The 139,907-nt window shown below is 50.1% G+C and overlaps 4 protein-coding genes across 8 annotated transcripts in view; 2 read left to right on the top strand and 2 right to left on the bottom strand.

Moving 5' to 3' along the window:
* BUB1B (BUB1 mitotic checkpoint serine/threonine kinase B) overlaps positions 1-52,451 on the top strand; it is a 63,540-nt gene extending 11,089 nt beyond the window's left edge. Inside the window, exons 3-23 of one of the 2 annotated variants that reach the window (XM_084905144.1) lie at positions 3,283-3,342; positions 4,228-4,372; positions 16,810-17,006; positions 20,395-20,564; positions 22,513-22,727; positions 22,903-22,994; positions 24,266-24,495; positions 27,726-27,817; positions 28,313-28,428; positions 30,736-30,785; positions 34,177-34,234; positions 34,343-34,448; positions 39,844-40,118; positions 42,059-42,192; positions 42,829-42,969; positions 43,515-43,615; positions 44,754-44,903; positions 46,109-46,251; positions 49,259-49,430; positions 50,406-50,512; positions 51,911-52,451. In XM_084905144.1, coding sequence (XP_084761270.1) covers positions 3,283-3,342; positions 4,228-4,372; positions 16,810-17,006; positions 20,395-20,564; positions 22,513-22,727; positions 22,903-22,994; positions 24,266-24,495; positions 27,726-27,817; positions 28,313-28,428; positions 30,736-30,785; positions 34,177-34,234; positions 34,343-34,448; positions 39,844-40,118; positions 42,059-42,192; positions 42,829-42,969; positions 43,515-43,615; positions 44,754-44,903; positions 46,109-46,251; positions 49,259-49,430; positions 50,406-50,512; positions 51,911-52,142 — 2,986 coding nt within the window. In that variant the 3' untranslated portion in view covers positions 52,143-52,451. Of the gene's footprint in view, positions 1-3,282; positions 3,343-4,227; positions 4,373-16,809; positions 17,007-20,394; positions 20,565-22,512; positions 22,728-22,902; positions 22,995-24,265; positions 24,496-27,704; positions 27,818-28,312; positions 28,429-30,735; positions 30,786-34,176; positions 34,235-34,342; positions 34,449-39,843; positions 40,119-42,058; positions 42,193-42,828; positions 42,970-43,514; positions 43,616-44,753; positions 44,904-46,108; positions 46,252-49,258; positions 49,431-50,405; positions 50,513-51,910 lie in introns of both variants that reach the window. The other variant, XM_084905143.1, reaches the window with a different exon arrangement.
* An 18,397-nt stretch (positions 52,452-70,848) lies between these two features.
* PAK6 (p21 (RAC1) activated kinase 6) lies at positions 70,849-107,060 on the top strand. Of its 3 annotated transcripts, XM_084897545.1 has the most exons (11): positions 70,849-71,574; positions 72,340-72,416; positions 83,783-83,897; positions 95,995-96,203; positions 97,072-97,710; positions 101,781-102,278; positions 102,385-102,518; positions 102,859-102,985; positions 103,092-103,217; positions 103,917-104,051; positions 105,486-107,060. In XM_084897545.1, the coding sequence occupies exons 4-11, from the start codon at positions 96,000-96,002 to the stop codon at positions 105,651-105,653; spliced, it is 2,031 nt and encodes a 676-aa protein (XP_084753671.1). In that variant the 5' UTR covers positions 70,849-71,574; positions 72,340-72,416; positions 83,783-83,897; positions 95,995-95,999; the 3' UTR covers positions 105,654-107,060. The 3 variants fall into 3 exon arrangements, with proteins under 3 accessions (XP_084753671.1, XP_084753672.1, XP_084753673.1); XM_084897546.1 differs by lacking the exons at positions 70,849-71,574; positions 72,340-72,416 and adding an exon at positions 83,300-83,375; XM_084897547.1 differs by lacking the exons at positions 70,849-71,574; positions 72,340-72,416; positions 83,783-83,897 and adding an exon at positions 90,188-90,269.
* Positions 107,061-108,339: 1,279 nt separating this feature from the next.
* On the bottom strand, positions 108,340-113,012 carry ANKRD63 (ankyrin repeat domain 63). The gene has a single exon (XM_084861646.1). The coding sequence runs from the start codon at positions 112,486-112,488 to the stop codon at positions 111,328-111,330; it is 1,161 nt and encodes a 386-aa protein (XP_084717772.1). The 5' UTR covers positions 112,489-113,012; the 3' UTR covers positions 108,340-111,327.
* Positions 113,013-117,568: 4,556 nt separating this feature from the next.
* On the bottom strand, positions 117,569-136,862 carry PLCB2 (phospholipase C beta 2). 2 transcript variants are annotated; one of them, XM_084895695.1, is made up of 31 exons: positions 136,495-136,862; positions 133,210-133,287; positions 132,569-132,637; positions 131,885-132,025; positions 131,660-131,739; positions 131,519-131,572; positions 131,334-131,409; positions 129,102-129,202; positions 128,784-128,950; positions 128,547-128,693; positions 128,222-128,379; positions 127,565-127,647; positions 127,243-127,327; positions 126,555-126,705; positions 126,285-126,397; positions 126,079-126,175; positions 124,807-124,891; positions 124,563-124,687; positions 123,853-124,007; positions 123,154-123,318; positions 122,486-122,585; positions 121,899-122,003; positions 121,619-121,713; positions 121,459-121,522; positions 120,838-121,060; positions 120,587-120,752; positions 120,411-120,487; positions 120,221-120,316; positions 119,694-119,751; positions 119,000-119,086; positions 117,569-118,678 (listed from the first exon to the last, which is right to left on the bottom strand). In XM_084895695.1, the coding sequence occupies exons 1-31, from the start codon at positions 136,576-136,578 to the stop codon at positions 118,475-118,477; spliced, it is 3,489 nt and encodes a 1,162-aa protein (XP_084751821.1). In that variant the 5' UTR covers positions 136,579-136,862; the 3' UTR covers positions 117,569-118,474. The 2 variants fall into 2 exon arrangements, with proteins under 2 accessions (XP_084751821.1, XP_084751822.1); XM_084895696.1 differs by lacking the exons at positions 117,569-118,678; positions 119,000-119,086; positions 119,694-119,751; ... (19 more) ...; positions 128,784-128,950; positions 129,102-129,202 and adding an exon at positions 130,041-130,223 and having other exon boundaries at positions 136,495-136,724.
* Positions 136,863-139,907: the final 3,045 nt, after the last annotated feature.

Raw genomic sequence — 139,907 nt, 5'->3', positions numbered from 1 at the left:
GTCTTGGTGTGGTCCTCTTTGGATTCCTTTTGTTTGGGGTTCTCTTCACTTCCTGGACTTGTAAGTCTATTTCTTTCACCAGGTGGGGGAAATTTTCTGTTATTATTTCTTTAAATATGTTTTCAGTATCTTGCTCTCTCTTCTTATGGCACCCCCATAATCTGATGTTAGTATACTTGCAATTGTCCCAGAGGCTCCTTATCTTCTTATTTTTGGATTCTTTTTTCTTTTTGGTTTTTCCGGTTGAGTGCTTTTTGCTTCTTTGTATTTTAAATCTTTGACTTCTTAAGATCCTCTAGTCTACTGTTGGATCTTTGTACATTATTTTTAATTTCAATCAGTGTATGCTTAGTTGGTCTTTTTTCTTATACTTGAAGGTCTAGTTAAATTTATTGGCCTTTTCTAGAAAATTCTTGAGAAACCTTACAACCACGATTTTGAACTCTGTATCCAGGCATTTGCTTTCCTCCATTTCTTTCATTTGTGACCTGTTTCCTTGTCTCTGCATTTTGGCTGATTTCCTGAGTTGATAGAGTGGCTTTGTGTGCTAGCTGCCCTATAGGGCTCAGTGGCTCAGCCTTCCCTTGTTACCTGAGGTGAACACTCTTGGTGCACCCTTTGTGGGCTATGTGCATAGTCTTGTTGTAGTTAAGCCTTGATTGTTGTTGGTATCACTGGAAGGAATTGACCTCCAGGCCAATTGGCTGTGAGGACCAGCTGTGTCTATGCTGGGAGAACTTCTGTGTTGGAGAAACCCTTTTGAGACAAGACTTGCAAAAGCCTCTGTGCTCAGCTTGAGTGGGGTAGATCCCAGGGCGGAGCAAACAGCGATGGCTTCCCGTCATCCCTGCCCTAAGAGGCTCCTTGGGTCTCAGTGTCCTGCGATAATCATTGTCAGCACCCCTGAGAGAAAGCCGCCCTCGAGTTTCACCCTCTGCCAGACAGTCCAATTTCTCTACAAAGACAGTTTGGGTCCCCAGAGTCTTGCCTGGAACTGGAGTTCAGAGCAATCGGGAACTTTTGTCTCCCTCCGATTGAGAAAGCTAGCCTCATACTCAGTTGCCAGCCCTCTCTGCGTTCGTGCCTCCATACCTCTGGACTTTATTTCTGCAGCTCCTCTGAGTCTCAGTGTGCTTTTCTCTTTCTTTCTAATTGTAAAATTTCCCCTCAGCCAGCCTTCCTGTGGTTCTAGATGATGTCGTTTTGTCTTTTAGTTGTAGTTTTGAAATGGTTGTGCGAGGCAGCAGTTTAAGTGTTTACCTATGCCTCCATTTCAGTTTCTCCTCATCTTCACCTTCTGAACCTGCTGCTTTGTCTTCTTAAAGCCTTAATGATCCATTGTTGACAAATGTAATATACTGTAATGTTTTGTATTTTTTGTTAATTTTTTATTTTAAACCTTGTCTTATTAGAGTATAAATTTCTTTGTATCAGGGACTATTTTATTATTATTTATATCAAACATAACTTCTTATAGTTTTTGTTGATTTATCTGAATTGTGGTTTATTACCCAATATTTCCCCCTTTATTCTAACTGGTCAGTCTTAACTCTTAGCACTTGGCCTTTCCCAGGTCTTTACAAAGTCATATTTTATACTTTTATTAAGGCACTTCCAAAATTACATGATATTACTCTTCTTTGACTAATGTTGGCCATGGAATTTTTCTTTAACTCTAAGATTCGTGTGTGTGTGTATCTGTATCTATATAGTTTGTTCCATACTATTATCCTATATAATAAAGCCTAAGATGCTAAGGGTCCAGTTGTCTGGTCATCCGTTTACCAAAGTGTAATATGCTAATGATATGGTAAGGCCATTCAACAACTTGCTATGACATGCACTGACCACCAGGGGGCAGACACTCCAACTTGTAGGTTGGCTTGCTGCTAGGGTCTGGCCTATCAGGACTGAACATGCTCTGGAGCCCTCCCCCATCCCTCCTCGGCCCCTGTGCACCAGTGGGATTCCTAGGCCCAGCCTGTACCCTCTCGCAATCCGGGCTGAGGGATTCCCCCTACCACCCCCCCATTCCAGGGCACAAATGTCATGCCTCTAGTATACATATAAAATAATAAATTTCATTTAATGAGTTATGTTTAAACATTTTACATTTAAGACTAATCAACCTAATAAGATAGTTAGTAGTAGTAGTATTATTCCTCTAGGGGCCCAGTGCACATTATTTGTGCACTGGGGAGGGGTCCCTCAGCCCAGCCTGTCTCCTCTCACAGACTGGGGCCCTCAGGGATGTCCTACTGATGGTTTAGGCCCGCTCCCAATGGGGAGCAGGCCTAAGCGGCAGTCTGGCTTCCCTTTGCGGGAGGCAACCAGGATGATCGGGAAGGCGCCAGCCCCATCACCCTGCTGCTTCAGCCACTGCCATTCACCGCAGCCACCAAGGTATTTTCATCAACACAGATTCCAGTCTGATCACTATGAAAAAATAACAACTTTCTTTAGGCATTTTCAGGATGTGTCTTTCATAGGATATGACTTTTTTTTCTTTTTTTTTTAATCCTCATCTGAAGATTTGTTTCCATTGATTTTTCCCCCCCCCCCCTTCCGATTGCTGGCTTGGCCCCTGCCCCTCTGATTGCAGGCTCAGCCAGAGGCTGTTGGCTTGAGCAGGGGGCCCTGCCCCTCTTCTCACCAGCTCTGCCCCTGCCCAAGCCTAAAGCCCCCAAGGCTTTAGCCTTGGGCAGGGCCCCCCACACCCCTCCGATCGCCAGTGTGGGCTGGGGGTCCCCCCACCCCTCCGATGGCCAGCTCTGAGTGACCTGGGTGCTGAGGATGTTCCTGGGACCCAGCTACGTATGCAAATTAAACACCATCTTTGTTGGGTTGATTTGCATACTCACTCTGATTGGCTGTGGGTATAGCAGAGATACAGTCAATTTACATGTTTGTCTTTTATTAGGTAAGATTTTACAGATGGGGAAACTGAAAAAAAGATTTTAAATTGCTTGTCCAATGCCACTCAGTGTTACTGGAACTGCATTTGAACTTAGGGAGTCTTGTTCCAGGACTTTAAATTGTTGTGTAATACTGCTTTCCTATATGTTTCTTGGAATTTGTTTCTCTAATTTCTACATGTTTTGTTACGTTACCAGGCAGAATCCTAATTATCTCTATTATTCTTTCTGTTTAATAAACCCTCAAACTCCAGTGTAGTTATCTAGATTCACGTTAGATATTTAATGACTAAAAATAGAGGTGATACTTATTTATTTGCTTACTTTAACTATTGCTTATGTTAACATTGTTTTGTTTAAATTTTAGGGAATTTGAATCTGAAATTCGGTTTTACACTGGAAATGACCCTCTGGATGTTTGGGATAGGTGAGTATTTTTTATTCAAACTTAACAGATGAGCCGGGACCGGTTTGGCTCAGTGGATAGAGCGTCGGCCTGCGGACTGAAAGGTCCCGGGTTCGATTCCGGTCAAGGGCATGTACCTTGGTTGCAGGCACATCCCCAGTGGGGGGGGTGTGCAAGAGGCAGCTGGTCGGTGTTTCTCTTTCATCGACGTTTCTAACTCTCTGTCCCTCACAATTCCTCCCTGTGTAAAATCAATAAAATATATTTTAAATAAAAACAAAAAACTTAACAGATGAACCCTTACGACCATGCTTCTCAAATTGGGGTTTATAAAACAGTGTGCCAGAATATAAAATGGAGTCTTGTGGACAGAGAGTCAGAATAATCATAATGTCTCTTCCTGAGTTATTCAAGACTAAAGAAATTTCAATTTTGTAGCTGTGAACTACACCCTTTTATCCCATCCCCATTATTTCCAATTGGCACTTATTAGAGATACTTGAAAAAGTCTGAGGGAGCCGAAACCGGTTTGGCTCAGTGGTAGAGCGTCGGTCTGTGGACTGAAGGGTCCCGGGTTCGATTCCGGTCAAGGGCATGTACCTTGGTTGCGGGCACATCCCCGGTGGGGGGTGTGCAAGAGGCAGCTGGTCGATGTTTCTCTCTCATCGACATTTCTGGCTCTCTATCTCTCTCCCTTCCTCTCTGTAAAACATCAATAAAAATATATTAAAAAAAAAAAAAAAGTCTGAGGGATACAAGCTTAGGACATGTCATTGAGGACCTCTAAATAAGCATACTTTCAATATATTAGGTATTTCTGCTTTAAAAAATTCAGAATGGGTCTTGAAGCAAAAACAGAAGTTTAATGTACTTTTAAAATGTTCTTTTCCTTTTCTTCCTGTTCAGGTATATTAGCTGGACGGAGCAGAACTATCCCCAGGGTGGGAAGGAGAGTAATATGTCAACATTATTAGAAAGAGCTGTAGAAGCACTACAAGGAGAAAAAAGATATTATGATGATCCTCGGTTTCTCAGTCTATGGCTCAAATTGGTAAGTTTCAAATACCATCAGAATTTAAAGTATTAAACCAAAAGACTTTCTCTAGAAATACCCAGTACACTAAAAAATGGCAAAATCTGAGCCTTTCGCCGAAACCGGTTTGGCTCAGTGAATAGAGCCTTGGCCTACAGACTGATGGGTCCCAGGTTTGATTCCGGCCAAGGGCATGTACCTCTATTGGGGGCACATCCCCAGTGGGGGGTGTGCAGGAGGCAGCTGATCGATGTTTCTCTCTCATCGATGTTTCTGACTTTCTATCCCTCTCCCTTCCTCTCTGTAAAAAATCAGTAAAATATTTCTAAAAAAACAAAACAACAAAAAAATCCACAAACCTGAGCCTTTTAATAGATACTAAACATTTAATAAATATTCAATATTTGGTAAATTGGTTTTAAAGATAGATTTTAATATAATGTTTTATACCTCTTTACTAGTGATCACAAGGAGTGTGTTATTTGTTTGTTTTTAAATATAATTGGGTCATGCAGCTATATTGGAGGAGAATGTGTAGGATCTAATACATGATATTAATAAAATTGGAAAAAGTTTTTGTAGATAATTCTGGTATCCCTTTCTCTGCTTTTTTGAGAGTCATCATCATAAAAAATGTTTAATTTTTCATTTGTCTTTGGGCTTCTATGTCCAAAAATGTCTGCCTAACTAATATATTGTACTGTCTTACTTGACATGTAGTTCTTTTATTTCTAGAACACTCTTAAGGGCTTTTTACAAAATATCTTCATAACTACGGTAATAATGACCAGGGTTCCTTAGACATTAATGTCATTGCTTTTATCCTAAAAGAGATAAGAAAAAAGTAAATGATAAATTTTAGAATACAGTGTTAGATAATGGATAATTAGATACTTATAAAAAAAAATAGCCGAAACCGGTTTGGCTCAGTGGATAGAGCGTCGGTCTGTGGACTGAAGGGTCCTGGGTTCGATTCCTGTCAAAGGCATGTACATTGGTTGTGGGTACATCCCCTGTAGGGGGCTTGCAAGAGGCAGCTCATCGACTTTCATCGATGTTTCTAACTATCTCTCTCCCTTCCTCTCTGTAAAAAATCAATAAAAATATTTTTTAAAAATAGATACTTATAAAAAAATAAATTTAAAAAAAATTGGGGGTGGGTGGGTAAGAGATCAACCAAAGAACTTGTATGCATGCACATAAGCATAACAGGTGGATGCAAGATACTGGGGGATAGGGGAGACTGGAGGAAGGTCAATGGGGAAAAGAAGGTGACATATGTACTACTCTTTTTAATACTTTAAGCAATAAAATAAAATAAATTATAAAAAATAGGTAATTTGATATTAGATTAGATAATTCTAAGTAATGGAATATTTATAGTGACTATTATAATATGACAAAATATTGATATTTGAAATTGATAAAATTTTGGCTAAAATATCTCTTGAGGAAGGCTCAACTTTTTTTTTTTTTCTCTTTCCCCCAAATTTTATGTTTTAATTACACTTTACATTCAATATTATTTTGTATTGGTTTCAGGTGTACAGCATACTGGTTAGATAATCATACTTTATAAAGTGTTCCCCCTGATATTTTCCGTATACACCTGGCGCCATATGTCATTATTATAATACTAGAGGCCCATTGCAGGGAGATTCCTGCTATAGGGCTTCCTGCTGCAGTCTCCACCGCCCTGCCTGCTCCCCTCCCTTCTCCCCCGCCCTGCTTGCTTGCTTCTCCACAGCTTCGCTTGTTTCTGCAGCACTTGGCTTCTTTCTACACTGTCTTCAGTCTCCGCTCTGGCCTGGGTATGCAAATTAACCGCCATCTTGGATGGGTTAATTTGCATACTTGCCCTGATAGACTTGTGGGCATAGTGAAGGTACGGTCAATTTGCATGTTTCTCTTTTATTAGATAGGATTATTGAATACATTCCCTATGCTGTGCTTTACATCCCCATGAATATTTTGTAATTACAAATTTGTACTTCTTAATCTCTTCACCTTCTTTACCTAGTATCCAGTCCCACCCCACCACCTCCCCACCTCCCACTAGCAACCATTAGTGTGTTCTTATCTATGAGTCTTTTGTATTTTATTCATTTATTTTGTTCTTTAACATGTTAAATGCCATGTCAGTCACCGGTGACTGAAACAGAAAGGAAGACAAAACAGGCTTGGTGCTTAACATGTTAAATTCCACATATAAGTGAAATCATATGGTATTTGTCTTTCTCTGACTTGACTTATTTCACTTAGCATAGTATCCTTTAGGTTCTTTTATGCTGTCGCAAATGGTAAGATTTCATTCTTTTTTCTTTTTTAAAAAAATATATTTTATTGATTTTTTACAGAGAGGAGGAGAGAGGGATAGAGAGTTAGAAACATCCATGAGAGAGAATCATCGATTAGCTGCCTCTTGCACACCCCCTACTGGGGATGTGCCTGCAACCACGGTACATACCCCTGACCAGAATCGAACCTGGGACCTTTCAGTCCGCAGGCCGACGCTCTATCCATTGAGCCAAACCGGTTTTGGCGATTTCATTCTTATTTATGGCTGAGTAATCTCACCATTTTTTTTACCCACTTGTCTATTAAGTGTCACTTGGGTTGCTTCCATATCTTGACTATTGTAAACAATGATCATAAGGGTGCATATATATTTTTGAATTAGTGTTTGGGTTTCTTTGGATATATACCCAGAAATGGTATCGCTGGGTCATAAGGCAGTTCCATTTTTAATTTTTTGAGGACACTCCATACGGTTTTCCATAGTTGCTGCACCAAGCTGCATCCCCACCAATAGTACACATGGATTCCCTTTTCTCCACATATTTGCCAATACTTGTTTGTTAATTTATTGAAGATAGCCATTTGACATGTGTAAGGTGGTATCTTACTGTGGTTTTAATTTGCATTTCTCTGATGTTAATGACATTGAGCATTTTTTCATGCCTTTTTGTCATCTTTATGTCCTCTTTGGAGAAATGTCTATTCAGTTCTTCTGCCAATTTTTAAATTTGATTCTTTGGGTTTTTTTTAGTGTTGTTATATGAGTTATTTATGAATTTTGAGTATTAATCTCATAAAATATATCATTGGTGAATATCTTCTTGCATTCATTAGGTTGTTTTGTTTTTTGTTTTTTGTTTTTTATATTTATTTATTTGGTGTGTTTTTTGCTGTGCAAAAGCTTTTTAGTTTTTTTGTTGGTTGGTTTCCCTTCCCCGAGAAGCTGTATCAGAAAAAATATTACTAAGAGAAATGTCAGAGGTTGTACTGCCTATGTTTTCTTCTAAGGGTTCTTTGTAGTATACCATCTGCAAATGATGAGTTTTACTTCTTTTCAATTCGGATGTCTTTTATTTATTCTTGTCTGAGGAATGTGGCTAAGACTTCCATTCCAGTATTGTGTTAAATAAGAGTGGTGAAAGTGGACATTCCTCAGTTTGTTCCTCATCTTAAGGGAAACGCTTTTAGTTTTTCCCCACTGCATGTGATGTTAGCTGTGGGTTTGTCAAATACAGCCTTTATGTTTAGGTATGTTCCTTCCTTTCCACTTTGCAGAGTTTTCATCATAAATGGGTGCTGATTTGTCAAGTGCTTTTTCTGTATCTATTAATATGATCATATGATTTTTATCCTTTACTTTTTTAATGTGGTGTGTCATGTTAATTGATTTGTGGATTTTGTAGCATTCTTGCATCCCAGGAATAAATCCCACTTGATCATGGTTAATGATCATTTTAATGAATTGCTGAATTTGGTCTCCTAATATTTTGTTGAGGACTTTTGCATCTATGTTCATCAGGGGTATTGGCCTATACTTTTCTTTCTTTGTAGTGTCTTTATCTGGTTTTGGAATTAAGATAACGCTGTCTTGGTAAAAAGCTTGGGAGTCTTCCCTCCCCTTGAATTTTTTGGAATAGTTTAAAGATAGGTGTTAGTTCTTCTTTGAATGTTTGGTAAAATTCATCTGTGAAGCCATCTGGTCCAGGACTTTTTTATATTGTAAGGTTTTTTTTGTTTTGTTTTGTTTTAATATATTTTACAGAGAGAAAGGGAGAGAGATAGAGAGCTAGAAACGTCAGTGAGAGAGAAACATCGACCAGCTGCCTCTTGCACACCTCCTACTGAGGATGTGCCCGTAACCAAGGTACATGCCCTTGGCCGGAATCGAACCCAGGACCTTTCAGTCCGCAGACCGATGCTCTACCACTGAGCCAAACCGGTTTTGGCTGTAAGGTTTTTTTTTTTATTAACTGCTTCTATTTCATTCGTTGTTATCGTTCTGTTCAGGTGTTCTGTTTTTTCTTGGTTTTGTTTTGGAAGATTGTGTGTTTCTAGGATTTTATCTATTTCTTCTAGATTATCCAGTTTGTTAGTATACAGTTGTTCCTAGTATTTTCTTACTATTTCTGTGGTGTCAGTTGTTACTTCTCTTTCATTTCTGATTTTATTTATTTTGGTCCTCTATTTTCCTTGATGAATCTGGTTAAAGGTCTATCAATCTTGTTCAGCTTTTCAGAGAACTTACATCAGGTTTTATTGATCCATTGTGTTATCTTTTTAGACTATTTTATTTCTTCTCTGGCCTTTATTATTCCTTCCTTCTACTCACTTTGGGCTTTGTTTGTTGTTCTTTCTCTAGTTCCTTTAGGTGTAAGATTATATTGTTCATTTGAGGGATTTTTTATTTCATGAGGTATGCCTATAATGCTATAAATTTCCCTCGTAGGACTGCTTTTGCTATGTCCCATAGATTTGGAGTTGTCTTTTTATTTTTATTTGTCTCTAAGTATATTTTGATTTTTTCCTTGATCTCATTGTTAACCCATGTATTGTTTAGAACAGTGGTTCTCAACCTTTCTAATGCCCTGACGCCTTAATACAATTCCTCATGTTGTGGTGACTCCCAACCATAAAATTATTTTCGTTGCTACTTCTTTGTAGTGTCTTTATCTGGTGTCTTTAACAGTAATTTTGCTACTGTTATGAATCATAATGTAAATATCTGTGTTTTCCGATGGTGTTTTCTGTTTGGATGATTTATCTTTAGATGTCAGTCACGACCCACAGGTTGAGAACCGCTAGCAGGGTCGCCTAAGACCATTGGAAAACACAGATATTTACATTACAATTCATTAACAGTAGCAAAATTACAGTTAAGAAGTAGCAACAAAAATAATTTTATGGTTGGGGGTCACCACAACATGAGGAACTGTATTAAAGGGTGGGGGCATTAGAAAGGTTGAGAACCACTGGCTTAGTAACATATTATTTAGCCTCTGTGTATTTGTTTGTGTTTAGTTTTTTCTTGTAGTTTATTTCTAGTTTTATACCCTTGTGGACAGAGAAGATGCTTGATATGATTTCAATCTTAAGTTTTTTCGAGACATCTTTTGTGTCCTACAATGTGGTCCATCCTAGAAAGTGTTCCATATGCATTTTTAAAAAGTTTATATTCTGCTGTCTTGGGGTGAAATGCTCTGAAAATATCATCTAGTCTGGTGTGTCATTTAAGGCTTCTGTTTCCTTATTGATTTTCTGTTTGGATGATTTATCTTTAGATGTCAGTTGGGTATTAAAATTCCCTAGTATGGCTGTATTACAAATGATCACTCCCTTTATGCCCCTCAAGTATACTTTCTATATTTTAGTGCTCCTATGTTGGGTGCATAAATGTTTAAAAGAGTTGTATCCTTTTGTTGGCTTGATTCCCTTATCATTACGTAATGTCCTTTGTCTCTTATTACAACCTTTGTTTAAAAGTCTATTTTGTTTGGTATAAATATTGCTACTCCAGCTGTTTGGTTTATTTTTTTGTTTTGTTTTTTCATTTCCATTTGCATTAAATATGTTTTTTTCCATCCCTTTACTTGCAGTGTGTGTGTGTGTGTGTGTGTGTGTGTGTGTCTCCATCTGACGTGAGTGTCTTATACACATATGTAAGGATCTTGTTTTGTTATCTATTCAGCCACAGTATGTCTTATGATTTGAGCATTTAAACCATTTGCATTTAAAGTAATTGTTGATATATATTAATTACCATTTTGTTATTATCTCCTCCCCCCCCCCCCTTTTTTTCTTCTTAAAGCAACCCCTTCAACATTTATTGTAATGTTGATTTGGTAGTTATGAACTCCTTTAGCTTTTTTTTATTTGACAAGGTCTTTATTTCTCCTTCAATTTTAAATTAGAGCATTGCTGGGTAGAGTAGTCTTGGTTGTAGGTCCTTGCTTTTCATCCCTTTGATTTTTTCAGGCCAATTCCTTCTGGCCTGAAAATTTTTGTTGAGAAATCAGCTGACAATCTGATGGGAGTTTGCTTGTAGGTAACTAAATCTTTTCTCTTGCTGCTTTTAAGATTCTCTTTTTGTCTTTAACCTTTGGCATTTTAATTATGATGTGTCTTGGCTATGGGCCTCTTTGAGTTCATCTTGTTAGGGCTTCCCTGCACTGCCTGAACTTATATGTCTGTTTCCTTCACCAGGTTAGGGAAGTTTTCTGTCATTTTTTTCAAATAGGTTTTCAATTTCTTGCCCTCTTCTCCATTCCAGCATCACCATGATGCTAATGTTGGTACAGCTGAAGTTGTCACAGAGGCTCCTTACCCTGTCCTCACTTTTTTGGATTTTTTTTTCTTTTTTCTGATTTGGTGTGTTTTGCTTTCTTGTATTCCAAACTAGAGGCCCGATGCACAAAATTTATGCAAGAGGAAGCTTTCTTCCCCCCGCGGCTGGCACCGGCTTCCCTCTAGCACCAGGGATCCTGGCTTCCCTCGCAGAGGGAGGCCCTGCCCACCAGGCGAAGCCTGCTGGTCGGTGGCCTGGGCCTCCCTCTTTGGGGCGATCATGGAGCCCCCCAATTGATTGCCTGTGAGCTGGTGGCCTGGGCCTTCCTCTGCAGGGCGATCATGGGGCGATGGCCGGTCCCCCGACCAATCACATCGCACCCAACATGGTTGGCTTGGTGCCAGTGGGTGTCATAGCATGGTCCTGGATGGCTGTCCTGATGGTTATTGCTCTGTTTTGCCGTTTGGTCAATTTGCATATCACTTATTATTATATAGGATGGCTGCTTTGATTCTCATCTTTATTTACTGTCCTGTTGAATTTCTGTAATTTACTCTTTTTTTGTTGTTAATCCTCACCCAAGGATATTCCCCCCATTGATTTTTTTGAGAGAGTGGAAGGAAGGAGGAGAGACAAAGAAACATCAATGTGAGAGAGACACGTGGATTGGTTGCATCCCACATGAGCCCTGACCAAGGCCAGGGATCGAGCCCGCAACCAGAATACGTGCCCTTGACCAGAATCAAACCTGGGACCCTTCAGTCCTCGGGCTGATGCTTTATCCACTGAACCAAACTGGATAGGGCTATAAATTGTTCTTCATTTCAGTTAGTGTAGCCATCATTTCTGACTGGTCTTTTTTATGCTGTTAAAGTTCTCACTAAGTTCATTGAGCATCCTTACAACCAGTGTTTTGAGCTCTGCACTAGTACAATAGATTGCTTATCTGTAGTTTTTGTTTCATTTGGACGTGTTTCTTTGTCTTCTCATTTTGGCAGCCTCCCTATATTTGTTTCTATGTACTAGAGTTACTGCATCTCCCAGGCTTGATAGAATGACTTAATGGAGTAGGGGTCCTCTAGGGTCCAGTGGCACAGCCTCCCTGATCACCTAAGAGGGGCTCCCCAGTGTATCCCCTGTGTGGGCTGGGAAGACCCTCCTCTTATAACTGAGCCTGGGTTGCTGTTGGCACATCAGTGGAAGGGATTTACTCCTAGGCTAGTCAGTGGCAAGGAATGGCTGCAACCACCGACCATCAATTTCCAACCACTGTGGAGGGTCACCTGTGCAGGGGTCTAACCCGCTTTTGGCTCTAGTGCCACTGAGTCTGCCCCTTGTGTGTGTCACTTGTGGAGGTGGTTGGGTGTAGTCATTCAACTTGGTCTGAAGCTGTCCTTAGGTTGCACTGGCTCTGGGGTCTCCCCATAGATGCAAGCCAAGGTCAGCTGCTGCTTGTGTTCTGCCCCGGGCCTCCCAGCATGAGCTACAAAGTGATCTGCAGATGTTTGCTACTTGTGCTGGGCTTGGAGGAGTCCAAGAGAGACCAGCTATTAACCATGGCTGGCTGGCACTAGTGCCAGATCTGGGGCCACTTAATGAGTGGTATGGGGCATGCCAAGGCCAGATGCTGCTTGTTTGAGAGATTTTAAGTCTGAAGCATGAACCAAGATAAGCCATTCCTATGGAAAAGCCCAACAGCTTGTGTTGGGTCCACAGTTTGGGTAGTGTAGGGTCTTAAAGAATCACCAGGGCAGGTGAATAGTAATAGCTAACTTGATAGAGACTCAGATGTGGTCCCACCTGCCTGCTCTGTGGTTCCTCAGAAAAAGGAACAATGGTCAATCAGCATTTCTATATGGGAGCGAAAGTTGTCCTTCCAGTTCTTGCCCTGATGCCAGACAAATCATTTCCCCTCTGTATGTTTCTGGTGCCTTTGAGCTGCTGCCCCTGTACTAGAACTCAGAGGGACTGAGTCTGACTAAGCCTGTGAGTGGGCCCTTTAAGAGAAACTGCCTGGGACTCCGGCAGACCTTTGTCTCCCTCAGCCACAATCCCCTCTGGTTTTTATATCCAGAAGTTATGGGGGCTTATCTTCCTGGCACTGGAACCCTGGCATGGGAGGCCTTGTGTGGAGTTGGGACTCTTCACTCCTCAGGGGGGACCTCTGCAGCTGAGATATTCCTCCCAATATCTAAACAATACACACACACACACACACACACACACACACACACACACACACATTTTATAGACAGGAAGGGAAAGGGATAGAGAGTTACAAACATCAATAAGAAACACCAATCAGCTGCCTCCTGCACACCCCCTACTGGGGATCGAGCCCGCAACCAAGGCACATTCCCTTGACCAGAATCAAACGCAGGACCCTTCAGTCCTCAGACTGACGCTCTATCCACTGAGACAAACCACTTAGGGCTTCTCCCAATTTTTATCTGCCACATGTGGGTGTGGAACCAGTTCATTCCACATGTCCATCCTTTCTATCAGTCAATGTGGCTGGTGATGTTTTTTTTTGTGTGTGTTTTTCCCCCCAGAAAGAGGACAAGAGAGAGAGAAATATTGATGTGAGAGAAAAACTGATCAGTTGCCTCCTGCATGCGCCCCAACCAGGGTTCCAACCCACCACCTTATGGTGTACACGACAATACTCCAGCCTAGCCACAATGGCCAGAGCAATGTGGCTTCTTCTTTAATCCCTAGTTGTAGGACTTCCTTTCAGCCAGAATTAACATAGTTCTGAATGTTTATTGCTCTGTAGTTTAGTTGTAATTTTGATGTGGTTATGGGAGGAGGTGAGTACCATGTTTACTTATGCCACCATCTTGACTGGAAGACTCTTATATAATATTCTTATATGTGTTTCATTAAGAGGTTACACTGGGTAAACCTCTAAAGTAACTTAATCTTGGGATTCTATGGTTATATATTGTTGGAGCTATTAAAAGTAACAATTAATGGATGCTATCTTGGTATTGGTATTGAAGAGCAATGACATTATTATAAAGTAAAAAAAACAAATCATAATCTAGACCATCGCTCTTGAAAGAATGGTTGAGTAGCCATTTAGAAATTTTGTTAACATTTCATATTGTCACAACATCCAAACACATGATCTATTTAGTAACTTGTTTTTATTGTATTTAAAAATATCAGTTCCACGATGGATTGGAAATTTTTAAACACACACACACACACACACACCCTGCCCCCAATACTGGCCCCTTCACCATCGGCATTCTGAGAAACACTATTCTAGACAATCCTCAAATTCAAATAATCAGCCCTAGAATGGTCAGCAATAATCTTAACATCGTACATGGCTAACAAGGTGCATATTAAATTCTTATTTTTTTATTTATGGGATAATCAGGAGGAGTAACAGATGGTTTTCTGACTATCTTTTGATTTGCAGAAAGATGTCTTCAATCAGTTATTTTTATAAAGGATAATTACAGTCTAAGGGGATGTTTATTTTTAGAAAAAAACAGTATTTTTCGTTAAAATTGTTTTAGTTTGGCCTTTTAGAGATTACCAAAAAGATTCTTTTGGGGTGTGGTGAACATACAATACAGTGCACAGATAATGTGTTGTGGAAATGTGCACCTGAAACCTGTATAATTTTATTAACCAGTGTCACTCAAATTCAATAAAAAGAAAAAAGAAAAGATTTGTTTACCTTTTGGATCTATTACTCTAACCACGTTGCCCCTTAATTTATGCTTTCTTAAGTGATGTCATTTCGCACTCTGGAATAACCGTGGGACAGCCAGCTTTTATTGGCAGCTCCATGCTGCACAGAGCTATTCAGAGAGTTGTTACTAAAGTGAAATCTGTGTTAAGACTGGATCTTACACTGATAACGCATTCAGAATTGTAACTTTGCTTGAAGCACCATCACATATGGGAAAACATCACTAATTTGGATAAGCAGAGAAAAATAATTTACTGAATTACTGCAGAATTAAACTATAAAATACTGTTTTTGTGAGAGAGAGATATAAATGGAGCATTTCATTCAACCATTTCTAGCAGACCCTGGCTAGGGATTGGGATATAGTAGAGAGCAAAGTTTTCTGTGTTTGTGGAGTTTACTTTATTGTGGAAGACAGATGTTAAGCAATTAATTGTAAAAATAACAAAAAAAGAGGGAAAGTATTGAGTTGTGTGGACAGACATACAAGGAGGACTTATTTTAGGCTAGACATCTAATAAACAAACAGGAGAATATGTTAGCCTCCCTGATAGTAAAAGAACTAATTGGAACACTGAAATGCCATTTTTACATGAAGTAAGGGAGTTTTAAAAATTGGTATTTGGAAGTTACTATTAGCATTTTAAATTTGTATGACTCTTTTAAAAGGCAATTTTTAACTTTTTAACATAGTCCTACTAGGATTTTTTTTCTTAAGAGGGTAGTGTAAAACATGAATGGTTGTATGCATGAAGATATTTATTATAGAATTATTTGTAATTGTGCAAACTTAAAAGTTGTTTATTTAAAAAGTAATAGTGAAGAGTAAGCCACAGCAAGGAAAAAATGAGTGATGCACCAAGTGTAATAAAAGCAATTTTGATTATTAAAGCTTTATAAAATGATTGAAACAATCATCTTATTCTGTATAAGACTAAAGAACGTATATCAAACTGTCAGTGGCGGGGTTTTTAGTGATTTCCACCCATACCCCTTTCTTGCTACTAGAATTCTCTAGAAATACAAGTTCCCTTCTAAAATCCAGATTTGAGGATTCGGTCCCAGCATGTGAGGGAGGCAACCAATTGAAGGGTCTCTCTCACATTGATGCTGCGCTCATGCTCGCTCTCTCTCTCTCTCCTTTTCTCTTTTTCTGTCTCTCTCACCTTCCCCCACCTTTTCACCCTCTAAAAATCAATGGAGAAAATATCCTCGGTTGAGGATTAATAAAAATAAAAAGAGAATATAATACAGATTTAACCATGTCATATAGCTCTCCCACCCAATACACATATATTGACTCTCAGGTAAATTCAGAATTGATTAGCTTGACATTCAACTCCTGTCACACCTTTTTCCCCCCCAAACCTCTATCTTGCCTACACCCCTACAAACAATTCTCTGTGCCTAGAATGCCCTTTCCTCTTCTCTACCTGATGTAAGTCTGTTCTTTCTTCAAGGCCACACTCAAATATCATATCTTTTTGAAGTCTTTCCTTTTTTCTCTCTCACAAATTAACCTTTTCTGTTCTCTTTGTAGGTCCTTTTGTCTTCTTTTTAGGTCCTCTCAGTATCATCCTTACAACATTATATTATAACTGGTGCCCCAGTGCATGAATTCATGCACATTGAAAGGATATTAATTAGAAGGTGGCCAGGGGGTGGGACTGGACACACCCTAGAGCCAGCCTCCCTTGTTTCTTCCCCAGCCGACCTCCCTGGCACTGTGCTTGAAGGGCATCTGTGGAGTGAATGGGGTCCCTCCGGTAGGTGGGGTCCCTCGGCCTGGCCTGCGGGGATCCGTCTGAAACTGGCTGTCTGAGATCCTCCAAGGGGTCCTGGATTGCGAGAGGGCGGTCCTCTGGTGACATGCCCCGGAATCGGGCTCTCTCTTCTCTGGTTCTGGGGTGCGTCACCCAAGAACTGCCGCTACCAAGTCACCGCAGCTTGGCAGCTCCTCCTGCATTGAGCATTTGCCCCCTGGTGGTCATTGTGTGTTATAGCTACCGGTCGGACGGTCCCTTAGCCTTCTATATATATATATATTTTTTTTTTTTTTCCCCCAATGCAGAAACTACAGATAGTATGTCCAGTGATTGTTTGGCACATAATAGACAGTAAGTGAATAGAAATCAGTTAACTGTTAATGCTTTTAATTTGTTACAGGGGCATTTATGCAATGAGCCTTTGGATATGTACAGTTATTTACACAACCAAGGGATTGCCGTTTCACTTGCTCAGTTCTATATTTCGTGGGCTGAAGAATACGAAGCTAGAGAAAACTTTAAGAAGGCAGATATGATATTTCAGGAAGGGATTCAACGGAAGGCTAAACCACTGGAAAGATTGCAATCCCAGCACCGGTAAGATGCTTCTCTAGAGCTTGTTTTAACTCTTTATAACTAGTGGCTATAAATGGTCATTTTTGCATCTAATAAAGTACTCTCCATGGATTGGCATGTTTACTATTCAGTTTTTTAAAAAGCATATTTAACATACAGGAATATGCATTTTGTGGTGTAAGTTTTATAAGTAGTTTTCACAAATGAAAAGAGACATATAACCATTACCATGATCATGATATACTCGTAAACTAGTTCCATCACTCCATAGAATTCTATCTTGCTCTCCCTTTGTGGTCAACACCTACTTTCACTCCCAAACTCTAGCAACAACTCATTTATTCTTTCACCCTATAGTTTTTACTTTTTCATAATATCATATAAATGTAATGATAAAAATATGTAGCCTTTTGTGTTTGGCTTCTTTCATTTAGCATAATGCATTTGAGATGTAAGAGTTCTTTATATATTCTGAATACAAGTCTTTTGTCAAATAAGTGATTTGTAAGCCTTTGTCCCAGCTTACCTCTGGTCTATTCATTCTCTTAACAATATCTTTTATAGAATAAAAGTTTTTAGTTTTGAAGTAGTCTGACATCGGTTATTTCTTATGGACTGTGCTTTTGTTATATCTGAGAATTTTATCTAGCCAAAGGTCACAAAAATTTTCTCCATTGTTTGCATCTTGAAATTTTATAGTTTTACTTTCACATTTAGATCTGTATTCCATTTTGCATAATGGTTAATTTTTGTATAAGGTTTGGGTCAAGGTTCTTTTTTTTTTACAGTTGAAAAGACTTTCTCCATTAAGTTGCCTTTGCACCTTGGTCAAAAATCAGTTTCAGTTTGATCATTTGTGTAGTTTTATTTCGTTAATCTAGTTTGTTCTATTATTTGTTTATTCATTAGTGTATACCATGTTATCTAGATTACTGTAGCTTTATAGTAAATCTGGAAATCAAGTAATATGCATTCTCTAACTGTTCTTTTTAGCTCTTCTAATTCCTTTGACTGTAATGTGTTGATTTTTCTTGGTGTTCATTTAAGATATTTTTCTTCAACATTGGTTTTCAGCAGTTTGATTGTGATGTGTCTGGATGGAATTTAATCCATTTGGGGTTTAATCGGCTTTTACAATTTTGTTAAATTTATACCTTTCACAAATTTTGAAAAGTTTCAGTCATGGTTTTAAAAATATTTTTCTGTGCCTATATATTTTTTTTCTTCTTTTGGGACTTCAGTTATACATATGTTAAACCTTTTTATAATTGTCCCACAGGTCCCTGAAGCTCAGTTCCTATTTTAATAAAATTTAAACCTTTTTTCTTTCTATTCTTCAGAATGGCCAATTATGGATTTTATTTTAAATGTTTCTACCTTTATCTCATGGGGCATAGTTATAATAGTTGCTTTAAAATCTCTGAAAACTCCCATCACACCTGTGTCATCTTTTTGTTGTTGTTGTTGTTGTTGTTGTTAATCCTCATCTGAGGATTTTTTTTTCCATTGAGTTTTAGAGAGAGTTGAAGGAAGGGGAAGAAACAGAGAAACATTGATGGGAGATTGGTTGCCTCCCACACAGGCCCCAACCAGTTCCAGGGATTGAGCTTGCAACCAAGATATGTGCTCTAGACTGGAATCAAACCTGGGCTCCTTCAGTTCACGGCCAATGCTCTATCTACTAAGCCAAACCAGCTAGGACACGTGTGTCATCTTACTGTTAGTATCTCTTGATTATCTTTTTCTTTGAGAGTTGGTCACATTCTCCTGGTTATTTGTGTGCTGAATTTGGATTATAACCTGGACATTTATAATGATACTATGTTATTAGACCCTGGGTCCTATTGGTTAATATTCTATGGAGGATGTTGAATGTCTTAGTAGGTAACCAACATTCAGATGTCTCAAGTTCTTTCTCATTTTAGATTTCAGTGTCTGTTAAATATTGAACACCTTTGAGGTCTATGCCATGTGTGTTGCTCATTGGTTGTTCTGGGACTTGGGCAGTGGTTTACGTTATAGTTCAATTCTCACAGCCTTTTCTGTGCTGCCATGGTTCTGCCCTGTGCATACATAACTGAGGAGTGAATCTAGGGTTTGTGTCAACTCCTATACAGAATTAGGAGATCTCTTTTTCAGCTCATCCTCTCCCGTATTTCTCCCATATCCATTGGCATTCAGAGCCTCCCTTTCCCAGTCATCTGGCCGGAAAGATGAGGTTTCTCTAGGAGTTTTAACTTTGCACCTTTGCAACAATTCAAAACCATAAGAAAAAAAGAGAAGGGAAAACAAACAGGAAACAACCCCATGTCGGTTATTTCTTCAAGTTTGTCTCCTCTCCACAGTTCACTTGCTTTTGTTTACTTTTTAGAGGCCTCGGTTGCTTTTTTTGTGTTCTATCTAGAGATTTTAGTTCCAATCAAAGAGAGGGGGAGGGGGATGGAGGAAGAGAGAGAGAAGTATGTGCTATCATGAGTGTACTCCATGTTGGGCAGCACTTGCAGTTTATTGTTTTTTGTGTGTGTGTGTGGTGTTTTTTTTACTTAAAACTTTAGCAGCAGTGCAAGAACTTTAGTTTTTTTTAATACTTAAAACTTTAGCAGCAGCACAAGAACTTTAGTCTTCAAACTTCTGCCAACTTTACTAAAGTAAAATGTTATGTTGGAAATAACTTTATTTTGAATGATTACACAAAAATGCTGAGTTGGGGGCAGTGTATGGAGAGAGAGACACATAAAGGCAGTGATAAAATAATGTGGCAAGAAGTTAATTGGTGAATCTACAAGAAGGGTATTTGGGTACTTATTTACTCTTGTTAACTATTTTGTAAGTTTTATAATTAAAAAAATGGTGGGAAACTCTGACTTTAATAAATTCTGTAATCTTAGTCACCCTGGTTTTTTCTTCAGACAAACCTAATGGTAATCTTCAGAGTATTTTTAATTAGTCAAATTTGGACATTTAAAAGAGGGTGCTAAGCCGAAACCGGTTTGGCTCAGTGGTAGAGCGTTGGTCTGTGGACTGAAAGGTCCCAGGTTCAATTCCGGTCAAGGGCATGTACATTGGTTGCGGGCACATCCCAGGTAGGGGGTGTGCAAGAGGCAGCTGGTCGATGCTTCTCTTTCATCGACGTTTCTAGCTCTCTATCTCTCTCCCTTCCTCTCTGTAAAAAATCAATAAAATATATTTTTTTTAAAGGTGGGGGTGCTAAATCATTCTAGCCCAAACCCTCTCTGATCTCAAGGTGGTTTTCTTTATTCCTGAGAAAATAAACACTTTCTTAGGCTTTTTCTACATATTTCTTCTCCCATCCTACCCTTCTCCCTTGTTTGTTTTAACAAATTAGAACTTTGAATCTGGTGAGTAGTATTGATCTCACCAAAAGTTAATTGTTTATTTTTTACTTTAGACAATTCCAAGCTCGAGTGACTCGGCAAACTCTGTCTGTACTTGAGAAAGAAGAGGAGGAGGAAGATTTGGGGTCATCTCTACCACAACGAAGTACTCTGGCTGAACTAAAAAGCAAAGGGAAAAAGACAGCAAGAGCTCCAATCAGCCGTATAGGAAGTGCTCTCAAGGGTACGTTTTTATTAAATGTAATTATGGGAAATTCTTAGTCTCAGGTGGTAGGCAAATTATGTAAAGAGATAATATATATGTAGACATTGTCCTAGTATTCTGAGTACTAGGTAGCTAAAAGAAGGAAGCCTAAGGAGAATTGATTTCACAGTGTACACAAAAAACTTGTCAGCAATTTTGTGACTTAATTTTTAAAAATCTAATATAGGAAGCATTAAGAGTTTTTGCATTCAAGAGTTGCTAATCAAAAAAAGTTATATCTGCCGAAACCGGTTTGGCTCAGTGGTAGAGCGTCGGTCTGTGGACTGAAAGGTCCCATGTTCGATTCTGGTCAAGGGCATGTACCTTGGTTGCGGGCACATTCCCGGTAGGGGGTGTGCAAGAGGCAGCTGGTCGATGTTTCTCTCTCATTGATGTTTCTAGCTCTCTATCCCTTTCTCCTCTCTGTAAAAAAATCAATAAAATATATTTTAAAAAAAGTTATATCTTGTCAAAATAAAGTTTACATGTCCAGAGCCTCAGAGAATATATTAACATGGTCTTTTAGGGCCAGAAATTGGGCTCTCTTTGTAAATCTAAAGATGAACAACAATAAGGTTTTTAATTTACTGTTTTTTAGGTAAATTTTATATTTATAGCAACATTGAACAAAAGGTACAGAGAGCAATATATTAACTAACTTTTATTAACTAATAAATTCTCAGCGGGAAAGGCCTGTGAGAGGTTCGGGAAGAGATTGGACAAAAATCTTACACCTATGGATGAAGACAGTGGCGGGGAGACCGGGGAGTGAAGGGGGCGGTAAGGATACGGGTGGGGTGGAAAATTAGGTGGAGGGGAGCTATGGGGAAAAGAAAGAGGAACACATGTACTGGTAATAATCTGAACAATAAAGACGTGTGTGTTTTTTTAAATCCCCAAAACTTAAAAAATTTAAAAAAAGAAAAGAAAATCAAATCTGCGTAAACTATGAGGAGCAAATGACTGCCTAGGAGGCAGAGCTTTTGACACTGGCATAGAAACCGACCATTTAGAACCAAATTGGCCAGCAGAGGACAGTTGTGGGCAAGATCAGGCCTGCAGGGGAGCGCAGTTGGAGGTGATCAAGTAGGCAGAGGCAGTTAGGGGCAATCAGGCCTGCAGGGGAGGGCAGTTGGGGAGGACCAGGCCTGCCGGGGAAAGCAGTTGGGGGCCATTAGGTCAGCAAGGGAGGACAGTTGGGGGACCAGGCTTGCAAGAGAGGCCAGTTAGGGGCGAGATCAGGCCGGCAGGGCAGTTGGGGGTGAGATCAGGCCTAGCAGTTCGGTGTTAGGCAGGCAGGCAGGGGAGCGGTTAGGGGGTGATCAGGCTTGCAGGCAGAAGTGGTTAGAGGAAATCAGGCAGGCAGGCAAGCAGTTAGAAGCCAGCAGTCTCGGATTGTGAGAGGGATGTTAGATTTGAGAGGGTGCCAGAAGGGAGTGGCAAGAAATAGCAAGAACCTACAAAGAAGATTACCCAGCAAAGCCTGGGCCTCTAGTTAGAGTAAAAGAGTGTATATGGTCCTAAAGAACATTTCTTTCAGATCATGATGAAGGTTGATTGTATCAACCAGCCCCACAACAGAGAGCACCCCTAATAAATGAACTAATTTTAATTTGTCTCCATAAGCTTCAGAATGTCTCAACTGGTTTCCATTGACAAAATTTTAAACTGAAAAATGAAGATTTAAGTTAGGTTAATCTCTGATAAAAGGACAATATTAGAATGATGACTGAAGGCAGATGTAGAATTTGTTTTTTTTATTTAAGTATATTTATGAGTAAAAAATTGTAGGTGAGGGAAAGGAGAATAAAAGTAACAAATGCTGGATTAAAATATTACTTTGATTCTATGGTAGTACAAGTAACCTTATCTGGAATCTGAGTTGGATAACTAAAGATTTTACATGGTTTTAATATTTTTCTCCTAGTTTCAAACCAGAACAGAGGACTCCAAAATCCACTTCCTCAACCCATGCAGAGTAATTCTAGAATTACTGTTTTTGATGAAAATGCTGATGAGACTTCTGTAGCAGACCTGTCTAAGCCTACAGTCCAGCCATGGATAGCGCCCCCCGTGTCGAGGGCCAAAGAGAATGAGCTGCGAGCGGGCCCTTGGAACGTAGGCCGGCCTTTGGAATCCAGGGTAAGGACTCTTACTTTCATCCAGTGTCTTTGCCAACATAAAAAGACTTCAGATTTAGATTATAGGAGTATTTTTAGCATCTTTAAAAAAGATTCTTCTTGCATAATTAGGCATGGTCTGCATATGTTGTGTCAGAATGTAAAGCCATGGTAATTTTCACTTTCTTCATTGCCAGCCTCATGACAATACAGCTTCTGTGACGGCTGTACCCTCCATGGTGCCCAGTTTTACTCCATATGTGGAAGAGACTGCACAACAGCCTGTTATGTGAGTTTGATTTCCAGATTTTTTGAGGTGGGAATTATTAAGCATGGGCAGAAGTACCTATCCTAATTCCCAAAGGTATTTTCATCTTTGTGGGTATGAAAGTAACCAAAGTTTTATGTTTCCTTTATGTCTGTCTATATTCCTTTGAGTATTTTAGGGCTAAAAGACCATTTGGTAATATTCTTACATTCTTACTGAAAAATAAACTTAATAGGTTTACATTTACATTAGAGGCCTGGTGCACGAGATTCGTATTGGGGGGGGGGGGGGCGGTCCCCTCAGCCGGGCCTGCTGCACCCTCTAATCTGGGACCCCTGGAAGGATGTCCTACTGCTGGTTTACAGGAATCAGGCCTAAGCCGACAGTCGTACATCTCTCTTTAAATCTGGGACTGCTGGCTCCTAACCCCGCGCGCCTGCCTGATTGCCCTTTATCACTCTTCCTGCCGGCCTGCTCGCCCTCAATTGCCCCCCACTGCCGGTCTGCTCGTCCCCAAATGCCCGTCCGCCCGTCCCCAAATGCCCGTCCGCCAGCCTGATCACCCACAACTGCCCCTCATTCCAGTGTGCTCCCCCCAGTTGCAGGCACATCCCCAGTGGGGGTGGTGCAGGAGGCGGCTGATTGATGATTCTCTCTCATCAATGTTTCTGGCTCTATCCCTCTCTCTTCCTCTCTGCAGAAAATCAATAAAATATATATTTTTTAAATAAAATAATAAAATAAAAAGAAAAAAGAAATTGTATTGTGGCCCGCTGGTGTGGCTCAGTAGCTGAGCGTCGACCTATGATCCAGAGGTCACGGTTAGATTCCCAGTCAGGGCACATGCCCAGGTTGCGGCCTCAGTTTCCAGTATGGGGCGTGCAGAGGCAGCTGAACATGATTCTCTCTCATCATTGATGTTTCTGTCTTTCCCTCTCCCTTTCTCTGAATTCAATAAAAACATAGTTTTAAAAAACAAAGAAATTGCATTATGAGATATATATATATATATATATATATATATTACCTATACTATAAGAAATATAAATATTTGATTACTCTAACTTATGGCTAATTTTTCCCCTAATCATAACATAGTACTTAGAGCATGATTGTTGATAACCAATGTAAATTATTTGTAGGCTCTTTTCTCATCCTTTTGTGTTTTTGTTTTGTTTTTAAAATCAATCACATTTAGTCTTGCTGCTGATATTGTACGTGTGTCTTATCAAAACGTTAAAAATAACTCATTTAATCTGCTTGGTGAATAATAATTATTTTGCTTCTTTTAGGACACCATGTAAAATTGAACCCAGTATAAACCATATTCTAAGCACAAGAAAGCCTGGAAAGGAAGAAGGTGATCTCCTGCAAAGAGTTCAAAGCCATCAGCAAGCGTCTGAGGAGAAGAAAGACAAGGTGATGTACTGCAAGGAGAAGATTTATGCGGGAGTGGGCGAGTTCTCCTTTGAAGAGATCCGGGCTGAAGTTTTCCGTAAGAAATTAAAAGAGCAAAGGGAAGGTATGTGTATTGATCTATTTACGTTTGTCATAATAACTTAACTTAGTAGTAGGAAGGTTAGTATATTAAGTCTGAGGAGAATTGCCTTATTTTTTGTATGTTTATGATGTTTCCATGGTTTCTACTGTTTCTCTTTCTATTTAAACTGAACTCCCATTTCTGCTTTCCATGAGACCCCTGGAGGGAAAAAACTAAGCAGCTAAGTCTGTGTTCAAAAGTAAAGGAAGAGAGGAAGCTCTAATCTGTAGGAACAGTTCATATTCACCATTGTAATAGGCAGACAGCTATGATCCCTGGCATATATACATGTGCATGTCCTGCCTCCCCATTAAGTATCTTCTTCATCATGCCTGAAATATTTCACTTGACTTTTGATGCTCTACCTGGAATTTCTCCCTGGACTTACTTAGGTTAACATACTGTCACACTGCAATCACTTAGATGATATTTATTTGTACTATTTCTTAAAGACAGTATCTTCTTTCTAATTAAGGAAAGTTTTACTATAAGAGAAATTTGGAATTTTTGGGAAATGGGTAGCAGTTCTGTTTTGGAGCCTAGAGTCCTTGGGGCAAGAGGTAGTGCTGAATGGGCTGAAAAACATTGAAGTATAGTATTTGGAGCTTAAGGCATTAAAAGATGAGGGAGAGCACAGAGAAGGAGGTAGGGGAGGGCCCCAAAGTAAAGTCCATCCTCTTAGATCTTTTGACCAGAATCTATACCAAGAAAGAAGAAATGCTTCTTTCCACACAGATATCCAGAATAACCTACTATGGAAAGAAGAGCTGGGAAATTTAACCATTACTTATCATTTATTTATGGAAGAATAATTTCTGATTTCCAGTGACAAGTTAGAAGCAAACTTCTATAAAGCAGACTGTTGTTAGTACGTTTGGAATGGCTTTCATTTGTCATATTAACTATATCAATATTGACAGAGGTGCTCTGGGTTCACATTAATGTATTGAAAAATGGAACCGATTTATATAGATAGGAGAAAGGGAATGGTTAGAAAGCAAGGAGATGGTTGAGGCTTTTAAAAAATGGGAACCACCCTAGCAAAGAAGTAGGCTAGCAAGGTAACCTAATGTGAGCTGGGAAAGGAACTAGATACTCAGATAAAAATAAAAAAAATTAGTGTTTCCTTCAACCTAAGTGTCGATCAATAGATGAATGGATAAAGAAAATGGTGTGTGTGTGTGTGTGTGTGTGTGTGTGTATAATGGACTATTCAGCCACAAAAAAAAGAATGAAATCTTACCATTTGAAACAACATTGATAAGTCTTAGGGATATAATGAACAGCATGGTGACTATAATTAATAATGTTGTATTGCATATTTGAAAGTTGTTGAAAGAATAAATGTTAAAAGTTCTCATCACAAGAAAAAAATTTTACAACTATGTATGGTGACAGATTGTATCTAGACTTATTGTAAAGATCATTTTGCAATGTATACAAGTATAGAATTATGTTGTGTACCTGAAACTAACATTGTATGTCCGTTATACCTCGAAAAATTTTTAATAATTTAAAAGAAAACAGCATTAAAAAACAAAAAACTTCAGTTTCTTTAGGAGAGGTCTAGCTTATACCAGATATATAGATGTAAGATGAAAGTACATTTTATTCTCAGCTAGCCAAAAAAGGACCTATGTTAGGCTTAGATAGTAAGACCTATGTTAGTATTTGAATAGATGAAAAGACCTATGAGGCTTTTTAAATACTCATTTCCTAAGCTGGTTTCTGAATCTAATACATGAACATGTAATTTCCCTACTGTGTATAGTTTGTATCCTTATAAATCCTCATGCCTGTAATGAAGTGATTTCTTGTTACTATTAAACTGTCTCCAAAGACTGTCACTGATTACTTACTGTCAAGTAGGAATACTAGAAATGAGGAAGCCACAGGTAGGGCCTCCAGGGGGACAAGGTAGTTAGTTGTACATTCTTCCCGTTGCTACTTCCAAGTCATTTTTTTCCTTCTCCAAAAACTCGACCTTCTTTCAGATCCGTGTCCTCCCATTTTTTCCCTACCCCCTGAACCTCCTTAGTCCCTCCCCATCATTCATTAATTGGCTAAGTTCCTAGCTCTGTATCTTCCTTTCCACCCCTACAGCATCCAATAGTATGGCTTCTCAATTTTGTGTTTGACATACCTCCTGTGATCTCTTCTTCAACCCTACTGCCCAACTCTCACATGGTCTCACTATTGACCTTATCACCCAATAACTTTTTGATCATGCACCCTGTTGATTCAAGCCAAAAATATCCAGAAGTCATCTTTGATCACCCTTTTCTTACTGTGCCCCACAATTAATGAATAAGCCCATCCACTCGACCACCCCAATTTTCCAAATCTTTTGCTTATCATTACTCCCATTATTAATCCAAACCACAATTTTTTAGCTAGACTACAACTAGACTTTCTACATTCATTCTGGGCTTAACGCAATCCATTTTGCTCACAACAAAAGATCTTTTTAAAAAATCAGATTATGTCACTTCTTTACTTAAATTCTCCAGTGTTTTTCATTATCTTAGGATGCAATATAAACTCTTTAACCCCATGTGATTTGGCCTCTGCTTACCTCTCCAACCCCATCGTTTACTTTTCTCCCTCTTACCATACTGCACACCATGCTGGCCTTCATTTGGATCCTTAAGCACAGTGATACTGTTCCTTCATTAGGGCGTTCGTGCCAGCTAGTTTCTTGACCTAGAATCTTTCCCGAGGTCTGTATATGTCTGGCCCCTAGTTATTCAGATTATAGCTTTATAATGTTTCTTTCTGATAATGATCTCCCCTTATCACTGGCCTTAAATAGCCCCTGATTTCCATCCCCTAACCAGTAACATATTTTCACATCACCTATTTTACTTTATTTTTAAATCTGATTTTCTTGTTAATTTGTGTGTGTGTGTGTATTTGTCTCCCCCAAATTGAGTGTTAGCATCACATGACCAAAGACTTTGCACTATGTACCCCTGAGATGTAAATGCTCAAGAGTTGTGCTTGGCATGTAGTAGATACTTTATTTTTTACTGACTGAATAAATGAGACCTGAAGTTGAGGGTTCTGCATCATTTATATCATTCATATCTGTAATATTAACATCCATGTTAAGGACATGAAACCCAAATGCAGTTCTGACTGAGTAAATTGCTATGAGGAGTAAATGCCTTGGCCAACTTTATTGTTTCTAGCTGAGCTACTGATCATTGCAGAAAAGAGAGCAGAAATGCAGAAACAAATTGAAGAGATGGAGAAGAAGCTAAAAGAAATTCAAACTACTCAGCAAGAAAGAGCGGGTGATCAGGTTATTTTCCTTTCTTTTTTTTAATACATGAAACTAAAGTTTATTGAAACAAATTTATGCAATGTAAAAGCACAGAAGGTAAAAGTCCTCAGCCCCATTTAGAGTTTTCTGTAGTTCCTTAATTGTTAATAGCAGCAAAATTGAACAGGAAAGTAATTTAACAAGTGATTTCGAATGGAATTAGTGGCATGTGAAACAATTTATTAACTTCTTAGTTATATTGTTTTGTTACCTCTAATTTTAGCTCTTTTTTTCTATTCATTCTCCATTAAAATGGGGTTAACTAAAGAAATTCAGTATATGTTTGGCATTCTCATAACAGTGCCAGTTGATATTAGGAATATAAATTACTGGAAAGAACTTTTATGGAGCAGAAATTGGTGGATATCTAGGGGGAAAATATGATAAAGCTAACTTTTGTAACTAAATATTGAAAATAGGTAGCATTTTTTAGATAGAGGGGACAAATTGATTTTGTTTTTTTAATGCCAACAGCAAGAAGAAAAGATGCCTACAAAAGAGACAGCTGAACTGCAAATTGCTTCCGATACTCAGGAAATACCAGGAATGACTGTGTCCAATTCTGTTTGTCCAGTAACCTCTTGTGCCAGGTAGGACCACATTGGTTGGAAAGGATGCTGCTTGTGGGAAGGCACTTACAACCAATCTCTGACTCTAGTGACTTGGCATCTCTTTGACTTCTGTAATATCAAGACATGATTTTGCAAGTCTCTGTCACAACAAAAACTTTGATGCTGATGAGGGAGGACAGGGTAATGACTTTTTTCTATTAAAAACTAACACATATTTCTTATAGAAGCAATCAAATGTACATAATAGTTTAAAAGGCAAAACTACCCATTTCTGCGACCAAGAGATGACTATTAACATTATTTTTGTTTTGTTTTATAAAAATGAGAGTTTAGCCCTGGCATATGTGGCTCAATTGGATGAGTGTCATCCCATGAATCAAAAGGTCAGGTTGATTCCAGATCAGGGCCTGGGTTGTGGGCTCTATCTCTAGGAGAGGACATGCAGGAAACAGCTGATGATGTTTCTCCCTCCTCTTTTATTTCTCTTTAAAATCAATATAAACAAGATGTGAGGGCGATCTGGCTGCGACATCTGTCACCCCATTGATCGCCAGGGTTGATTCGGCTGATCTGGCTGGCTCCTCCCTCACCGATCCATGTGCGTCCCTCCCGAAGCTGCGCGCTTGGTCGAAGAGGACGACTTTCCCTAGCGCTCCCCTGCTAGAACCTCCAAACAAGCTCTCAAGGCTCTAAAGTCAATATAAACATTTTTTTCAAAAGCACAGGAGAGCCTTAGCCAGTTTTGCTCAGTGGATAGAGTGTCAGCTTACAGACGAAAGGATCCCCGGTTCGATTCCAGTCAGGGGCACATATCTTGGTTGCAGGCTCCTCCCCAGCCCGGGCCCTGATCAGGACATGTGCAGGAGGCAAACAATCAATGTGTTTCTCTCACATCATGTTTCTATCTTTCTCTCTCTCTCTTCTACTCTCTCCTAAAAGATCAATGGGAAAATATCCTCAGGTGAGGATTAACAACAGCAAAAAGACAAAACACATGAGAGTTTACCATTTTGTAATCTTACACTGTTAATATAATAACATATATTATCAAACATCTATTATAATAAAAGCATATGCTAATTGTACCAGGCATCTTTCTGGATGACCTTCTGGATGAAGCTGGGGCTGCGAGGGAAGCTCAGGTCCTGGGTACCAGGTGCCAGAGGGAAGCTGGTGCCAGCAGCTGAGAGAAGGAAGGCCTGCCTACTCTTGCACGAAGTTTGTGCATCGAGCCTCTAGTCTCTATATAAAAGCCTAAGCAGCCAGCTGACTGGCCGGTAGCTATTACGCACACTAACCATCAGGGGGCAGGTGCTCAATGCAGGAGCTGCCAAGCAACGGCAACTTTGCAGAGTGCACTCACACACTCCAGGACCCCTCAGGGGATGTTGGACTGCTGGTTTTGGACCAATCTCTGCAGGCCAGGCCAAGGGACCCCACTCCACAGATGTCCTTCGAGCCCTGGCGCCACTCTAGTGCAGCCGGCTCCCGAGGGACCTTGGGAGTTTGGCTCCAGGGTGTGTGCAGCCCGCCTCACCCAGTCCCGCCCCACTGGCCACCTTCTAATTAATTTACTTTCAATGTGCACAGATCCGTACACCAGGCCTCTATATTTCTATAATGGCTGTAATGACTGAAGGTTCCATCTTTTTAAATAATTTTGATTGACAGTACTAGAATATTTTCTTTATCTTGGAGTGAAAAAGATTAATAAAAAAGCCCACATAGAGCCCTAACCAGTTTGGCTCAGTGGATAAAACATCGGCCTGCAGACTCAAGGGTCCCGGGTTCGATTCTGGTCAAGGGCATGTACCTTGGTTGTGGGCACATCCCCAGTAGGAAGTGTGCAGGAGGCAGCTGATTGATGTTTCTCTCTCATCCATGTTTCTGACTCTGTCCCTCTCCCTTTCTCTCTGTAAAAAAATCAATAAATATTAAAAAAAAAAAAAAAAAAAAAAAGCCGCATAGACTTTCTATTGTTAGTCTTCACCCAAGCATATTTTTTCCATTGCCTTTTTTTTTTTTTTTTTTTTCTTTTGAGAAAAAGAGGGAGAGAGAGGATGGGAAGAAGTGGGGGAGAGAATGAAACATCAATGTGAGAGAGATACATCAATTGGTTGCCTCCTGCACAAGCCACAGTCAGGGACTGGAGATTGACCTGCAACCCAGGTGTTTGCCCTTGATCGGAAATCAAACCGAGTTCCTTTTGGGCACAGGCCAAAGCTCTAACCACTTAGCAACCCAGCCAGAGCAAGCCTACTAAACTTAAAAATTAATTCTTTCTGTGGGTAGTAAGCACATCTTTTAAAACAATTTTCTTTATAGGGAAACTTCACTTGCAGAAAACATTTGGCAAGAACAACCTCATTCTAAAGGTGAGTTACATTTGACAATGTCATGAAGAACTTGCTGATAACCCATGCTTTATGTAACAAGTGATATTTTTTATAGATATTTTTCTTAATTACAATAAAAAGAGTTGAAAGAAGGCAGAGAGGGGAAGTAAGGTTATTGTATCTCTGAATCATGGAATTTATTTATAAGCATATGATTTGAAAAAAGAGACATTTTAAAAAGTGTTTTTGAAATATTTGGCTTAATGTAAGTATAAAGTTATACTAACTACCAAATAATCTTCCACTTTAGCTAGTGTACATTAAATCCCTCATGGGGATTTACTATCTAGCAGCCAAGACTGGAATGCTCTAATTCTAATAACCCTCCCACCAAATTACCCTATATAATAAAAGCCTAATATGCAAATTGACAAGCTGGCAGAACAACTGGTCGCTATGACGCGCACTGACCACCAGGGTCAGACGCTCAACACAGGAGCTGCTCCTTGTGGTCAGCCTCTCCCGCCACCTCCATTGCAGACTGGTGGTAAGGAGAGAGGGGTTTCATACTGCAAGAGCCCTGGACTGTGAGAGGATGTCAGACTCCTGGGGATCAGGCCTAAGCCAGCAGGCGGACATCCCCCAAGGGGTACCAGACTGCAAGATGGTACAGGCCGGGCTGAGGAACACCCCACCTCCTCTCCCCCTCAGTGCACGAATCTTGTGTACTGGGCCTCTAGTAGGAAGTAAAAGCAGGGAGGAACAGGTTAAACAACACAGAAGGATGTAATTGGCAAAAGATTTCAGCATTATGGTGCAAACAACCCAGTTTCTTTAACAACTATTTTTAAAAATTTCTAACTGGTTTGGCTCAGTGGATAGAGCATCGGCCTGCAGACTGAAAAGTCCCAGGTTCAATTCCAGTCAAGGGCATGCACTTTGGTTGCAGACACATACCCAGTAGGAGGTGTGCCGGAGGCAGCTGATCGATGATTCTCTCTCATTGATGTTTCTAACTTTCTATCTCTCTCCCTTCCTCTCTGAAAAAAAAAAAATCAATAAAATATATATTTTTTAAAATTCTATGGAATAAAAGTGACTTGAGAGACATTTTATTTTACTATTTAATTTTTAGAGAGGAAAGGAGAGGAATAGAGAGATAGAAACATCGATAAGATCATCTGCCTCCTACACACCTGCCACTGGGGATCGAGCCCTCAACCCAGGCATGTGCCCTGACCAGGAATTGAACAGGAGACCTCTTAGTTTAATGGTCAGTGCTCAACCATGAGCTACACTGGGTGGGCTAAGAGACATTTTAACTAGTCACAATACATAAATCTTACTCTGCATCCTCAGTTCAGACTTTCTAAGAAATTTTGGTAAAATATGAAAATTCTGATTGGATAATTGATATTCAGAAATTGTTAATTCTATAGTTATGACTCCTGCTTTGAGATTATGCTTTTTATAAAAGAGCCTCGCATAGAAATACATACTGAAATTTGTATAGATGAAATTATATGATGACTTGGATTTGCATCAAAATAACCTGGAGTTGGGTTGAAAGTTTGGGAGTGGTAGTGGTAGGGAATAAAGATAAACAAGATCATCCATGTTTAGATTATTATTAAACTAGAGGCCCAGTGCACGAATTTTTGCACAGGTGGGGTCTGGTCTGGCCCCAGTCAGGGCACACAGGCAGGCTGATTAAAGGGGTTATTAAGGACTAGAGGCGTGACGCAGGAAGATTTGTGCAAGCCTGGGCCTCCTTTCCCTGGCTGCCTGCACCACGTTCACTCTGGCCGGAGCAGCCTTTTTGCTCCAGCCCGGAGCTGCCTTTCTGCCTTCCCACACTACCCAGAGGCCCAGAGCAGCTGGAATGGTGCAGAATGCTGGCATCATCGCCATGGTGATGACACAAGCGTCCCACCCTGCTCCAGGCTGCTCAGTGCCTGCATATACAAATTAACCCACCATCTTTGTTGGGTTAATTTGCATACTCTTGATTGGCTGGTGGACGTCACAAAAGTACAGTCAATTAGCATGTTATACTTTTATTAGGTAGGTGATGGTTTGGTTGAACTGCCAACCAGATGATTGGATACTTAGCATATTAGGCTTTTATTATATAGGATACTTTTGAAACAGTAACTGGGAAGAATGAGAAAGAGCAGGTTTGAGCAGAGGAATAAGTAAAGCTTCAATGCTGGCCAGGAATCAGCCTCAGTGAACCACATAGAGAGCTCTTGCGTCAATGGGGAATAAAGGGGACATCTGTACCTGATTCGGCCAGTTCACTGGCCACAGTGGGCATCATAGCCACCTGTTGTTAAGATACTTATGGCATTATAGCCACTGGCTTTATATACATATATCTATAGATATAGAGATAGAGATAGATAGATATAAATGATCTTTACTTTTATGTGTTTGAAATTATCCTATATAATAAAAGAGAAATGTAAATTGACTGCACCTCTGTGACGCCCACCAATCAATCAGGAATGAGTATGCAAATTAACCCAACAAAGATGGCGGATTTATTTGCATATACAGGCTCCAGGCAGAGAGCAGAGCAGGAGAGCTAGTGGCTTGGGGAGATATGGCTCCCTCTGTAGCTCCCTCCAAACTGCCAGGAGGAGAGCAGAGTGGGCGAGCCAGTGGCTTGGGGAAGCTTGGCTCACTTGGTCTTTCCAACCAAGCCCCTGGGCAGAGAACAGAGCGGGGGGGGGGGAGGGGGGGGGGGCGCGGCGGGGGGAGCCCGCAGAGAGTGGAGTGGCTTGGAGGACCTGGCAGAGCGGGAGGCCATGGGATGAAGACAGAGCAGGAAGGGAAAACCAAGAGCACGGGGAACACCAGGAATTCTGGGAATAGTAGTTCTGGTGGCAGCCCCAGGACCGGAAGAAGAAGCCCAGAACGCCGGGAGCACCAGAAATTCTGGGAATTCTGGTGGCAGACGGATCTCCTAGACACTAGAGCAAAGTGAGCCTGGAGCAAGTTACTGTTGTGGTGGGGGATGGAGGGAAAGCAAAGGTGGGAGACATAAGTAAAATCAGAGGGTCTAGGAAAAATTAAAGGGAAGATATCCTAAAATTTCCAGGATATCTCCACCAATGAAGAAGAAAAAAAAAAGAATGCCTCTATTCTGTGAGCAACAAACCAAACTGTGTTAGGGTCTCGGACAATTTGCTCATATGATTGCAAAGACAAAAACTCCCAGATTGGAGAGGGTGCAGGTCGGGCTGAGGGACCTCCCTCCTTCTCCCTCCCCCCGCATGACTCTTCCTGCACTGGGCTCCTAATTCATTATAAAAGACAAACAGGTGCCTTTCTGCTTTCAAACAGTACAAAATATTAATTGATCTAGTTGCCTTGAAGAATAGATCGTTTACTCCGAAGAGAATAAATCTAGTCTCTTTTTCTATAGGTCCCAGTGTACCTTTCTCCATTTTTGATGAGTCTCTTTCAGAAAAAAAGAATATCAGGTTTGTTCCATTTTGACACTTTAAAAGTTTTCTATTTTTATAAAGGAAAGTTTACTGTTATCTTTGTCAATAGAAAAATATTGTTAAATGTAATGTGTCTTTTTATAGTCCTCCTACAGATCCTCCACGGGTTTTAGTCCAACGAAAACCCCTTGCAGTTCTCAAAACTTCAGACAGCATCAGTTTAAATGAAGATGTGTCTCCAGATGTTTGTGTAAGAAGTATTCCTAAGTTAATATAAATGGACTAGTGGATTGTTTCATTCAATTCTCAAAAAAAAGTTTAGGATTCAAGTGAAAATTACTGATTTAAAAAAAGCACTGGCCAGTTTTATTCCCTCTCTCTGTTTTAAAAAGCACATGGAAAGGTGCTCAACATTATTAGTCATCAGAGAATCGAAACCACAGTGAGGTACTACTTCATAAGCACTAGGATGGCTATAATAAAAAAAGACAGACAATAACAAGTGGTGGTGAGGATATTGAGAAATTAGAACCCTTATACAATGCTGGTAGGAATGTAAAATGGTATAGCCTCTTTGGACAATAGTTTCTCAAAATGTTAAACATAGAGTGACCACATGATCAGAAACTCTCTCCTAGGTTTATATCCAAAAGAATTAAAAACATGTTAACACAAAAAAATTTGTACATGATTGATTATTGATAGCATTATTCATGATAGCCAAAAGGTGGGAACCCAATGTCCATCAACTGAGGCATGGATAGATAAAATGTATATCCACATAGTGGACTATTATTCAGGCATAAAAAAGAAAAGGAACTGATACATCTTACAACATGGTTGAACCTTGAAAATACTTTGTTTAGTGAGTGAAGCTAAACACAACAGACCACATAGTATATGATTCCATTTTTATGAAATGTCCATAAAAGGCAAATCCATAAAAAGAGAAATTAGCCCAGCTGGCATGGATCAGTGGTTGAACATTCACCTATGAACCAGGTGAGCATGGTTTGATTCCCAGTCAGGGCATATGCCGGGGTTGCTGGTTTGATCCTCAGTGTGGGGCATGCAGGAGGCCACCCATCAGTGATTTTCTTTCATCGTCTATGTTTCTATCCCTCTCCCTCTCCTTTCCTCTCTGAAATCAATAACTATATATATATATATATATATATATATAAAACAAAACAGAAACTAGATTAGGAATTTCCAGGGAATAAGAGGTTAGAGGAGTTAGAAAGTGACTACTAATGGGTATGGGGTTTTTTTGGGAGGGGCAGGGGGAGAAGGGGGTAAAAATGTTCTGGAGTTAAATAGTGGTGATGATTGTACAACCTTGTGAATATGCTAAAAACCACTGAAATGTGCACTTCAAAAGGGTGATTTTTTTTGGTATGTGTTGGGGGGAGTATCGTGTTAAAAGCCTTAAGCACTTTTTTAAAAATAACATAGCAAAGAATATTTGTTCTTTTTATATAAAATGCTTTTTGTAGCAATAGAATAGTTATGTGACCAACCATCTGACTTCAGTAATGTTCTGTTTTAACCACTATGGACTAGTGACATGACTAGTTTATAAAAATTCAGGTCAAAGTAAATAACTTTTATCATTGACCTTTTAGTGAAGTTTTAAGGAAGAAAATCATCCCTATCTTCAAACCAGCATCTGGAAACTTGCCATGAGGTGGAAGAAAATGGAATATGTTTAATCTGGAAATTTGACAGAAGACAAAGTGGCTATAATGATTTAAAGCAGTGTATTCTCCATATCCTAGGGAATTAACCACTTGGGGAAACTTTTTAAACATGTTTTCCCCATTTCTTTATTGAGGTATATGTTACATCCAGTAGACTGTACACATTACTTGTACAGCTAGATGAGTTTTTACATGTGTGAATAACTTGGCAACTTCCACCTAGATCAGGATGTAGACAATATCTAGCACCAGAAGAGACTAGGGAGCCATTTATGTCTGCAGGTGCTCAGGCCCCATTCTAGTTATACTGAATTGGAATTTCTAGGGATGAAGTCCAAGCATGTATTTTTTTTTTTAATATATTTTATTTATTTTGTACAGAGAGGAAGTGAGAGAGATGGAGAGTTAGAAACATCGATGAGAGAGAGTCATCGATCAGCTGCCTCTTGCACACCCCCCACTGGGGATATGCCCGCAACCAACGTACATGCCCTTGACCGGAATCGAACCCGGGACCCCTCAGTCCACAGACCGACGCTCTACCGCTGAGCCAAACCGGTTTCGGCCAAGCATGTATTTTTTAAAACTACTTTATTTTTAATTTATTGGCTGGCCAGTTAATAAAATAAGCTCGTATTTTTGTTTGTTTTAAATATTCTCCCAGATAATTCTTATAGTTTACTGACTGCTATGAAAAGGTAACAATGTAGAACAGTAATAATTATATACTGTGTTCCTGAAAATACCACCAGAGAACATAGTGAATGGATAGGCTGGGTTTGGAGGTAGTAGTTCTAGATTCAGCTGTTCCGAAATGGGCTGAATTTTATTAAAGAAGTCTTTCTTAATCTATTGGGGTTTTATTTATTTTTAAATATATTTTTATTGATTTCAGAGAGGAAGGTAGAGGGAGAGAGAGAGAAAAACATCAATGATGGAGAGAATCATAGATCGGCTGCCTCCTACAGGTCCCACGCTGGGGATTGAGCCCACAACCCGGCGTGTGCCTTTCCTGGAATAGAACCCAGAACCCTTCAGTCCACAAGCCAACCCTCTTATCTGCTGAACCAAACCAGCTAGAGCCAGTGTTTTGGTTTTAAATTTTGTTACTTGAATTTTGTTAATAGATACCTATCAGAATTTCCTCCCTAAAAAATAATATGTCTAAAGGGCCATACTAGGTGTACCAGTTAATCAGATTTTTTTAATAGGTGGAGTTACACATACTTGATATATATATGCGATTTGATATTTTGTTATATTGACATCAAGCTTCAAAACTTCATATGTCAAATTTGCTGAAGTTGTAAACATCATAAATATTTTATGCTTAAAAATGTCCAATTTCCTGCCAAAAAAAAGAGTATTTGCAGGAAGTTTTAATTCATTACTCTATTTTGAATAAAAGTGCTGTTGAAAGTTGTTGTATACTTCGGGAAGCTTATGGTGAACATGCTCCATCTCAAATTACTTGTGAATGCGGATTTAAACACTTTAAAAATGATGATTTCTATGTGAAAGACAACATCCAGGTCAACTGCAAAAGTTTGAAGACCAACAATTACAAGCATTATTGGATGAAGATGTGTGTCAAACTCAAAAACAACTTGCAGAAAGATTAAACATTGCTCGGCAAACAATTTCAAATCATTTACAAGCAAAGAGAAAGATTTTAAAGGAAGGAAAATGCGTGCCACATCAACTGAATGAAAGACAATTGGATACTGAAAAGTCATCAGAAAAATGTTGCTTCAACAGCATGAAAGAAAGTCTTTTTTGCCTCAAATTGTGACTGGCGATGAAAAGTGGATTTATTTTGAGAATCCCAAACGCACAAAATCATGGGTTGATCCAGGTCAACCATCATCAACTGCAAGGCCAAATCACTTCAGAAAGAAGACAATGCTCTACGTTTGGTGGGATCAGGAAGGTGTGGTGTATTATGAGCTTCTAAAACCAGGTGTAACTGCTAATACTGATCACTACCGACAACAAATAATCAATTTGAACCACGCTTTGATCATAAAATGGCTAGAATGGGCCAGGAGACATAACAGAATAATTTTACTTCATGACAACGCACCATCACAAACTTCAAAAGGCACGTTAAAAGATCTTGCATGGGAAGTATTAACCCAACCACTGATTCACCAGACCTTGCTCCTTCAGATTACCACTTGTTCCGATCAATGGCGCACGCACTTTCTGAGCAGCACTTCAAAACATACAAACAAGTGGGAAATTGGGTCTCTGAATGGTTTGCCTCAAAACAAGTCAAGTTCTATTGGGATGATATCCACAAATTACCTGAAAGATGGGGGAAATGTGTAGCTAGTGATGGACATTACTTTGAATACAGCACTTTTGTTGTTTCTCTTGAAATTATCGTGTTTTCTTTGATTACAAAATCCGCCATTATTAACTGGTACACCTAGTAAGTCATATTTGCATAAAAGGTATTCTTCGAGTATAGATACCTATTTTACTTTGATTTTATAATTTTTAGCCACATTTATTGTTGTTGTTGTTGTTAATATTTTTATTGATTTCAGAGAGGGAGAGGGAGAGAAACGTCAATAGAATCATTGATTGGCCGCTTCCTACACGCTCCCAACTAGGGATTGAGCCTGGGCATGTGCCCTGATCTGGAGTCAACACGACCTTTGGTGCATGGGATGACACTCATCCAATGAACCACACATGCCAAGTCTATAAACAAAACAAAAACAGAACATACACAAAGGGAGGGCTATATCAGTGTTAATAGTAGTCATCTCTTGGTGGCAAAAATGGGTAGTTTTGCCTTTTAAACAGTTATTTATATTTCACTGCTTCTATAAGAAACGTATTTGTTAGTTTTTAATAGAAAAAAGTCATTACCCTGTCCTTCCTCATTAGCATCAAAGTTTATGTTGTGACAGAGACTTGCAAAATCATGTCTGGATACTACAAAAGTCCACAGGCTGATGCTCTGTCCACTGAGCCAAACTGGCTAGGGCTATTGTTTCTTTTAGATGTACCTCTCATCTCTACTTACAAATGTTATCAGGAATTTAAAGGATATGTCAAATTGATCATCTAGAAAATTAATATCTAGCATCCACAGGGGTTAAATGAAATAGGCACTTTTGTATACTGCAGGTAAATGTAAATACATGACAACAGCAATTGTTTCTGGGGAGTGATAATTGAAGTGATGGGGAAGGTAAGGGTCAAGTGCAGGAGGGAGAATTTTTCACTATATATCCTTTTAAGTCCTTTGAACTATTTGACTTTATCTTTTTTAACATATTTTCTTGAGTTTTTACAGAGAGGAAGAGAGAGAGATAGAGAGTTAGAAACATCGATGAGAGAAACAAGACAACACTCAACCAACTGAGCCACACTGGCCAAGGCAAATTAGTTGACTTTTTAAAACCATATATATATATGTATTACTTTTAAAGACAAACATATTTTAAGTGTTTCTTTTTATACTTTATATTTTGTTTTTTTATATTTTTTACCAGGATGATGAGTTATTTTTAATAAAAATTAACTATTTGGCATAGAAGATTACTTAAAAACTAGTAGTATAGCAGATTACAGAACATTCTCTAGGCCAAAATAAGGAGAAAAATTGTTTTAGCCCTTTAGTTCTTAGGTGAAATTGGTTGCGGGAAAAACTATTGCCAGTATTTTTCCTTTGTGGGGAGATTCCTTTTTTTTTTTTTTTTTTTTTTTTTTTGAGGAATGTAGTTTGCTGTTTTCATGATACAAAATTTTTTTCTTCAAATGTTATGATGTGCTTTTTAAATTATCTTTTCTTAGAGATTCTGATATACTACTTCTGTACCCTGTGTTGAAAATCACATAGCTACTGTATGTCTCTCTAAGTTAAAAAGATAGGGCATCCATATGCTTATTGAAATATTTCAGCTGAACTCTACTTGATTTTTATTTCAGGATGACTTTACAGGAATCGAGCCTTTGAGTGAGGATGCTATTATCACAGGCTTCAGGAACGTAACTATTTGTCCTAACCCAGAAGACTCCTGTGACTTTGCTAGAGCAGCTCATTTTGTGTCCACTCCTTTCCATGAAATAATATCCTTGAAGGATCTCCCTTCTGATCCTGAGACACTGTTGCAGGAAGAGGATCTAGATGTGAAGACCTCTGAGGACCAACAGACGACTTGTGGCACTATTTACAGTTCACCTCTCAGCATCAAGAAGCTGAGGTGATTAATGATTGCAGGTTGCACAAAACAGGTTATTTAAGTGCTCTCTTATTGTGTGTGCTAATCAGTTGTAGCAATTAATTATCATCTCTTACTACCTGTCAGGTACTGTGCTAAGTGATTTGCATGACAAGACTCGCCTAGATAAAGTGTCAAAGGAATTTAGTAATTGATTTAAATATGAGGATCAGAAAAGTACATTTTGATGGTTAGGAGACTGAGAGGCCCAGGAGGATCATTGTGTATACCTGATTGGGAGAGAAGAAGCATTTATTTTTTTCCTTTAATATTAAGTTTAATAGTAGAATAACTTTTTAAAATATATTTTATTGATTTTTCACAGAGAGGAAGGGAGAGGTATAGAGATTCAGAAAAATCGATTGGAGAGAAACACGGATCAGCTGCCTCCTGCACATCCCCTACTGGGGATGTGCCTGCAATCAAGATACGTGCCCTTGACCAGAATCGAACCTGGAACCCTTCAGTCCGCAGGCTGATGCTCTATCCACTGAGCCAAACCAGGGCAGAATAATTTTTTTAAAATATATATATATTATTAATTTTTTACAGAGAGGAAGGGAGACGAATAGAGAGTTAGAAATATTGGTGAGAGAGAAACATTGATCAGCTGCCTCCTGCACACCACCTATTGGGGATGTGCCCACAACCAAGGTACATGCCCTTGACTGGAATCGAACCTGGGACCTTTCAGTCTGCAGACTGACTCTCTATCCACTGAGCCAAACCAGTTAGGACAGTGGTTGATAAACTCATTAGTCTACAGACCAGCAAACTGTGGCTCTCAGTTTGCCAACCACTGGGTTAGGGCAATAATAGTAGAATAATTTGATATTAACTTCGGTTAGGCAACTAGAGATGTATTTTTAAAAAGTATATTTCGATAGAGAGATGGAAATGAACAAAGAATAATTAGGAGGGAATGGCATAGATAGCCAGAGACTATCCATATTTAAAAGTTGGCTAATTTTAGCAAACTTATTCCATCTTCAGGAATATTCTTAAGTTTGCCAATTTTTTTTTAAACTGCATTTTTAGACTTTTTTTCCAACAAACTTTTTATCAGATTTGTTAGCATGTTTTCACCTTGAGTGATGTTGGTTTCCCTTTATCTTTCTTAATCCTTTCTTTTTGCAGAGTAAAAAATCCAAAGAAACAATCAACAGGAAAAAGTTAATGTCTATTTCAGTTTTCTCAGTCATTTAGGGTAGTTATAGAATAGGCATTTACTATAGATTAGATAAATAAAGCATAAGTTTAGAAATTTAATGCTATGTATTGCTTGTTAACCAGGGTAGGTAAAGTTACCTAGATTCTGATTATCAATCTACTTTTTTTTTTTTTTTTAATATATTTTATTGATTTTTCATAGAGTGGAAGAGAAAGGGATAGAGAGTTAGAAACGTCAATGAGAGAGAATCATCGACCAGCTGCCTCTTGCACACCCCCTACTGGGGATGTGCCCGCAACCAAGGTACATGCCCTTGACCGGAATCGAACCCGGGACCTTTCAGTCCGCAGACCGACGCTCTACCACTGAGCCAAACCGGTGCCGGCTCAATCTACTTTTGTTTCAGGAAAATAATGGCCTTTGAAAATGAGACTATTAAATATCAAAATGTTATATAACAGATAAAATTGACAGATATTTGCCGAAACCAGTTTGGCTCAGTGGTAGAGCGTCGGTCTGCGAACTCAAGGGTCCCAGGTTCGATTCCGGTCAAGGGCAGGTACCTTGGTTGCGAGCACATCCCCGGTAGGGGGTGTGCAAGAGGCAGCTGGTCGATGTTTCTCTCTCATCATTGTTTCTAGCTCTCTGTCTCTCTCCCTTCCTCTCTGTAAAATATCAATAAAATATATATATTTTTTTAAATTGACAGGTATTTTCCCTATGAGGATTGACTGATTTGTAATTCTTTCAGCCCAATTATTGAAGATAGCGGTGAGGCCACACATTCCTCTGGCTTCTCTGGATCTTCTGCCTCAGTTATGAGTACCTCGTCCATCAAATGTCTTCATATTCCTGAGAAACTGGAGCTTACTAATGAGGCAACAGGTAAGTACACATATACCACTGACTTGTAAGCAAACATCTACACACTTATTTATCTCAGCAAACTTTGAACTGTTTTTCTTTTCTAGAAAAGTTTCCATAAATTGTGAAATTTCTAAAGTAGATTAGTACTAACAGAACATCCTTATAATAATAGGTTAATATGCAAATTGACCTAAAAGTGGAACAACCAGTTGCTATGATGTGCACTGGCCACCAGGGATCAGACACTAAATGCAGGAGATGCCTCCTGGTAGTCGGTGCACTCCCACTGGGGGAGCCCCGCTCAGCCAGAAGCCCGGAGCTGGGCTCACAGCGGCGAGCGCAGTGGTGGTGGCAGGAACCTGTCCTGCCTCCGCGGCAGCACCAAGGATGTCTGAGCAGGTCCACGCCATCAGTTGGAATCCCCTGAGAGCTCCTGGACTTCGAGAGGGCACAGGCCAGGTTGACGGACCACATCCCCCTCCCCCAGTGCACGAATTTGTGCACCAGGCCTCTAGTAATATCATAAAGACCTGAGATAGATGAGTTTTGTTAGGTTACCAGTATTGATCATGCAATTTTGTTTTCCCCCTCCTCTGTTATAATATTCATTTTGGGTTTTTGGGGTGTGTTTTCTTACAACTTCTCCTCCCCCAGAAAACCCCCTTCAGTCACCCTGGTGTCCACAGTATCGCAGACTACTACTAAAATCCCAACCAGAGCTGAGTGCTTCTGCAGAGTTTTTTGTAGAAGATAGACCAATGCCTAAGCTGGAAATAGACAAGGAAATTGAACTGGGTAAGTACCATTGAATGCATGTCCTTTGTGTAGGACAGTGTACAAATAAGTGATTATTTTTGTATTTGAGCTTGATGCTTTTCAACAATAAATATTTCTAGATTACAAGAAACAGAATCATTGATAAGTTCTTGTTCTACTAACAGTAGGAATTCTGTCTTCCCTTTCAGTATTTAGTAAATAAATTTTTAAAATATGTTTTTATTGATTTCAGAGAGAGGAAGGGAGAGGGAGAGATAGAAACATTAATGATGAGATAAAATAATCTATCAGCTTCCTCCTGCATGCCCCTTTTGGGGATCGAGCCTGCAAACTTGGCATGTGCCCTGACGGGAATCAAGCTGTGACCTTCTTGTTTATGGCTAATTGCTCAACCACTGAGTCACACCAGCCTGGCTAACAAATGATTTTGAAAAGTGTTCTAGCTGCTACTAACTGACTAATTACAAGGTGCTATTAGCCCTTAAACCAGGAAGTAAAATCGAGGGGCCCTAAATACAGTATATCCCAGTGGTTTTTAAATGAAATCAAAACCTTCTCAACAGATAATGAGGATTATTGCATTAAACAAGAATACCTAATATGTGAAGATTACAAATTATTCTGGGTGACACCAAGAAACTCTGCAGAGTTGACCATAATAAAGGTAGGACTGATTCTTTGTCATTACCTTGTAAATAAAGTGAGTTGAAGCAATAATTGTGTCCCCTTGGTACCATCAAATTCTATGAATAATCTGTAAGCTTCTTATAGGAAAATCACTGGTGCTTCAAGAAATCACTCACCATTACATTCCAGGACCAGATATCGGAAATAAGCTATTGTGTAACTCTCTTAATATGTCCAAACATACTCAGTATTCTGTAATTTTATCTTTTTTTGAGAAAATTTGAAATTTTCTGCCCTGCTTCAGTATTAACAAGTTACATTCTAGACTTCACACACACACAATATTATTTTGAAGTTTTCATTCACCACCATCCCAGGGATTCACATTACCTCATTCTTAGATTGGATGCCCAGTTAATTGGATTTCATTTTTTTCTTCTTTTTTGGTTTAAGCCCTCATGCTTTAATAGCTTCCTAGCATTGTGAAAATTTCTTATTCCACATCTTTACTTTATTGGTAGTTTGGATATTAGAATTCTTTGTTTAAAACACTTTTTCTTTAGAATTTTTTTAATATGTTTTTACTGATTTTTTGAAAGGGGAAAGGAGAAGCAGATGGTCTTGTGGCAAAGATTTGGTTGCTCTCAGCTCTTTTGTTACAGATTTACTAGAAGCCCGATGCACGAAGATTCATGCTAGAATGGGCTTTCCTTTCCCTGGCTGCCGACACCGCCTTCCCACTCTGGCCCAACCCCTTTCCACTCAGGCCCCAGAGTCACCGCTTTCTGCTCCGGGAGCTGCCTCTTTCCACTCCAACCCTGCCTTCCCACTCTGCCCAGAGGCCCTGAGAGACAGGGGTGGGGCAGAACTCCTGCATCGTTGCCATGGCGATGATGCAAGCATCCTGCCCCCATCACTCAGTGCCTGAGCATGCAAATTAACTGCTGTCTTTGTTTGGTTAATTTGCATACCACTCCTGATTGGCTGGTGGCATAATGGAGGTACAGTCAGTTTACATGTTTGTCCATTATTAAGTAAGATGCCTTTCAAAACATCTCTTTACTATTATTTCTGTTGGGGTATTATTAATAGAAGGGCTGGAGGGAATATTTTAATCTGCAACAATAACCATAGATTCTAATTGCTCTTATTTTTAAAATATCATTTCTTACTAGGTATCTTCTCAAACTATCCCATGGGACTTTTATATCAACCTCAAGTTAAAGGAACGTTTAAATGAGGAGTGTGATTATTTGTGCAGCTATTATCAGTACCAAGATGGCTGTATAATTTGGCACCAATATACAAACTGCTTCACCCTTCAGGTTTGCAATAACATAAAAACAATTTCAAGTCCTCAAGTAGAGAGATTTGTGTTCCATTTAGCCAAAGAATTTAGTACAAAATTCTTGTTAATTCTCTAAAAGTAGATCAACTCATTATAAATGAAAAGCATTGATCATTTTCTTTTCCCAAGTTATTTTGACCAAGATCTCTTTTAACTTATATCAATGTTCAGACATATACAAAAGTAGATAATTGTGTAATGACCCTGTCATCTATGATCATCATCAGCTCATGGTCCCCTTGTTTTAAATTCCTGGTTGGGTAATTCCAATTTCTCTGCCATGTCTGGTTTTGACACTTGGTCTGGCTCTTCAAATTTGGGTTTTGCTTTTTAGTATTCCTTGTAATTTTTTTTTGTTAGCCGATGTGATATACTGGGTAAAAGAAACTGCTATAAATAGACCTTTAGTAATGTGGTGATAGGGGTGAGGGGAGGAAGCGGGAGCATTGTATAGTCCTGTGATTTATGTTTTTAGGAGCCTATGTCTCTGTGTTTCTGTCCTCCCTACCCCACCTCCTGGTGTGGAGCAGGCTGGCCAGAGTGGGCTGGAGTGGGCTTTGCCTTCCCCGAGCTGGCAGGCTCTGGGTAACCAGTTTCCCATGAGGCTGGCCCTGTTAAGAACAGAGCACTCTGGGCTAGTTCACATGGTTTCTTCTCTTCTGCAGAAGCACGAGAGACATTTTTGCCACTATGTACTGTGAGAACCTGGTCTAGCTCCTACAGTAAATGCTCACAAAAGTGTGGATCTTTGCTTACAGATTCTAGAAGAGTTACAGAGCTTTTTACTATTACCCCCACTTGACTATGTTTAGAACCCAACCACATGTAACATTTTCTCTTGTAATGTTCTTAAGAAGGTTTTGCTGCATACTTTGACCTTAGTGTGATTTCCCTAAATGGTTGGAATAAGGGTATTTTAAAACTACCATTTATAGAACACTTTTTATGGGCCAGGTTTTTCCTTAATGCTCTTAGTCCATTATTTCATTAAATCCCCACAAACAATCTTATAGGAGAGCAGTGTTGTTAAAACTGGGACAAAGGCCAAACCTACAAAAGAGCCCCCAATTCTAGTACAGAACATCAACAAAGAGGACAGAGCAGCAGCAAGCAAAGTATTGAATATAAGTACAGTCACCCTAACTTAAAAGACAGTGAATTTTGTTGTTCTTCTATCTCCAGGATCTTCTTCAACACAGAGAATTGATTACCCATGAAATAACGGTGCTGGTTGTTTATAACCTTTTGACAATAGTGGAGAAACTACACAAAGCAGAAATAGTCCATGGTGACTTGAGTCCAAGTACTCTGATTTTTAGAAACAGGTTGGTCCTTTTCATTCTTTTACTCTTCTGTTAGCTTTCTCTCAAGCATAGATAGTTGCCATTTTCTTTTGCCTTTCAATAAATGCCACATTGACAAACACAGTATGTTAAGAAAATATTTGCTACCTAAAAATCAATAACTATTTAAACAGTCAATAGTTTAAAAGCAAAGGGAAAAAAAATTGGAAATACATTAATTCAGAAAAAATACCGTAATTAACCACTCTGAGTATTGTGGTGATTCCTGTCAAAAAGAAAATATGAGTATTTTTGGGAATGTAAAGTAGATTGTCCAGTCTTTCTTTGAGTGGGACCAGTACAAATCTAGTGACTATGCTAGCAAAACCAAGGCACTGCTTAGTTTCAAAGACCAAAGCTTAAGTCAGGCCAAATTAAGGCAATTGCCAAGAGGAGAATAGGTAAAAACCAGAATACAAATGCAAACTATGCCAAGAAAAGGGGCTTAGTGTTCAAATTAAACCCAGCTTAGCCATCAGGTTCAAGGGGTAAGTGGAGAGCAGGAAATAAGAAATAAAGCCCAAATACTTAGAACTGAGAAAATATAGAACACATTAAGGCATGTACATTAGAATTCTACTTGACTATAAAAATGAAGGAAATCTTACCTTTTGTGATAGCATGGATGGACCTGGAAAGTATTTTGCTAAGTGAAATAAGCCAATCAAAGAAAGACAGATACCATGTGATCTCACTTACATGTGGAATCTAATGAACAAAATAAACAAAAAATAGAAATAGACTCATAGATACAAGGAACAGACTCACAGCTGTCAGAGGGGAGGGGTGTTGGGAGGCTGGGTGAAAAAAGGGAAGGAATTAAGAAAAAAGAAAACCACACATATTTATATAACATAGACACAGACAGCAGTGTGGTGATAGCCGGAGGGAAAGGGGAGGGGGGAAAGGTGGAGGCAGGCAGAGACTTTGCGTGGGGCACTGGGAGCATGATGCAGTGTGCAGAGGGTGTTTATTGAGTTGTACACTTGAAACCTATCTGGTTTTGCAAACCAATGTCATTCTATTAAATTTAATTAAAAAATGAAGAGGGAACACATTAAGGCATGAACAAGGAAGGCACAGTTTTTGTTTTATGGGAGGGACTAGAGGACCAGCATATCTTTGTAGTGATTGCTGGTCTCATGGTGTTTGGGTAAAGCAATTGGTTTAATGATGCTTTCTCTGCCCCAACCCTGTGTCTACCCCAACCTTGGGTAAGCAGTTAACTTTCTCTGGGGCTGCTGATAGACACTAAAAGCAGCAATCATTCTTTACATTTCTCCTGATTACTTAATCTATAAGAGAAGATTCAATTCAACCCTAAATTAGAGTTTGTATGGAAATTAAAGGAACCCCCAGTGTATTCTGCAATTATAACAAAAGAACTGGAGCATCCCACCTTCTTTCCTGAGAAAGCAGAATCCTAAAATCTTCCCCAGGCATAGTACAGCAGCATTTCTCACCCAGGGCACCAAAAATATTTTGGATAAGATAATTCTTCATGCCGGTCTATTCCAAACATGTTAGGATGTTTTATGTCACTATTCTCCCATAACTGTCCCCACCCCATCCAATTAAATACAACTTATATTCCCCCAGCCATGTGACCATCAGACTCCCCTCCACCCACTGTGTCTCACTACACTGAAAGTTTAGAGTATAATGCTAGAGCTCTCTTCTACCGAAGTTTTAAGCAAAGGAATATTCAAAGCCTTTTAAGGATTGGGCATTTGTGCACTATGTGTTTGGATATCTCTTCTTTTTATCACGATTTGTCAAATGTGGTAGGAAATTTCATATACATTCAAAAGGATTTAAAAGAACCTTTTGAAATCATTTAATGCAGTGCGTGTGTGTGTGTGTATACATGTGACAAAATGAGATCCAAAACAGTGAAATGCCTTGTCCAAGGTAACAGTGAGTGGCCAGTTAGAGAGTGAGGAGATCTTCCTGCTTCTTACTAACCTAAGAAACGCTTTTCCTCTCTCTCCCAAGTTTTAAAATACCTAGAAATTACAATTTTGTGATGGCCAAAACAGTTGCATCATATAAAATGGAAGCAAATATAAATTTTAAGGTTATCTACAATAGATCGTTCTGTGCTCTGACGTAAGTAAGAGGTTTAGTCAAAGCCTGTGTTTAGGAATAGCGAACCTGCCACCAGTGTCAATCAGGGATCTGAGGGAACTCACTGAGAAAAGCAGAGATACAAAGAAGCACAAAAATAATCCGTTCTTTTCTCTCACATAATAGTTCCTACATCTCTTTTAAACAGTAGCTTTATTGTATGGAATAGATAAACCCAAGGAAATAAAATTAATGGTGAATTAGTGTTACAAAATTACTTTTCTAATTGTTTTTATTTTAGGAAATAAGGGTTGAAATAAGAGTAAGGTTGAATTTGGTGTTAGTTTAATAGAAAACAGGATAGATTTCAATATAGGTAGCATTTAAAAAAAAAATTAAAAAGCCTATATTTTCCGTTAAAATTTGGGAGAAAAGAACCTGATTGAAAATGAAAACTTGGAAAATCTTATCTATAGTAGTAAACAGAAAGGTTATGACACCTGTAAAAGCTTAATTTTCTCCATCATAATTTTCATCAGTGTATAAATAAATCATTGCTGTTGTATGAGTTAATATGTACAGTGTAAGGCAGAGGCCTGCACTCTACTTTCAGTACTTACTTATGGAAACTTGATAAATGTTCTGTGGTGACCACGCACTATGGTTTAGATATATACTAATGCTTGTGTCACTAAACTATAATCTTGACAATCCCCACTTGCCCACTTGGGTGGATAGATACTACCACTGCTCCTACCGGTGTATTTTTAAAACTAACCACTAGGGGGAGCTGTTGGCATAGCTAAGACACACCTGCAATACCTCTTTTTTTTTTTTTTTTTTCTTTTTTGTTTGAGACCAGCTATGCAGCTTCTTTCATGGCCTATTTTTTATTATCTCTTTCTCTTAAATCTGGGCTTAGAATCTACGATCCCTATGATTGTGATAAGAACAATCAAGCATTGAACATAGTGGACTTCTCCTACAGTGTGGACCTAAGAGCACAGCTGGATGTTTTTACCGTCAGCGGTTTTCGGACTGTACAGATCCTGGAAGGACAAAAGATCCTGGCTAACTGTTCTTCTCCCTACCAGGTAAGTGTAACATAAGCCTGAGCAAATATGGAGAGGGTTTCTTCATCTCTCTTTTCTAGATAAGCTGTGAAAGCTAGCGTGGACTGATATTGTATTTTAATAGATGACCTAATTTTCAAATATCATGAAGTCAAGCAAAATATACCATTTTTTGCCACAACATTAAAGAATATACACAGACAACCCATGATTAACTCAGTAACCTAAGTGTCACACTATTTCTAGCACTTATCTATGTAGTAAGTCATTCTCTGTGGTCTTTGTAAAATAAGGATAATCTGCTCTGTGTACATAATAATTGTTGTGAGGATTAAATTAGAAAATATAAAGGGAACATTAGGACACATGTAAAGTGTTTTATACATTATATGCACAACACTCTCTGACTCAGTTCAGGACTATGTAGCATGAACCTGAATTAGTCATATGGACCACATTTAGGTCACAGCTGGAATCCATGCAAAGTCAGTAGATCTACAAATTTGAATTTGACAGTCCAGTTATTTTTGTTACCTTTTGTTCTTAAGGATGGTTCCTAGAGTTGGCCCCATCGGTCACTTCTTTGGGGGCTTCTCCCTTTACTGTATGTAAGGGTTCGGAGAGTCTACTAAAATACATGTCATGAAATAAATTTAATCACTCTAGTATCTCAACTTCCTATACAAATAAACTGCCATGAATCCTGGTCCCTGTGGCTCAGTTGGTTGAGCATTGTCCCATACACCAAAAGGTGGCGGGTTCGATTCCCAGGCAGGACATATACCTAGGTTGCAGGTTTGATCCCCTATCAAGCTGAGTGTGGGAGACAACCGAACAATGTTTCTCTCTTTCCCTCCCTCCCCCTCTCCCTCCTTCTCTCTCTCTTCCCCTCCCTCGCTGCCTTCCTCTCTCTAAAAATAAATAAAAATAATTAAATAAATTGCCATGAGAGTAGCAGAGAATTGTTTTAGCTGATGGTGCTTTTTGTGATTTCAGGTAGATCTGTTTGGTATAGCAGATTTAGCACATTTACTATTATTCAAGGAACACCTACAGGCCTTCTGGGATGGGTCCCTCTGGAAACTTAGCCAGAATGTTTCTGAGTAAGTATTGGTGATTTCAGGGTCTTTGCCTGCTCATATAATTTTCTTTTTCTATTGGGTGCTCTCTCTGCTTTCGCAGCTTTAATTTTCTTAGTCCCAATGCCATGATTCCATTAATTTCAACAGTTTTTATTAAGTATCAGTGGAGCACCTAGGACAAAGGAATTGGTAATTAAAAACAAGAAACTATTCAGACTTCAGGACATCATTCTAGACCTAGATATATCATATATATCTATGCAGTTGTTGAGACTGTAACTATTGAGCCTCTTAGAAATGTTAGTAGAAACATTTCATAAAATAATTTTCTAACTAATTGGTGCTAGTGTTATACCCCTTTTTAATAGCTGTTGTTATCAAAAGTTAATAACCATCTCTTGAAGATATTAATAGCTAAATTTCTAAATTATATACTAATTGTAGGCTATTGTTTATTTAGTGAATGGGTGGAACCAAAGCAGAGAACTGAATCTCCTTGGTGAAGAGGTAAATGCTCTTTTAAAAAGAGCTGCTTGGTCCCAGAACGTTAGTACTCCCTCAAGCCTGGTCATGAAACTTTTTAAATATCCCATGTTTCCCTTCAGTTTATCAGAGCTAATAACTTCCCGGGATAAGTTTACCAAGGTATCACTGATCCATTCTTTGGTTTTAAAAAATCAGTGTTGAAGATTTAACACTCCTCCTCTTTCATTCCCCATTCCCAACAATTGAATTGCATTTTTTTCTTTATTTAATTTAGAATTTGGCCAATCTTATTTGCCTCCAACATATACTTTAAAAATAGGCTTGAAATATAACACAAGACACATAGGATAGATTCAGGTGCCTCTGGTTGTTTATGATCCTAGTTGGTTCTGCACAAACACACACAGGTGGGGTCAGTTGGGATTTCCTAGCAGCTCTGCCTTATACAATAATGGCAGCTTCTCTGATTTGAAGAAAAGAAAAAAAAGTACAAACATCATGGACTAAGCAGCAGTTACTTCAGTCAAGCTTAGGATTCTTAGAGGATTGTGAAGATAATAAACCACTAGGCAGGGGGAGAGATTCTGTAGTCTTTCTAATGACATAGACTTTAGGAAAGTTAGAGGAAACAAAATTCATTTTTCTTCTATTTGTAGAAGAGAAGTGCTGCATTTTAGTAAATAGAGGAAATTTATTGATTGAGATGAGAGACTTTTTTTCTTGTAAGTGCATTGTATTATGGCTTTTCCCATTGTGATAGTCTTTTTTAAGTTTCACCTTGGACTTCCAAAGTGTTATTTGAATGATCTCTAACTCTAGTGTCCTAGGCATTACCTTAAATCATATGGTGCGCAAATGTACCACTGAGTTAAACACAGAATTTTAACTTTTACATGCCTAATATTGACAGAAATGGTTTTTATATGTTTTTAGGCTAAAAGATGGTGAATTGTGGAATAAGTTCTTTGTGCGGATTCTGAATGCCAGTGATGAGTCCACAGTGTCTGTTCTGAGGGAACTTGCAGCAGAAATGAATGGGGTGTTTGACACCACATTCTGCAGTCACCTGAACAAAGCTTTGTGGAAGGTAGGGAAGTTAATTGGTCCTGGGGCTCTGCTCTTCCAGCAAGATAGGCAGCCAAGTCTCTCCCAGGTTCCTGCCTAAAACCCCTGGTTCTGCTGTAGTACACTAGGCCTGTCTATGCTGTAAGCCACTCTGGGAAGCGTTTAGATACACTACCCGCACTTGCTGCTTTTTGGTGTGGTGTACTTCTAGGTAACTGCGGTTTTTTTACACAGCAACGGGCCTACTTTTCTTGTCAAACTTTAACAAAGAACTGTTTTATTCTAAATGGACTCCATGTGATGGGTACCTTGTTGTCTTTCATTGCATTTGTCTCTACTTTTCCCTTCCATAATTTGTGATGTGTACCCTTCTGATCACTGTGTATTTTTGTAAATAATAAAATAGTATTTGTTAAATTTGTGCTTCTAATAAATGGCTTGGTTTTGTAGTTAGGAGCTGTTTGCCATGGAAATTTATATATCCCATATTTGGAACTGTTATGATAAGTTTATAACTAGATAGTGGCCAACCATTCCTTTAGGTGTTCCTGACCTTTCACTAAGTGATCTAAATTGAAAAGTAGGCAAAATATTTACACTAGGCCCAAATTTTCTTAACTTTCAAGTGGCAAGATTATGTTTTCAATATATCTTAATTGGAGGCCCAGTGCACGAATTCATGCAGCAGTGGGGTCCCTTGGCCTGGCCTATGGGATTGGGCCAAAGTGGCTCTCCGACCTTCCCCAAGGACTCCCGGATTGCGAGAGGGCGCAGGCCAGGCCAAGGGATGCAAGAGGTTGGCCAGCCAGAGAGGGATTGTGGGAGGGCTCGAGGGCGTGTCCAGCCCATCTCACTCAAACCCAATTGGCCAGACCCCAGCAGCAAGCTCACCTACTAGTCAGAGTTTCTGCCCCCTGGTGGTCAGCATACATCATACATATCAAGTGGTTGAGCGGCCTTAGCATCTCATTAGCATGTTACACTTTGATTGGTTGAACAGTTGACTAGACAGCATATCAGGCTTTTATTATATAGGATATTTTAATTTTTATCTACCCATGTCTTTGTCTGTTTATATAATCTAGTGGTGCTGTTGCTACTGAGTCTCTTGATTGTGGCAGTGCTATTAGAAAGGAAAAGGAAAGGTTTTCAATGTGGTTTAACAACCCTTTAGAAGTGGAGCAATCATCATTGTGTTACATACAGAATGACTTGGTGGAGGCTTGAAGGAATAGAAGGAGATTTTGTTGTTTGGAAGATTTGAAGAGGCAAGGTCAGAATAAAAAAATAACTTTGCAGTATGGAATAATTTGTAAGAGAATAGTTCTAGATGAAGTAGTGAGCCCCCAAATGGAAGCATGAACTACACCTGGCCTTGCTGAGCGAGAAAAAAATGGTATAAAAGGGCACTGAAGATTATCTATTTCGTATCTAAATGTCAAGATTATCAAATATAACTCCGTGCAGATGCCTGTTTTTTTTTTGTTGTTTTTTTTTTAAAGCTCTAGTTGTCACTGTTACTGCTGTGACAGTGAAGATTGCTGGAAAGTAGAAAATTCTAAATATATCTCAACTAAAAATATTTAAGCATATATAGTTGAAGCACTGAAACATGACTTGGATCTAGAAGATCCAAGTTAGAAATTCTTGCTCTTATTCAAAATAACATTTTCATGTTTACTTTGCATACAACTGCTGATGTAAAGTTACGTATCTGTATTGACTATGTAATTGAGCCCTTCAGCACCTCTGCTTTCCTCATTATTCAATCTACTGCTTTGTACAAAGTCATTACTCTGAGGCTGGACAGTGAACCTAGATTCTTTCTTAGTGTAAGCTTAGCTACAGTCTAGTGAATTCTTCAGCAACCTTGACAGCTTGGCTGACAAACTACTGCTCTCTGGAGAAAGCTTTCTTTCTGAAAGTCTACTCAGAGGAGAGGAGGGGAATTTGAGGAAGCCACTTACTAGAGAACTTGCAACTGTTTTGCCACCTTCCCTCCATTTCCCATCCCTCCAACTCCAGGCCTTCTTTGTAGAGGAGAGAAAACAGTATCTGATCAGTTAGGACATCTTAGCATAAGCATAAAACCGCAAAGCGGGCACATTTTCATTTCTCGTATATTTTATGCATTGTTTTTCTTGGGAGAAAGAAGCCTATGATTTTTGGCAGAAGGTTCAAATAATTCTTATTTCTTGTCTCACTAAGGCAAGAATAGCATAATGAGGATGTGGAAGAAAAATAAACATCTGAAAAGACAGGACTTTCTCTTTTGTTTGGAAAGAGGCCATGGAGTATTATATAGTGCCTCACCATTTACAGAGTGTGCACCCACCAGCCTCCTACTGCTGAACGCCTGTGTCCTGTGCCAGCTGTGTAAGAACCTTCCAGTTACAGTGCTCCACTGGTGCCAGACCTGAGGCTGGAAATGAAACGGTCTCCTCTGACAGCTGGACTTTAGACTGTTAGTTGAGCTATTACCGCAAGGTAGATAAGAAAGCCTTTTAGATGGTTAGCACTGGCTCTTTGAAATTAATCTCCTTATTGTATTTTAGGCCAAAGTTTTTAAGCAAAACAGTGCTTCTTTTCTGTTACATCCGAAAATGAGAAATTATTCATCCAGCTCTTTCTAATATGTTAAAATTTGCTTCCAATCTGGCTCCTAAAGTTAAGACTTGTGAGAAAGGCACATTAAAAAAAAATTTTTTTTTAATATAACAAACTTCAACCTTAATGATGTTCATGCTTCCACCAAAGACGCAAGAAGCCATGACTAGAATAGGATGGAGGTGGCATTTCAGATCAGTGTGGGGAGAGATGGATTAGTTCACAGCTGCTATGGAGGCGATGGACTGGAGTTTGAACTCTCAGCGCCACCACCAGTGCGTGCGGTATCTCCGCACAAGGCGGAGGCGGGTCCTCCGCCGTGGGCTCCGCCCCTCGGTGACTCGCTCAGCCCGGTGCCTTGTGCGGTAAGTTCCGTAGCTGTGCACTCCGGCCTTTTCCTACTTTACTGCTCACCACAAAACAATTTTAGATAAATCAAAAATGTTAATATAAAAAAATGAAAATATAAAATACTAGATGACTTCATAATCTTGTCTGTATAACGTAAAAGTAAGATATAAACAAGATTGCTGTGTTACTTTAGTAGATAAACAAAATCTAACATGGCCACTGATCTCTCCCCTCAAAAACAAGAAAAACACGCCATAAATTCAAAGCAGGAGAAATTACTTAAAGCATATACATGCATCATCTCACTTGGATTGTCTCAAGGTCTCTTAACTGTCTCAGTATTTCCCTCACCTGCCTCCAGTCATATAGGAACCCTCCAGTTGCTTCCCCTCTCACACAACCATCTCCCTGACAACGCCCTACCAGGTCTGACCTTGCTGTTTCCTGACCTCTCCTGACTCCTGTTTTTCTTGTTCACTCCAGTCTGCCCACCTGCTTGCTGCTCTTCAAACATGCCAACTAGTGTATCTCTTTATGGCCTGTTTGCTTTGCCATTTCTCTTGCCTGGAATGTCTTCTCCTGGGTTTTCACATTAGTTACTCCCTTATTTCCCTTCATGTGTCTTCTCAAATATCCGTTTATCAGAGCAGAGATCTTCCCTGGCCATTCCGTACAAAACAGCATCCCCAGACACTGCTGTCACCTTCTGTCCTCTTTACTCTCCATGCCAGTACATATTTCTCTTCCTGTATCCCACTATAGTCAAATCTCATTTCTTAAATGTCTCCCATCTCGAACAATTCGGTTCTCGACCAAGTTAACAGTCAAAAATGTCTTGATTGTCGGCCAAAACTTCAGTTTTCAACCCGACAGCCCTTTCATGCTGAGATCTCAACATGACAAAAAGCAGTAAGCTTTTTGGAGAGAGTGCTTTTGTTGTGGGTGATTAGCACTATTTTAAAACATAAAGAGGCCATCAAGAGTGCTAATATTGCTAAGGGTGTGAAAGTGCTCACAAAACCGCAACCACAGGCAATTGAATAGGTAAAAAGCTTGTTGATTGGATAAAGGAAAAGCTTTTAGCCAGTGATAGCATTTTGCAGGCTGTGATATATGAAAAATTCCTTTAAGGCTAGTAGGGAATGGTTCTATAAATTCAAGAAAAGAAGTTTTTAAGAAAAGACATATACTATATATAAGAAAGGTTTGAGCCAAAATCGGTTTGGCTCAGTGGATAGAGCATCGGCCTGCGGACTGACTGAAAGGTCCCAGGTTCGATTCCGGTCAAGGGCATGTACCTTGGTTGCGGGCACATCCCCAGTAGGGGGTGTGCAAGAGGCAGCTGATGGATGTTTCTCATCGATGTTTCTAACTCTCTATCCCTCTCTCTTCCTCTCTGTAAGAAGTCAATAAAATATATTTTTAAAAAAAAAGTTTGAAATAGAATCAATTGGGGGTCTGGAATGGATTAATTCAATTTACATTATTTCTAATGATTTCGTCTTATAACAAATTGTTTCTCAGCCTTCTAGAACGAATTAAGCTCGAGAAATGAGGTTCCACTGCAGTAGAATTTAAGCTCCTAAGGGCAGGAATTTTGTTTCCTATAAAAATGCAATATAAACCTGAAATTTTCATCATTCGCATAGTAAATAGTTGAAAATTGTGTTTGAGGATGAGGAGAACAAATTTAATACATTATTGGGTGATTTGTCTAGTTTTATTAAATTTAAATATTTCCTTCCGTTGATAAAGTTTCCTAATATTTATCTTAAACCTTAGCACAGGTGGTCAAAGATAAAGCATTGTTTGTAATCATTGTCCTCCCTGGTTCTAAGGCTCATTATTCCCAAAAGGATAATTAATATGACAGATCCTAGGAAAATAGGAGTCCTGGAACTAATACAGAAATGATGCCAGACCGTCTTTTGGAGGGGGGTGTAGATTGGGGGTGCCTTGGCATTGCTCCTGGAGGCCAGTCTCCAATTTGGCATTGAGCCCGTAGAGCCGGCAGAGCCTGAGTCGGGCTTTGAAAGATGCGTTGCCGGCATTTTCAGCTCATGTTTAAAAAACGCTGCGGAGGAAACATTGCCTTTGGGGAGAGTGCATTATTAGGTCGCCGAAGGAGAAACACGAGGCCAGAGTGGTGAGGGATTGTGAATTTACTCCATCATCCACATAACAGGTGGCTGAGCCTAGATGGCTCCAGCACCCAGTGAGGGAGTCATGGCTTTTACAGGACTATTGGCGGGAGTTTCCTGGGTGGAGACTTGGTTATGCGCCCAGAGGGGAGAGAATGGACTGTGGTCACCGCAAGTGAAAGGAGGTCTTCGGCACAGGGACTGTCCATAGTGAGGTGACCTGAAAAGCCAGTTCAATTGCTCCGTCAAACCTAACGTACAGGGATGGAGAAGGAAAGAATGGAAGCTTTCACTTTTCAATTTGTACATTCCTGCACATGCTATGTGTCTATAGGATAGTCCAGGCTACGAAATTATGGGCCATGGTTTTATCATCTTTTCCCTTATTTGCATTTAAAAAATAAAAGCCTAGTGAATGTTTTGTGTGTGTGTTTTTTTTAATGAGAAATGTGAGACTCTTTATTAGCCAAATATAAAAGCAAGATTAATTTGGAATTAAAATGAGAAACTGAAAATAATTTTAAATCATTGAAGATGATATAGCTAAACTTTTTAGTACAGTGGTGCCTCACACAACGAACTTAATTCGTTCCAGGAGCAAGCTTGTTATGCAAAAAGTTCGTTATGTGAAACGCGTTTTCCCATAACAATACATGTTAAAAAAAATAATTCGTTCTGTAGCATAAAATATGCTAAGATGACATAAAAAAAAATATGCTAAGATGACATATTTTTATTTAGATACATCTAAAAACATAATTTTTTTTAAAAAAAACACATTTTTTTAATTTTAAGACAGACTAAGTAGAGTCTACCGAATCTTGCACATCTTCATCCATTTTCTGCTTTTTGGCCGATGGTTTCATGAAAAACCTGTCCAAAGTTCGCTGTGCGAGGCGTTCGTTATGCGAGGCACCACTCTGCTAAAAATTCGTAGGTGATCAAATGTTTTGTAATATTTCTATTCAAGATATACTTTGTAAAATTACCATCTTCCTACTATTACAACTTCCTATGTCTATGAAGGGATTGAATTATATATAAAGCTCAACTTTTTTTTCAAAACATATATTTTTTAGCTTTCATATAAAAACTTGACATTGTATGATTAAGAAAGGAACAAACAGTGATGAACTTAGGCGAAATTTCTATAACCATACTTTTTCCCACCAGAGCATACTGCTTTAAGTAATCTTGCTCTTGTACAGGCTCCTGTGGCAAACTTTTGGCTGCTAAACATTGTTGTCCCATAAGTTCAGATTTCTCTCCACTGGAAATAGTGGTTGCCCAATCAAACTGCTAGTTTTCAAACCCCCTGTGAGCAAAGGACTTCTTAACTTTATATACTCCCAGAAATTAGCACATAGCTCTCAAAAATAAGGAGTGAATTTAAATGTTGGAAACGTGCAGCAATGAGTTTTTAAAAATGTGTTTTAGAGCCTTGGGGATGGTGGGGTGGAATCTGTCCTAAGCTCTAAACATGCCTGATGGCGACCTCACTCTCCTATCTCTGTGTCATTTCACGTATGTTTCTGTAACTTCACTAGTCATTGGCTGCTGACCTGATACCGTGCTACACTTCATTGTCCTGTTTACTCTTTTCAGAATTATTTTCACAGATTTGCTTATTCCATCAAAATGTGTACTTTATTTCCCACGTATGTTTAATTTAGCCTCACATTTATTTGAAACCATTATATGAATCAGTGTATGCTGCAGTTTCAAAGTGGTTTAATCTTACTGGCCTGGTCATGTAGTGCATTTTATTTAATTGTTTCAGTCCTGTAATTAGCAAAGTGAGGATGGCATTTCATAAATCGGATACCCATTAAAATCTGTGAACAAAAAGATGAGTATACATTTACTTGTGTGTTTTTCTTTATTTTTTTCCATCACCATTTATCCCCCGTACCCTCTTCCCATTTACTTGTTTGATTTTGCATTTTTTAAACAGAATTGTAAAAGAAATTGGTAACACTAGAATAAAGTAATACAAATATTGAAAAGGATGACACGTGAAGATTGGATCATTCGGAAATGGATAGCGGAGGATGAGTGTGTGTGGTACAGTGAGGGAGTCCCCGTGAATCCAGGGTCAGGTGGGCAGAAACGTGAGCTAGGCAGAGTAGACAAAAGTTAACTAGCACTGCTAGGAGAGACACCAGGCCAGCTGTACGCTGTCATTGAACAGATAAAAAGGCCACTTGCTCAGGACTCACCAGTCAGGCACATCCCACCATATGGACCAGTGGTCGAGGTTCCATGGTGTATTGACCACTGAGGGCAGCCCATAATGCCTACCTTTACCATTCCCCTACTACATTATTAGTTGCCTAGGAAAGGTACATGTACATGCCTTACCTCTAGCTCAGATGAGCTCTTTGGGAGAAGATCTGTGTCTTTTTTATACTAGTTATACTTGCATGAAATGCTCACATTAATAAGACATCAACCTCACAGGCCTAGGACCTTCTAGGATCTCCTTCGTATTGAGGTGGCTCCCAGACTATAGTATCAAACCAAACACCAGCATAGTGGTTACAGATGCTCTCTAGAAACCAGAATGCCCGGGTGTGAATCCTGGCTGTGTGGCATTGAACAAGTTACCTCCTCTCTGCGCCAATCTTCCTGTATAAAAGGAACCTGAGTGCCTATTTTACAGAGTATGAAGAACTAAAGTTCCTAGTACAGATACTTGTAGATGCTTGTGCTGATTTAGTTCTGATGTTTAAATGGTCTAAAGTTCTCTGGAAACCTTTCAAGCACATTGGGATCCCAGTTAGTTGATTGGAGCCTCGCTGTCTTGGATTAATTTACAGAACAGAGAATAGCTGAATCTGTTAGCATAATGAAGATAAATGAAAGAAATGTATTCTGTAACTTTAAGGATAAGGCAAAACAATGTGTTTCTGTTGGAAGTTACCTTCAGGGAACCAAATATTTGTATAGTCCCAGGACAGTCTCGAGATCAGGCAAGTACCAAGCTATCAGAAAGGTCCATCTGGTCCCCAATCTTTAGTCTCAATGTCATTTCAACCCAAAGAGTCTCTGGCTTACAGCCTCTGCTGCTCTGTGCCATGTTCAGAGCAAAGGAATCTTGAAAAGACTGCCCTGGTCCCGGTTGCTCTGATGGATCAGGCTGAGTCTTGCTGTTCACCTTGGTGAGAAGCAGGCTGCAGGTCCCTTCTCTAGCCACTTACACTCTTACTCCTCTCTCTCCCATATCAGAGGAACAGTTTCTGGCTTGGGGAGCAGGGCCCTACTCAAGCCAAGATATTTAGTCTCTTCCTGAGACTTCCTTGTAGAGCTTGGAACTATTTCTACTTTCTGCTCTGCTACATCCCTGCCCTGAGCCATGGATAAAAGGTGACCACTGCGTAATAGGTAAGAGGAGGCACAGGAAGCCCTATGGACGTGGTTCAGGAACAGGAAAAACTCATGCCCTCCATCTGCTCCTTACTGCTGCTTGATCTGGGCAGGTCAGTCTGCCATGTTTAAACCAGCGCTGATGGTTCCTGCCCCAAAAGGTTGTGAGAATTAAAAACATCATATGGTGCCCTGGCCAGTGTGGGTAAGTATTTAAGAGTGTCAATCTATGCACCAAAGGGTCATGGATTTGATTCCTGTCAGGGTATCCAGGTTCGAGCCCCAGCCCTGGTGCATGCAGGAACTAGTTCTCTCTCTCTCTTTCTCTCTCTCTAAATATATATACACACACACACATATACATACATATATATGCAAATTAACCATCACTCTGCTACACCCACAAGCCACGTCCACCAGCCAATCAGGAGTGAGTATGCAAATTAACCCAACCAAGATGGCTGCGGCAACAGAGCAAGCAGGAGGCTTGGGTTTCCCCAGCAATGGAGGAAGCCAAGCTTTCCCCACATTCTGGCCTGCCTTGGCCTGCGCTCAAAGTTTGTTATAGAAGATAAATAAATCCCAACAAGCCAAAGCTGGTTTGGCTCAGTGGATAGAGCGCTGGCCTATGGACTGAAAGATCCAGGTTCAATTCTGGTCAAGGGCATGTACATAGGTTGTGGGCACATGGGGGGGTGGGGGCAGGAGACAGCTGATTGATGTTTTTCTCAGATGTTTCTAGCTTCCTATCCCTCCCCCTTCCTCTCTGTAAAAAAATCATATATATATATATATATATATATATATATATATATATATATATATATATATATATATATTTTTTTTTTTTTTTTTTTTTTTTTTTTAAGCCCAATAAAAATGGCTGCAGCCACAGAGCCAACAGGAGGCTTGGCTCCGCTCAAGGCTACAAAGTTTCATTTCTAGAAAATAAGTAAATCCCAGATGCCAGGGGCAACCCTAGCCTCCCGCTCTTTCCAGCTCTGTGGCTGCCACCATTTCTGTTTGGATTTGTTTACCTTCTATAATTGAAACTTTATAGCCTTGAGTGGAGGCCTAGGCTGGCAAAGGCAGATGAAAAGCTTGGCTTCCTTCATTGCCTGGAAAACCCAAGCATCCCTCCTGCTCTCTGTGGCTGTAGCCATCTTGGTTGGGTTTATTTGCATATTCACTCCTGATTGGCTGGTGGGTGTGGCTTGTAGGTGTGGTGGAGTGGTGGTTAATTTGCATATTACTCTTTCATTGGGTAGATGTGTGCATGGGGAGGCGGGAGTGGGGGGTGGTCTCTCAGCATGGCCTGCACCCAATCTGGGGTCCCTTGGGGGATGGCCAGCAATTGGACATCCCTCTCACAATACAGGACCACTGGCTCCTAACCACTCATCTGCCTGCCTGCCTGATCACACCTAACCACTCCGCCTGCCAGCCTGATTGCCCATAACTGCTCTCCCCTGCCGGCCTTATGGCCCCTTGTGCTGCACTAGCACAGCCAGGTTCAGTGGGCCTGAGAGGTGAAGGATTAAGAAAAGACAGACAGCCGAAACCGGTTTGGCTCAATGGATAGAGCGTCAGCTTGGGGACTGAAAGGTCCTGGGTTCGATTCTGGTCAAGGGCATGTACCTTGGTTGCTGGCATATCCCCAGTAGGGGGTGTGCAAGAGGCAGCTGATCGATGACTCTCTCATCGATGTTTCTAGCTCTCTGTCTCTCTCCCTTCCTCTCTGTACAAAATCAATAAAATATATTTTTATAAAAAAGAAAAGAAAAAACAGACAAAAGAAGAAAGCTGGGGCTGGGTGGGACGCTGCTCTCCCTGATGGAGAGTCAGCAATAGCCTGCAAGCCAAGTCTATTTTATAGCCAGATCCCACGAGGCAAAGTAAGGGCATGGTTACAATGTTCTCGTGAGTTTTGAATCTACTCAGTTACATGCACCTGATCAAGCTTTGTTTACTTGGTGCACCTCCCACAGCTTCTATCACTCAGCCACGCGGGACCACAGGTTCAGACCATAATCTGTCCAAACACTGTAGCGGCCCTCCACAGCCCCTAACTTCTCTTTTCTACCGGCCTGATCACCCCTAACCACCTCTGCCTTGGCCCCCACCACCACCACCTTTGGCTTTGTCCCGAAGGATGTCCAGAAGACGTCCGGTCTAATTAGCATATTGTCCTTTTATTAGTACAGATGTATATATATCTGTCCCCCCCCCCCCCCACTTCCACTCTAAAAATCAGTGGAAAAATATATATTCTCAGGTGAGGATTAATACACACACACAAAAAAAAAAACATAATATGGTTGCCAAACATGAAAGTTTCCTGGCTTATAGCAAGGAGCAGAGTCCTGTCTGTCTCCTCAGCAGCCAGCCCAGATCTGGGCACATGGGCGGCAGGTGGAACTGGTGGAATCCATTGTGAAATCTAAACCACGATTGAAATGCCTAACGTTGTTATTTAGTCGGGCCTCCAGCTACTACCCGTTGGTGCCTTAATGTAACATGTCCATTTACCCCCTTCCAGGGCAGAAAATATCTCTAAATGTGTCAAAGAAGGCTAGCCAATAAATGTAAGCTCTACTGGGGCTCCAGTGAGAATGTAGAGAAATATAAGGCATGCTTACTCCCTTCAGGAAGTTTATAATTTAGTTAGAGAAACAGGATATGTAGGTTAAAGGCCAAGACAATAAAGAGAAGTAGGTCAAAGGACATCTCAAAGGAAGCCATGAGCGGGAGCCAAAGGAGAGGAGCAGGTGTGTCAGGACACTCGCGGAATTGAGGGCCAACTGGGTTGGGGTGTCCTGGAAGCCGTCGTGGTGTGACAGGGTTAGAGGTGGTTTATATTGGGTTGTCTTCACCTGCACACAAAAAATCAAAATCCAAAATACTGTGAGGGGTAGAACCTCTGCTGTCCCGTGTAAACACGGGCCTGGCGTGCAGCCGCTCAGGGAGAACCCAGTTGTCCCCACCTGTCTGTCCTGCCGGCTCAGCATTCGGTTTGTCTTCAGGCTGGTCCCCTCTTAGGGAACCACAGTTCCAAGCTCAACCACTTGAAGTAGCACAAGAAAACTCTCCAAAATCCCCAGCCAATTTCCCCTCATTTCTTGGCCATATTGTCACATGTCAAAAGGAAGGGAATTACCAAAATTGGTCCAAACTAATTAAGATTCACCCCTGGGACTGGTGTTGGGGACCCTTCCCTGAGGACATCGGAAGGGGAAGAATGTACATCCCAGTACATTGGGTTTCTTCCAGCAAGAAAGAAGAGAGGTGAGATTGCTTTAGAGAGGCAGCCAGTAGTGTCTGCTGCAGGGGTGGTTTAGGAATGAAAAAGGATTTGGTAGCAGCACTGCATCCTGGCCCTAGCCGGTTTGGCTCAGTGATTAGAGCACTGCCCCCTGGACTGAAGGGTCACGGATTCCATTCCAACCTTACCTAGGCTGCAGGCTCGATCCCATCCCAGTCGAGGTGCATGCGGGAGGCAAGCCATCGTGTGTCTCACATCGTTTTTTTTCTCTGTCTCTCTCCCTCTCTCCCATTCTCTCTGAAATCAATTAAAAATATATCCTCTGATGAGGATTAACACCAACAAAAGAATAGCATCCTGAACTCTGAAACAGATTCTAAACCCCTGTCCTGTTAGTGACCCGAGCAAGTGAGTTAACTTCAGGAAGCCTTAGTTTCCTCATTCTGAATCGGGGTAATAAGTTCCTTCCTGGATGGTAACTTGGACAGGGACTTGAGCTTTGTGCCTAGCAAGTACTCAATTCCAATTCATTTATTGAATGAATTCATTCATTGTGTTAGTTGAGGATTTAATGAGTTAATGTATGGTAAGGGTTTAGCACAGTACATAGCCTATGTGTTCAAGAAAGTCAGCTTTTTGCCGAAGCTAGTTTGGCTCAGTGGATAGAGCGTCGGTCTGCAGACTGAAAGGTCCCAGGTTCGATTCCTGTCAAGGGCATGTACATTGGTTGCGGGCACATCCCCGGTAGGGGGTGTGCAAGAGGCAGCTGGTCGATGTTTCTCCCTCATCAACGTTTCTAGCTCTCCATCTCTCTCCCTTCCATCTCTCTCCCTTCCTCTCTGTAAAAAAAATCAATAAAATATATTTAAAAAAAAAAAAAAAAAAAAAAGTCAGCTTTTAGCCATTTAGAGACATCAGGAGCCCTCCACCTGTGTCCATTTGCTGCTTTTAACGCCTGTGCTGCCAGACCTATCATTAGTCCTTGCTCGTGGCGCACTGGGGCGTGTTGAGACTGCTCCTGGCAGACTAGGGCTGGGATGGCAGAGACCCCTCACGTCCCCTGCTGAAGAGAGGACACACTTGTGATCCAGCCCCTGGGACTCTGCAGTGTGTCACTGCTCTGACCAGTTTCTGAGCCACCCCTCACATCGCTATTAACGCCTCAGGGTCTTTTTCATCCTGTCTCAGCGACAGCCCAGCCAGCCCACCTTTCCCGGGCTCTGACAGAGATGGGTCAGCTCGCCCACAGAGGCTGCTCCCAGCCACCGGACTGGGGAGTGAGTGCTGGCCCCCTCCTGCAGTCTAACGGCCTGCACAGTCCCACAGAGACGAACGCCATCGGAGGCAGCACACCTAAGGTGACCAGACGTCCTGTTTTTGGCCGGACAGTCCCGATTTTTAACAATTTGTCCCGCGTCCCACGGCATTTTAAAAAAGTCCCGATTTTCTTTCCAAAAACCGGGACTTTTTTAAAACGCCGTGGGTCACGGGACTAATTGTTAAAAATCGGGACGTCTGGTCGCCTTAAGCACGCCCCGTTTCCCTTTCTGCAGCACTCGGCCCATCAGAGCAGATGTGGTCAGACCCCAACTGCGTGGCCCCTTCAGGCATCTGTGCAGTGTCACCCACCCAGTCAAGTCAGAGCTGCCCCAGGAGTGCCTGCCTAGCCACAGGGGTGATGGAGAGCCAGGGCCTGACTCCTCATCTGTACAAATGGGGATCATCACATTGACCTTTGGTGTTCTGAGGGTTCAAGGAACTAACAGGCGGAAAGATCGTAGTCACACTATGCTGGCACATGAAATATTTTGTAAACAAGCACCTGAGTACCCGAGCTGCTGGGCCTTGTGGGCTGGTGGAGACTCCAGGACAAGCATCTTCCCAGAGGCTGCACGGAAGGAAGGCCTGGGTGAGGGACACACACCCCTGCACCTCCCCCATGCATGGATTTCATGCACCGGCCTCTAGTAGTTCATAAAAGTGTTTTCAGCTGCTGCCATCCCATCTCACAAAACCAAGTATTTTCACACTGCCATTCACCCTGGAAAAGGATCCCATTACTCGAAGCATACTGTTTCTCCTGAGGGGAAACTCTGGAAGTCAACAGCAGAGTCCCTAGCCGCGGTCACCCCTAATGCTGGTGAGATTCTGGTCTGGGCTGCCCTCTCTCCTGCCCCCTCTAGCACTGTGATGGACTGGGCAACAAGGCAAGACCACTCTGACCCTCCCTTCCCTTCTCTGGGTGTCTCCCCACGACCATGCCACTGCCAAGCTCTCTTCTGGCTTCCTCCAGGTGCCCCAGAGGCATGGGGATGCTGAACCAGCTTTTCGGGACATAAGCCCTGTTTTCTGTCAGACAGCACTGTGGTCCTTGGCCTCCTCCCCCTGCCCTGCCCCTTGGTCCACGCAGGTTCTGCAGCTGAGACTGGGCTATTGGAATGCCTCCACGTTCCCTCTTGGCTTTTAGGCAGAGGGCCAGCCGTGGGCCTTCGGATCAAGGCCAGAGTGGCAGCAGCCAGGCCAGTCCCAGCTGTTGGGTGTGACTCCTCCCAGGCTTTTCCTATGTGCTCTAAAGAAACGAGTTCCTGGAGAAAACCCCCAACCTGCAGCCCAGTAGGCACTCCTATTCCATGGAGCATGAGAGAAACCCCCTGCCAGCCCTCCCCCACACAGCTGGCCCTGCCCCCAGGGCACTTCATTGCCCCGGCTCTCCCTCACTGGATGGAGGGGGAACAGGGTCAGAGGAGCGGACACACAGGTGCCCAGAGTGTCCCTCTCTGACTGGGCCTGTAAGCATCCTTCCTATGGGACCTCCGGACTTGACCTGGTCGCCCCCCCTTTTTGCTGCCAACACCTCGGAGGCTGGGTGGGTGCCCTGGAGGCATCTGCTCCCCAGGCACCCCGCCTGCCATGCAGGAAGCCTTTGGGGAAAATCTCTTGGAGATGAGGTGCCTGCCTCTGGCCTGGCTCTCCTGGAGGCCCGGGCGGAGGGACGCCTCTGAGGTAGCAGCCGCCTTGGAGTGCAGGACGCGCCTCCGGTGACAACACCTGCTCGATAATCCAGGCTTTCTCTCTGGAGCCTGCCCAGGCGTGGCTGACAGGAGGTGAAGGCAAGTAGAATCTTCCTCCCTTCCCGGCCCTGCGGTGCTGACGAGTGCAGGCAGGTGGAGGCAGGCCCACTCCGCCAGCAGGAAACCTGTGTAAGGCGCCCTCTCTCCGTGCAGCACAGAAGGTGGGGAGTGTGTAGAAGAATCTCAAGATCTGGAAAAGTGTGGCAGTGAAAGGGAATTTTTCCCACAAGGTAGAACCCTAGACTTGGTTCTGAACCTTCATTCTTGGGGAAAATCTATGAAGCATTAGTTCAGGAAAATTTTAGGGCTTCATTGTCACATGGCCTTTCTAAACATATCTCCAGATGATTCTTTTAAAACCATGCAGTAAGACATCGTTAATGTGGGCAATCATCCCAGCTGAACCTGACTCACCGAAACGGGCAGATGAGGCAAGTTGTTTTTGAGGCTGTGAGTATATATCCATTTTCAAAAACAAAAGAGCTCCAAGTGAAAGCCTTTATTAAGAAATTGTTGCCGAAACCGGTTTGGCTCAGTGGTAGAGCGTCGGTCTGCAGACTGAAAGGTCCCGGATTCGATTCCAGTCAAGGGCATGTACCTTGGTTGCGGGCACATCCCTGGTGGAGGGTGTGCAAGAGGCAGCTGATCGATGATTCTCTCTCATCGATGTTTCTAACTCTCTATCCCTTTCTCTTCCTCTCTGTGAAAAATCAATAAAATATATTTTTAAAAAATCAATGAAGAAATACCCTTGGGTGAGGATTGAAAAATAAAAATAAGAAAGAAAAAAAGGAAGAAAGAAATTCTAAGGACATCATCTGGCTGATTTGCATTGCTGCAGCCTAGAGAGCCAAGATTCAAAGGCAGAAATGCCTGTGGTGGCACCGCCACTGCTGCCTTGACTAAATTACCTGCGCGGACAGCAAAGGGAACAACAGGCCGTAGGAGGGAAAACCAAGTGCCAGTCCTGCTCTGCCTCCTATGTCCAATATGGCTTTGCTGAGTCACCTAATCTCTGGCCTGCAGTTTTCTCACCTGGAAAGAGGGGTGGGACTGATGATCCTAGAATTCCTCTCAGCACCGTAATTCACCATTTTCCAAGTAGGGGTGGCCAGAGCACAGAACCTCTTCAGATGTTCATTCATTCATTCAACAAAGATGCTCATTTGCATGAGCATCTCCTATGTGCCAAGCACCATGTGGGATTCCTGCCCTAGAGCGCAGAGGGGTGAGTCCGCTGGGATAAAGGCACAGGGCACACCACTGGCCCAGGAGCAACTGGCAGTCAAGCTCCGCAGGGTTTTCTCCAAAGGCTGGCAGATTGCACACTCCTCTTCCCACAACCTGGGAAAGAAATGGATCTCAGTTTGCAGGTATTTTCCACCAAATCAAGAAGTCATGCAACATTATCGAGCAGAGGAATGAGACTGTGCAGGCCATCCGTTTTCAGAAGTCCATTGCAGCCGAAACCGCTTTGGCTCAGTGGTAGAGCGTCGGTCTGCAGACTGAAAGGTCCCAGGTTCGATTCCAGTCAAGGGCATGTACATTGGTTGCAGGCACATCCCCAGCAGGGGGTGTGCAAGAGGCAGCTGGTCGATGTTTCTCTCTCATCGACGTTTCTAGCTCTCTATCCCTCTCTCCTCTTCTCTGTAAAAAATCAATAAAATATATTATAAAAAAAAAGAAGAAGAAGAAGTCCATTGCAGGGCTGGGTTCAGGATCTGAAGGAGGAGCCAAATCACAAATGAAAATGCACAAGAAATAATGCACAAGGGATTGGGAGCCAGGTGGAGCCTCTTTCTTGAAGAGACTTCTGGCCTGGTCCGCTATTTCTTTACTTGAATACACATTTTCCCTTTAGCAATGAATAGAGGCATATTAAAGGTAAAGTTTGGTAAGGATTGTCAGGTTAGAGAATTGCTTGAGCCACCTCCATCTCAACGGAGCAATCGGTCCTTAGTGTTGACACCCAAGGTCCCTCGGCCTTCCACATTCCTTGGTGACAGTATTGGTAGGTGGTGGCTTCCTGCAGTCCATGAAGACAAGAACATAGGAATCCACAATGACAGATTAGGACACTCAGAAACTTAAAATCATTAGGAAAGGTGCCAAAGATGCTGTGGTGACCTTTGGCTGGTTTGGGGCCCTCAGCACCCTTTCCTTTAGAAACAGCACCCTAGCCAAAACCGGTTTGGCTCAGTGGATAGAGCATCGATCTGGGGACTGAAAGGTCCCAGGTTCGATTCCGGTCAAGGCCATGTACCTTGGTTGCGGGCACATCCCCAGTAGGGGGTGTGCAGGAGGCAGTTGGTCGATGTTTCTCTCTCATCGATGTTTCTAGCTCTCTATCCCTCTCCCTTCCTCTCTGTAAAAAATCAATAAAATATATATTTTTTTTTTTTTTAAAAATAAACAGCACCCTAAATCTTCACCACATTGTGTCTCGTGACAGAAGCACTGTGCCCAGGCTACCCTCCCCACCACCAGCTACCTGACCCGAGGCGGCCAACCAGATGCACCTGCTCTGGGACCAGGTGTGGAGATGCACTAGGCAGAGTGTGTGGTGGGAGCACTTCCGTCCAGGTCAGCCCTGATGCCTTGAGACCTTGGGGCTGCCCTGGCTTCTGTCCTAACTTGATGCTCCAGACTTCTCATCAGTGCTAGGAATTAGTTACCTGATGGCTATAAAAAAATCTTTCTTGCTCAAAATGGAGTTAAGGTGGACTCCATGGCTGTTAGTTGGAGGACCTGACTAATTGAAGTTTTTGTGATTAATGCCATGTGCTCCAATACTGTGCAGTTCAATCAAAATGTCTATGTGCTCAGCTTGAGACCTTTGTACAGGGGGTGACTGAGGTCACGGTTTTGGGAGATTAATCTGCCACCGGTTGGTGGGTGGATAAGAATGAGCAACGAGCAGCACAGTCATGACAGCGAAGAAGAAAATTCGTGTTTGTTGAGCTCTCAGGATGAGTGGTCCCCGTGCCAGGAGCTTTGTTCATTTAATTCCCACAATCCTGGAAGGTGGGCAAAATCACCCCCATTTTATGGATAAGGACATTGAGTTTAGTTGGTTGAATAACATGCCAAGGCCACTTGGTTGATGGACAGCAGAGCTGGGACTTGAAGTCAGGACAGTGAAAACTCATAGCCTGGGCTTTTAACCAAACACCATGTTGCTTTACTATGGAAGAAAATGTATGCGTTTTCAAAAATAATATGAGCAGCCTACTGCCACCTGGGAAATAAGGGCCAGGTGCCCACTGGTCAGCAGGAGCTGGCCGGGCAGGGGTCAGGGTGGCACCTGCAGCGAAGCGGCAGGGTGTTGGGCTCCGTGGTAAGCTTTTCCAGGTTGACAGTCACAGCCACAGAGAGGACAGTGTCTCTCCCCACCCCCACCCCCCACCCAGTGTGGTAAGTGGGGAGAGAGGGTTAGGGAGTCAAAAGTGGAGCTTGGGCACCCACAGCTGGATACCGGGTGAAGGAAAGGAGGCACCTGGGCGCCCTCAGGGTAGCTGACAGGTGGGCGATAGGCGCATGCGCAGAAGAGTTCAAGCTACTCACCTGCACACGCCCAGGTTTCTGATGGGGGGGAGGGGGCATGATTCGATGGGGCGGTGGAGTGGCTGGCTTCACTGGTCCCTGCAAACCCAGATCACCAGCCTTCACACTGCCCAGCACCCCCGGTGTGCCATTCACAGCAGAACCAGCTGAGCCCCGGGGAGGGAGCTCAGCCAGCTGTGGTCAGGCCCGCCAGCTCTGAGCTTCGCAGCGGCGGGGGCGGGAGCCTGGGGGTCTGGCTGGGGCGGGCAGGGGGGCTGGGGGAGGCGCCCGCTGGTTCCGGCAGGCCGCTCTTCCTCTCCCTCCCGCTCAGTGAAGGAAGGCAGGGGAAGAAGACGCTTTTATAAATAGCTCCAGCCCCAGCTGATTTGTAAATTCAGTGGGTGTTGGGTTTTTTTTTGTGTGTGTGTGTGTCAATGACATCACTCTCCTCCCCATGGCAACGCTCGACGATATCAGAATTGCCAAGCAACGTTGGAGCAGGTTGCTGCTTGAGGATTTAATGGAGAAATCCCAAAGTGAGCCGGGGCGCGCGGGGGAGGAGGCCGGAGCCCGCCGCCCGCGCCGCCCGCCCGGCCGCCCTGCGCCCGCCGCTCGCACCCGGTCCTAGCGGCGCCCGGTGTTCCCAGCCGCGCCCGGTCCAGCCGCGCACGGCGGGGAGGGGCTGCCCGGGGCCTGCCTTGCCGGGAGCCGGCGCTGCCATCCAGGTGACTAAGCTGGCCCGCTGGCTCTGAGTCACCTGCTGGCCCAGAGGGTGCTTCCTTTCTTCGCTTTTTCATCCGATTATTTTGGGAGCTGGGAACTTGGAGCTGCATCCGAGTCCCGCCCCTTCCAGCCTCCCCTCCTCCCTACCTTGGGCTCCGAGGAAGATGGGACCTGCCGACCTGCCGAGACCCTGCCACTCCCTCCTACGGTGACAGCAGCCGCGGTGGGGGCCGGAAGTGCCCTGGGAGCGCCGCCAGCCACCCCAGTGCAATAGCAGATATGGTGATCAGGCCGCCTCGTCCTCCAGAGGTGCCGGGAGAGGAGGGGCGCCTGGCCCGAGCCGGCTGGATTCCTCCCGGGCTGGCTTTGAACTCACCTCCCGCGAGCTGTTTCTGTAAATGAGTGGCTTCTAGGGCCAGAGTGGCGTTTGGAGAGCGAGGCTGGATTGGCCTGGGCCGACCTGGGCAGGTAGGTGGCTCCGAGCGGGGTGTGGCCCCACGTGTGTGTGTGTGAGAGAGGGTGTGTGTTGTCCCAGGGCTGAGGACAGCAGGGGGGCCACAGAGAGCTGAGAGTGCAGGATTTCACTGCCGCTGGGCCAGCCAGGCCCTGAGGTGGGTGCTGAGGAAAAGGGGGCACAGGTACCTGGCCTGACAGGGTGAGAGCGGCACCCGCTCCGACAAGCCCAGGCCCTCTCCGTCCGCAGCTCAGACACGCGGCATTCCGCGGAGGCAGGGAGCCGTCCGAGGGGCAGGCCGAGGATGGAAGCCAGCCCGCCCGCCGTGGGGATGGCACATCGCTGCTCCCTCTTCTGACAGCCCTGGGCACTAAGGAGACAGCTCTCCACCGAGGAATTCTGTCCCTCGCCCAGGCAGTGCCCGTCAGCATCCGTGTGTGTGTTCTCTGCCACGCTCACAGGGGTGTGTTTCCTGAGAAGAGGGCTGGCCGGGGCACAGCTCCCCCCTGCTCAGGGCCCAGCCAGGGGCCACGGCTCAGCCTGGCCCCCGCCCCCTGGCATGCTCCAGTGCGTGTCAGGCCGAGGGGCGTGGGGTCCCCACTCCCCCACACAGCTGGCAGCCTCCCGGGCACACCGGTGAGTAAGCTGCCGAGGGAGGAGGCGGTGTGCCCACAGAGGCAGGACGACACCGACCAGGAGCCCCTGGGAGGAGCAGCTGGGTGAGAAAAGCACTGAGGTTTTCTTTTTCTCTTCTTTCTTCCCCCCCTTTTTGCCTGAAGGGAGTGGCGCTTCCTGGGCTACAGACAAGACCAGCCTGCGTGGGGAGCCCCAGGCCCGGGCCCAGAGGAGCCGCACGGTAAGGTCCCGGCCACCTACCTGGGCTCGGCCTCCGGGCAGGGGTGGGGATGTGGAGGTGCCGGGCTATGCACCATCTGGGACAGGGACAGCAGCTGTGGGTTCCTGTGGGCCCCATCCTCTCTGACACTCCCTTCCAGATCGATTTTTAAACATCCCAGGCCAAGCTGGCCTCTGGCTTCCCAGCGAGAGAGAGAAATGCTTATTTCTTTTTTTTTATTTTTCTTAAATATATTTTATTGATCTTTTACAGAGAGGAAGGGAGAGGGATAGAGAGTTAGAAACATCGATGAGAATCACCTCTCAGCTGCCTCTTGCACACCCCCTACTGGGGATGTGCCCACAACCAAGGTACGTGCCCTTGACCGGAATCGAACCTGGGACCTTTCAGTCCGCAGGCCGACGCTCTATCCACTGAGCCAAACCGGTTTTGGCGAGAAATACTTATTTCTGCTGTTCCCGCCTGTGTGGGATCCCGCCCCCCTCCCCCCCCCCGCCCCCTCTGGGCCGAGCCTGTGCCACCAGGATGTCCTCTTACCCTACCACCTCCAGGACACTCCCCTCTGGTATTCATCCCAACAATATTTGTGGAGCGTCTTTGGGCCCAAGCTCCAAGTCCTGCCCCTATGCAGAGCCTGCCCGGGCACAGACTCCGCCGCTGACTCAGTGGGGGCCGGGTCCAGGGCGCCTGGCTGAGCCGGAAGGCCTTGGGCTCCTCACCTCTGCGGCAGGCGGCGGCGTCCTGGTTTGCTCCAGGTGTCAGGCCCAGTGAGCTGGGGTGTTCAGGGCTGGGGCCCCACCAAGAGGCAAGGCTAGCACAGCGGTCTGTGCTTTCCCTGGCGTCACACCCGAGGCCTTTCCCTGCGCCGGGAACGGGGTTCTGAGAGTTGAAGAGAAGCTCTGGGCTGCGGGCCCTTGGGTCCCATGAAAGCTCATGGAGCTGGGAATCAGGCTGAGCCAGGGGTCCCTCTGCAGATGGGGAGTGGCTGCCGGGGAACCCCGTGCCTCATCAGGAGTGGTGAGCGCCAGGAGCTAGGCTTCTGTTCCGGAAGCACTTGATTTGGGCGGGAAGCGTGTGCCCCTGTGGTAGCCACAAGGTGGGGGTGTGGGGGCTGCATGGGACCCAAGGACAGACTGACCCTTGTGCGCGGAGTTCCCAGGACGTGCCAGGCATCGGGAAGGTGCGGGCAGGAGCAGCACATGAGCCCGGCATCCGGGTGAACCCTCACATGTGCCCACATCTGGCTCCAGGGTGAGGAAATCCTGCTCCCCTCCCCTCCCCCTGCATAAGGTGACTGCAAGCCTGGGGGGGGGGGGTCCCCCGTGTGTGCAGAGCTAAGCAGCGGCTGGTGCCCAGCAGCTGGTGCCCAGCTGGGCTCAGAGTGGCAGAGGCTGTGGAGTGCCAGGCAAACAGCAGGCTAGCAGGGTGGCAGCTGATGGAGCCAGGAGGGAGCAGAAGGGAGAGGCCAGGGTTTGGGGGGCAGGAGCGGGAAAGCCTGCCTGGAGTGTAAGATGGCTGAGGGAGGCCCTGGACACTGATTTTCTCATGCCTGCCCCCCTCTGTGGGACAGCCGGCAGGGAGCCGGCAGGAGCCGGCAGGAGCCGGCAGGAGCCGGCAGAGACACAGAGAGACGGCCCGGAGACCCCTCCGGCACACTCCGTCCTGGGTGGAGAAGGCCCCAAGGACACGTGGGGAGCTGTCCTGCGGCCTGAAGCAGGGCCCTTCTCGCAGGATGCCCTCTGCCCCTCTACACGTGGGAGGCCCAGGCCTCAGGAGCAGTTCCCAAGACTTGGGCAGCTCCCCCACAGGCATCCCACAGCGGCCCCTGGGCGGGCTTGGAGAAGGTTCGTCTCTGTGACCCGGCCTTGCTGGAAAGAAGTGGGCTAGCTGACGGGCTGGATGGGGCATGGAAAGATGACAGCTTCGGAGGCAGAGAGAACTCTCAGCCTCCTGGCCCCAGCTAGGCCTCCTGCCTGGGAGAGCAAGCTGACCGGAAGCCCCCTCCCTCTTCGGAGCGCAGCCCTGGGGCCCCTTAAGGGCTAAGGTGAGAGGTGAAGGGTGTGGAATAGAGGGGAATGTGTCTTCTCTTGTGCTCCAGGCAGCCTGTGGAGATGGCAGGTGGCCCTTGTTTGGCTCACTGGCTTGTAGGCAGAGAACAGGGATTGCTCCTAAGGACAGAGCACTGGTGGCAGGAGCAGAGGGAGGGAGGAAGTGCCGAGAAATGACCAGGATGGAGCCCTCGCCCCGGGGAGTGCACAGCCCTTCAGCAGAGGAGGGAAAGGAGAGCTGAGCCTGGGGCCAACCCCACCCAAAACCAGCCAAGCTGCTGAGAGCCAGGATCGGCAATCTTGTGTGTGTGTGTGTGTGTGTGTGTGTGTGTGTGTGTGTGTGAGGTTTGCCCTTTGTTCACTCTGGGTCATGGCCAGCAATCACTGAAATTGCTGGCCATGACCCAGTCAGTCCAGATCATTTATAAATTTAGACCAATACCAGGAGATGGTTCTTAACATAGAACTTTATAAAGATGAATAAAAAAAGGATTAGCCAAGAATGAAAACACAAAGGAAGAAACAGCTTCTACTGTTATGGGCAGAAGACAGATTCTCAGAGCGATATATAGGAAGAGGCAGGATAGTGGGTGGGTAACAGCAGGTGAGTGTCAGGCCTGGGGCTGCCTCTTCCTGCCTGGGTGACCTCAGAGGAGTTACCTCATCTCACTAGGCCTCCATTTCCTTTCCCGTCCAAGGGAGGTAATTATAGCACCGATGAGTTCGGGAGGTTGGGAAGATTAAGTAAGGCTGTATGCAAATACCCTTAGCAGCATGGCTGGCACATAAGTGCTCAGCAAAGATAATGTTATCATTGCCATGACGATTAGTGTTAGAGGAACAAAGTGCCAGCAGGAAGAGACCACACTGGGGACTTCAGGGCAATCAGAAGAGGCTTCATGGAGGAGGAGGAGGCTTTGGAAGAACCCTGCCCGGAAGAAAAGCTAGTTTTCAGATTGCTGATCGATCCATGCCCAATAATGCTGGGAAGGAAAGCAAAACCAGCTCTGTTCTTTCCCAAATAGCAAATTGTTTATCCACGGAAGTTCTCTAAGGAATGATTGGAGCCTATTAAGAGTTTCCTTCTCTTGGGGGGGTTCTAGAGTTTGAAGTACTGAGAACTTGACATAGTGAAGGAATCAAAAGTCTGACTCTGGTCACACCCTTCCTTGGGCCTGCAGTTTTGTCACGGGGCGGCCTGCTTTCCGGAACTGTGTGCTAACGAGCCCCGTCTGAAGCACACGCTTGGAGGTGCTTCCTGCAGAAGGGCCGGCCTGGGGACCACAGCGATCTCCTTGACTACCATGACGTGACTTAGAAATGCCCACGAATCGTAAGGTTCAGACTCCGAGGCGTTTTTCTTGGCCTGCCGAAGGGTTATTCTATGAGTTTAAGAAAGGTAATCCCAGGTTCCTGTTTACCTAGAGCAGTGTTCCCCAAACTTCTGACATATGTGTACCCCTCCTATAATTTCCGTAACGCTGAGTACCCCTCGTGCTCATGAGAACGTAGAATTAGGCGCAGCTGAGCATGGTGCAGTGCATATCCCCACCAAACTCCGGTGCAACGTGTACCCCACCAAACTCTTCCCCTACCCCTGGGGGTATGCATACCACACTTTGGGAAACACTGACCTAGAACAAGGCAAACCCAGAACAGGACAGACTTTCCTATCCTGGAGAATTAGCGTACAAACAAACAGACAAACAAACAAACAAAAAATGAGTTCCCTTATAATTACATGTGGCCTAATCAGCCCCAGCAAAGGGACACCCACACTGGCCAGCATTTTCTATAAAATACCATGATGACAAACCAGGCAGTGCAAAGACCCAAGTCTTTATAGAAAGACGAGGGTGACTTTTTTGTACACCTGTGGGTTCGCTGTGCCCCCTCGGAGTGCTGCGTCGTCAGCAAATGCTGGCATCTTCCTTGCCCAACCCTCAAAGCACTCAGGCCCCTGAGCCTCTGGCTGAGGGGGTGGGGCAGGGCTGTGACCTGCACACTCAGGCTGCCCCGGGGCCTGGAGCTCAGAAAAGAAAGTCCAGAAAGCTCAGGTCAGCTGCTGCGTGGTTCTGGTTTCTGGTCCCAGTGCGGCAGCTCCCCTCCAGGCAAATAGCAACGAACCAGTCACCGTGCCCAGCTCCTGAAGGCTGCAGCAGCGGCAGGGTTAAAACTGGAAGGACTGGTTCTCTGGTTCAACTTCCTGGCCTAGAGCCTCCAGCCTCCATTTTCTTTCTTTCGGCTTCAAATGAGGTTTCAAGTGGAATTATGCAAAAAGGCCCAGGGCGTGTAGGGAGCCCCGGGACCCTTTTTGCCACTGTCCCAGGTCAGGGGGTAGAAGCACAGAGGTGGAAGGGCTGTTCCAGAAAGGAGCTGGCCTTGGTTTGCTGTAACACGTGTAAGCCAAAGGAAGTCCCTAAGAATGTATAATCCGGCCCCCGTGCTTTCCCGGAGAAGGAAAGTGGGTCCTGGGAGCGCACAGCTCACTGAAAGATGAGACAGAGAGCCGAGAGCTGGACACAGGCTTTATTAGCGGAGAAGGACCCTGCCGCTGCCTGGCAAAGGGAGAGAGCACAGGTGCCGGAGTGAAGGCGCCTTTTGAGGGGAGGAAAGGGAAGGGCTGGGGCTCAGGGTCCTCGGCATGCGCTGATTGGTGGTTTCATATAAGGCACATGATTAGGCACTTAGGGACTTAGGAATCGGGGCCTTAGGGTATTTGGCAGGTGCTGATCGGTGGTTCAATGTACAGTCCATATAAGGTGCCTGGTTAGGTGCTCAGGAATGTCCACGCCACAGGTGCAGTTTATGTCATTCTCCGTCCATCGGTTGGGGGAAGGGAGGGCCTATCACTAACTGCGGCAGGGCCCATTTCAGACCTGGGGGTCTCAGGCTCCCAGTCTATTCCTCTCCCACCCAGACCTCCTTTCCATAGCAGCAGCAAAGGCACCCCGAGTGGGGACAGACATCAGACACCTGATGGCTTGAGAGAGGTGGCCTGGCCTGACAAAGTGGGAGGCTGGACAGGTCCCAGCACCCCTCTGTGCCTCCTGCCCCACCTAATGGGGTCCTGGTCCTGCACCCCCTGCCCCTACCTGGCTCCACATGGAGCCCCAGCTCAGCTCCTGCTCGGTCAGCAGAGCCCCCAAGAAGAGGCTCTGTCCACCCCCCCTCTACCCCACCCCCTGGCCACTCTCTGAGTGTAAATGGACTGACTCAGGTGTACTTGCTCCAGGAAGCATTTTACATTTTAGCTATCAGGCTGTCATTGTCTTGAGCCAGAGAAGGAGGGAACGATGAGTGCATCTAGGAACGAAAGGGAAATGTGGGCAGCGGTTAGGGGAGGCACACAGGAGCCGTTCCCCTCAGGCAGACTTTTCGCGTCTGTACTCTGACCCCAGGCAGGAGGATACATGTCCCATGGCCATCATCCGATGTTGGATCTCAGAAGCAGGAGGCCTGTCATCGGTCACCCTATCACCAGGCCCAAGCTGGACAAGTAGACGTCTGTCCCACTACAGTGGGTCTTACCGGAGATGGTGTGTCCAGGAACAGGAATGGTGGAGAACCGTGGAGGTCTCAGACCCTGGGGGGAGGGAGCCAAGGCCCGGAGAACAAATGCGAGGCCAGGAGAGCACCAGGGTGCAGGCTCCTGTGGAGGAGGGGAGGGGAGGACAGGAGGAGGAGCTGCCAGGGCCAGCCACCAGTGAGGGCGTGGCAGCCCTCACAGGAAGGTCCTGAAGGCTGCTACTGCAGGGTAGTCAAGGCATGGGCCTGAGACTATGAGGAGTGACCCTGAGAAGGGAGGGCAGCAACTGCCTGCACCCCTCCAGGACTCTCTTAAGCACAGCACAGCGCAGGGCAGACACGGAAGGCAGAGTCCAGCGAGCTCTACGGCCAGATGGCCAGTGCTCCCGTACGACCCACACAGCCCACAGCCTGTGAACCTGTGCATTTAGAGTGAAGGCACTCCAGCCAGAGGGCTGTGCATGGGGCGTGGACAGCCAATGCTGTGCTTCCTCAGACTCGTTCCTTCCCCTGGCCTGAGCCCTTCCCCAGTCACAGCCTCCTACTCCCCCCACTCACCGTCCTTCCTTAAAGTCAGGCCCCGGGCACCCCCTCCTGACGGGGCAGCCACCAGAGGCTCAGGAGGGAGGGGAAGGACAGTGAATGGCTTCCATTCAAGGAGGCCTCCAGCTGTTCGCTCTGCCAGCAAAAATGCCAGCCAGAGAGCCAGACTGCCAGCAGCGGACATTTGGATGGAACTCTGGAGCCCATTAAGAGCAGAACCTGCAAAGCGATCATAGCAAGAAGCTGTTAAATGAATTTATCATGTCGCTGAAAACGGGTGTTCTCAGCACAGAGTGACTCTCTCTTTCCCCAGCCCCTCCCCCGGGGGGGAGGGCTTATCGTCCCTTGCACCTGGGAAGGGTGCCCCAGCCTGCGCTGCCCCTGCTCCAGCCCCTTGAGGTGGGTGGACAGCGGCCCCTGCACCTGAGTGGCTTGTCCAGGTCACCAGGCCCCTTTGCGACAGTCCAGCAAGTTTGGGCCCAGGGACAGTTTGTGTTTGGGGAGGACTGGCCTGTGTGCTCGTTGTCATAGGGAGCCTATCACGGTGCAGAGCTTGAGGAAAAGGTGGAGAGAGGCTAGAGGCTTCCGGATGTGGGCGCTTCCCTCTCCTGAGGTTCAGGCAGCAGCCAGGCAGGGGAGCCCCATGGACGCTCCCCAAATACCTAACTGGGCCCGGACAGTGCTGCCCCTGGGCTGGGTTCTCTCTCAGGATCTGGAGGGACTAGACTTCTTGGCAAGCCCTCCTGGAGGAACCCTGGCATCCTGCCCCTGGGGCCCTCCAAACGGGGCTCCGGGCTCCCCGTGGCAGCTACATGGTGCATGGCCCGGCAGCAGCTGTGAGGGCCGAGGGTCAAGAACCTTTCACCCCGTTTGGGGTGCTGATCCTCCGGGACCCAAATGATGTCCTAGATCCCATCATTTCCCTGCCTTCTGAACAGAGGTCGGCCCATTATACACATCAAGAAGCTGAGGCTGAGACGTGCTGGCAGGCTAGAGAGACAGAAGGGCTCCAAGTGGGCAGGAAGCCAGGTTCTCTGCAGCTAGTCTCTCTCTCCCCCCCGCCTCAGGACCCACGGGCTAGGCAATGCTAACTCCCTCAACTCAGGCTCCCAGGCCCTCAGAGCTGGTCACCTGCCTCTCGGCCGCATCAGCAGAGAGAGATGTGGTGCTATCAGGGGGAGGGACATTGCTCAGGCTACCCCAAGAATAGGAAGGGCAGCCTGGAGGAGAGGGACATGAAGGAATCTATAATAATAAAAGCATACTATGCTAATTAGACTGGACAAATGAATGACCTTCTGGATGTCATTCTGGATGTCCTTCTGGACCAAGCTGCAGTGGCAGGGGCTGAGGCAGAGGTGGTTAAGGGAAATCAGGCAGGCAGATGAGTGGTTAGGGGTGATCAGGCAGGCAGGCAGAGGCAATTGGGGCAATCAGGCAGGAAGGCCAGTGGTTAGGGGCAGTCAGGCAGGTGGGTCAGTGGTTTAGAGCCAGCAGTCCTGGATTGCGAGAGGGATGCCCACCTGCTGGTTTAGGCCCAATCCCACAGTGGGATCATGCCTAAACAGGCAGCCGGTCATCCCCCGAGGGGTCCCGGATTGTGAGAGGGTGCAGGCCAGGCTGAGGGAACCCCACCCCTATGCCCTCATCAGAAATGAGGGATGGTTACCCCACACACACCTCTCGGTGTCACATGACTTACCCATCCAGGGTGGCACAAGAAGGCAAAAGATCAGTGCCTCCCCCAGCAACTGTTCCCAGGAACTTAACCCGACCTGGTCAAGTCATGTCAGACAGTCCTTGGCACCAGGGCCTCTGAGCAGGATGGTGTTAAGAGAACAGCTTTGGGGGGGATACACTTGGTCTGAAATTCTGGCTCCACCACTCACTCACCACAAGGCCCTGAGCTGGTTCCTTAACCACTCTGAGCCTCAGTTTCCTCGTCTGTAAAATGAGAACAATGATATCATTCTCCTGTGCCACGGTTGTGGCAAAGACTGGAGTGAGGTCACGTGTGTGAATGAATAGCTTAGCACGGGGCCTGGCCCACCGGAAGGGGGAGGGGTATGATAATTACTGGAGGAGGCAGCGTTCTCCAGAGAAAGGAGCCAGGGAGAGAGTGAGCTTGTCAGCAGTCTTCCTGATCCCCAGGCAGCTTTTCAAGTCATGCAGCAGAAAGTGCAGGGAAAGGATAATGTGTTTGTGTTTCTAAACCACAAGTCGATCCGTATCTTTCCCCTTTGGTCCTAACCCAGCCTCCCAGCCCTGGCTGTAGGTGCTCAGACGGGGCAGCAGGCCCCAACAGCCACAGGCGGAGAAGGAGCCAGGAAGAGCCCGCCCCGCCCCGCGTGCCTTCCCAGACAGTTGGGGTTGGCCCATGCCCCAGTGCTGGTGGGGCTCCAAGAGCCACCGGCCATGGCGAAATGTCAGTTCTCCGTGTCCCCGTGTAGAGCTCCTGCCCAGTTTGCAGAATGGCAGCATATGGACAACTCCCTCAACCTGCATGCCTCTGCCAGCTGCCAGGGCTCTGCAGAGGAGGGTGTGCCTGACCCCTTTCCCTGTGCCCAGCACAACGCCATGGGAACGGGGCCAGAGGGAGGCGCATGGCTGCTGGAGGAGACGCTGTCCTCCAGGCTGTTCCTGCCCCTTCCTGCATTCCTGTCCTGCCCTCTCATCCTGGACAGGGCTGCGTTGGCTGTGAATCAGAGGAGGATAGAGAGGCGGGGAGTCACTCACAGGAATTAACCACTCAGGACCCACCTTCCTAATTTGCAGAGGGCACCCAGCCCAGGGGCACTGACCCACCCGTCGATGCGGCCAGAAGTGCAGAAACCTGGGGTTGTGATGGGCCGGAGGACCTCTCGTCTAGCCTAGTGTTCAGTGCGGGACCCTTTGCTCTAGCACACCTGGCTGGTAGTTATCTGGGGTCTTCAGTGATGGGGGTTCACTGCCTCCATGGTCAGTCTTATTTGGGAGTCTCTGACTCTCCCCAAACCCCATCGATGTTCCCAAAGGGGGGAGGACCTTAGGGTCACCGAGACTCACTCCTTACAGGATGGGGATGGGACTTGGCTAGTAGCCTTTATGGGATTCCCAAGCCTGGATTCAAACCAAGTTAGATACCAGTTCACTTTTGATAATATTCTAATGTTCACCCTTTATCATAGTTCAACAGTTCAGAAGTACTGCTTGGAGGTGTCCTTTTGATATATAAGGTATTTGTATAAAAAGAATGAATTCCTGTGTGCATCTGTGAGTCAGCAAATTGCAATTTAGGTCCTGTGTCCCTGGGTAACTAAGTTTGGGGAAAGCCGTTTGTATCACAGGCCCCTTTGTCTTCGGCTCCGCAGGCAGCTTCCTGGTGGGGGAGGAGATGGGGTGGAGGAGGGGGAGGTCAGAGGTTGACTAACAGAGTTGGGCCTAAGGGGTGGCCTGAGGAAAGAAAAAGAATCCCCTTGGGAAAGACACAGAGGAGAGGAGACGGAGGGCACGGGGAGGAGCAGAGACCTGCCTGCCACTGTCCCCGCTCCCACTCCGCGCCCCCGCTCCCAGGCCAGCGTCTCCAGAGGCTGAGGGCACCGGGGCTGCGGTGCAGCCAGCAGGGTGCGGGCCTGTTTGGGGCCGGCGAATTCCCACTCACCGCCTTAGCTATGTTTGGCAGGAGTCTAGGGTAAACTGTGCATAAGCCACAGAGCCCCTACGCAAACGCTGCAGCCACAAATTGCATTGATACAATATATCTAAAGAATCAATGAACAAAAATGACCCATGACAGTAGAGACCTCAATTAATAACTGAAGTGTGAAGTGCCCACAGTGACAGAATCTCTGCGTCCGTGATTCGCAGCCACCCAGCCCCTGCTTGGGGAGCCATTTTGAGTGCAGACGTGCTGATTTCCAAGCCAGAATCCTCTCAACACTCATTCGGGCACAGGCCTTTCTGGGGGCCAAGTCCAGGGCAGCAAGGGTCTTCTCCGGTGGTCCCTCCCCCTCCCCCGCACCATTAATACACCGGAGAAGCCACCCTCGGAGCCAGAGGGTGCAGGGCAGAGGCAGCCATCCTGCTCCTGGGCCAGGGCACTGCTGGGTACAGCCACGGGCGGATGCTCCTGTGAGCCGAGCCCCTCCCTGTTTGGGTGCAGGGCTCCTGACAGCTGTCTTTCCCCCAGAGGCCTCCCACCTGAAACCAGAGGGTTCTCGGAACCGAGCGGGGTCTGACAAGGAAACTGGCATCTCTTTAATTCCAGCTTTCCTGCCCAAGACAGTCTTAGGGCCTTGTCCAGACAGACTGACAGGCCAAGGTGGCAGGGGGCAGGACTCTGGCTGGGGCTCTCCGAGGGGTGTGGGTGGGCCCGCAGCACCTCCGGGTCTGGAAGGAGGCCGCCTGGAGCATCTGCAATGCAAATGAGTGAGCCTAATTGCACAGAGAGAGGCGCAGCGGGTAGCCAGGTCAGGCGTTGGCCAGGCGGCCAGGAACCCCCAGGGACAGCCAGCCACCAGCAGGTCACCGGGGGCAGGGCTGGGGGCAGGGTCCAAGGCGAAGGGCCTGGGGAAGCCGGAGCCACGGTTAGAAAGGGTTGAGCGTGGAAGCGCCCCTGGGGCAGAGAGGCTCCTGGCCACGGCCTCGGACCCCCACGTCCTGGGGCTGCTTTTCCCCGGGCTCTGCTCGCTGCCGAGCCCTCCCTGGAGCCACACCCTAAACTCCAGCTCGCGGCCCAGGTGAGGCCGGCGCTGCACCGACATGTAAGCGGGGCCTCCCCTCGCGTTCCAGCGCCCAGGTCCCTCCTGCGGAGGGCGGGCCGGCTCCTGCCTCTCCGAGGCTCCAGGCTTTCTGCTCGCAGGTGGGTGCCCCCACCGACCCCGGGAATGGCGATCCTCCCCGGGCCGGGGCCGGGGCCGGGGCGAGCGGACAGGCCTCCCGGTGCGCGCGGCCCCCTTTCCCGGTTCTCACTCCCCGAGGGCGCCCCGCGCTCCCCCGCGGGCTGAGGATCCCCGCCCCATCGGCGCCGCCAGGGGGGCCCTGAGGCTGCTGTGGCTCCCCGCGTGGCGGGAAGAGGACCCCAAGCGCCGTGCGTACCGTCCCCCCGCCCCCTGCGCCTGGAGAGCCCGCCGCCCCAGCACCTGAGCCCGTGGCTGGTGGGGAGGCGGTGCGGGCGGTGTGAGCGCTCCGGACGGCGGCCACGCGCAAAGGGTACAGGGGGACACGTATCGCATTTGTCACAATGACTGTCTCATCTGTTCCCCCCAGGCCCACGGGACCGGCCGGGAAGGCCCTTAGTCTACCCTCTCCTGGGGCCTGGAGCTCTGCCCCCTAACGGTAACGAGCCGGGAAGAAGAGGAAGCAAGGAAGGCAGCCCGCAGAGGTGAGTGAGGGCCGCCAGCCCTGGCAGGGTGTCCAGGAGCCTTTTGGAGGCCAGCGTGAGGGGTGGGGTGGAGGGGCAGGGACACCTTCTTGGGCCACCCCGTTCTTGGTACAGTGATATCTCTCTCTCCCTCTCTCTCTCTCTCTCTCTCTCTCTCTCTCTCTCTCTCTCTCTCTCTCAAATTGTTTTTGTATTAGAGAGAGAGAGGAAGGGAGAGAGAGGAAATTGATTGGTTGCCTCACCCAGGCACCCTGCGGGGGGGGGGGGGGGTGTTGAGCCTGCAACCTGGGCAGATGCCCTGACCAGAATGGAACCAGGGCGCAGCGGTCCCTCGGAGGTGCCCTCTCTCAGTCCTTAGTGGATGCCTGTTGTTACTTCCATCGCCTCAGCCCGCAGCAGGCTACCAGCCCCGAATGCCCCGCCCGGCTCTGGCCCAGCCTCTCCTGTCACCCGGTCTGGTGTCTGTCTGATGCCTGTCTGGGGCAGGCAGTGTCACCAAGCCCGCACTGAACTCCCGCTTGGGAAAGAGGCTCCCGAGCAGGAAGGGCAGTAGCAGCCCAGCGCCCTGCTGAGCAGCGCATCCCCGGGTCTCCAGCCTGCTCAAACCCCGCCAGGTGTTCTGGCGCCCGGTGTGCAGCGACCAACCCGGGATGTACCCAAGGCATGGATGGATGATGCTCCCTGTATCCTGCCCCTTCTGGCATTCTTTCAGGCCCGGGGTCGGCAAACCACAGCTCGTGAGCCACACGCGGCTCTTTGGCCCCTTGAGTGTTCTAACGCCACTTCTTCCAGGCCGAAAACCGACCTCTGCACATGGGCCACGAAGTTTCCATCGGCGCCCGCACATGGTTTTTGTGGAAGAGCCACACTCAAGGGGCCAAAGAGCCGCCTGTGGCTGTCGAGCCTTGGTTTGCCGACCACTGTCTTAGGCTCTTCGGACATGCTTCTCTAGGTGTGTGTGTGTGGCTGGGACCGTGTGCGCTCAGGTCTTCTGTGGCGGTCACAGCAGACACTGCGATGCTGGGAGTGCTCACGCTGGGCACAGTGGCCGAGCACCCATTGGAACCAGAAGCGGCTGGGTTCAAATCCCCACTTTACCTTCGGTCACTGAGGCAAGTTGCTTTACGTCTCTCCCAACTTGAATGTCCTCGAGGATGAAATGGGAGCTTTCCTCATGGGCTGGTTGTGAGGAGACATAGCGAGACATGAGCACAGCCCAGCAAGGAGCATGTCTCGCCTCAGCTTGTCAGGATCGGAAAAGCTGGCGCCCCTGAGCTCTCCTTGCTTGGAGAACGAGGAGCAGGTCTGGCTGTGTGGCAGGACGTTGTGAGGCTGTGAGAGCAAAGCAGCGGGGGGCCCGTGGGGGCAGGTGGGGAGGTGGCCCGGGGAAGGGGCCGTTTCTGGAAGGGGATCTGGATTTGAACCCATACATGTCACATGTGATCACATGTTCCTGGGTGACCCTGGTCACAGGTGTGGCCTGGGGTCGGAGGAGCCTCTGGCATGAGGCTTTTGATCCTATCTCTAAGTAGCTGTGTGGTCTGAGACAGGTCATTTAACTTCTCTCGGCGTGACGGAGGAGAGGAGCTTGGAGCTTGGAGCTGGAGAGATCTGAGTTTGAATCCCAACTCCACATGGAACCATCCCAAACAATTACTTCTCTCCAAGCCTTGGTTTCTTCACGTGTGAAACAGTTTATAATGTCTCCCTCGTAGAGCCGTGACCATTAAATGCACTAGTAAAACCACCCGCCCAGCTCAGTGCCTGACTGTACAGTGTGTATCCCGTTCTCCTCTCCTCCTTCCTCTCCCAGCTCCTGTCATCTTTAAAATGCACCCAGTAAGGCAGGTTTGGCCCAAGTCACAGTGGTTTTGTGAATATAAAGAGAGGAGGAAAACTTAAGTAAATATAGAAAGTTAAGGGCTGCAAGAATATAACTGTGTGTGTGTGTGTGTGTGTGTGTGTGTGTGTGTGTGTGTGTGAGAGAGAGAGAGAGAGAGAGAGAGAGAGAGAGAGGGAGAGAGGGAGAGAGAGAGAGATTGGGGACCCAATTTTGTGCGGAGGGGACTCCAGAGGTTCCTGCAGGCACTGAGCGCTCTGTGGCGTTCAGGCCTCTGCATGCGGAGGCTGTTGGGAATCTGGGCTGGTGAGGCGGGGGCTGGCCTGCGGCCCTCCCAGGAAGCCATTCTTCTCTCTTCCCTCGGAGACAACCCCGCGCCCAGGAGAGCACGGCGCTGTGGCCCAGGAGGGGTGAGAATTCCGAGCACGGCGAGCAGAGGTCAGAGAGCTCTGGCCTGAGCTGCTGCTGGACCACAGCTCTGCGTGTGCAGGCTGGAGCTGGGCCTGAGAGAGGAGCCTGAGTCAATATTAACCTTCCCCGCTGGCCAGCCTGGCTCTTTGGCCTCTTATTCGACTGGAGTGTTGACACAAGAGATTGAATGAGCTTTATTATCATATTCTTTTCAACAGCAGCGCCATTATCTCTCCCGGGGGATTCACTGGGGCCTGCAGTGTGGGAATGATGACAGGGGCAGGGAGCCCAGACATGTGGGCTCATTGGCGGTCCTGGGCAGACCTTCTGGAGCCCCAGGCAATGGCAGGGAGGGCCACAGCCTGGGCCTGCCCCCCCACCTCCCCCTTGCAGGTGACAGCCGGGCAGAAAAGCAAATCAAATTCTGTTCAGGCCTTTCCCTGGTATATTTTGGGGGGCAGGAAAGTGTGCTAGGGTGCCACCTCTCCTGTCACTCGTGGTGTCCTGAACCCCTGGTGGAGCTGAGGGAGGGCAGAGGCCAGGGCTCCGGGAACAGGAAGGAGCTTCCTATCAGCAGACTCCTTTGAGCAGGGTGAGCGCAGGGACAGGCTTCTGTGGGGAATGCCACCAAGAGATGCCGTCTGGGCCGGGGCGGAGGGGAGGTCAGACCCCAGCACGAGTCCCTGGGGCCAGCAGCGCCCTCTCTCCTGGCAGGCGGTGAGCTCCGGGGGCTGTCTAAAACCTACCTGGAAAGCAAGCTAAACTGCCTAAGAGCAACGATCTTGTTTTGTTCACTATGGTCCCCGGGGCAGAGTAAATAGATGCATAACAAATACTTTTGAATAAATGGTGAATAGTATAATTTTATATTTAAACAAACCCCAGAAAATAACATTTGAGAAAAAAATCTCCTGACGGATGAGAATGCTCTAATGAGAGGCTGGCTTCCGTCCACACTGTTCCCAGCCGGGGGCCGAGGCCCCGGCTCCTCGGGAAGCTGTGCGGGACGCCAGTTCCCAAGGAGGTGGGAAGGGGTTGGCAGCCCGACTGCAGAGGTCAGCGTCCTCGGTGGTCACTCCGTGACCGGAGGGTGACAGCAGGAGGGGTGCCTGTCTGATGGCTGTGGAGCTCAGGGCATCCCTCCGCCTCAGAATGACGACAGGGGCAGGGAGCCATGATGCTGGAACAGTTCCTTTCCCCAAGCAGCGCCTTGGGTGGGCCTGAGAGCTGCGCAGCGTGGGTGGTGGGTGGTGGGTGGTGGGTGGTGGGTGGTGGGAGGTGACAGCGACCGCAGCCACGTTCACATCGGGATCTGGGTCAGAGAGACGTGGCTCTGCCCCTTCTTTGCTGCTTGGCTTGGGCAAATCATTAATCTCTCTGAACATCAGTTTCCTCATCTGCATAATGGGCCCATAAACAGTCTAACCCCACAGGCTTATGGCGAGGAGATTGTGTATGTGACAGACTCAGCGCACGGCCCGGCTGTGTGGCTCAGCGCTTGAGTGTCGACCTATGAACCAGGCGGCCACGGTTCAATTCCTGGTCAGGGCACATGCCTGGCTTGATCCCCAGTGTGGGGCGTACAGGAGATAGCTGGTTGGTGATTCTCTTATCATTGATGTTTCTCTCTCTCCCTTTTCCTTTCTCTCTGAAATCAATAAAAATACATATATTTTTTTTAAAATTAAAAAACTGCTAAGCGCACAGCTGGTGCTCACACCAGGCATTCTCTGAGTGGTAGTTACTGAAAACACCAGAAATGGACCCTGGAGCTAGAGTAGATGCTGTCTCTCCTCTCACTGTGCTTCCCCGGTCTCCCCCAGAAATGCTCAGGCCTAGGAGAGAGAGTAGGCCAAGGCCACCAGCTGGAGTCCAGGACCCCCGTTCCCTGGGGCCACTGAGCTGGAGCAGTTAGGCATCAATCAGGCTAGCAGGGGAGTGGTTAGGGGGTGATCAGGCTGGCAGACAGAAGTGGTTAGAAGCAATCAGGAAGGCAGTTGGGAGTGATCAAACCTACAGGGAGGGCAGTTAGGGGTGACCAGGCTTGCAGAGGAGGGAAGTTGGGAACAACTGGGCCTGCAGGGAAGGGCAGTTGTGAGGGACCCAGGCCTAAAAGGGAGGGCAGTTAGGGGCCATCAGGCTGGCAGGGGAGCAGTTAGGCATTAATCAGGCTGGCAGGGGAGTGGTTAGGGGGTGATCAGGCTGGCAGGCAGAAGTGGTTAGAAGCAACGAGCCTCCCGAAGAGGAAGCTGGGGTGCGCCCCCCACTCTGGCTCCTGACGCTCAGCGCAGGGCCCAGGGCGCAGCTGCCTCTCTCTTCTGTTCGCCGGGCCTCACTCCTGACAGACAGTTAACCACCACCCATCCCAGCACCTACCCAGCCACGCCCACCCGCTTCCTTCCGAGTAGCCGCCTGCTCCTCCAGACTTGCTCTCGGGAAGCCGCCTTCCGGGCCTGCGGCGAGTTCTGTGGCTCCCTTCCGTGGGCGCAGCGTCCCGGCTGGAAAGGGGCCTGATGTGTGGAGATAGTGAAACCCGCGCGAAGCCAGGCTGGAAGGTCAGGCGGCTAACCAGGTCGGACGCCGCCACTTCCGGTGGAAGCAGAGGCGGCAGGTTAAGAGGACAGTTGATGTTGGCTCAAGATGGGCCCAGTTTTCCAGAGAGAATTTCCAGAAGTCCTGGAGCATGTTTAAAACAGATCCCTCCCGAGGCTCTGCCTCAGAGGGCAGCACCCATTTGAATGTCTGAGCTCCCGTCTGAGGTTTAACTGCAGACTCATGTCTCTGTAGCTGTCTCTTTGGCCCTGGCAGCCCAGGCCCTGGCAGATGATGGCAGAGGAGAAGCAGTTTGAAAGGGCGACCCACCCACCATGGCTGCTCTGCTTACTCTGTGATGGACTCAAGACCAGCCAAGCCGCAGTGCCCTGCTCTAGGGCCACCACCCAATCCCCGTACGGCCGAGGAGCAGAAGCATCACCCACAAAGCTCTGCCTGCCACTCTTCGACCCAATCCTGTGGGTTGCCCAGCTTCAGGCTGAGTGAGACCCTTGGAGGGGACCTGGCCTTGCAGGAGAGAATACACTCCCGCTGCCTTTGTGGCCTTTTTCATACATGCCAGGCCCCACAGCAAGGCCACTGGCGTGAGCTTTCTGAAATAGTTTGCCCACCCTGTGCAAGGCAAAAGGAAGCCTGATTTCAAACAAAGTAAAGGTCAGCCTGCAAGTCAGGGCAGCCCCAGCTCCCCTGGTTCTGACTCACCCATCAGCCCAGGAAAGAACCTAGCAATCTTGGATGAGGAAGCTGGCCCTGGTCCCCCACCCCTTCTACACACTCCCACGAGTTTGCTGACTGCTCAGTCTCATTCCTGCTCACAGACTCAGGGAAGGAGGCTAAGAGCAGCCCAGGGCCCTCAGAGGGGGCATGGTGGATGGAGCAGGGACTTTGGATCATATCCAGGGCCCAGGCCCGACCAAGTCACATCCTGTGACTGTGAGCAAGTTATTTTACTTCTCTGAGCCTCATCTGGACTTGTGAATAATAATAATAATCCCTACCTACCAGGGTGGTGGTGAGGAGTAAATGAGTTGATCCTTGGAAGGGCCTAGAACATAGTAGGTGCTCAAGAACAATAACTTCCCTTTCTGTCTCGAGTCTCCTCTAGCAGGACAGTCCCACTCCTCAGTGACCCCAGCCTGTAGTTCCCTGAACTCTGCCACCACCTCTGCCCTCGGGGTTATGGGTGGGGCAGCACTTCCTCAGAAAGCCGCTTCCAGGAACTGCCCGGCTCCTCCTCTGCCGGGCCCTGGCCCCAGGAAGCTGCCTCCTTCTCAAACTGGTTTGGTCTGGTTCTCCCCTCCAGCACTGGCATCCCCCTGTGGTCCAGTCATGGGCCAGCCAGCCAGAAAGTACTATCTGCAGACATTCAGAAGAGCAAAGTTCAAAGCATTCCTGTCACAACAGTGCCTCCCAGCCCGGGAAAGAATCCTGAGCACCCCCTGCCCTGTGATGGGGAGAGGTGTCGGGCAGACGGGAGGTCACCCTGAGTCTGAGCTGGCCCTGCCTGTCCATTCCTACTGCAGAGTCTCAGGCCCTTACCACTTCCTTCAGGCTCCGCAGACGGAAAGGTAGGGACTGGCTCTCTGAAGGAAAATTATCTCTTTCCTCCCTCCTCCCTCCCTCCTCCTCCCTCACCCCCCTCAGGGGTATCTTTGAGGAAAGCTCCTTCACTAGATGCACTGAGTGTGGACGCAAAGAGGTTAGATACTGGGGCAGCAACTTTAAGGGTCGGCACAGCCGGGTTTGTTTAACACTGCACCCTCAGGGCTGATGCAGCAGCCACTCTCCCTCAGCCCCGGGCTTTGGCTTGGGTCTGAGGTAGGAACCTGGGGTGGAAGATGGAGAACTAGAAATGGCATCTTGACTGTCGAATCTCAGAGGAAAGGCAAATCTCAGAGGGAAGGCTTGGGTGGGAAGAAATCAACCAAAGACCTTATCTGCATATATGTATGCATAACCCATGGACACAGACAATAAGATGGTGAAGGCCTGGGGGGGTGGCGGGGGAGCAGCTATATGAGGTCAATGGGAGAAAAAGGGGGACATGTGTAATACTTTCAACAATAAAGATTAAAAAAAAAAAAAGAAATGGCAACTTGAGGCCCCTGTCGGGGTGCCTATGGCATGGGCTCTGTTGCTGGAAGGATGCAGAATGTAGCTCAGGGTTTCATATCCAATGACTTGGCAACATTAGGTACTTGAGTGGGTGAATGTCTCTTTGGAGCTCAGTCATCATGGGTTGCCCTTTCCTTTCTTTAAAAACAGCTTGCTGCCAAAACCGGTTTGGCTCAATGGATAGAGCATCTGCCTGTGGACTCAAGGGTCCCAGGTTCGATTCCGGTCAAGGGCATGTACCTTGGTTGTGGGCACATCCCCAGTAGGGGGTGTGCAGGAGGCAGCTGATCGATGTTACTCTCTCATTGATGTTTCTAACTTTCTATCCCTCTCCCTTCCTCTCTGTAAAAAAATCAATAAAATATATTTTTTTAAAAAACAAAAAAACAAAAAGAGTTTGCTTTTGCCCTGGCCAGTGTGGCTCAATTGGTTGAGCATTGTTCTGTGCACCAAAAGCTTGCTGGTTTGATTCCTAATTCCCAGTCAGAGCACATGCCTGGGTTGCAGGCTCAATCCCCAGTAGGGGGTGTGCAGGAGGCAGCTGATCAATGATTCTCTCTCATCATTGATGTTTCTATCCTTCTCCCTCTAAAATTAATAAAAGCATATTTTAAAATATATATATTTTTTTGGCCTGGCCAGTGTGGCTCAGCAGTTGAGTGTTGACCTATGAACCAGGAGGTCATGGTTCGATTCTCAGTCAGAGCACATGCCTGAGTTGTGGCCTCGATCCCCAGCAGGGGGTGTACAGGAGGCAACAGATCAATGATTCTCTCTCATCATTGATGTTTCTATCCCTCTCTCCCTCTCCCTTCCTCTCTGAAATCAATACAAATATATTTTTAAAAAACAAAACACCTGTGTGTGTGTGTGTGTGTGTGTGTGTGTGTGTGTGTGTGTTTTCTTTAGAAAAGCAGTCTATCGTCTTTAAGGAAAATTTAGAAGAGTAGAAAGATGAGGTAGGAAGAATCACTTGTAGCCTACCAGTCAAACACAACAGCGATGAATATTTTGCTGTATTTCCTTCAACTATTCATTGCATACATACTACATTTACGAGTTAATCTTGGTGAAATTTGTATTTTTATTTTTATTTTTATCTATTTATTGAGAGAGAGAGAGAGAGAGAGAGAGAGAGAGAGAGAGAGGAAAAAGGGAGAGAGAGAAAAAGAGAGTGAGAGAGAAACATCAATTTGTTGTTCCACTTATTTAGGCATTCATTGGTTGGTTCTTGTATGTTTCCTGACTGGGAATGGAACCTTCAGCCTTGGCGTATTGGGATGACACTCTAACCAGCTGAGCTACCTGGCCAGGGTCTAGGTGAAATCTTTAGAAAAAAGCCCAACTCTTAACCTTCGACATTAAGAACTCAGCTTTGGTGTGGAAGAAAGGGGTTCTGTGGAAAGTAACCTTACAGGGTGATCTGCGTATAAATTCCTAACTGGGCAGGCCTGGTGGGAGTCATACGCCAGGCAGGCCTGTAACTCCCTTAGTGAAAGGCTTATCTCTGCCTTGAGCAAGCCCTGCCCGTTGTGTCTATGCTTCTTTGAAATGGCCCCTTTCGGACCCTCCCTTCAAGCCGGAGAGCACATCATCTCAGCTGTCCTGTAACCTTCACGTGACCCTCCTAAATTTCCTCCTTACTTGCAGATGCATAAGAGAAGCTGCAAAACTGTTATTCTCCGGAGCATGTCAGATCTTGCTCCCTAGCATTTGCACATACACAGTTTGGCTCAAATTAACTCTTGTTAACATTTTTTTTTTTTTTTAATTCTGCTTTGGACAAAGAAAACCTGGTAGGGGCCCCACGTAGTCACTCACAGGGGTGCCAGGCAGGGGACGCCCAGACATGGAGTGTCCCCTCTGCTGTCCCCACCACCGCTCCCACCAGCTTTATTATTTTACCTTTCATGTTTAGATCCCATAAATTTTGAGGGGTGATATGAATTCATTTTCATAGGGATAGCTAATTGCTTCACTACATTTATGGAAAAGGTCATCTGTTTCCACCATACTGCAGTGTCACCTTTGTCATAAATTAAGTGACCTTGTATGACTGAGTCTATTTCTGGATTCTCTCTTCTAGACCACTGGTGTAGTCATCAATCTTTGTGCCAGTTCCACGCTATATTAAGTAATGTAGCTTTATAATAAACCTTGATATGTAGTAGCGTAATCCTCCAACTTGGTTCAAGATTGTCTTGCCTCTGGCCAGTGTGGTTCGGATGGTTGGAGCGTCATCCTGCACACCAAAAGGGGGCGGGCTCTATTCCCAACCAGGCATATACCCAGGTTGTGGGTTTTATCTTCCTGGTTCATAGGTCAACACTCGATGATTCTCTCTCATGCTAATCTATCTATTTATCTATCTACTCTCCCCAGTCCAAAATCAATTAAAACATTTTAAAAAAGATTATCTTGGCTATTCCTGGTTCTTTATGTTTCTCTGTACATTTTGGAATCAATTTCTCAATTTCCACCAAAGAAATACACTGGGATTTTGATTGATATTGAAATAAAATCTGTAGGTTAATTGGGAATAATTTACATCTTTACAATATTGAGTCTTTCAATTTAAGAACATTCTTTAATATCTTTCATTATTTTATACTTTTCAATGTAGAAAAATTGCACATTGTTTATTAGATTATTCCTGGTGTTTGATACTTTTAATGGTATCTGAGGTTTTTTTCCCTGATAACACTTCTAACATCGAATGAGAGAGTGCTTTTCTTCCTATGACCATTTCTCCAGCTTGGCTACCAACTGGGTGTTCAACAGTGGAGTTCTTTTCTCAGGCCTTTCTTTCTGCCTCTGTGGAGAATGTTCTGGAATCGTTGTTGTGGTAGCCTCAGGGATCCTAGGGTCATTTAGATGATTTGCTAAAGATTCTGTCCCCTGCAAAAGCTGGGCCCTTGGGCTGGGCAAGGGAGTTGGGGAGAGGGATGTTATTGGGGGGAGGAAGTATTAGCCAGCTTTTCTGTTCATTATTATTATTTTTTTTTTATTTATTTTTTTTAATATATTTTATTTATTTTTAACAGAGAGGAAGGGAGAGAGATAGAGAGCTAGAAACGTCGATGAGAGAGAAACATCGGCCAGCTGCCTCTTGCACACCCCCTACAGGGGATGTGCCCGCAACCAATGTACATGCCCTTGACCGTAATCAAACCTGGGACCTTTCAGTCTGCAGACCGACGCTCTTCCACTGAGCCAAACCGGCTTCGGCTATTATTATTATTATTGCTTTCTAGAGATAGAGGAAGGGGTGAAGGGAGAAAGAGACATCGATCTGTTATTCCACTTATTTATGCCGTCATTGGTTGATTCTTGTATGTGCCCTGACTGGGGATTGAACCCACAACATTGTTGTATCAGGACAACGCTCCAACCAACTGAGCTCCCGGCCAGGGCCTCAGCCAGCTCTTCGTTAACTCTTGGATGTGTCCCCGCTTCTCCAGAGGAGTTAACAGAGTGGGGGAATAGGGTGAAACCATCAGGATAAGCCCAGGATGGAGGGTCTGTGTCAGATGCTGTGAGGACAGACTGAGGGACGAAGACCCTTCGGTGGCCAAAGGTTGAGGGAGAGGAGATCAGGTTTTATCAAAGCTTCAAGAGTCAACATAGGGGAGAGTTGCTGAGGGCCTGAGGTCACAGAAGTCACCACCTCACAGGTGAATCTGAGGCCGGGTTTGGCATCACTCCCAGGCCAGCGTCTGCTCACATTCCCACACCTGTAGGGCCCCGAGCTTAGGGAGAGGAGTACACAGAAGTAACACAGAAACAGGAACAGCCCCCATTCACTGGGAATCTGCTCACTTAACACTCCCCAAACCCCTGAGATGTATTTTATTAACCCCACTTCATAGAGGAAGACCACTGAGGCTGAAATCATTTAGAGTAGTGGGTAGCTCTCTACGGCTCACCCTCAACTAAGACAGGTGTGTGTCACCCTGAGGTCCTTGGTCCTTGGGGGTCCTGCATAGGGGGCTTTGCCTGTAGCGGGTGCTTGGTGGACCCTTGAACCTTAAGGTCCTGAAAAGTAGCTGACATCCAAGGAGTATGACAGGGACTCAGACTGTGTCACACCTGGTGAACGCTCGCCGGGAGCCGGCAGCCTTCCTGAGTGGGCGCCATGTGCCTCCCAGTCTGTGACCTCCTCTGGCACCTGCTCACATGCCCAGGAAAATGCTGTGTCCAGAGCAGCAGCCAAGAGGAATGCCCAGGACCCGAAGATACCCCAGACCTACGGCTACATGAGTGACCCAAGCACTCAGGAAACTAACATGCTTCTTGAAACCTAGAAGTTTCAAGACTTTTCCAGGTAACCTAAGAGCCCACTGAGTGTCCGGTTAAATACCACAATAAAGAAAAGTTTGAAACACGCAGTGAGCTGCTGCAGACACAGAAGCCTTCAGTGGGCTCCTGACTCACAGCACATGAGGGCCCGTCAGGGCTCTCCCCTGAGACAGCCCCCCTCAGGGCTTTCCAGAAGAATCAGGGTGGAGCGCCCGGTAACAGGAGGGCCCCTGTGACTCGGAGGGCTGGCTTTTATGACCGCTGTGTATAAACACATGAACAGATTTTCTGTCATTGACCCATCCTGGGACCAACCCTAGTTGACGGTGAGAAGACAAAAAACAAGCAAACTGTCACAAATTATTGGACCCCACTTGCTGGTTTTGTTTAGGATTTTCACATTTATGTTCATGAGTGAGGTAGGTTTAAATTTTCCTTTTCTTGTACCAATCTTGTCTGGTGAGAGAGTCAAGGTCAAGCTCACTTTCATAGAATGATTGGCCGGCTTTCCTCCCTTCCCCCCTTTTTAGTTCTTGGACAGTGGACGATAATGGTACTGGGCTTGGGGTTTTATAAGAACACACCCCGGAGTCTGCCTGCTCCACGAGGAACGTGCAGACAGGAAGCCAGACACCTGTTTTCTTTAGTCTGTGTTGCCTTCAATACGGTGCTTTTGTTGTTGGTGGGAGCTGGCCACTTTCCTGAGGAGGTGGAGGTGAGGGATGAGGGGAAGCCCTGGGCCCAGACAGGGAGAGGTGCTGGGGGGGGGGGGGGGAGAGCCCAGAGCCTGGTGTCCCCCCCCCCTCCCGCAGCCACCCCTGCTCCCCGGGCCCAGGCTCCGGCGGCCCGGCAGGAGCTCAGCCCGCCCCTCCCACGCAGGCACCATGTTCCGCAAGAAAAAGAAGAAACGCCCCGAGATCTCAGCCCCACAGAACTTCCAGCACCGCGTCCACACCTCCTTCGACCCTAAAGAAGGCAAGTTTGTGGGCCTCCCCCCGCAATGGCAGAACATCCTGGACACGCTCCGGCGCCCCAAGCCCGTGGTGGACCCGTCGCGCATCACGCGGGTGCAGCTCCAGCCCATGAAGGTGAGGCGGGCGGCGGGCGGCGGGCGGCGGGCGGCGGGCGGGTGGGCCCCGCGCAGCCCCTCCCGCTCCACGGATGCCCTGGTCTCGGCCAAACCACAGAGGCACCTGGAGGAATCTCCTCATTACGGCTATCAATGAGCCGCTGTTTTCATTCCCGGCTCCTCAGCCCGGGTCTCCCTGGGTAACCCGGGGAGGAGGGGCCCGGGGAGTCCTCCAAAGGGTGGCAGGGCTGCCAACCATAGCAAACAAAACAGGCTGCCCAATGACGTTGGAATTTCAGATAACAACAAAGAACCGTTCCGTATTCAGCGTGCCCCGGGAATATTTGGACCTGCAGCCCCTGTGAGGCTGGGGGATTTCGCTGTGTGGGTCAAGAAGGGTAGATCCAAGAACCTGGGAGGGCTGGGGTCAGGACTTAGAGGCCACACAGCCAGTGTGCGCGGAGGAGGCCTGGCCTGGCCCCCGCCTCCTCAGAGGGCTCTGCGCCTCTCCCAGAAGGCCACAGGCAGAGCCGGAGAATGGTAGGGGGCCCCGGGTGGCCCCGTCCCCATGGTTCCCCTCGGCTCCCCAAGCTCAGCTGCCCACACCCTTTGGGGTTCTGGATTGTAACCCTGTGGTTACGCACCTGTGTGCCCTGCTAGGCTGAGAGCCCCATGAGAATGGGCCTTTTCCCTGTGTCTCTGCACCAGCCCAGGCCTGACCTGCCACAGGCCCTGGTAAATGGCTGAACATGTAAGGAATGGGGGAAGACACACAGGCAAGGTCCTCAGATGTCCCTCCCCCAGGCCCCCGGGGAGGCCCCGGGCTGGCCAGGCTGCCCTCCCTGCCGTGGACAGGCCGCTCACCCACGCACCCCTCTCTCCCACAGACTGTGGTGCGGGGCAGCTCCGTGCCCACGGACGGGTACATCTCGGGGCTGCTCAACGACATCCAGAAGCTGTCGGTCATCAGCTCCAACACCCTTCGCGGGCACAGCCCCACCAACCGGCGGCGGGCGCAGTCGCTGGGGCTGCTGGGGGAGGAGCCCTGGCCCGCCGACCCGGACATGTACCTGCAGAGCCCCCAGTCTGAGCGCACCGACCTCTACCTCAGCTGCAACGGGGGCGCCCCGGCCGGCCGCCGGCAGGCGCCGTGGCCGGAACCGCAGAGCCCGCGGGTCCCGCCCAACGGGCTGGCCACCAAGGCCCAGTCCCTGGGCCCCGCCGAGTTCCAGGGAGCCACGCAGCGCTGCCTGCAGCTGGGCGCCTGCCTGCAGAGCTCCCCGCCCGGCACCTCGCCCCCTGCGGCCTCGGGGAGGCGTGGGGCCAAAGCGGTCAGGCACGGCTCCGAGGAGGCCCGGCCGCAGTCCTGCCTGGTGGGCAGGCCGGGCGGGGAGGGCAGCCCCAGCCCCAAGACTCAGGAGAGCAGCCTGAAGCACAGGCTGTTCCGGAGCATGTTCCTGTCCACTCCCGCCACCGCCACCGCCCCGCCGAGCGGCAGCCGGCCAGGCCCCGCTCTACCGAGCAAGGTAGGTCAGCGGGCAGCCCTCCGGGCACTCTCCGAGAGGCGGGGGGGGGGGGGGGGGGGGGGGGGCCGGGCAGGCGTCCCCTGGGGAACGCATGTCGGGTGCACAGGCCCTGCCTGGCCTTCCCCATTACGGAGGTTGAGTTGGGGAAACAAAATAATCAAGGAACCAGCTCAGCCTCAACCGAGGATCCTACCTTGAATTAGCTGAGTCCTCGCCCTCCAAAGGCTTAGCATGTGAGAGTCAGGCTGAGCCAGGGCGTTTTCCTGGGGGCTTCAGAGGAGCTGTGTGCACCCAGCTTTCACGCCTGCCCCCTGGGGGGTGGTTGGCAGATACCCCCCCGAAAGAGCAGCATTTAAAAACATATTTTTTAAATTGATTTCAGAGAGGGAGGGAGGGAGAGAGAGACAGATTAATGATGAGAGAAAATCTTCGATTGGCTGCCTCCTGCACGCCCCCCTACTGGGGATCCAGCCAGAAACCTGGACATGTGCCCTGGAATCGGACTGTGGTTCACAGGTCGATGCTCAGCCACTGAGCCAAGCCGGCAGGGGGAGAAGAAAAGCAGTATTTTTAACCACAAAAGCCCCGACCTTCCCCTGCGCCCAGTGCCCAGCAGCCCCCACCCAGGCCGCAGCAGAGACAGGGGCTCCAGCCCCCGGGGGGAGGGCTCTCCTGCCTCCCTCTTCTCAGACCATCTTTCCGCCTCCCTCCCTCACCGGCCCCCCCTCGGAGGCTCCCCGGGGCCCCTGCACTCCTCCTCGGTGACCGCTCCGCCCGCCCGCGCTTTCTTTAGCGGTGGTGGTTTTGTCACTAACGTTTCTGGAATGACTTATCCTCAAGTGTGTGTGCCGTTTGAAAAGCCAGAGGATTGAATCCTCCTGCGTCCGGCGGTAGCAGGAGGCCTGCCGCGGGCCCGGGTGACAGCCTAACACACACGTGTTTTTCCTAAAGAAAGGAGACGGCGCAGGGGGCCCGCGGTGACATTTCTGGGCAGGCAGAGAACAATGTGCTTCTCACATGGCCCATGGCATCCTGTCTGTGGTAACATCCTTTCCCACTCCGCCAGCCGGAAGCCTGAGTCAGAGAGGGTGAGGCAGCCAGGTGTGGGAGTGCGCGGGGACGGCGGGCACGGAGGCCTGGCTCCGGGCTTCGCTGTCTTGGCAGCCACCGCTCCCCAGCTCCTCCCCGAGGGGCAGGCAGAAGAGAGCTGAGGCGGCTGCCGGAGGCTCCTGCGTCAGACCTGAGAAACGTGGGTGGCTCAGTGATGGCGGCTCCCCTCCCAGGAGGACCAGCCTGGGTCCTCCCGCTCAGGGATGGCGCCCGTCTGGTCCAGCCTGAACGTGGCTGGGGAGTGTGGAGAGTGGCCCGGACCCTCAGCCTGTCTGAGTCAGCACCAGCCCCAGGCACCCAGGGAAGGCGCTGGGCCTGTGCCCTCCGGCCCTGCACTGGGACGGGGTCAGTGGGCTGGCAGCCCCTGTGGGGCGGGTGTCTGGGGGCAAACAGAGGAGTTGTGGCTTGATGTGCCTGTCCATGCAAGGCCCGTGCCTGCGAGCTGGGGGGTCTGGAAGGCTGTGCCCCCGGGGAGACGTTCCCCAGAAAACCACGGACGGAGCCGCTCACACAGGGCTCACCGCTTGGGAGTGAGAATGGGAACGGGATCCCTCGCTGGCCTCTTGGGAGTCCTTCGGGAGGGCTTCAGGGATTGGAGAGGGGGGTGTCTGGGCACAGACATGAATTCGGGTTCCTAGCAGCACCCCATGGCAGGGCAAGGGCTGTGCCACCTCACTGAGCGCCTCCCAGGGGCCACTGCTGGGTGTGCAGGCCTGTGAGGGACGCAGTGGTTGTCCTGGGCTTGGAGATGCCACAGCGCCAGATCCAGTGAGTGCTTCCTTCTCAGCATCGTGGGCACCTGTTCCCAGAGGAAAACCCGAGCCAGGCCTGCGGCCCCGAGCCAGGCCTCCGCGGCACTGCTGCCATTGGATCAGACGATCCTTCGGCGTGGGGCTGTCCCGGGCACTGTAGGATGTCTAGTAGCATCCCCAGTCTCTACCCAGCAGACGCGAGCAGCACCCCACCAATGGGACAACCACCAATCCTTCCAGATAGTGCCAGATGCCTCTTGGGGGGCAAAGTCACCCAAGGTGAAAACCACAGCTTCAGACAAATTACCTCAGATGGGTTACCAAGCCAGCAGCCAGCACTCTGCCCCTCAGCATATGCCAGGGCTGGCTCTGGACACTCGCCGCAGCTCCCGCGCAGCACTGGTGCCAGGAGGCCAGGCCGGCAGAGGCCATGTGTGCCCGGAGTGGCTGCAGGAGGCTGTGGCCCTCGGGCTCGGGGACTCAGCCCAGACAGCGTGGTCCGTGGTCACTCACTTTGGCTGAGAGCAAAAGGAGACCTCGCATGGCCCCACCCCATGTTCCTGTCCCAGGCCTGTCAGGGCGGGGCTCTCACCTCTGCAGGGAGGGACGCCCTGACCCCAGGCGAGGCCTAGGACTGGGGTGGGGGCGGAAGCCCAGAAGCCTGGGGCGGGTGCTGCAGAGCTTGAAAAGGTGCTGGCTGAGCCGGGTGGGCCTGAGGCCCAGCCCAAGCAACTCAGCCCGAGCGGACTGACCTGAGGTTTCCTGGAAGCCAATTCAGCTCCAGGAATCAGGAATCAGGACAGGATCCACCGGGCACCTAGACAACCAGAAGCGATGGGTTCTGAGACGTTCTGAGAAGCTTCTGCAGCGCCTGAAGGACCCCTAGGTTACAGAGGGCCCTCTCCCCCATGCCTCCCCCCGCCCCCCCCCTTTTTTTAAAAATATATATTTTATCAATTTTTTTTTTTTTTTTTTTTTTACAGAGAATAAGGGAGAGAGATAGAGAGTTAGAAACATCGATGAGAGAGAAACTGCCTCCTGCACATCCCCCACTAGGGATATGCTTGCAACCAAGGTACATGTCTTTGACCAGAAAGAGTCAAACCCAGGACCCTTCAGTCCGCAGATTGACACTCTATCCACTGAGCCAAATCTGTTAGGGCCCCATGCCCCTGTTAAAAGCACAAAATCCTCACTGGGCCGGTGTGGCTCAGTGGTTGAGCTTATGAACCAGGAGGTCATGATTCAAGCCCTGGTCAGGGCACATGCCCAGGATGAGGGCTTGATCCCCAGTGTAGGGTGTGCAGGAGGCAGCCGATCAGTGACCCTCTCTCATTATTGATGTTTCTCTCTCTCTCTCTCCCCTCCTCTCTGAAATCAATACAAGTATATTTTTAAAAAACAACCCACAAAATCCTTAGTCAGGTTGCACACGCCGGCTGCCTGGGGAGAACCCCAGGAGGGGTCATCTCCTGCTGGGCTGGCAGGAGAGCTCGGACCCAGAAAGGCTTTCAGGGGTGGGCGCAGCCTCCACCCCCCGCCACCTCCCCTCCCTCCCCACAGGACAGCCTGCCTCCCCCTCCTGGTGGGGGGTCGTCAGGCAGGAGTTTCACACGTGGGAGCAAGTGGGGGGCTCCTCTGGGGACCCCTGCCCCACGGGTTGGGTTTGGCTGGACCTACCCTCCCGATCCCACGTTTCCCTGGAACCACGTCCCCAGCCCGGGGATCTGTGGGCTTCTTCCGCCTGCATGGGCCTTGGTGGGGAGCCGTGGCAGCCGCTGCCTCTGACCTGGATTCCCCAGGGAGCCCGCAGCAGCGGGGGCTGCCTCCCAGGGGCTCCCCGGGGCCTGGCTGTCAGTTCTCCAGAAGAAACACCCAGCACAGGGCACCCCGGGGACTCTGCCTTTTCTTCCTCCCAGGAGCAGGCCCATTGGATGCAGAGAGCTCTTGTTTGGCCTGCTCCGCCGGGGAGCCACGGGGGGCGGGTTTCCCCGCCCCTCCCCCCCAGCAGAACTGTGGTTTGGCTTCAGCTCCCTTTGAAAATCTCCGCTTGTGGCACCTCCCCCATGTGGTGTGATGCCCTGCCTAACCCTGCCCGTGTCTGGGGGTCCCAGCAGCCGCCCCCCTGCCTCTGGGACGTTTGCTCCAAACATTCCCACAGCCAAACCCCTTTCCGTGTCTTTCTTTCTTTCCCCCCCCCCCCCACAGCCCAAACCCTCATTCCGGCCACCGCAGAAAGACTCCCCCGCAAGCCCGGTGGCCAAGGCCCAGTCCCTGCCCTCCGACCAGCCCACGGGGACCTTCAGCCCGCTGACCACCTCCGACACCAGCAGCCCCCAGAAGTCCCTCCGCTCAGCCCCGGCCGCCGGCCCTCCTCCGGGCCGGTCCTCCCCGGCTGGCTCTCCCCGCACCCGGCACGCCCAGATCAGCACCAGCAACCTGTACCTGCCCCAGGACCCCGCGGCGGCCAAGGGCGGCCTGGCCGGCGAGGACGCGGGCATCGTGACGCACGAGCAGTTCAAGGCCGCGCTCAGGATGGTGGTGGACCAGGGCGACCCCCGGCTGCTGCTGGACAGCTACGTGAAGATCGGCGAGGGCTCCACCGGCATCGTCTGCCTGGCCCGCGAGAAGCACTCGGGCCGCCAGGTGGCCGTCAAGATGATGGACCTCCGGAAGCAGCAGCGCCGGGAGCTGCTCTTCAATGAGGTGGGAGGAGGGGGCGGGCGGGCGGGCATTGGGGATGGGCCGGGCAGGGGAAAGCAGGGCGGTGGGTCCTCCCGGCACTCAGGCGCCCCCACCCGCCCGCCCCCAGGTGGTGATCATGCGGGACTACCAGCACCTCAACGTGGTGGAGATGTACAAGAGCTACCTGGTGGGCGAGGAGCTGTGGGTGCTCATGGAGTTCCTGCAGGGCGGCGCCCTCACGGACATCATCTCCCAAGTCAGGTGGGCGGCTGGAGGGCGGGTCCCACGTGCTGGCTGCCCCCACCATTGCCCTGGAGGGTTCCGGGCAGCCTCGGACCCAGTGGAGTTGGGGGAACTATCCCATCGTCCTGAGCTCACCTGTCTCTTTGGATTCATAGACCCAAGGGCTCAGGGAGTGGGAGGGCAGGCGGGGTCTAGCCCAGGCCCAGGCCCATTTCCCCCGGGGCTCTGTCCTACCTGGGCTCCCACACACCAGGCCCAGGGGCTGTGGGGCCTGGGACCGGGGCTCCCTGCCCGTCTGTCCCGCAGCCCAGCCGAAGCTGACGTTCGGTCCCGACGGGGCCCTGCCTCCCCCGTCCAGGCTGAACGAGGAGCAGATTGCCACCGTGTGCGAGGCCGTGCTGCAGGCCCTGGCCTACCTGCACGCCCAGGGCGTCATTCACCGGGACATCAAGAGCGACTCCATCCTGCTGACCCTCGACGGCAGGGTGAGACCCTCCCCACCCTGGCCCAGCCCTGCTCCCCACTGCCCTGCTGCCAGCATAGCGCCCCCTCCTCACTCGCCACTCCCCTTTCCCTCTCACCCCACCCCAGGTGAAACTGTCAGACTTCGGATTCTGTGCTCAGATCAGCAAAGACGTGCCCAAGAGGAAGTCCCTGGTGGGCACTCCCTACTGGATGGCTCCTGAAGTGATCTCCAGGTCTCTGTATGCCACCGAGGTAACCGCCCTCCACCCCCAGGCCTCCCGGGAGAGGCTGGGACACACAGCTCTAACACCTTTGGCCCCGCCCATCAAAAATAGCTGTTTCTCAGGTTCCCACTTAGTCACCCCCCTGCCCCACTGCCCACTGTCCCTTCTTTTTTTCTTTTTTTTTAGACAGGCAACAGTTTTGTTTTGTTTTTAATATGTTTTATCGATTTTTACAGAGAGGAAGGGAGAGGGTTTCCATAGTTTCCCTATGAGAGAGAAACACCCATCAGCCGCCTCCTGCACATGCCCCGCTGGGGATGTGCCCGCAACCAAGGTACATGCCCTTGACCGGAATCGAACCTGGGACCCTTGAGTCTGCAGGCCGATGCTCTATCCACTGAGCCAAACCCGTCAGGCCCACTGTCCCTTTTTGGAGGCATCTGCTCTTGCCTGTGACTTTGCTGCCACAAACTGGTCCCCAAAATGCTAGTCCTCAGCTCAAGGGCCAGGCTCCCCTGTGTGATGTCCTTCCTCAGAGCGTGGCTGACAGCTGTGTCCCTCGTCAAGGCCACTCATGCAGGAAGGAACTGCCCCCAGGGCCCGTGGCCAGGAAGGAGGCCCACGCACTCAGGAGAACTGAGAGCCGCTGTGGCCTCCCCGGACCGCAGCCTGCTGCGACCGAGGGGCCGGACTCCGGCCAGTGGAGTCAGACACTCTCCTCCTGCAGGTGGATATCTGGTCCCTGGGCATCATGGTGATTGAGATGGTGGACGGGGAGCCGCCCTACTTCAGCGACTCCCCAGTGCAAGCTATGAAGAGGCTCCGGGACAGCTCCCCACCCAAGCTGAAAAATTCTCACAAGGTCAGTCGGTGCATAATTGGCCCCACAGACCGAATCTTCCTGAGGCTCAGAGGACCAGAGCCGGGCCTCCAGCCCAGCCTCCCCTTTCACAGAAGCCAGAGGGTCTGGGGTCCTGGCAGTGCCACCTCTTCCTCCATTTGAAACCTGCACCTCGGTGTGGAGCCACATCTGTAAACACACTCCCACGGTCACTCCGACCAGTTTCTACCTGCAGGGGATTGACAGGAGCCCGAGAGAAGGGAAAGCAAAGCGTCCAGGAATCTCTGATGCTCTGGAGAAGAATCTAGAGAAGCCGAGCAGGAACACCTCAACCCCTCTGTCAGGGGAGCCATACCATGGCAGCAGTGTCTCTCCCCGCTCCCCACCTTCTCACCCCCACCCGCCCCGTCTATCTCAGTGAATCGGCTTGTCTTCCATCACTGCACATTCTGACCACATCTGAGCTAGTTTTTCCCTCAAAACCTGTGTGTGTGTGTGTGTGTGTGTGTGTGTATAACCCTTCTCAACCAAATCTAGCCAAACCAGCAGGCCTTACATGCCGGTCCTCCCCCCCACCACTTCACCCCACCCCTGGCCAGGTCTGCACAAAGCTGCAAAATGACTCTGCCACCTAGTGGCCAGAGTGAGAAGTGTTCCAGAGTGTTGAAGCCCTGTCCCCAAATGGCAAGGTCTGTGGCCCCAACACAACTAGATGGAAGGACAGATGGGAACACCTCAGAGGCAGCTGGTCCTTGGAGACCACTGCTGAGCACAAGATCAGCAGGTAGGGGAGAGTTCTAGTTGACTAATTCCCCAGAGGAGGTAGCTTTCTGTAACAGACCAAGACTCAGCCTCTCCCCAAGATATTGGCTCAAAAAGAACTAATATAAGACTTAGACTTAGACTCTAAGTCTTAGAGCAATAAAGTTTCTTGTTCTTTTCTGTTTTTCAAAAACACTTCTTCATCCCTGACCCCCTTTTACCCTCACTAACGTCCTATGTGGCAGACATAACGAGGACATTAGCCCATTTTGCAGATGAGAAAACGGAGGCCTTGAGAACATTGCCATTTGCCAGAGATTGGAGATAAACCCAGAACTGGATCACTGATACCAATCCCATGGCCCTATCCATGGAACCCGGACGCCGGGAGACCCCAAAGAAACAGGGTGTGGGATGGATGGTCTGTATTGAGAGCCCAGCTCCCCCAGCACTCCAGGTGCCCTAATCCCATTAACTCAGCAGCACCCCCTGGAGGTGATCTGGCCACTTTTCCTGGACTAATGCTGATTTTCTTTACCTACTTGATAATCCCAGAAAAGCTGAGCCTGGGAGGAAGCAGGAAGTAAGAAAAAGAAAGAACTTAAGACTTTCAAATGACGGTGGGATCAGGCATATGGGTCACCCCGAAATGACTGCACACTGTAGCCTCATCTCACGGCCTTGTCCCCCCAGGTCTCCCCAGTGCTGCGAGACTTCCTGGAACGGATGCTGGTGCGGGACCCCCAGGAGAGAGCCACAGCCCAGGAGCTCCTGGACCACCCCTTCCTGCTGCAGACTGGGCTCCCCGAGTGCCTGGTGCCCCTGATCCAGCTCTACCGCAAGCCGACCTCCACCTGCTGAGCCCGCAGGCAGGGACACGGGCAGCCGCCTCGCCGCGGGGCCTCATTCTCTCAGTATTCTCTCCAAAGATTGAATGTGAAACTCCCCCCTCCCGCCCTCTGCCGCAGGGCCAGGCCGGACCTGCCCCTTCGTCTCTCCCCCTCCCAAGAGAGTCCCCAGTTGCCTTTGGGATGACGGAGACCCCTTTTCCAGGATGACCCTTTGTTATTTGCACAGGGATATTTCTAAGAAACACGGAGACCAGCACTTCTGGCCACGACAGCCAGCACAGCAGAAAAGGCTGCCGCGTGTTTTTTTAAGGCAGCGCCCCAGGCCGCCCGGGAGGGCAGAGTGCCTGTCTGTACCAGGACACCTGCTGTTCTCAGCGCTCATTCCTGACCCTGATGTTTCCAGAGGGCCACGGGGAAGGTTTTTATTACCCGAATCTATCATCTTCCCCTGTGTCTGACTTCCTGAAGGCACAGTCCCACCTGCACCTGCTTCCCGCCCCGCCTGCACTGACGACAACATACGACTCCCATGCACAGCCTGCTCCGACTGTGAACAGCCTGCCTGCAGGCCCTGGGAGCAGAAGGGACATTTCTGGGGGAAAGAGAAACGATGGGGTTGGTGGTCAAGGTGGTGTCACTTTACAGGACGCAAGTGCTCGTGCGTGCGTGCGTGCGTGTGTGTGCGTGTGCGTGCGTGTGTGTGTGTGTGTGTGTGTGTGTGTGTGTAAGGTCACCCCGACAGCCTGGCCCCTTCAGTAAGGTTTCCTCATCCTCTTTCCCACTAAGTTCTGCTCTGAAGAGACCCAGGGACCTGCTTCCTTGACCTGGCTTCCCTCCCCTTAAATCCCGTGTCCCCACCTGACCAGTGAAGAGGTTTGCATTGAGGCCGACACATCTGGAGGCTGGACTGCTTTCTGAGTTTCTCCTGTTCGATGGGGTCGGAGCCCACGTATGCAAGGATGAGGAAAGAAACATCATTTCACCTGTTAGCTTCATCTCAATAACCAGGACATCAGGGACCCTTCTTTTCAAAATCCTGGTCTGGGGGAGGTGAACCAGCTCCCGGGGTTCCATCATGTCGAGAGACTGGGCATCCCATTGGTGCCAACCATCTGCCCCCCCTCGCCTCCTCGGGCACCTGTCTCCTGTCTCCTTCCTTCCCCACCTTCAGGGCAATGGAGAGACAGGGAAGCCCAGGGAAGAACTCCAGGTGTCTGGACCCAGTCTAGATCCTATTTTTAGATTCCTCTGCTCCCTAGTGGCCTGATTTGGGGCAAAAAAAAAAAAAAAAAAAAAAAAAAGGAAAATTACATGGACTTTTTTAAAGGTCAGTTTTAAAAACAAAAGCATCTTCCCTAGAAACTTTTGTGAATTGTTTGCACTTGTGCCTGTTTTAAATTAAACTGAGTGTTCGAAACCTCGGACTCCTGTTGTCTCTAGGAGTGGAGCTACGTTGTCTTTGAATTAAGGCGGGGACAGTCCCGATTTTTAACAATTTGTCCCACAATTTGTTAAAAATCGGGACTGTGCCGAAACCGGTTTGGCTCAATGGATAGAGCGTCGGCTTGGGGACTGAAGGGTCCCGGGTTCGATTCCGGTCAAGGGCATGTACCTTGGTTGTGGGCATATCCCCAGTGGGGGGTATGCAAGAGGCAGTTGATCGATGACTCTCTCTCATCCATGTTTCTAACTCTCTATCTCTCTCCCTTCCTCTCTGTAAAAAATCAATAAAATATATTTTTTTAAAAAAATCGGGACTGTTCCCGCCTTAATTCAAAGACAACGTAGCTCCTTTCCAAAAATCGGGACTTTTTAAAAATGCTGCGGGACAAATTGTAAAAAATCGGGACGTCTGGTCACCTTACTTTGAACGGACCCACGGCAATGGGTGTCCAGTGTGGCCCTCCGCCTCCCAGCGGGAGCTTTCCAGTGGCCACGCTGGTCCACAGAAACCCCAGCTCCCTGGTGGTGTGTGGGCAGAGAATGGGGGAACAGGAAGTGACACACCCTTGGGACTGAAAGAGCGGGGAAAGAGGCTCCTTCCCAGGGGAGGGGAGCCCAGCCTGGGCCAGGGCCGAGCATCTGGCTTCTGGCCCTACCGGGGCTCTGGGGCAGCCACAGGGCGGGTGACCGCTCTCCAGCAGCGTCTCCCTTCCCGTCCGCCTCTCACCCCCCGGAAGCCAAAGGCTGCTGTCCTCCAGCTGTCCCCGGAACTGCTTCCTGTGAGAAAGCTCTCTCCGTTTTGAGGAGACAGTGAGGAGTGTGGGTAGTGCAGTGGCTGGAAATTAAGAAACCCGAGCTCTAGTCCTGGGATTGAGGCGAGTGGATGAAATTATCTTGAAACTTCTACCTCTGATCCCAGTACATAACCTCCTGAGAGTTAAGAGCTGGACGCATCCTACCACCTAACTCGGGGCTCACTGAATCCTAACCAGAAGCAAGGAGTCCCGCAGACCACCTCCTGCTCCCCGAAGCATTCCCAGCTAGATAGCTGCCCTGTCCGAGGGCCCTAGTCCCACCAGCTCAGCCGGAAACAGCACCGGAGTCTTACCTTCTAGGCAGCCATACCGGGAGGAGCAGAGACGAGGCAAGTGTACCAGCCACCCTTCCTTCCACCTCTCCGGAGGGAGCCCACAGTCAGGAATGGTTGGTAAGGCAGAGAGAGGCCAGTTCTTGAAACTGAACAATAATGAGTTTATTACTTATTCTTCTGAGTTCTAATACTCCTTCCACCGCACAGTGTCACCCCGAAAGCATGTGCATACACACCAGTTAGCCTCACACAGACCAGTTCCGAGCTTGACCTTAGAGGACCAGACTCCAGGGGCATGGGTAACGCTTCACAATGACAAAAGCAACGGGAACTGGGAAAGCAAAAGGTTTAAGATTAAGAGAGTCTCTTCAAACGTGGAGAGAGCTGGAGGGGACCCCAGCCCCAATGCCCTTGGGGCTGACAGTGAGTGGAAGTTTAAGTTCTTCACAGAGCTGGGCCTGGTAAGAAACCTACAAGACAGCCAGCCAGTCAGACACACCATTTAGTTCAGACAGGAACAGTCCGCTGTGGTTTTTCAGGAACATCCCGATCTGCCACCCCGCCCTGGGCAGCTCCACAAGAGCAGCCCTCAGGGTTGCTTACCCGATAGGAGGGCACAAGGTGACATTCAACCAAAGACCCGTAAGTGACCCTTGAAAGATACAGCACACTCAACACATTGTGCAACGCAGACCTCATGGCGTTCTGAAGCCAAATGCTTGTATTCTTACGCCAGTAGAAATGTCATGAAAACTAAACACAGTTGGAATAAGTGAGCAAGCAAGGATCAGAAAAAAAAGGAGTTTGCACGTGGGGTGTCCAATGACCCCCACCCCTCCCCAGATCCTCTCCCTCTAGCTTTTCAGGGGCTTCTGTATTGTTTACCCACCACCCAGACCGTGGAACTAAGGGGATCCCAGCAGATGTCTGAGAGGAAAGAAGCAAGGAAAGGGCAAAATATCCCCCAGACAAAAGCAAAGCTCGTCAGGAAAAAAACAACAGTGCATAATCAGTAGGTCCCAAGGTTCAGCAGTGGTAAGGGAGGGTTTGGGGGCTCCAGTTTTTCAGAAGACAGCAGGACTGCTCAGGACACCCAACTTGAACTTGGAAGATCTTGGGGTCTTTCATGACGGGTCTGGGTTCCTGCTACTCCAAATGCATTGTCTCTCACTTCATTGCTGTGAAATGACTTCAAGTATAAGGATGTAATACAAGAGTCTGAGGATTCCATGGGTAAATGCACACGGAGGGAGAAGTAGACAGCGGTGATCCCGAATAAAATCAAGTCCAAACTCCGAGCAAGGGCGCAGCGAAGAGAGCGCAGCGCTGCCACCAGGGGGCACCAGAGATCAGTCCAGTGCAGGGGCGCTGGCGGCCTCACGGGCCTGGAAAGGTGGAAGGATTGGGGAGTTCTCAGACATCCTCCTCCGCAAGACCCGCTCCTCACCCCCAGGCCCAACTTCTCGGCACAGGTCCTAACTCTCTCTCTTAGAGTTACTGGTGAGAAACTTTCCGTTCTGCAAAGACGAGCAGATCGACGTCTTGAACACACCCCTCTGCTGGTTAAAAAAAAAAAAAAAAAAAAAAAAAAAAGCGGGGTGTGTGTGCACGTTCAATCTTCGGGGGTTCACAGAAAGAGCCCCCTCGCGCCTCTACCTGACGGGCCGGGTGCGCAGATACAAGTGCTAGCGCTCCCGCAGGGTCCTAGAGCACGCGGTTCGCCAGGCCCGCCCAGGGCGGTGAGGGAGGGAACGGAACGAGGTCCAGGCCGCAGGGAAAGGGCTTTTGGCCTCCTCCCTGCGGTCGCCGCTGACTCACTAATCTGCCCAGCAAAGCAGCGGGGCCGAGCCTGCGTCCCACGCGCTGGAGCAGAAGCAGGGGTCCGTGGTCTCGACTTCCAGCATCCATCATCCGCCCTGCCCTCCATTAACAGCCCAGCGAGAGGCACGGCCTTTTCACAGCCCCCTCCCGGCTCTCGCCGGAGTTTGATGCGATTTCAGCCCGGGCCCGCGGCGCGTGTGGGCTGCCGACCCCCGCGCGCCGCCGTTTAGCGCGGCAAACACTTCAGTCAATTATCCCCCTCGCGGAGCTTCTATTTAAAGAGACATTGTCAGGTTCTTAAGCCCGGGATCAGACCTGCTGCTTTCTGCTTCCTATACAAAGGCTCAGAACGCCAGCTCTTGGAGGATTGGAACAAATACAATTAAGCAAAACCTTCGCAAAACCGCTCTACCCTGCAGGGGCACCCGCGTGTGGGATGCGGGAGCCGGGCGGCGGTGGGGGCGGGAGGAGTGCTTCAGTCCTTTGCATCTCAGGCCTCGGAGAGGGAGAGGAAATGGGCTGGACCTCAAAGATGGAACTCAAATATAGCCCAGCCTGGGGCTGGGGTGGGTGGGCGCTGGCTGGGGCAATGGCCACACAGTGTCACAGAAGTTGGATTCTGGGTGGGCCTGGGGAAGAGAAGAAGGAACTGCAATTACCCAGAAACCGGTTCAAGGGACAAAAAGCAGCCAACATCTTGGGCTCCACCACTTCCAAAATAGGCTTTCATTGTCCTGGGGCCGGAGTTTCTCTCCAGGAAAACTTAACCTCCTGACTCTTTCCTAATCAGCCCTCGTTCAGAAAGTCTCTGAGGGCCACCCAGTGCTCCCCTCCTCCAACACTCAAGGGGATGGGACACGTGGGTCGTGTGTGGCATTACTGTCAGCATCCCGGGGCGGGGGGGAGGGGGGGCGGGGGCCAGGCCCTTGTACAGTCTTCGGCCTGGCTGCCTGGGTGTGGGGAAACCTGACCATGGGAAGGAGACCAGGCGGGAGCCACAGACTCGGGACTGAGCCTTAGGGTGGAGGGAGGGGCGGGGTCCATCTTCCTGGGAGGCCGTAACCCATGGAACCAGTCTTCTACTCCTCTCTTTCCAGGACAGGAAAGGCAGGCTGTAGGAAAAGGTGAGACTTGGGCAGGGAATACCAAAACTATCAACAAGCACAAAAAAGAAATAGCAGGGGTTCCTTTCCGAGAGAAGGCCACTCATCTTGGCAGTGGGGTCAGGTGGGAGGCAAACGGCCAGGGAAGAGAGGGCCTGGAAGAAAGAGAAATCCCAGTGGAGCAGAGACAGGCAGGTGCAGGGAAGTTGGCTCGTCCTCTATGCTCTTTACCGCTGATCATGCAACACCACGGCCTCCTCCGTGCCCGCCTGCCAGGGCTGGGGCCCGGGCGTCGAGTGCGAGTGCGGCACAGCATTGGCCTCTGCCTCCGGGCCGCCCTCGGGCCCCGGGGCCTCCCCGACCAGGCTGGGGATGTCGGGGGCGGTGGAGCGCCGGCGCAACCCCAGGCGGCCGGAGCCGGGGCCGCCCTCGGGGTGGGGACTCAGGCCCATGGGAGCTTGTGCCAAGGCCAAAGGCGGCGCTCCCTCCAGCCCGTCGTGCGAACGCCACCGCCCGGCTCCTGAGGACTGAGGCGAGTGTGGTCGGGCCATCAGGGCTCCCGCCCGCAGGCGAGCGGCCTCCTCCTCGGTCACCGCTCCCAGAGCCAGGCTCATGCTCCGGCCCAGCTCGGGCCGCTCGCTCCCCGGCGCGCGGTGCCGGCCCGAGCTCTTGCCCCCGGAGCCAGCCTCAACGCCGTGGCCGTGGCCGCCGGCCGCTCGCGCAAAGCGCGCCAGGAGAGGCCGCTGCAGGCGGCGGGGGCTCGGCCGTCGCCGCTCCGGGCTCGGCGCGGAGGCCGGGCGATCAGGCGGGCTGTCGGAGCTGGAGCCCCGGGCGGCGGCGGCGGCGGCGGCGCGGCCCCAGGGGCCGGTGAGGGCCTGCACGCAGGTCCCGTGGCCGCGGGCGGCGGCCAGCTGCAGCGCCGTGAGGCCCGCGCGGTTGGTGCGGTCGAGGCGCAGGCCGAGGCGGCGGAAGGAGCGCACCAGGAACTCGAGCACCGCCCCGTGGCCGCAGGCCGCCGCCCACATCACCGGGCTGTTGCCCGCGGAGTCGGCCGCCTCGGGGTCGCCGCTGAACTGCACCAGCAGCTGCACGGCGTCCAGGTGGCCGCGCTCGCACGCCAGGCTGAGCGCCGTGCGGCCGCGCTCGTCCCGCAGGTTCACGGCCGCGCCCTGCTCCAGCAGCAGCCGCACGAAGCGCGAGCGCAGCGCGGGGTCCGGCAGCCCCACGGCCACCATGAGCGGCGTGCGGCCCTGCTCGGCGCGGCAGTCGATGATGCTGCGGTCCAGCGCGTCCAGCACGAAGCGGGCCAGGTGCACTTTGCCCGCCTGCATGGCCTCCAGGAAGGTGCGCGTGCCCGCTCGGGGGCACAGGTCCTTGGGCTTGAGCATGGCACCAGCCGCCGCCGCGCCGGGGCGGCCCCGCAGCTCCGCACGGGGGCGCCCCTGTCCCCGCCGGCCTCCGGCCTCCGCGGAGCCCTGGCGTGGCTCCCTCTTCGCGGGGGCGGCTGCGGCCGAGGCTCCCGGGCTTCCCGCTCCTGTGCTCCCGCTGCTCCCGCCGCCCGGCCGCAACTGCGCCGCTCGCCGCTCCTTCCTGGGCTTCCCGCCCGCCCGCAGGTGTAGGTGGCTGCTCCTCCACGCTCCGCGCCCGGCCCGCCACGAGGTGATGAGAGCCGAGACTGCCCCCTCCGGACTCTCCCGCGGCTTTCCTCCTGTCCGGCGGGCCTCGGTCCCCCGTGAGCCTCGGTCCCCCGTGGCCGGGAGCCGCGCCACTCGCCGCACTCGGGCAGCCCCCGCGCCCCTGCTGAGACGGCGGCGCCCGCCCTCCGCGCTGCCTGCCTCCCGCCCCGGCGGGCGCCGCTCCTCCCGCTGCAGCGCCGCTCCTCCGCCTCCGCCCTCCCGCGGGGGCCGGGCCACGCCGGGGCGCTGTCTCTTTTCTTGGGGGGCCCGGCAGCGCGGGAGCCGCCGCCCACCTGGATACCTGACTTTGTAGTCTGGGGTGGGAGTGGGGGGGAAGGTCTCTATGGAAATGGCTGCCCTGGACGCGGGCTGAGCCACCCAGGCAGAAAAGGACTGGGCGGGGGAGGCCGCTCCTGATCCCCGCACCTCCGGGAGCCTCGAGGTGGGGGTGCGGCTCCTCCCCTGCGCTCCCCTGGGGCTGCAGCGGCGGCTGCGGGGGCCGCTCGCCGTGGGCCACAGGCACCAATCCGAGAGTCAGTCACTCCTCCCGCCCTCTGCCCGCAGCCGCGGCCTGGGCGCCCTAGACACGGGTGGGACCTCGGGGCCGTCGGGGAAGACCGCCGGCTGCCCGCAGCGGTCTGGGGGGGAGGGAATGGTGCCCCATGAGAGCAGGACCGGACCATGAGCGAGCCGGGGTGGCTGCGGGAGGCGGGCTGGGAGGAACGGGGGAGGGAGTCGCTGCGCGGTGCGCGGGGCGGGGGGCCTCAGTCTGGCTGGGAACTGCCACTCCAAGTGTCGCCAACCACGCACTCACAATTGTTCCTCCCGCACAGGCTCGCTCGGAGCGGGGGTGGGAGGAGAGTGTGCCCGCCAATCTCAGACGTCGCCAACCCCTACAGCGCGCCCGCCCGCCACTCCCAGCGGCTGGGAAGCGGGCAGGGCGGGCGCTAAGGAGCCCGGAGCGCTGCAGCCCCGGGAGCACCTCCCGGGTGGTGCCGCCTCCTCGCCGCTTCGGGACAGGCGCCATCCCGAAAGAGCAAAGAGCAAGGGACACGCGCAAGGCTCCCCCAGTCCCCAGCTCCCCCTTAAGCATAAAACCACCTCTAGACCACAAGGCTCTGACCTTGTCCACTACCTAACCCCTATGAATGGAGAGGAGAGAGCTCAAGTCAATAGGGGGGGTCTCTATGGCAATGGCATCCAGTCTCCCTCTGGTGGGTGCTCTGGGGGAGGGGGCCTTGGAGAGCAGGGCGGGCAGGCCTCCGGTGAGCGGAGTCAGGGCGCCTCAGAGCTGAAGGGATGTGGGCGGGTGGGTAGGATTGGAATAGATTTTTGTAAAGTAAGAAGTGAATCAGGTCCCAACTACAGAATTTACTGAGCTTTTCAGTGAGCCAGGTTTCCAACTGTTTCCAGCTGTGGGAAATACAGAACCAGAAGTTCAGATCTGGATAGAAAAGACCTCCCCTCTCAAGCGGGAAGACAGGACCGAGACATAAAAAGTGGAGGTTATCGCCTGGGGGCGGAATACATCTGTCAAAGACAAAGGAGGCAGGCCTTAGAGGAAAAGGCGGAGTTGCTCTGGATCTCCGTGGGATAGCGCTTCCAAGGAGGTCTTCAAGGAAGGGTGGGGTGAGATCTGGCTGCCGAGAAACAAGGAAGAAGACATTCCAGACGGCGTTACTGAAGCAAGGGCGTGGAGGGAGGAGGGACCGTGATGGAGGCGGTTTTGAAGGGTCCCTCCCTATGAGAGACAGGAAGTGAAGGGAAGAATAAGAGTGTCCTTTGCGCGGGCAGAGCAGTGACAAAAAGCTTTGCTGCAGGAGTTGCCCGGGGAAAGGATTTGCCTCTAGGAAGAAGACTGTGGTTGGGTGGCCAAGTGGGCACACGGCCCCGCACCCTGAACTTCTTGCTTCTCTCCGGCTCCCAGGCCCCCGGGATGCCCACTTGACATGGGGCCCAGCCACGGAGCAGGCGTTCGCCGATCACTCTGTCTGAGGGAAATGTGATGTATGCCCCCACACACTGTGAAGCCCCTCTTTTCCTTCCTGCATTTTCCATCCCTCTGCTCAGCGCTCTGCCAGCTTTCTCTCATGGTGTCCCAGAAAGGGCACAGCGTTCAACATCAGAATTAAGTCCCAGCTTGAAGGCGTTTACTAGCGGTGTGGCTCCAGGCCTGCATATCCCCACCTTCAAGATGAAGTTGATGACACTACCCTGCCTGCTTCAAGATCTTGCTCAAGTGTCGGGAAGAGAGCTGCACAGTTACTCAGCATGCAGAAGCCCAGGGCCTCCCTCAGACCAGGGCCCCTCCTGGCGGTCACTCAGGGGCTGGTGCAGTCTCTCCCACCCCCATAAGGATGGGGAATGCTCTCCCTCTTCACTCAGACTGCAGGAGAAACACGTTTCTTCCCTTTGTGACTCAGTTTCCCCTTTCTCGCCCCTGAGGGAAATTGCTTTCTTCCATTCTTTCTCTGTTTTCAGGGTCAGGGGAGAGGGCGCCTCTGGAATGTGTGTGTGGCAGACCATCCTACACCCAGGCAGTGTTGGCCCCCAGGTGGAGGAGAGAAGCAGCAGGGACACGGACTGGGTCCTAAAGAGACATGGCCCCTCTCCCCTGAGCCTCCTGAGACAACTCTGTGTCATGCATGTCCCTGTGGAGTGGAGGATGGGGACGGCTCCATGGAAGAACAGGAGCTGAGGCAGGTCCCCCTCAGGGCCTCATCCTGGCCTGTCAGAGAGCCCGTGCTGGCCGCTCCTTGGCTCCATTTCTCCCAGCTGGCCTTGCCAAGCAGGCCTGCCGTGTGTGTGTGTGTGTGTGTGTGTGTATGTGTGTGTATGTATGTGTATATATGTGTGTGCATGTGTGTATATGTGTGCGTGTGTGTATGTATGTGTATGTATGTGTATGTATGTGTGTATATATGTGTGTGTGTGCGTGTGTGTGTGTGTGTGTGTGTGTGTGTGTGCCGGGCAAGGGGGGCGTGCAGTGCCAGGTCTCTGGCCTGGAGCCTTTACTCTGACTTCCCTATGGGCTCAATATGTTCGGAACAGGAAAGAAAGAGCAAAGCTTAAAAAGGGGGCTGCGACTTCGCTGCAGAGCACAGAGGCACCAAGAGCCCGAATTAGAAGCTGTCGCTTAGGGAGCTGAAGGCTGACAGGAGCTAGAGCCGAGGCAGGCAGGGGGCAGGCAGGCAGGCGCGCCTCACTCCCCTCCCTGCCCCCCGCTCACCCTCCCCGTGCAGGCCCCAGGCTGGCAAAAGGACTTCCCAGCAGAGGCGGCTCAGGTCTGCAGTCTGTCGCTGTCTGCCGCTGCCCCGCCCCCCACGCCCGCTTCTTTCCTCAAGTGTCACCAACCCCCTCACCCTGTCACGTTGCACCAGCTCAGCGGGGTTGGGCCTGGTGGCACGTGGCTGGGAGATTTAGAGAGCTTGGGGGTTGTGGGGGTGCAGGGGGCTGGTGAGTCAACAGGGGACTCTGGCAACTGCATCAGCATTGGGATTGGGCAGTGGGTAGGGACCCTTCAAAGGGTGAAACTGAGGCATGGCAAGTGGACAGGGCATCTTGCCCAGCCCCGCAGATACACATCAGGAATGGAACCCAGGTGCCCTTCACCTGCCGGGTGCCCGAGGGAGGGCAACTCTTCCTCTGCACATCCCCTGACGCCAGAAATTGATTCATCCCCGAGGCCCAGAGCCTGGCATTTCCCCAGGGCGCCTCGCCCTTTTCTAAGAGCACAGAGGCGGGGGGGGGGGGGGGGGGTACTGGGCCTGGGAGCCTCCAGCGTGGTGTGCAGAGGCCTCTGGGGGGCGGGGGGAGGCAGGATTGTGTGTCCTTCCCCATCCCTGGGCTTCCCAGCTCCACACCAGGGCCCAGAGACTCTGCCAGGCCTGGCTCAGCGGCAGGCAAACAGCCCCTTCTTCCCCTGCACAGTCATTGGCACAACAAGGGGGTGATGCCGAGCGGGCTCTCAGTGGTGCTGGCTCTGGCTTCTGCCCCATGCCTGGGTCAGTGAGTTCCTCTAGGCCTGGGTGCTGCCCTGGGCTGAGGGCAGATGGGCAGCTGAGTGCCCAGCTGGAGGACTGAAGACAGGGCACTGCCCTTGGCGTATCAATGAGCAGGCCCTTCGCCTCACCCTGCGGCCGGGGACAGCTGGGACCCCAGAGGGGCTGGGGTGGGGCCAGGGGAGTCCTGTCCATTTCCCAAAGGTACAGGTGCTCCCAGCTAAGGGCACCTGCTATAGCCCTCTGATAGGAAAACCACCTCTTCCCAGCACCAGCCCCACCCGCCGCTCCCAAACCGGTGTCTCCTCCCATTTGGCTCTGGCGCCAGGCCACAGTGTCGTGAATGGCTGCCCACAAGCCCCTCCACAGCAAGCGCTGGGTGAGCCGTACGACCACAGGGGCCTGAGAAGCTGACCACCGTCAGGTGGCCTGAAGGTTGGCCACTTGCAGGAGGGTGGGGGGGCACCTCTGCTAGGCTCTTCTGCTTCACCCTGAGGGTGGAGAGAAGGAAGGGCCAGCCCTGGGTGGGGATGGAGAAGAGGGGTGACATCATTTTCCAGTGGCTGGGGCGGCAGGGCCGACAGAAGGGGAAGTGAATTCTTCTCTTCAAGCCTGAAGACAGGGCCATTCTGCTGGGCTCTGGAGGTCACCTTTCCCCCGGTTCTGCTCCCAAGGGTTTTCCCAGCCTGCTTCAGTTCAGGGCTTTCTCCCCTCTCCCCCTCCGCCACCTTCCCACCCTCACCCCGCCCCAATTCTCAGCAGTAGAACAGAGGCCAGGCTCAGGCGGGAAATAATGGGACAGAGTACTTTTGTAGGAATCAAAAAGGAAAAAAATAAATAAACCTCATAAAGTTAGGAGAGAAGACAAACGTGACCGTGTCAGGAAGCCTGGGTTGGAGTACATGTTAGGAAATAGCCCCCTGAGCCTAGGAAAAGGGGTGAGTGAGCCAGACTCTGGATGGGAACGTGCCCAAAAGGCCCCCCTTCTCGCCTCACTGCCAGCCAGGGCCCCAGTGGTCTCTGGGGCAGAGAGACAGACAGCTGAGGCAGCTTTTTCATGTCAGCCTCCCCCCCATCCCCCGCCCACATCCCCACCCCTCCCCCCAGGCAGGAAGCCAGGGAAGGGACCTCAGCCTGGAATCCCAGGGCCACCAGGCCTCAGGGAGCTTGGAGGCAGGGCCAGGCTCTGAGTCAGGGAGCAGACAAGGAGGCCAATTCAGGGCAGGCCCACGAGAGGCCTGGGTCAGCCGCCAGCCTTACGGCAGAGCAGGTCCTGCTTGAACTGCAGGTGCTTCGTGGAGGTTGCAGGAGGGAGGCCAGGCCTAACCCTCCAGGTGAGGAAACTGACTCCAGAGTGGGCACTAGGAAACGCAGGGAGAGCCAGGACCCCATTCCCTGCCTCTCAGCCCATATTCTTTTGCCCTCAACAAATAGATGACACTGATTCAAGGAGAAGGAGGAGGAAGTCAGCTTAGAGAGGACCTCTAGGCCTCCAGGAGCCCCTGCCCTGATGGGATCCCTGCCTCCTCCTCCAGCCTGGCTGTTGAGGAGACAGACTGCTCCAGAGTCCAAGGGAACCCCAGCTTCCCACAGCCTCAGAGTACTGGCGCTGCCGGGGCCTTTCCTCCTGGGGGGGTGGAGCCCCGTCCGGCAGAAGAGGGAATGTCCTTGCAGTATGTCCCAGCTGCATGGGGGTGTCAGAGGCAGCTCTCCTGGGTGTCTGCGTTGGCTGTAGGAGAGTCCTGTTCGCACAGCTCCCGGGGTGCCTCGCAGGACCTCTCGGGCTTGTCCTCGGCCTCGGAGGGGAAGTAGGTCCTGAAGCAGGTCCTCAGCGACTCCTTCACCTCAGTCTCCAGGCCCTTCATCCTGGCCTCATGCTCTGCCAGCACCTCCTGCTGCAGCTGTGGGGACAGCAAGGACCACCCCCGGCTCAGGAGGGGCCCCCTGCCCACGCTCCCTCCCGGGGACAACGGAACAAGGAGATGCCCAGTCTTTGCAAAGCTCCCAGGAGGTGGAGGTGGGAAGTGGGATACGGAGCCCATCAGGGAGCCTCTCAGGAGAGGGGGTGCAAACCCAGCAAAGAGCCCTGCAGAGCTGCCTCGTGGGGCCGGAGCCTCTGACCCACTGGTGAGGGGTGAGTCCCCGCCTCCTGGGAGCAGGGGCCCTTTCCACCCTGGAGCCGGGCCAGCTCTGGTGGGGGCCAGGGTGGCGGCTCCTGTCACCTGCTTCTCCATCTCCCGGATCTGCTCCAGGCAGGCCGCCTGCTTCTCCTCCAGCTTCTCCTGCTGCCTCTCCAGGCTCTCCGTCATCTGGATGGGAGCGAGAGGCAGGCGTCAGGGCAGCTCAAACAGGCAATCCGGGCTGGCACCCAGCTGCAATCCCAGCTAACCCGCTCTAACACTCAGGGTGAAGTCCTCTGCTTTCTAATGCGTAAAATGAGGAGAACAGTACCCGTCTCACTGGATCATGAAGGTTTATACGACACGGTTCACGTGACGCATCCGGTTTGGTGTCTGGCATAAGGCCAGGATTCGGTAGCTGGTAGTTCTGCTACTTCTGCTAATCCCCAGGGGAGCTTTCGGTCCATTTCCTTTCTCTTCGGACTCCTCGGAGCCTCAGAAAGCACTCCTCGCTCCCACTCACCCACACACCCCAACTCCATCCTCCCTGGCTAGCTGGCTCATTTCCTTTCCATACAGGGCGGCTGACAGAGACAGAAGCCTTTAGGCTGGAACCCCAATCCCCACAGAAAGACCAGAGCCTCAGGCTGGCATGAGGAGGAGTCCCCTTCCCCTGCCGGCCTTCTGCATGGGCCACTCTGGACAGTATATCTCCTAAAGGCAAAGAAAGACCCCATTTTCCCTCACAGGGAGAGCGTGTGTGTGTGTGTGTGTGTGTGTGGACACTGTTACACACCTGGTTGATGACCTGTACCACCTCCTGGATGTGGGAGTTATTAATCTCTTTCTTCAACCTGTTGGGGTGATGGGAGTTTCACAGAGGGCAGGAGGCCCGGGGAGGAGCTGGGGGAGAGGCAGACTCCTCAGAGCATAGACCAAACCAGGACTATGCAGTAGGGGCGGGAAGCAGCCAGAGGGGGGGCGTGGGGACCCATTGGAAGTCCCGGGGGACCCTCTGAAGGAACGTGCACTGCCCGTTAAGGTGTGCCTGGGAAAACCATGGTGGGAAGCTGCTGTCCCGAGGTTTCACCTCCCTCTTGATTTCCCCTTCAGTTCTCCTCTCTGGTCCAACCGTACTGGCACCTGTGTTTTGCCTAAGGAGGCCGCTCTGATCAGACGTAAGATTGACTTTCAGGAGCCAGGCCACAGGCACGGGCTAGGAAGCCAGTCAGGATCCTGGCTAGGGAGGCCCCTTCCCCCGGAGTGGCTCCTGCTCGGTGCTGGGCCTGGCGTTGGAGCCCGGGGCTCTCCTCCAGGGCTCACCTCTCCTGGCCCATCTTGTCCACGGTGACCTTCATCATGGCCTGGATCCGCTCCAGCCGCTTGGCCTCCAGCTTCTTCTTCATCTCTTTGGTGTCACTGTAGAGAGACAGGAGTCAGGGAGATGCTGGGAGGGCTGAGCCAGATGTTTTGTGGGAGTTGAGAGTCAGGCTTGGGAGGGAGGCAGCCATACCTCTCTGAGGTCTCTTTGAGGGTCTTCAGCTCTGCGGCCTGTTTCTCTCTGGCCAGCTCCATCATCTTGGCGATTTGCTGCAGGGATGGAAGTGGGGGGGGGGGGTCTGTTAGCAAACTGAGGGGGTGGGTTTGGCGGGTTGTAGCGCCATCCCCTCCCCTCCCCTGCCCGGGCACCTCGGCCAAGTGCTGCTCCTTGCGCTTCAGGACGCACTCGTACTGCTCCTCCCGCAGCTGCCGCAGCTCCTGCTCCAGCCGCTCCCGCAGCTCCCGCACGCGCGGGTCCGCGCCCTCGGGGCTCTCGCCGGGCGCCGTGCCGGCCGGCTCCTCCCCGGGCTGGGTCCTGCGGGGCCGCGGGGGGCGGGTCCTGAGCCCTCGGCCGCCCGCACCCCGTGCGGAGGGCAGGCCGCCGCCGCCCCTGCCCTTACCTCTTCTTGCGGGAGCCCTTGCTCGGGCCCAGCCTGCGGGCCCCGCCGCCCCCCGCGCCCGGCGGCCCCAGCTCGGCCAGCTGCGCCCCGCCCCGCTGCAGCGCCTCCTCCCAGCGCCGCGCGACGCGCCGCTCCAGCTCCCGCAGCTCCTTCTCCTGCCGCCGCTGCAGCTTCGCGACGCCCTTCAGCTCCCGCAGCTCCTCCAGGCTGGCGGTGCGCGGCTCTGCGGGGAGCCGGGTGAGGCGGCAGCTGCCCGAGAACGCCCCTGTCCCAGGAGACCCGAACCTCCCCCAGGCTGGGCCTGCAGGCCCCTCGGCAGGCCTTAGCCACAGCCTTGCTCTGCCCCTCCCCAAGCCCCCTTCCCACACTCCCCAGCCCCTACAAGAGCCACAGGACGGGCTGACGAGGTGTCCTGGGGTCCCCGGGCTCAGCTCTGCTCCTCCCCATCCCCTGGGGGTGCCAGCGCGGCCCCCCGCGGTGCACTTTCTCAGCGCCGAGTGCTCCCTTCCCTCGGTGAAGTCTTGGTTCTGTTCTGATCGGCCGCCCGCTGGGCGGTGCCTGCAGATGCGGCCAGAGAAGCCAGGGCCCTGCCGGTGGGTGGGAGGGCCCTGCAGTGCCTACCTGCAGACCCGTTGCTGGCCCCGTTCATCGGGCTGGCAAGTGGGCTCCCGGGGAAGAAGGGCTTCTGTGTAGGGAGAGCAGGTTAGGAAGCCGGCCCCAGAGCCCTCTCTCCCCGCCTTCCCACAGAGGGCGAAGGGGCTGGGGGCCCAGGCACACAGACCTCAGGCACACCTCCCATGGCTTCCTTGAGCTTCACAGACTTCTTATCGTGGGCATTGAAGAACTTGATGGGGTTGGCGAGGGCCACAGTGAGATCTGGGGGCACAGGGGCATCACGGGCCTGGCATGGGAAGTACCTGGAAGCCCCGCCCCCCACCCCACCCCCAAACCCTCACCTACCCCAGGACACCCTGTCCTGCCCCCTCTGTCTGGAGGCTGACGGGAGGAAGGGCGATGGAAATGGACAGCCCTGGCTCCCAGCCCTCTCTGGGCCTCCTCACCTGCCCAGGTGTCCGGCACGTAGTCCTTCATCTCCAGGAGGACGAAGAGTGCGGGCATGGTGAGGGGCATGTTGCTCTCACTGCGCAGGCACAGGTGGTGGTAGCCTGCGGGCGAGACAGAGGGGCGGTGAGCAGAGCCCGTGGCTGCCCAGCACCGCGTGCGGCAGCCCAGCACCCAGGCTTCCGGTTTCAGAGTCAGAGAGGCCAGGGTCCAGGTCCGGGCTGTGTGACCTTGGGCAGGCTGCTTTAAATCCCTGAGCCTTTCCTGTCTGCGGTATCTGCCGCCTGTGGTTAACAGGATTACATGCGCATAGGAGCCCTTGAAGCATTTTAAGTGCCCAACAGATGTCAGCCACTTGGGACATTGCCCCCGTGGTTTCAGAAAATGACAGACATTCTGTTAGATGGCGGGAGTCCCCCCACCTCTGTCCGTTTCCTGCAGAGGAGCTCTTCCTGCTCTTCGCCTCAGGGCTTAGGTACAGTCCAGGGCCGCCTCCCTGAGCTGCCCCGCCCTCCGGGCAGGCTCCCGATGTTGGCCTTGGTCTGACCAGTGGGGGGACCGTGCAGAAGGCCCCTCCCCCCCTTACCAGAATTCAGGGCGTTGATGGGGATGATGCGGTGTCCAAGGAACTTGCTGCCTTCCTCCATCACAGCCACCCTGAGGGAGGCCAGCTCAGGCATCAAGATCTGGGGAGAGTTCGGGACAGCACACGCTGGGGAGGAGGGGGTGGCCAAGTCGACCCCCACCCCCCAATTTCAGAAGTCCAGGGCCAGAGTGAGAGCAGAGCAGGTGGGGCCAGGTTTGGTGAGGACAGAGGGCACCCTCTAGGCCACACACACAGACATCCTCACAGCTCCGGTCCTGGCCGGTCCGCTCAGGGGAGTGGGGCTGGACGTGCAGACAACTGTGGCGGCTTTGTCACAAGTATCCAGTGGGGGCGAAAGGCCCCCTTGCGACCCCATGGGACCTTGCACCCTGGTCTGGGAGTTCATGTTTCTGCCTCTGATCCTAATGTGAACACACACACACACACACATACACACACACACACAACCTGCGCACCAAGTGTATTTCTGTAAACTTGCTCTTTGAACTCTTGAAATTGAGGAGTGCACAAAGTGAGGGGTGGGGAGAGGAGGAGGATCGAGGAACTCCCTCTATGTATTTTCTCTTTCCCATAAAGTAGAGGCCAAGAATCAGGGACAGCCCTTAGCCCGCCCAGCCCCCAGCCCCTGCCCTGCCCTAGCCCTCCACCTTCTCAAACACAAAGGGCTCCTCATTCCAGACGGGATTGATGGAGTTGGCCGTGGGGGACAGCTTGGTGCGATAGCGCCTCTTGGGGTCCCCAGGAAGGCCGAACAGCTCCACTTCCACGTAGGTGCGCACACTGCGTTCCGACAGGAACTGCCCCGAGATCACCTGGAGGTGGGAGCCCGGGGGCCACCAGCATCAGCTCCCCCGCCCGGCCATCCCCAGCACCGGGGCCCCTCGCTCCCCTGGCTGAAGCATCCATCCATTCTTAGGGACTGTGAAGAGTGCCACTCAGCTCTGGCCACTGACCAGAGGCCGTGTGGCTCAAGGTGCTGAGCTCTGGTGGCGAGGGTGTTCCCAGCGTTCAGGGAGAGGTGTGGGCCTCCTCGCCGCTCCTCCCAGGCAAAGAAGGAATAGGGCTCTCTCCCAGGGCCTGGGCTCCTGCAACCCCACTTTGCCCACTCTCCTCCCCTCCCCCACCCCAGCCTCAGACCTTCCCCCTTGGTTTCCATGGGGACCAAGAGGCAGCCTCCAGGGCTGAGGAGGAGGCAGTTTCCAAGGCAACTTGCAACTGCAGGAGCTGGCTGGGGCTGAAGTTTGCAGGATAGCAGAGAGGGGGCTGGGAGTGGAGGAGCGGGGCTCCTGTGTCTTTCTCCTCAAGACGCCAGCCCGCCCAGCCACCTGCCCACCGCACGGCCTTGCCTTAATGGAAAGGGTGGTGGCTACCACCACGTCGATGCCGTCCACCGAGAAGGGGTTGAACTGCTTGTCTGGCCGACGCATGAACTCGTGCTTGAGGACGTAGCCGCTCTGCCCATTGAACTCAAACAGCGCCATGTTCTGCTGCATGGGCAGATCTGGGGGGACAGGGCACTGGTGAGGAAGGCCCGACCTCTTTGTCCATGTTCCCAGCCTTCTCCCGGCTTGTGAACGGGGAGACTGGGTGACCATGGCATGAGGTCGCTCTTCATGTCAGCTTGATTTCTTGGGGTGTCTCCTCTCTCAGGAAGGGCCCACCCCCTGCACTCGTCAGGCCCAAAGCCACACCGACCTCAGGCCACAGCAGGGGTGGAGGCCAGTGGAGCGGGTTTCCCGCAGACCCTCTCAGCACCCATGCCAGCTCCCGGCATCTCCCCCCACACACACGCACACGCACACGTACAGTCACATAGGCATGAGCTCACGCATTTCTGCCCCGGAACATGCACACACCTGCATTCTGACCGGAGCTGCCCAGAGATGACCTGCGGTAGCCCGGGCCTGCCTCCTCCGGTGCACATTTACAGACAGGGCCCCAGGCCAAGAAAGGGCGGGGACCTAGCAAATACCTGAACATCCGGTCTGTTCTAAGGACCACCCCCCAGGAACGGGGTGGAGGTGGGAAGGGGCTTAAGGGCCGGCGAGTGCCTCACCCATTGTCTGGAAGTTGAGGGCCACCATCTGGCAGCCAGCATTCCAGAACATCTGGGGCATGTAATTGGAGGAGTCCATGCGGGTGCCCTTGGGGTAAATGCGGCTCATCTGGCGCTTGTTGTAGCTGCTCCAGAGTTTAGGAGGCCGCCCGAGGCTGCACCGGAGTACCCAGCAGCCCCCCTTCCAGCCCTTCCCCGTCCCTCCTCCCAACCAGGACCCTGGCTCCAGAGGCCTCAAGGATACTCCACAAACTGCACCGCGGCCTTGGAGAGCAAGTCGTAAGCCTTGAGCTCCGTGAAGGAGGAGATGACATAACTTCGGTTCTTCTCTAGGGCGGGAGTAAGAAGAGGGAGGGTCTGGGTCAGGCTGAGGTACTCCCTCCGACCTGCCCTCCGCTCCGGTGCAGCTGCCTCCAGCACAGAGATGCATCTTGGTCCCCACAAGGCTTGAGGGCTCAGGGAGGGGGTGTTGGGCAGATCTTCGTGGGTAACTGTGTGCTGGGGGCAAAGGGCATTCGGAGTGGGTGTGTACAGGGATGGGGGTGTCACAGTCCTGGAGGGTGAGGGGTGCGGGCCTGGGGGGTGCAGAGGATGTGGGGAACATGGGAGAATGAGCCCGCACAGACAGGAACAGGCTGTGAGGTGCAGGGTCTACACACAAAGGGTGGGTGTGGGGGTGAGAAGTACACACCAGGGCTGGTACACGCCACGGGAGCACCGGTGGGGGTGCAGGCTGTGGGTTCAGGGGTGAGGAAACGAGGTTACAGAGGTATACACTTTGCACAAGTGTCTACGGAAAGAGGTGATCATGTTGGGCAGTGGTTGGCAAACTGCGGCTCTCGGGCCACATGCGGCTCTTCGGCCCCTCAAGTTTTTAACAAAGGCCAGCTTAGGAGTACCCTAATTAAGTTAATAACAATGGACCTACCCTATACAGTTTAAGTTTAAAAAATTTGGCTCTCAAAGGACATTTCAGTCGTTGTACTGTTGATATTGGGCTCTGTTGACTAATGAGTTTGCCGACCACTGATGTTGGGGACACGCACCGAAGCGAGAGGAAGAAAATAACAGTGTGCACACCAGGAGAGGCTGCCAGGAGTGGGGTGCACTGGCTGACTGCTCTGCCTTCCAGCACCCCCACCCCCAAGTTCTTATGCCCTGGGGATGGGCCTTCTCGGCTTAGGGGCCACAGAGCCTGCAGGAAGCCGCAGGAGCCCCAGGCCAGCCCCCCTGAGGCCGCCTGTCCTAAAGGACCGGCCTGCCGATGACACACTCCAGAGCGCTCTGCTTGGTGCCAGCCCCCAGGCCTGTGCTGGGAAATGGAGCCACTGGCACTTAAGCCCTTGCCTGACTCCTCTGACGCATATTTATAGACAGGGCCCGCGTCCAAGGACGGGAGGGACCCCTGCCTCTCACCCCCCCCCCCCCCATCACAGTGCCTGGTGTCGGACACGCTTCCTGAGGGCCCCTGAATCTCGCTGAGCCTCCAGCTCGCCGCCACCCCGAGCGCGCTTACGGGCGGAGAGCTCGAAGGAGACGAACTTGGTGGGCTGGATGTAGTTGACGAGGCTGGACATCTCCTCGTACGCTGTCACCTCCAGGCCCGCCGTGCCCTGGGAGGAGAGGAGGGTGGAGAGGAGGAGCCCGGAGCCCGGGGACTGGCCCCGCTGGGCGACCCCCCAGCGGAGGAGGTAGAAGGGCCTCTGGGCTGTCCCCACACACCTCATCCGACTGCATCTTCTTCATCTCTTCTTCATCCAGATTTCCTGATTCCTCCTCCTCTTCCTCTCCCACATCCTCCTCCTCCAGCTCAGCCCCTTCCTCACCAGCCAGCACTGCCACACACAACTCCATCAGCTCTGGGGAAAGGGGGGTGGGGGCGGCCCCACGCCAGGCCGGCTCTCCAGCATGTTCCCTCCAGGCCCAGCCCCTCTCCCATGCCAGATCCTCCCTCCCACCCACCGCCACCTCCACTCCTCCGGGCTGACTCACCTGCGTCCCCACCCACAGGGGCGCTGGGTGGGCAGCTGCCCTCAGCCTCCCCACTGGGGGACGCGGGGCCTGAAAACTGGTTCTTCTTGTTCTTAATGAGGATCTTGCCACGGAGATCCTCGGGGCTGGGCAGGGGGCTGCCTGGTTTCAGCTGTGGGAGAGGAGGGGGTATCAGCACCCTCTCCTCCTCTGCAGGGAGCAGCCTCAGGTCCTTCACACAGAGAGAGCACCGCTCCACCTGCCCTGCCTCCTTCTGCACCCGGGCCCCTCCCCACGGCCCCTCTGGCTAACCTGCTGCCTGGCCCAATTCTCCCCCCCTCCTCAGACCTGTTCTCTCTCTCCTGTTCTGTCTGCCCAGCACTCCTCACCACCAACACAAACCCAGCCTCACTCCGAGGTCTCAGCTTAGCCATCCCCTTCTCCGGAGGCCTTCCCTGGGCCCCAAGGCCAGTTCAGGACGCCCGGGTGCTCCCAGAGCAGCCACTGCTGTCCTGGCCAGGGCCCTCGTCTTTCTCCCCACCAGCCGGGGAGCCGCTGAGGGCTGGGACTGCACCTTTGCCACTAGCACACACATACCCCCACCCAAGCCCAGCACAGCGCCTGACACGTGATTGACCTGGCCCCCGCCATGTCCCCGCTCCCCGGCCCCGGCCCCGGCCCCGGGTGTCCCACAGAGAAGCCCACTCGCCGGAAACTTGTCCAGGGGCTCGGTGAGCAGCATGTCACCGAACATCGCCCGGCAGTACTCTGCCATCTTGGCCTGCTGGCGGGGCCTGCGGGGGCAGAAGTGGGGAGGGTTCAGCAGCAGCACCCTCCTCTTGGCCACCCTGCCGGGCCCTGGTCCGGGTCGTCCGGAGCACAGGAGGCACAAGAGGTCGGGGAGGCAGGGACACAGGCAGGAGGGGACTGTGTGGAGGGCATGGGCAGAGGCCGGGATGGTTGGGGGAGGGCAGCACAGGCGGAAGGTGGGGACAGAGCAGAGAATGAGCTGAATGGGCCTGGATGCTCACGAGTCCACGTGGTTTTCAAACGACAGTATAACAGGATAGGGGGAGGTCTTGAAGGCGCTTTCTGCGATCGCCTCAATTGCTTCCTAAAGAGAGAGAGGACGCCGAAGCCGGTTTGGCTCAGTGGATAGAGCGTCGGCCTGCGGACTGAAAGGTCCTGGGCTCGATTCCTGGTTGAGGGCATGTACCTTGGGTGCGGGCACATCCCCAGTAGAGGTGGTGCAAGAGGCAGCTGATTGATGATTCTCTCTCATCAATGTTTCTAACTCTCTACCCTCTCTCTTCCTCTTTGTAAAAAAAAATCAATAAAATATATTTTTAAAAACATTTAAATCTATATATATTTAGAGAGAGAGAGAGAGAGAGAGGGAGAGACAGAGGACTCTGTGGAGCGAGGCCCGTGCTCCAGGCTTCCCCTCCCCCAGCAGCACCCTTCCCTCTCTCCCGTTTTCACACACACACACACACACACACACACACACACAGAACCGGAGGGCCCCTGTCTCCTCTGATCTCCTCCAGCCCCCATGCTGGTCTGAGGCCCCCAGCCTCTCCTCCCGCTTCATGCCGGCCCCCCCCCCCCCACACACACACACCCAGACAGCGTGGGGACCAGGCCCTCCCGCAGTGCTGCCCACCAGCCCCACACGCCGAGCGCACCTTGAAGTAGATGTCTGTGGTCATGGTGAAGCCGTGGGTGATGATGGGCTCCTCGTCGGCGGGCTTCCCCTTCCAGCAGTCCAGCTCCACGCAGCGGCAGCCGGCCAGCAGCACCTGGCGGTACATCTCCGCCGAGGAGAGGCCCGAGAACTGGCCGGCTGGGGCGGAGCGAGGGGGCAGGGGCTTACTCAGGGGCTCTCCCCCGCCCACCCGGCAGGGTCTGTCCCGTGGGCAGCCCGGGGGCAGCCCTGCCCTGCGGGGGATCCGGGGAGCAGGAGGAGCCCCCGTCGAAGGGGCCGTCAGCAGGGAGGAGGCGAGGGCCCACCTGTCAGGTAGGTGTTGTGCGAGGAGTTGATGAAGTAGTGGTTGAGGGGCTGGGTCATGTCGTGGTGAAGCAACAGCTTGTCCTGGACCAGCACGCTGTTCTCGGGCCCGCAGAGAAACCACACCATGCCCTGGGGTGACAGCTGGCCTGGGGAGGAGCAGGGGGGACCGTCAGGGCCACCGCCCCGGGTCAGAGCAGGACAAGCCCCCAGGGCTGAGGGCCGGCACCGGGCCTCACCCCGCTGCACGTTGATGCCGCTGGGCTCGTACTTGTCGATGAGGCCCTGCACCTGGTCGGGCCGCGCGGGCGGGAACAGCAGTGTGTTGAGGCGAGGGTCCCTCTGCTTCTGGTTGATGAATTTGGTCAGGTGCTCCTTGGTCATGTAGGGCTTGGCCTTGGCGTGGCTGCGGGCCAGAGAGGAGGGCACGGTCTCCATCCTCTAGGCGGGGAGCTCAGGCAGCCCCTCTGTCCCCAAAGCTTCCCGCTGGTTCAGCGGAGCAGGTAGGACTTGTAGCCACACCCTTCCCCCTGCCCAGCCCGATCCAAGAGGCTCACTGGGAAGTAAAGATCTCGTCAATTTCTGGCCGAGGGCAGAGATTCATGAGGAAACTCTTGTAGACGGATTGTGGGAAGTCCTCCGGATTGATGGCGTCATTCTGGGGAGACAGCCACCTGATCACTTCTGCCCCCCCTTCTCCGCACTGAGAGACACACACCAGGCCCGGCCCTGCCCTGCCCTGGGGGCCTGATCCAAAGGCGGGCTCAGGCAGACAGAGGGGTGTGAAGGACATGCTGAGCCCCACTTTTCTTTTTTCTTTTCTAACTTAAATTCTGTGTTGTTTAAAGTATTACTTGAGTTTCCTTTTCCCCCTCTTAACCTCTCCCTGGCTGCCCCCACCCCCCAGCACATGTCCTCAACCCTCCCACCCGCACCTCCCTGTCTGTGTCCATGGGTTATGCTCATATGCATGCATACAAGTCCTTTGGTTGATCTCTCCCCCTTTCCCCCACACTCCCCTACCTTCCCTGTCTTATATTCTTATTTATTAATTATTTGATTCTTTTCCATAAGAACAACTGTGACCTACTTTTGCCCCACCCTGTACTTGCAAATCAGATATCCATGAAGCAACAGCTCAGCAGTAAAAAAGCAAATAACCTAATTGAAAGATGGGCAATAGATTTGAATAGATAATTCTTCAAAGATGATATTCAAACAACCAATAAACACATGGGCAGATGCTAAATACCATTAGTCAGGGAAATGCAAATCAAAACCACAATGAGATATCATTTCACTCCTACTAGGATGACTAAAATTAAAGAAAAAAGAAGATAGGTGTTGGTGAGGATGTGGAGAAATTGGAACCCTCGTACAATGCTGGTGGGACTGCAAACATATATCTGAACAAACATGTACACATAAGTGTTCATAGCAACTTTACTCATAATAGCCAAAAGGTGGAAACTATCCAAAAGTCCATCAATTGATGCATCGATAAGCAAAATGTGATACATCCATACGATGGAGTCTTATTCGGCCACAGAGAGGAATGAAGTATTGGTACATGCTACAACATGGATGAACTTTGGAAACATGCTAAGTGAATAAAGCCTGACATTAAAGATCACCTATGGTATGATCTCCTTTACACGAAATGTCCAAAATGGGCAAATCTATAGAAAAAGAAACAGAAGGTAGACTAGTGCCCGCCAGGTATTCTGTGTCTTCGCATCCCATCCCAGACACACCCGTCCTCCCTCCTCCAGGATCTCACTGGAAGGCCAACATCCGTTTGGAATGGGAGAGCTAGGACAGATTTCCCCAAGATTGGACGTTGGACCCATTGGCTTCATGCAAAGATGGGTCAGTGGCCCCTCCTGGGACACAAACAGAGCTGACAAATCAGGACTTAGCTGAGGCGGGAGCTCAGGAGGCGGGAAGAGAAGAGAGTGGGTGTGTGCTGACCGCAGCTCCCCCTGCTGGCTGTAGGGCCCTCAGCAGGAGCCAGTTCCACCCTCTCTCCTACCCCAAGCTCGCATGCCCTGGGGCTGACTGCACTCAGGGGTCACCAGCTCGGTAAAGCTGTAATGGTGAGGGAAGGATCCCCCTGAGATTCCTGGGGACAAGTGACCAGTGAGGTCTTGGTTTAGTTACAATGGTCCAAATTCTTAGCAGCAGAAAAGACTCCGTGGGGTGCCCTGTGCAAAGGCATGGCCAAGCGGGGAGAGGGTGCTGAGACCTCAGGCATGAACCCTGGCTCAGCCCTGCTCCTGCCCATTATATACCTCATGGGTGTATTACATAATACACCTGCGTACAACTTGCAATTAGAAATTACTTAACTAGAAAGAAAGGGGAAAACATTGTTCTGTGCTGAGCTAAAGTCTGTGTCCTGACAGCTTACGCCCTTGATTCTGTGTTCCTCCCACCCACCCCCACAGAACCAGTCCCTGCCTGCACCTTTCACATCCCCGCAGTCCGCCTCCTGACCCTGCTGACCTTCTCTGGCTCCTCCAGCTGAAACACTCACCTCCTCTCCCATCCCACCCCTGGCCCCGCCGCCGCCAGGGGGAGGAGAACCCGGAGCACCTGGCCCCCCTGGCCTGGTCCTGTCTCTGTGTATCAGAGCCAGTGGTTCTGGGGTTAGCTGCTTTGGGCTGTTAGCGGGGACTGTGCTGTCATCTTACCCTCTCCGACCCCCACCAGGGGGCCAAGCGGCCTGCTGGTCAGAGCCAGCTCAGGCGGCAAGGGGGACAGTGGGGTGGGGAAGAGGAGCCACTCACTTTGCCTTTGGGGAGGTGGCAGGCACTGAGGGCAGCTTCCACCCGCTTTCGGTCAGCAGGAAACATCTGGAAAAAACTAAAGGAGCCGGGGAAGGCGTGAGAGAGAAGAAGAGGGGAGCCATGCCTGGAGAGGGAAAGTGTGGGGAGCTGGGCGGAAGGGTGGGGAGGGGGCGGGGGACACTCACTTCTTCACAGGAATCTTCCCTTCAGGGTTGAGCTGCATCTTGAGCTTCACCAGGCTGGGGGGGCAGAGAGCAGCCTGTCAGGCCCCGGGCTGGCACCCTCAGCCCCACACTCCAGGGCCAGGCGGGCGGGTGGGCACTTACATCTTGTCCAGGAAGGTGGTGCGGGGGGCGTTGGCCGTCAGCGGGTGCTTCACCAGAGCCAGGATGTCCTCAGCCCAGTCCTGCCGGCCCCAGAGCACAGCGGTCAGGCCCCGGCCCGCACAGGGGTCCGCGCCCCCCCCCACACACACACACACCCCGCCCAGGCCTGCCTCTCCGATGCCCAGGCCGTGCCGGCTGCCACGCCCCGGCCGGGAGCCAGCGCACCTTGCCCACATTCTCCTTGTAGGAGACGAAGTTGTGGAAGGTGAGGTCCACCATGTCCGGGCCGGACACCACAGTGAGTGTCTTCAGCAGGAAGTTGTTGTCAGGAAAGTCCAGGTTGAAGACCTCCCGGAGCTTCTGGCTCTGCAGCAAAGGGGACGTGGTTAGGGCGGCCCCTGCCCGCGGTGGCGCTGCTGTCCCTCCCCCGCAGCCACTGGGGTGGAATCCCATTCCCATCGTAGGAGCCACAGGCCTCAGCATCTTCCTATCCCGACTGCAGGGCCTGGGCCGGGAGGGAGAAACCCAGAGAGAGATGAACCCAGGCCCCGGGGTCTGGGAGGCCCAAGTGTTCTGTTTGACATTTTTTTCATTTGAATCTGGATCCTTAGCTCCCTGTCTCAGGGAATCCTGCTCCCCCAGTCCCTTCCTCCAATCCTTCTATGAGCATCAAGCAAATATAGGCACACCAGTCAGGGAGTTGGGGGGTGGGGCCACACCTCCCAGAGGGCCTGGGTGATTTAGGGGCAAGGGCTGGCCTTGGGACAGGAGCAGCCACACCCCATGCTCGGCTCAGGGGGAGGCCCGGTTGCCCAGCCCGGGGACCTCTCCCCACTCCCCAGGGCTCCTGCCCCCGCCCCGGGGAGCTGGTGACCCTGCCGAGCCTGCCCTGCTCCTGGGCCCACCTACCTTGGGAATCTTGGCAAACTTCCCAAAGCGGGTGTCCCGGATGCTGGTGATGTCCAGGAACTCCATCTCCTGGGGGGCCCCAGGTGGGGGAAGAAGAGATGTGGACATAGAGCAGGGAGGAGCGAGCTCCCAACCCCTTCACATCCCAGCCAACCGCCCTCTCTAGATGCTAAGACTGTGGGGCTGCCCTTCTGTCCATTCCTTCCCTGGCCACTCAGTGACTCAGGAACCGGTAGCCCGCAGTCTTGCCTCCGCCTGCCTGGCCTCTCCTCAGGTTCCCCCTCCCTTCTTTCTGCCGGGTGCTGAGGCCCTCCTCTGATCTCTCTGAGGCCTCACGTTCACCTGGGACCACAGGCAGAGAATCTGCCTTCCGTAGCAGCTTTTTCCTCTTCTCTCTCTCTCTTTCCATCCTAAGGCTGAGCATCGAGGCTGAAGGCAGCCATGGTTGGAGTGACTGCACCCTCCCTCCCAAAGCAAGTAGCCCCTGCGCACAGGAGATCCCCCAGAGCCACCGGCCAGGTCGTTCTACACTCCCAGCATGCACCTCCCAGCATGCACCTCCAGCCCCGCATTGCCACGAGGCTGCTCTGACTCCGTGGAATAGCGGGAGCTCAGGGCCGCGCTCGGAGGGGCTGCCTCACCTTGCTCTGATAGGTCCAGTACAAGTAATAGCCCTTGGGGTCCACACGAAGGATAACCGGGGAGGCCAATGTGGTTTCCTGCGGAGAGAGAGAGTCAGCGCCCGGCTCTGAGACGTCAGGCCACGCTTCCCTGGCGCACACCAGGGGTCTGGAGCTCACCATCTCCCTAGGAGGCTGCTGTCCCAGGAATCTGTAGGCATTTCCCTTGTCCTGTGGAGCTAAAGGCTGGGCATAGGCCTCAAAAGCTCGTGCCAGGGGTGGGAAGGGATAGAGGATTGGAGGTGGTATTTCTGGGAGAAAAGAGTGTTTCCCCCATAAGCCCAAAGAGAGGTCCTCCCTCTAGACCCCAAGCAGGGTCTTGGCCCCACCCCTTCCTGTTTGTAAGGGTCACAGCTCAGTCAAAGGGGTAGAACATCTCCCCTGAGAGTCCACACCACCTCCAGGGTTGCTCAACAGTGAGAGCTGAGAACCCAACTCCCACACCTGCATCCAAGGCTCTACACACAATCCGGCCAAAACCTAGCTTCCCACACGCTCAGTCTTCCCCTCCATGAACCGCTCCCCCATCCATCCAGCCAGGCCCCACAGATACCGAGTGCGTCCTCACCTCCACCCCTCCCTGCCTGAAACACCATACGGACCAGCAGAAGCCTCACATCTTCGGAAAAGCCTTTTCTGAAACAGCCCGCGTGGGGCTGATCCTCAGGCCTAGGAACCGTCCGGGGAAGCCCAGGGGCTCGGACTCTCAGGAAACAAGCCCGGACCGGACCATGAGCCCGGAGCCCCAGGTTTGCCAGAAGAGCGACTGAACGATGAACGAACTCACTTCCGAATTCCTGTTCAGCTCCCGCAGCACACAGGCCGTCTTTGAGTGCAATGATTTGTGTGCGTATATAACAAGGTATTAAAGTGTAAGCTTCCTCAGAACACCGTCGTTCCTGCACACCAAAGCAAGTCAAGTGCAGCATTTACAAAGGGAAGAGTGAAAAAAAAAAAGGTTCTCAGATCTGGAGTGCTTAATGGACTGGAGAAAGAACACTGTGAGGAGGCTAATTTTGGAGAGAGCTGTGCGTGAGCTCCATTCCCTTCCTTCCCCAAGGGAGGACTGGGGTGCCTGGCCCCTCACTTTAAGCCCGGAGAGCGGTGTAACTGCACTTGGAGAGATTGTGTCACCCCAGCTATGGTGGGACATCACCGACTGGGGTCCGACTCCTGCCCAGGAAGCAGCTGGTGGCAGACCCCCTGGCGGCTGGAGGCAGGGAGACGGGTGTGGGAGATGAGCCGGACCCCGGGCTCTGTTGGGACAGGGCACACGTACACACATGCTGGGGTCCAGCGTGGGCCTGAGGGAGAGAGGGGCCGAGTCCAAAGCTATGGGAAGCTGACGGCGGTCACTGTCGGAGGGGCTGAAGAAGCCATCCAAGTGGCCCGAAATACAGAGAGAAGGAGGGCCCTGAGCAAGAGAACCCCGGTTCAGGGCGGAGAGGTCTCCCGAGAACCCTCAAAAATGTGCACCATCGAGAGCATAAGCTCAGAGAGCACCAGCCTGTTCCATGAAGCCCTTTGATACCCCTTTCTCATCTCCCTCCCTGCACCCCGGCCCTGGGGGACTTGGATGAGGCCTGCAGCCCACCTACAACCATTCCCAGCGGAGGAGGGCGGAAGACGGCATTCTGCATGAAGGTGAGAGTTCCCCAGGATAACTGCTTCTGAGGTAAGGCCTGGCTTTGGGAGGGAAAGTGCCCGTGGAGCCGTGTTCCCCGAGAGCACATGGGTTGCGTGTGGCTGCCCGAGGGGCCTTCCTCGGCCGAGGAGCGCTTCTCCCGGCAAACGCATTGTAAGGGGCTCGGGAGACAGAGTGCAGCTGGGAGTTGGTTACACCCTGTACATTGTGCTTATTCAACGGGGCATCTCAGACCCGAGTCACCTGCCACCTGGGCTGAATCGTCCGAGAGCAGAGCCCTGGCTCATACATAGGTCCCTGTGCCCTGTTGGCTGGGCATGGGCGGTTCCTGCGGTGGAAATCGGGCCTGAGGCCCCGCAGTGCCCTGCCTGGGGAGGGCAGGGAAGGGGAGCAGCCAAGCACCCAGGTGCTGGCTTGCAGAGAAGGCCACAAAGCACGCCCCCGCCCCCAATGACCCTCTGCCCAGCCAGGGTACGCACACTCCCCAGAGGAACTGAGAGAGGCCACTTCACTTTTCACTCTGAGCCACTTCCCTCACTCCACAGGCTCCCCGGACATGCCTCCGCCATGCCACATCGACCACACACCCCTGGGGAAGCGGAAAGCGCCTGCCATGGCCTCCTCCCCATAGTCATGGCAACCGGATGGCTCAGCCCAGCCCAGCCCTGGACGGCCCAGAGCCCAGGCTACCTTACCTCACAGACGCAGAGCCCCCTCGTCCCACCTGCGAGGAGGACGGGCCAGCCCCAAGCACCCTCTCCTCCACCCCTTCCCCCCTTCCCCAGCCTCCACTTCCCTTCCGGGGACCAGCCCCTCTGACCCTCGCCCAGGGCAGCCCTGCAGCCTCCCCTCCCTGAAGGGCCCCCGTGCCTCTCTCCTCACCTACCCCCGAGCATCCCTGGCCCCTGGGGTCTGGGAGGACCAGAGGCTGGAGGCAGGCCCCGCTGGGGGAGGAGCAGACAGTGTGGAGACACCCTACAGGGCAAAGCCGCTCCTTCCCCCTTCCCCTGCAGACAGGCAGGCGGCAGGGAGCCGGTGAGCGGCCCGCGAAAGCAGAAGTGAATCCGTTCCTTCCGGGGCCCCTGGGACTTGGGGTGCAGGGTTAAACAGCCACTTTGGGGAGAGCAGGGCTTCCTTAGGATAGAGACGGGGACCGGGGCAGGGGCGGGCGGGGAGGAGCGAACCATCTTCATGGACAAGAGCGGGGCGTCTGTGCTGGGAGCAGGCCCTGGTTCACCGCTGCCTCTGGCCCTGCCTCAACTCTGGGGCACTTTCCTCCCACTGAGCCGGGACCGGGAGCAGCACACCCCGGGGGGCGATGGGGAAAGACCCACCCGGACCCCGAGAAACGTGCTCCCAGGCAGCCCACCAGCTTCTCACATCCAGACACAGAGCCTTCCCCCGCAGCCCAGGAGCGTATGTTTGGGGCACACACCCTCACCCCCAGGTTTGTTTATCCAGGCAGTTGTGTCAGCTGCCTGGCCAAGCCACACAGGCGCCCGAGGCCTGACAGACATAAACCTACCCGCCACCCTGGCAGAGCACCTCGCAGCCCAGCCCGCTCCCTGCAGCCCAGCGGCCCAGGGCCCGGCCCCACTCACATCGTCCCATTTGATGAAGCGCTCCCCGTGGCTCAGATAGGCCTTCACTTGCGGGGGCAGCAGGACAGGGTTGAGCAGAGACATGGTGCGAAGCGGTCCTCTCTGGAGAAGCGGGACAGGCAGGGAGGGCCGGAGGAGAGCCGAGCTGGGCTCACATGGCACCCGCCCTGAGCTGGTCCGGAAGTCTGGGTGCTCCTTCAGCCCACGGTGGTGGCCGTGGCTGGATGCAGAGCTGAGTGCTTCGGATGGAGGCCCCTGTTGCCTTTTAAACCAGCCTCCTCCTGCCTGCCTGCCTGCAGTGGGGGGCTGTGGTCACAGCGCCTGCCCCGGGAGGCCCGCTCCCCTCCTCAAAGCCCCCGCCCTCGCCCTGCGCCTCAGCACTTCCTGCTCACAGCTTCCTTCTCGCTGCCGGTCAGGATGCAGGTCAGGAGGCCTGGTCTGCTTGGAGCTGGGGCCTCCGGGTCCCAGGGGTGCTCCTACTCCCCTCGGTGCGGCCGGGGGACTAGAGGAGGAATACTATGGGGCCAGCTGTCCAGGCAAGGACTGAGGGGAGCAAGCAAGGAGGTGATCAGGGAAGGGACTTCCCCAGAGGTGGGGTTCCCAGAGCCCGAGGAGCTGGGACCCCCTGGAAGTGGGAGTTGAGGGTGGGGCAGGGCCCAGCTGGGATGGAGCATTTTTGAATAAGCAAAGTTTGCCGAATACCCAGCTCCTCTTTCTCAACGCTTCCTCCCCATGAAAATGAGGTGCAAGTGAGGCAATCACACACCTCCCCCATGACTCTCCCCTCTTGGGCCGCTGGCCTGGCTGACACCTGGAAGCACCACAGACCAGCCAGCCTCACGCACAGCCAGTTGAGCAACCGGTGGCCACGGGACTTCAGAGGCTCTCCTACCAGGCCCCTCCTCTGCCCAGAGCCTGGTGAGAACGCTTGAGGCAGGAGGCTGCTCGCCGAGGCCTCGGCGTCGGTCACTTGCTCTGGGTGCCTGCAGGGCCTCTACACTGCCCAGCCCGGGAGCTCAGTCCTGGCCCAGCTCAGCCAGCCCACTTCCTTTTGCTTAATCTGATTTGCTTATCGCCCTTGCTAATTCAACCGGGGGGAGCTTCCTTCCCTCTCAGGGCCTGGTTTGCTGTCCCAGGTTCTGCCAGGAGCCTTAGTGCCAGCCCCTGACGACTGTGGGATCCCCATTCAGGCCCTAAAACCATCTCTGCTGGCCAGTCTGGGCCAGGGCAGGGGGAGGGGGGCTGGTGGGGCTGAGCCAAGGGGACTCCCGGCACTAAAATGACCTCCCAGAGAGCAATTCTAAGCCTTGGGATGGAGCCTGGAGCAAGCAAGGCCTGGCTGAGCCTGAGGAAGCCGCTTGGGAATCCTCCAGCTTTTTTGCCCTTTGCCCTCCCCCCTCCCCTTCCAAATCCTGTTGCCCCCCTTCTCTCTTCCCCCATGCCTCTAGCCAAGGCCCCTCTGGTGTCCCTGTAGTTTTGGTTCCCTCCTGGGCTCAGGTTCCCTGTTTGAATAGACTTTGCAAGGGAAATCCCTGTCCCTTCTCAAAGCCCGGGCACCTGTCACCTGCAGCCACCTCTGGCCCTGCACCGCCCCCGCCCCCCCCCCCCCCCCGCCCCCATCTGCCCTGCAGCCATCAGCCCTCTTCACTCTGGGCCTGGAAAGACAACCCTTCCCTCTCCCTTGGGGCGTGGGGGGAGGGGGAGCCGGGAGAGACAGGTCTGGGGGTGACACAGGAAAACAGGGAGTTCAGGATGTTTCACTCTAATCCTTCCATTCTCTGGCTCTGAAGAGTGAGGCTATGGAGCTCACCCGTCTTTACCCACTGATGGCACTGCCCGGAGCAAGTTCTTGAGAACCCCCTGTAGCTTCCACGGGGCCTGTATTCTCCTGCCCACATCCTGCAGAGCAGCCCTCAGAACGCAGGGGGCTCACACAGCGAAGGAAGCTGGGAAAACCTTCATCAAAGGGCTTTTTTTCTTTTAAAAACACACTGAGGTTTAAAAAAAAAAAAGTGTATTGACAAAGAAAAATACTGTATAAATGACGGTAGAATGGATATGGAGAAAGCAGGAGGTCACGCGAATATCCAGTTTGGGAAATGTGCTCCCGGCCTGGGCTGAGCAGAGGGCCTCAGGCAGTCTGCCAATCCCTCCCCCGCCTCCCTCTTTCCAGGGCAGAAGGTGGAAGGGTGACGATGCCCCCTGCTGGGCACAGTGAAAAGCTCGGGCCTCCTGGGGAAAGGCTGGGGATCAAGGGAAGACAGATCCCCGGTGAAGGCGCCGGAGGGTCTGTGTCAGCTGTGAGACACCTGCCTGGAGAGTCTGGCGTGTGTGAGCTCCGGGCCATACAAGTCGCTGGGAACGTACAGTCAGCGCATCGCTACTCCCAGGGAGATGCGGGGGCCCCAAGCCTCGGAGGCAGGACCCGCGTTCACTGGCTCACTTGGCGGCCCGTGTGAGGACCCTGTGCTTTGGTCTCCCAGTCTGTTCACCAGAGAAGTTTAGTGGTGGAAGTTGAACTCAGATCTTCGGGTGACCAGCCAACAAGAGAGTCAGATTGGATAGGCTTCTTAGCTGATGCCATGGCTTCCCTGATGAAGCAGTTGGGGTTCGGGAGCCCTGAGGCCTGTTGTGCATCTTGGGCCAATGGCCAGCTTGGTTTTGGAATGAGGAGGGCTGCTGGTACGTCCTCTGGGGTCTGTTTTCTCAGTCTGACACCTGAGCCAAACCCTCTGCTCTATGAACCCTGTCACTCACTAGCTGGTTTACCTTATGATACTTAACCTTCCTGCGCATCAACATCCTGACCTGTGAAATGGAAATAACTATGTTTCAAGGGATGTTGTAAGGACTAAATACTATAATGATCATAAAGTACTTAATACAATGCCTACACATGAGCTTATTGTGGTAGTGGCAGCAGCCGCCATGGGCAGGAGCAATGCAATTTCTTATCACGTTCTCCTCAATATATATGCTATTCTTCCCATAACAAATATTTCCACTGACTTGCTCTTTGTGTGCCTCGTCCCCCACAACCCCCCCAGCAATTTGTGTGGGTCAGGGGCTGCACCCACCTTCCCAGGGCAGGCTGAGTTAGGGGTGCTTCTGGTTGTAGACTTGAAGCAGGCTGTCCCCCAGATGGCCAGAACTCAAGAAGTTGAGTGCCAGCCTCCCACCACCACAGCCCCCACAGCTGATGAGGCAGAGTCAAGAGCGGGAGCTGCCCATCAGTCTGTATGCCCAGCTGTGGCTCCAGATCCAGCCACCCTCCACACGCTGAGAGTTGAGTGGGAATGGAGGAACAAGGCTGGATAGCAGGTGCTGAGGTTCTGATTCCTCATGTAGGGGAGGAGAGACAATCGAGAGTTTTCCGTAGAAGTCCCGGAGGGAGATGTTGCCTGTCCTCCCAA

The sequence above is a fragment of the Pipistrellus hanaki genome (assembly GCF_964339955.1).
Source record: "Pipistrellus hanaki genome assembly, chromosome: 1".
NCBI classification, from domain to species: domain Eukaryota; kingdom Metazoa; phylum Chordata; class Mammalia; order Chiroptera; family Vespertilionidae; genus Pipistrellus; species Pipistrellus hanaki.
This window is presented reverse-complemented; position numbering and strand designations above follow the sequence as displayed.

Coding starts and splice junctions, on each gene's coding strand:
- PAK6 (XM_084897545.1), top strand. CDS start 96,000: ATGTTCCGCAAGAAAAAGAAGAAACGCCCCGAGATCTCAGCCCCACAG. Junction 96,204..97,071: donor TGCAGCTCCAGCCCATGAAG/GTGAGGCGGGCG, acceptor TCTCTCCCACAG/ACTGTGGTGCGGGGCAGCTC. Junction 102,986..103,091: donor TGCTGACCCTCGACGGCAGG/GTGAGACCCTCC, acceptor ACCCCACCCCAG/GTGAAACTGTCAGACTTCGG.
- ANKRD63 (XM_084861646.1), bottom strand. CDS start 112,488: ATGCTCAAGCCCAAGGACCTGTGCCCCCGAGCGGGCACGCGCACCTTC.
- PLCB2 (XM_084895695.1), bottom strand. CDS start 136,578: ATGTCTCTGCTCAACCCTGTCCTGCTGCCCCCGCAAGTGAAGGCCTAT. Junction 120,753..120,837: donor AAGGGCTCCCGCAAGAAGAG/GTAAGGGCAGGG, acceptor GCGGCCCCGCAG/GACCCAGCCCGGGGAGGAGC. Junction 119,087..119,693: donor TGGTACAGGTCATCAACCAG/GTGTGTAACAGT, acceptor GCTCCCATCCAG/ATGACGGAGAGCCTGGAGAG.